Source organism: Enhydra lutris, unplaced genomic scaffold, assembly GCF_002288905.1.
Source record: "Enhydra lutris kenyoni isolate GAN:26980312 unplaced genomic scaffold, ASM228890v2 scaffoldscaffold31, whole genome shotgun sequence".
In the NCBI taxonomy this organism is placed as follows: domain Eukaryota; kingdom Metazoa; phylum Chordata; class Mammalia; order Carnivora; family Mustelidae; genus Enhydra; species Enhydra lutris.
Genome location: NW_019154115.1, coordinates 2,903,423 through 3,045,382, shown reverse-complemented (window position 1 = coordinate 3,045,382; position 141,960 = coordinate 2,903,423). Strand labels below are relative to the sequence as shown.

The window sequence follows — 141,960 nt, the reverse complement described above, 5'->3', positions numbered from 1 at the left end:
GACTCTCAGCTCTGCTCCTGAGGCCCTTGGACAGGTTGAAGCAGACCCACCAGATTGTCTAGGATAACATTCTTTACTTCAAATCAACTAATTATGGATTCAAATCACATCTACAAACTGCCTTCCCAGCAACACCCAGCTCAGTGTTTGAACAACGGAGGCCTGGAGCCTGGCGATGCCAATGTCTCCAAATGAACATCACATTACTACTAAGCTTATAAGGAAAAATCGCAATCCTCTACTCCAGCCCTCCCAACTCTTGATACCACTTCCCAGAGGGGAATGAAACTCTCTTGACATAATCAAACTCATCAGGTTCCCATCCCTCTCCACTTCTTCTTGGAAGCCTTCCTCCTGGAGCCTGACATGCACTTGCTTTCCCCCATCCATGCTGCTCATCTCTGATCCCCATGAGAGCTACCTTCCAGGGACCTCTCCCTCTGCCCTCTGAGCCTCCCCCCTTCCCCACCACAAATGCTCTCTCTCTAAAAAAGAAGAAGAAAGGAGTGCATGAAAAGTACTATGTTAAGACCTTGCTTACCTAACAGTGTCTTTATTCTGCCCTCACAGATGGAGAGTTCAGCTGGAGATAGAATTCTAGGTTGGGAATAATTTTTGTTAAAGATTTATTTATTCATTTGAGGGACGGAGGGGCAGAGGGGGAGATCATCTCAAGCAGACTCCCCGCTGAGTGTAGAGCCTGACTTGGGGCTCAGTCTCACAACCCTGGGATCAAAGACCTGAGCTGAAACCAAGAGTCAGATGCTCAACTGACTGAGCCCCCCAGGAGGCCCTAGGTTGGGAATAATTTTCGATTTAAAAAATAATAATAATATTTGAAAGCAGAGCTCCATGATCTTCCACTTTGTGGAACCTCCGTTGAGAAATCCAAAGGCTTTCTGATCACTGAACACTTCCTTGCATTCATCCTCCCCGCCGCTGCCTCCCTCCTCCTGCCCTCCGGTCCCTCTTGGGACCTGCTCTGCCTTTTGGCTGGCTCAAATTTCACGATGCCAGCTTGCCATATCAGTTCTTGGGCTGGGTGTTTGGTAAGCCCTCTCATCCGGAAACTCAAGTCTTCACATTTCTGGACACTCTTTTTGTACAATGTATTTCGTAGTTTCTCCCTCTGCTTCCTTTTCTCTCCATTTCTGGAACTCCTATTCATCTAGGAACCTCATGAATCTATTTGGTGCTAATTTTTTTTTCTTTTTCTTTTTTTTAATTAACATATAATGTATTATTTGCCCCAGGGGTACAGGTCTGTGAATTGCCAGGGTTACACACCTCACAGCACTCACCATAGCACATACCATCCCCAATGTCCATAAGCCAACCCCCTTTCCATGTCCCCTCCCCTGCTCCCCCGCAACCCTCAGTTTGTTTTGTGAGATTAAGAGTCTCTTATGGTTTGTCTCCCTCCCTATCCCGTCTTGTTTCATTTCTGATTTTTTTTTCTTAATCTCCCACATTACATTGTCTTCTCATCCCACCTAGTGAGAGATTCCCTACTTCCACTTCTAAACTCTCTATAGAAATTTTTGTTTCCACGGTTTTTCTTTTTTAATGTCCTCAGGCCCCTTCCTATATCTGGATATGGACATAATATAGACGTAATGGCACTTCAAGCCTCTCCAAGATATTAATCATACTGTTGTTTAGTTGTTTGGGTTCTTTGGGTGTTTTTGTCTGTTTTCTTTTGCTCTCTCTGTTGTCCCTGTTTCTCTGAGTTCCTTTTTCTGTTTGTTTTGATTCATGCCTTTCATGTTGGAAGTTTCCTCAGGTCGGGACACCTGGGTGGCTAAGTCACTGGGCGTCTGCCTTCTGCTCAGATCATGATCCCAGGGTCCTGGGATCGAGCCCTGCATCAGGCTCCCTGCTCATTGGGAAGCCTGCTTCTCCCACTCCCCCTGCTTGTGTTCCCTCTCTCACTGTGTCTCTGTATGTCAAATAAATAAATAAAATCTTAAAAAAAAAAAGAGAGAGAGAGAGAGAGAGAGAGAAAAGAAAATACCCTTTAAAAAAGAAGAAGAAGGGGCGCCTGGGTGGCTCAGTGGGTTAAAGCCTCTGCCTTCAGCTCAGGTCATGATCCCAGGGTCCTGGTATCGAGCCCCCATCGGGCTTTCTGCTCAGCAGGGAGCCTCCTTCTTCCTCTCTCTCTCTGCCTGCCTCTCTGCCTACTTGTGATCTGTCTGTCAAATAAATAAATAAAATCTTTAAAAGAAATAAAAAAAATAAAAAAGAAGAAGAAGAAGTTTCCTTAAGTGTCTACAGATTTGGGGCAGTTCACTAGACATCATGCCAAATTATAGAGTCAAAACCCAAGAGGCTGGCTAGCTTGGAGCATATTGGGGACTTGTCCAGCTATTGGAGCAGTGCAGGGTTTCCCCAGGGAGGACTCTGACAGATCTCCAAGGTCAGCAGCTACCTGACTTTCCACATCAGCTGCTCATCTTCCCTGAGGAACAGTCTTGTACATTTTCAGTATGGGACCCCTCACTTGCCTTGCTGTGGCTGACATCCCCAGGGCCAGAGCCTTCCTGGTTCAGTGAATCCAGAGAGCAGACCTCACCACATTGACCCAGAATCCCTCCAGGTGGTCTGTGCACACAGCCAAGGTCATGGTGTTCACACAATTTTGTGCCCTACTGCGTTTTCACCCAGATTGTCATAAGCATTTTCCTTATTATGAAATGTTCCAAACTGTCTTTTGGAAAAAACCTCATCATATTCTGTGATTGTGCTTATCTGTGCCTTATTCTTTCACATTCAAAACTCTAAGGTTCAGAGGTCACCTTGGTTGCTTAGGAAGGGCCAGACCATGCCAGGTAACAACCAAGGGGGGGTGGATGTTATTGATATATTCCCACACCTGCAGCATTCCACATCTCTACTCCAGGCACTAGGCTAGGGGATGGCACAGAGGGGAGGGACACGCGGGCCCTGGCCTCGGGGAGGGCACAGTCCAGGGAAGCAGCATGAAATCAAAGGCACTAGAAGGCTTCCGGCCTCTGCAGAGAAGGATGAAGTGGGATTTGTGGGTTGGGGCTCAGTGGTCTCTACGGGTGGGGAGCAGGAGAAGATGGGAATCCTTCGAGGACAAAGGAGGAGCACTTCCAGAAGGCAGGCAAGGACCAGGGAAGGGCCAAATTTCAAGATGAGAGCAGATAAGCTTATGAAAGCCTACAGAGGGAGAGGCCATGGGGCTGGGTCAGCCAGTGTGGCCCTTCTCACTCCCGCAAGCTTCCATGCCGTCTGGCCCTGTGCACTGAACTGTTCTACCCCCGCAGCCGGCTGGTCTCTAGCCTGTGCCCTCCTCCCCGAAGCAGTTGTGGAAGGAGCAATTCCAGAGAGGAAATGAGACACTGAACAGGAGGAGTTAGATGGCAGCCTGGAAGGAACCCAGCCTCTTACTAGTTGGAGGTCCTGAGACACTGATGTGTCTTCTCTGAGAGTTCCCCTCTGCACCGTGAGTTACCCAAGACGTCCCTGGAAGTCAGAGGACACTGTCCTTGGAACCCTGTGCAGGGACCTTATACTCCATGGATCATGGTTCTGGACATCCCCCCGGAGGAGCACAGGGAAGGGGGGAAGGAACCTGGACAGTACCCAGATGGGACAGACAGGTCGAGTCAGGATGCCTTGTATTTCCCTCTTCCTGGGCAAAATCAGGGGGACCTGTGCAGGGAGAAGGAGAAGCCAGGTAGGAGGCAGGGCTAGGAGAGCACGTGAACAAGCCCAGAACCTGGATGGAGGGGACTGAGGGAGTGGGGGCAAGGCCAGTGGGTACAGGAGGACAATCAGCTCCACAGAAAGTTCTTTCTGGGTCACGCTATGCCTGGCGATGATGGGCAAAGCTGGGGATGAGGGGGGCGAGAAACAGGGAAAATGGGCACTGTGTCTCCAGCTGGGGCCCCGCCCTCAGCACGCTACACCCCAACAAGAGTGAAGAACTTGGCCCCCAGTGAGTAGGACATGCCCTGTCCAATGTTTGAAGCTCCATCAACAGGGAACCCGCTTCCCTTGCTCAGCCCAGCCTCCTGGCCCATGGCTCCAGAATGTCCCCCAGCCCCCTTGAACACACAGCCACAAGCAGCCAAAATGGGGAAAACCAGACTAGCCCCCAACAGAAGTAGGGAAGTGTGTTCCCAGGCCACCTGCCTGCCAAGCATCTGGATTTGGGAACATTGAGAAGATACTGGTTTTCCATTTCTGCCACTGGGCAAGCCCCATGACTTTCCATGTCCACATCCTCGAACAGAATGGACATTTCCTATGTCCCGGTGACCTTACATGCATTATTCCACTTAATCATCGCCCTTCCTTGAGGCAGGTTCTAGTACTTTCCCTGTTTCAGAGATGAGGAAACCAAGGTGTAGACAGGATGGGTATTTGCCTGAAGTCACAGCAACAGAACTGGGATTAAAAGCCCAGGCAACCCGCTGGGGCGCCTGGCTGGCTCACTCAGTGGAACATGAGACTCTTGACCTCAGGGCAATAAGTTCAAGCCTCATGTTGGGTGTGGAGAGTACTTAAGGAGGAGGAGAAGGAGAAGAAGAAGAAGAAGGAGATGAAGGAGAAGAAGAAGTAGTCGCCCCCAGTGGTCCCTCTCCCAGGCCTGGGCTCTCAGTCCCTTTGCTGTGCTGCTGAGAAGGCCTGAAGGCACCAAAGGAGGGCAAATAATGAACACTTTGCATTCTAGAAGCCAGTGACCAGTTCCCCTAAACTGACCTAGCTTTCACAGGCTAAGAGACGTGGAAAGACCCTTGGGTGTCATTTCTTTGGGCTCCAATTATACAGATGAGAATACTGAGATCCAGAGAGGGGCAGAGACTTGCCCTGAGTCACTAGAGCAAAGCAGGAACAGAGGCAGGCCTGAAGCCAGGCCTTGAGGCCCCAAGGAGCCACAGAGGCCCAAATCAAGAGTGGCTATTGGAAGAGGCACAGCCATTTCCTCCCCAACAGCCTGTCCTGTATGCGGCCAACCCAGCAATCTCTGCGGACTTGCAGAGTGTGGGCACTTGGCTGATGATAGATGGGAAGTCCAGATGAGGAAGAGGCCTTCCTTCATCCCCCAGGCCTTGAAGAAACTTGAAACAAAGGAATTTCACCTTGAACCCCAATCCTTGTCATCCTTCCTCAGCTGGCCCTGATCTGGAGCCAAGATTCAACATGGCTGACTCAGAAGGAGCCCTGGGTCCCTTGAGTGAGGTCTGTGGTCAGGCCACTCTGGACTCACTCCAAGATCTTGGCCAATCAGATCACCACCCAACCTGGGATGTCAGCTTCTCCCTCTCCACCCCAAGATCTCTGGTCTCTCTCCACAACCCCTCCATTCTACCCCTACCACTCTACCACACCCCCAGACCCATCCCAGCCAAAGCTCAGCCCCCCATATATCCTTCCTACACCCAACACCTTCCCAGACAACAAAGATCTACTATAATAGACTTTTGACAAACTACAGTCCACTTGATAAAAGGGTCACATCAGAAAGCACACACACATGCCATGGAGAATATTTCATGGCAATAAAACACCCTATGTTTTTCACATTGGACAATATGATTTCTCTCCTTTTTTTTCAGACTCTTGTCTGCTGGCAAACAAAGGGTATATTTAAAACACACCTAGAAGAGACAGAAAGTAGTGTAGTGTTTTTTTAGGGCTGACGGGAGGATATCTAAAAGGCACGGAGTTTTAGGGCACCTTGGTGGCTCAGTTGGCTGGGATTCGAACTCTTGATTTTGGCTCAGGTCATGATCTTGGGGTCATGGGATCAAGCCCTATACTGAGTGGGGAGTCTACTTCAGATTCTTTCTCCCTCTCCTGACCCTACCCCCTCTTGTGCGCTCTCTCTCTCTCTCTCTCTCTCAAATAAATAAATCTTTTTAAAAAATAAAAATAAATAAAAGGTATGGAGTTTCTTTTTGGGGTGATGAGCATGAAAATATTCTAGAATTGGGATGGGTGGCTCAGTCGGTTAAGCATCTTCCTTTGGCTCAGGTCATGATCCCAGGGTCGTGGGATCAAGTCCTACATCGGGTTCCTTGCTTGGCAGGGAGGCTGCTTCTCTCTCTCCCTCTGCCTGACACTCTGTCTGCTTTTGCTCTCACTTTCTCTGTCAAATAAATTAATAAAATCTTCAAAAAAGAGAAAAGAAAATGTTCTAGAATTGATTGTGGTGATTGTTGTCTGTGAATGTACTAGAAAATATTGAATTGTACAGTTTAAATGCATGAATTGTGTGGTATGTGAATTAGATCTCAATAAAGCTGTTAACACACACACACACACACACACACACACACACACACACACACAGGTTGACGTCCTCCTGACCCCTTCTTTTGTGTTTATCAGCCCACAGATTCACCCACAGTGAATGCTGTCCCTATACAGACACCTGACCCAGGATTCAAATAGTGTTGGGCCATTTCCAACAACTTTAGAGCAGCAGGTTTTTAAGGGGGAAAATATAAATATATATCTGCACTTCTCCAAAGTGATTATTGCTCTCCCCGGAGGTGTGACCATGGGCCCCTCCACACATGGACCTTCTGATAAAGAGAGTTTGAAGGGAGCTGTTTTGCCTCATGGCTGACCTCGAGCCTGGAATGACATCAGCCGGGGAAGGCCACACATCTCACAGGCAGGACTGGGGCAATGAGTCTCCACAGAAAAAAGCAGTTAACTTGTTTTCCCTCACAGAATCACAGTTCCAAGGTAAAGTTCATAAATTCTTCACTGAAAGCCAAGCACGTTTTTGTTGTTGTTGTTGTTGTTTAAGATTTTACTTATTTATTTGACAGACAGAGATCACAAGTAGGCAGAGAAGCAGGCAGAAAGAGGAGGAAGCAGGATCCCTGCTGAGCAGAGAGCCCGACTCGGGGCTCAATCCCAGGACCCTGGGATCATGACCTGAGCTGAAGGCAGAGGCTTTAACCCACTGAGCCACCCAGGCGCCCCCAAGCACGTTGTTTTAAGTGCCCCCCTCTAACTTCTTCCTCCCTGGGAGGAGCTCTGTTAGGCCCCGCATGGAAGACCTGTAGTCCTCTTCTGGGCGGCGCCCCAGATTTAGTCAGGCCTCCCTCCACAACTGCCCCTCAGCACATGTGTCTCAGGGAGTGACTTCTGGGAGTGCCCAGGCCAATGTTTTTAGCCTCATCCTGCACCCCCCACCCGGCCAGTTGTTGGTTGAAGGACAGGCCTGTGATTAGTCGGGCCACTGAGATGTGAGGAAGGGTTTGCGGAGGCTTCTGGGACAGAGGCTTCTTCCCTTTTCTGGAAGAACTTCTAGAATCACATCATTATCCCTGGACACACTGAATTATGGTAGTTATCTATTGCTGCTTAATGAATTATTCCGAAATGGAGGCTTGGAACAACAAATGTGCCTTACCTCAGTTTCTATGGGCCAGGAATCCAGGGACAGCTCTGCTGGGTGGCCCTAGCTCACAGTGTCCCGTGAGGGGCTGCCGTCACCTCACGTCTGGCTGGCCCCAAGGACCAATTCCCAAGCTCATTGGATGAAAGTGGCCTGACTTCCAGATCTTTCAGTGGCTACCAGCAGGGGACTTAGTTCTCCCCGGCTGTTGGTTGGAGGCCTCGAGTTTTACCTCATGGGCTCGTCCCAGGCTGCCTGACCATCCTCATAACATGGCAGCTGGTTTTCCCTAGAGCGAGAGATCCAATCAAGAGCAAGCAGAAAGCTGCATTCTCTTTCATGCCCTGATCTCCGAAGCTCTGCCATCCCTTGGAAGAACAGTCGAGAAGCAGGGAATTTGGCTCCACCTTTTAAAGGAGGTGTTAAGGGGCGTCTGGGTGGCTCAGTGGGTTAAAGCCTCTGCCTTCGGCTCAGGTCATGATCCCAGGGTCCTGGGATTGAGCCCCACATCACTCCCCCCCCACCCCGCCTACTTATGATCTCTGTCAAATAAATAAATAAAATCTTTAAAAGAAAAAAAAAAGGGGGGGTCAGGAATCTGTGGACACGTCTTCATCTGCACTGAGGAAGCTTACACGGCCCCCAGGACTGCGGGCGCCATCTTGCAGTTACCAAGGGGAGCCAGTTTTTAGAAAGATGTAAATAAATCAGGCCCTTGATGCTACTCTAGAGATTTTGGATTAAAGCAGCCCTAAACCAGGCCTACTTTGAGACTTTCCAACACATAAGCTGATAAATCCTCTTCCTAGTTTCAGCCAATTTGAGCTGGGCTTTCTGTGGCTTGGAATCAAGCATGATCCCCTTAGAAATGAAGAGGACGGTGCAGAGTCACATGGTCTAATCACCCATGGTGGATTTTAAGGGCAGGAGCACCCACTGCCTTGGGGGAGGGGCGGTCCAGGACACTGCCCACCTGCTCACGAGGCTGTCCTGAGCAGAGGGGCCTGCGGGCTCTGTCCTAAGTGACAAGCAGCATAAGTGTGCCCCTTCATCTGAGGAGGAGACCCAGTTCAGAAGGCACTCTAGGACAGTCACACATCTGTCATTTTCTCATTTTGTTCCCCAGAGAGAAGGCTCAAATGTCAGATTTTTTAGATCAAACCAAAGTCCAGGAGATGCATGAGTCGCATCCCAGAAACGAGACCAAGTCCGTGCACTCTGTCTTTAAGAGGTCCTAACACCCTCCACACTACCAAAGCTCGTTCTGGACATGCCTTCCTACGACTTCCACCTCCAACTCAGACAAACACCCACATGTAGTGGGAAAAACATCAATGCTTTTAAGAATCTGACAAACTCGTGGTCAAGTTTCATACCTACCCCCTACCGGGCGTGGGGCCCTTGTCAAATTCTTAGGCTCTTCCTCTGCTCATGGAATAATCAGCACCCACCACACCAGACTATCGCAGGAAATAATGGACTCATACACTGTTTCTTCATCTATTTATCTATCTATCTACCTACCTGTCTATACACATAATGTATACACACAGAGAGACACTGGGCGGTACAGTGAGTTGAGCATCCAACTCTTGGATTCGGCTGGGGTTGTGATCTCAGGGTCGTGCGAGGCCTGTGTTGGGCTCCACATTCAGCATGGAGTCTGCTTGGATCCTCTCTCCTCCTGGCCCTCCTCATGTGCTCCCTTTCTCTCACAAATAAATAAATACACACACACACATGCATATATAATTTTTCCTCCCCCTCTCTCTGTTCTTGCCAGTGCCCAAACTGAAGCTTTCACCCCCTCAAAAGTGATGGGGGCCTAGTGTCCACCCTCACCGAGCCCTTCACGATGGAAAAGGGATTTCTCTGACGGATGAGGCTGGACCAGCGAGCGGGCGTGCCTGAGTCCTTCTGGCCCTCCCGGGAGGGCTGGCCAGTGCTTACAGAGCCCACATCCCCTCCTCCTCCCCTGCCTCCTGCATTCCCTAATTCACCCTGTCGCTCTCAGAGTGGGACTGGTACATGCTTCAATCCATCGAGAATGTTGCCTGTGACCGAGATGGAGATTAGACTGACTGGGATCTGATTTGGGTGGATACACAGCAAATCCAAAGTATGGGCTTACCTAAAATAGGAGCCTGCTCTCTGACACAAAGGGACCCCTGAGCTGAGCCGTCTGGAGCTAACGCATCAGCCCTATCAACAGCCAAGCTCTGTCCTGCTCCCTGCATGTCAGCTCCTGGCTTGGATCTCCTTGGCCACATCCCAGCCCCAGATGATGCTGGACCTCTAACCGTGTTGCTGGAGAGAAGAAAAAAGAGCTAAAGAACACAGAAAGGGCCCTCCCTGCTGAGGAGCTCCACTGAAGGGACCTTCCTCCAGGTGCCACCCAGGCCCAGTTACATCTCATCGACAGAACCTGACTACATGAGGGCACCTAGCTACAGAGAGGCTGGGAAAGGCAGTTTTCACTTTGCTGGCGACATGGCCAGCTAGCAGGCTTGGCCACAGTAAGTTAGGCTAAGTCAAGAAGGAATGGCAAGGGAGCCTGGTCCTTCCATCCGGTTTCACCAAGAATGAAGCTGAGAATCTGACCCTGTCTGACATCTGGCTCTATTGTTCAATCTCTGCAGAATTTCCAGGGGGCAGGAATGTATCTGGGACCCCAGAAAGCCCCTAGGACTGTGCCTGACACAGTATTTTCCTTCCTGTGGTAGACACTCTGTAAGAGAGTTCCCTGTCTCATGATGAGCCCCTCTTCTCAGGGAAAGACCCTCAAAACACAGAGATGGGTCTCAAGCAATGCTCCCCTCTGGCCACAGATGACAGTTCTACCTGAGTATCAGTTGACCCAGACCAGGCCATTCATGGTCCCTTCCAGAACCTTCTGAAGTTCATGTAAGAGACAGCATCAGTCCTTCTGTAGTGGCCAAATGCTGAGATGTAAGTCCATGTTCTGTCCACCCGGAGAGAAAAACCCAATAGAGAGAGGGAAGCCAGAGCCAGAGCAACTCAGAGATGAGCACTACAAAGCACACGAGTCACAGTTGGGACTTTGCTCCTGTTCCCAGAGCCCCCGGAGGCCCAGCTGCCCCTCCGTCCTTCAGTCCAGTACAGAGTCCACAGGCATCCAGCCCTGCCACCAGGGGCCAGCGGCCTCTGGGGTCGGAGGGGGCCTCGGGAACACAGGATGGGGGAAAGACAGTGTCAAAAGACAAAAGAATGCTGGGCAGACCAGAGACACAATAATACAGTTTTACTTCATGAAATAAACAGAGGCTTTGGAGCTAGATGGAGGCAGGCCACGTCTTACATCCACTGCTGAGTGGTCGGGTGGCCTTGAGCAAGCTATTGGAGCCTTAACTTTTTCATCTTTAAAATGGGGCATCACGCCTGCTTCTCAGGATTGTTGCAAGGATTAAGATAATGAGGCACTCTGAAAATGGGTGGGTTCTCAGAGTAGCCTAGCTAATGGATCCTGGTCTATTCCTTCTAGCCAGAGAGAGTGAAATAAAGGAGAATACGGGACTAAGTTGACAGAACTTTTGGGGTGGAAGTAAAGTTGGGTGGGGATGGGGAGAAGATGCCTCCCATCACAACCCTCCTGTAAGAATTTGCTCCACTAGGGCCAAGCACCCACGTGGACTTCCCATGGGGGAAGAGAAAGCCTGAGCCTTAATCTTCATTCAGAGACCCTGTGTAGCCCCTCCCCACTCCGATAAGACCCCAGGCCCCTGTAGATCCAGAGGAGCCCCTGCACCCCAACTGAAGAAGTAAAAGGACACTACTCCTTCCTCTCCCCTTCACCATCCCTGTCCCCACCTGTCCCCTGAGACTTCCCTGTGCCCCATCGCCAACCCCAACCCCTCATGATCACTGATTTCCTGCCTCCTGCCTCACCCTAAGACAAAGAGCTGTTTTTAGGACCTCTGCTCTGTAAGCCCTGGCACCTTTATTTTTGACAGCTTCACCCCATTACCAGTGCAAACATATTAAAATATTAAAAATCTGCTGTAAAATTCTTGAGAGGATATTTATAATTTTGCTCTTGAAACCATTTGGCTAGGAGTAACTGATTTAAATCACAATTGGGAAATCTTATAAAACCTAGCCCACACATTCCTTCCAATGTAATGAAAATTTTATGAATCCTAAATTTAACAATTAATGAGGTTGATATAATGTTACAGTCGGACATTTGATTAAGAATTTATTGATTTCAATTTCACAGTGTTCTTATTTTAGAGCCAATCATTTGATTTCACAGGGTCCCCTTCGGGGGCTCGGGCCATGGGTTCCTTTAATGGGTAACACAGAAGTAACCTGGACCCATAGGTCTTCCCTATCTTCCACCCAGGGCATACACACCTTCACACACACACACACACACTTAAGGACAAACATCGCCTTGGCTGGACTGGGGAGGCACAGCCCAGCTGCGCATGGGGAGGACAATGGAGCCAGTTAAGAGAAGGGGGGGAAAAAATGTCATGTCATGTCCCATCATGTAAGAAAGGACTTCCTACTGCAACCAGTGGTGGGAGCTGCTGAGGGCACAGAGTCTGAGACAAGCCGGCCTCAGAAGCTGGCACAGACACTTCTTCCCTCCTGAGGAGGGCAGGTACTGGCGGCAGGAGAAGGGACCACCCACCCTAATTTTTACAACCAGCCACACAGCAGTTGTGCAAACCTACAGGCGGACTACAGAAGCACGTGGACACAGGGGCTTCTCCGGGGCACCAGGGCAGTGGCCCACCAGGAGGGCAGGAAAAGCTGACAGGCACAGTCAGACATACAATCAGACACACAGGATGGTGAGATGGGGCAGAGAAGGATGGAGGGAGAGAAAGGGGGTGGGGAGAGCAAATGGCTGAGAAGAAACTCCAATGAGGGCAGGAAGAAAAGCGGAAAGAGGGCTGGGGGCCAGCACTCAGGGGAAGGGAAGCATCTCTTGGGATTGTGGGAGCCCTGGGACAGCAGCAGCAGCAGCTGGTGTCAACGCCAGCCCAGGGATGGGAGTGCAGGGACACCAATTCCTCTGAGAGTCCTTGCTTGTTAGGTCACCAAAGCCTTCTGGAGGCAGAAGGATCTGAGAAGGCATCTGTGCTTGGCAAGAACCTCCCCAGCACCCCTACCACGCCTCGGAACCAGAGGGAGGGGCTGGGCCGAGGCAGAGAAAGGCCACTTTGTGCTCACTCCAAGGTCACGGGGGAGTATCGAGGTATCTGCCGCACACCTGCCACACCTTTCGCCCCAGCTTGTCCTCACTTCAGAAGTTAAACATCACGCCACTAGGTGGAGCCAAAGTCCACGGCAATCGGCCGCCGGGGTTTCAGAGGATGGTGGGCCCGAGAGGCAGAGGACTAAAAGAGAAAAGAGCTAAGTCTCGGCCCTACGGCGGGGCCAGGAAGGGGACGGGACAGCCGGCGGACCTACAAAGTCTGCCTTAGACATAAAGGTTAAACGGCCTCATAGCGGGGCGAGAAGTCGGGAGGAAGCGCAGGTGAAGAAGGTGCCGCCTACGAATAGGGCGATCCCGAGAGCGGGCACTGACGGGGTACACGCTTGGCCCTGGGACAGGTACCTGGGCCGCTGTCCCTTCCAGCACCTGCAAGAGCCGAGCGGAGTCCCAGGATTCCGCGGACAAGCGCAGGTGACCCAGTAGCGGAACGCGCCCACCCGCCGCCGGGGCAGGTGGAGGCGGCGGGGCGGGGTGGGGCGGGGCTTGGCCCGGGAGGCTCCCCATTGGACGTGGGGGTTGCTGGGGCTCTCGGATTGGCTGGGGGTGAGAGGCGGGGCCAAGGGCGGAGCTGAGAGCTGTAAAACCCTGAATAGAGAATACGCGGAGAAGGTGCGCGAACCTGGCGCAGGTGTGGCGCGTTGGTTTCAGGCTGGAGCGTGAGCTCCAGAGCTGAAGCGGGGTCTGGGGTAGGCGTCGGCCATGTTGTCCCCAGGCATAGGTGTGCGGCCGGGGAAGGGACAAGTTGCAGGCTCCTCATTGGGGAGCCTCCGGGACAGCCTGAATCTAGGACTCTTGCCTCCCTCCGGCCAAACCAGGTAGGTGTCTCGACCTTCTCCAACCCCGTCGCCCCTTCTCACCAACAGCGATGTCCTCCCTTCACCTTCATCTTTCCCTTTAAGTCAGTCTCCTCCCAGAGTCCATTAGCGCTCAGCACAGAGTCCGCCCGCTCCCCGTAATGCCTCAGTAGATCCCCCCACCCTTCTTGGTGGCCCTTTCACTAGGAGGAAGGAGAGGCAGGGAGCCACAAGGCCACCTGGTTGCCATGAGCGCATTCCTCATTCCACAGACAGGTACACGTGGCAGACCCTGTAAAGGGCACCGGAGCAAAACAGACACGGTCTCTGCTGTTCCCCAGTTTCCACGCCAGGCTGCAGGATGAAGAAGAAGAGACAGGATTTGAGGAAAGGGACAGGTTATCTCCACATTGGGGGTGTGGGTGATCATGTCTGGCTTCAACCGTGAAATAAGGAAGTTTGCCGAAATGTGTTGGGGTTAAAGTCATCACACCTGTAAAAACTGAAAATGACCAATTAATATTGACATCAAGAAGAAAAATTGCCCCCTTGTAGCTTTTCCGCTACAACAGGGCGCTGCTTTCAGCAAACCAATATGCAAATACCAACCCAAATGTGACTTCTATTTGGCGGGAAGGGGAAGAAATTCCTTGTTTGACTCTATCCAGGAATCAACCATAAGGTTTCCTTACATGGCAAATTTCCTTTGAAATCTGAAGGAAGAAATGACCTCTGTGGACATACCGAGTGTACCCTCAGGACGGTGCAGCCAGCGCCCGCTAGAGGGCAGCAGAGAGCTGGAGGCGCTAGAGAGAAGCGGGCAATCCACTTCCACTCCAGAGGGCAAGAGTACCCTAATCGAAATACCAATAATAGTTCACATTTATTGAGTGGTTGCTCTAGGCCGGGCAACTTTCTAAGGGCTTATAAAAAATAACCTCATGTGATCCTTCGACCAACTCTATAAGGGGGTGTCCATTCAACAAATGAGGGAACAGAGAGGCTAAGTAACTTGCCTAAGGACACACAGCCAGTAAGTACATGCCAGATATTAACCCTGAGGTGGAGCTGTAGAGCCTGCATGCCTCACACTATGCAATTCTGCTTCCTGGGAAGACAGCGGGCAGGATGGAGAACGGGAGGAGGCAGCTGAGGTCCCTGCAGACATAACCCTTGTGAGCTCTCCAAGGCCAATTGCAGAATCAGGCACCAGACAAGGGCTTTTGGCTAATCGAGGACCTCGAGTCCTCTGTCAAGGAAGGTCAGAACATCTGAGCTTCCCACCACAGATCGTCCACATGCCTCACCAGGGAAATAGCCATGGGGAAGTGGCCCCAGTCCACCCTGTCACCAGCGACTGGACCCAGCGCGCCAGTGCCCACTGCTGTGATGTACCCTTCCAATTGCCATGGCCTCTCGGGCTTACACGTGGGAAGTTGGCTTCAACCCACTGTCTTCCTCGCCACTTGGGCAGCCCCCGAGCCCACCTAGCCCCACCATGGGCCTGATCAGGCCTCCTTACTGCAGTCAAGAAGGGGCTGGCCAGAGAGGTTGGGGCCCAACAAACATCAAGAAGACATTGAGGAGGAGCCTGTCCAGGACAACCTGGAGAGGCATTTAAGACCAGAACCCAGTCCTTTCTCGTCCTCCTGTATGCAAAGCACTGTGCTCACCGCACCGGCTGCAACGGGATCTCGTGGGGTAACCTGAAACAAGCCGTCTATCCAGCTGCGTTCTGTTCATTCCTCTTCCGTTTTCTACGAGGTGGGAGGCCAGGGCCTCCTGGCTGGGGACAGGGACTGCGTGCGAATGCCCCAGTACATCTTTCTAGATGAGGGTTTCTCAGCTGTGGCACTGCTGGTGTTTTAGCCAGGATCATTCTTTCTTGTGGGGGCCTGTTATGGGTACTGCCTGTCATGGGCCCGGTTGAATGTCTAACAACACCCATGGCCTCTCCCCACTAGATGTCAGCAGCACCCCTGCTCCCAGTTGCAACAGTAAAATCATGTCTCCAGACATTGCCAAATGTGCCCTGGGGTTTCAGAAACACTGCAGAAGAGGGGCGCCTGGGGGTGCTCAGCAGGTTAGGCGCCTGACTCTTGATTCCAGCTCAGGTCATGATCTCAGGGTGGTGAGATCGTGCTCCACACTGGGTGTGCAGCCTGCTTAAGATTCTCTCCCTCTCCCTCTGCTCCTCCCCCTGCCTTGTTCATGTGCTCGCACGAAGTACACATGCACACATTCTCTCTCTCTAAAAAAAGAAAAGAAAAGAAACATTGTAGAGGAGATAACAGGAAGCTCCTGGGCTAGGTGACCTGCAGGTTCGTGGTTGTCCCTCCTGTTCTGTGAGGGGAGAGTGGGACTGCCTGGTGTACAGTTAAATGAGGCAATGGGTGGGAAGCGCTCAGCCTCTGTCTCCTTCCTCATCCCTGACCTTCTGGGATTCTCAGGGGTCTGCTACCCACAGAGAGGCAGGGATGCCACTTTTAAGAACAAATCTGAAAGAGCCAATTCTTTTTTTTTTTTTTTTTTTTTTTTATGATTTTATTTATTTGACAGAGAGACACAGCGATGGAGGGAACACCAGCAGGGGGAGTAGAAGAGGGAGAAGCAGGCTTCCTGTGGAGCGGGGAGCCTGAAGCGGGGCTCGATCCCAGGACCCTGGGATCACGACCTAAGCCAAAGGCAGACACTTAATGAGCCAGCGCCCGCTGGCCCTGGAAGGGCCACTTCTTACCCAAGTTCTAAGGGAAGGGAGCTCTTCTGGCACCCTCTCTGAAGCCAGCCCAGCTGCATGGCCTTTCTGCCTGCTCCCCCACCCTACCCCTGCTGTGGCCAGGTTGGGAGGTGTGTGGGAGGGTGGCACACTGCCAGGAACCGTTCAGGAGAGGAAGCAGCAGGACCTGCCCCGGGCACCATTCTCTGTACGTCCTGCCAAGGCCACCCACACCTCCCACCTCTCTGGGGCCCCACAGCCCTGGTCTGGGAGAGCTGGCTCCCCTCCACCCCAGCACCCACAGACACGGGCCCCAGCTATAGGCCTTCCCTATGTCCCCATGAAAGCCCCGGGGTGAAAATGGGGTAGGTAGAGCCAGCGCTTGGTGGCAGATGCTGGAAGCTGACAATCCTGCTTCCCGAGGCAGACCCGGCCTTCTTTCTCTCCTCTTGTTTGGTAGCCCTCATGAAGCGCCACAGTGCCCCACACCCTGCTAGAAGGGCCGGAAGGTCAGAGGTGAACTCTGGGCACACCACAAAGTATTTTACACCCAGCTCCCCAGGCTGGGGTGAGGGCCCTGCCACGTGGCATGTGGTCACGTCTGCGGCGGCAGCATTCCCACTGCAGCAGGGACCAAGGCGCCGGTGCGATGTCACCAAAGGCTGAGCTGGTCGTGTGCGTCCGCCCCCGGACACAGTAGCCATAAATAACCTTAGTTTCAGTAACAGTAAAATCATTGGGAAGTGATGCATTTTTAGTGTGTATTTCCCTTTTGAAGACAATGTAGTTTAATTGTAAGTTTGTAAAACTTATTAACAATGGCTGAGTTTAACAACCAGTTCAGAAAATTCCTAAAAATTCAACTACCAGCTCTTGAAAGCCACAGCTAGCCGGCCCCAAGGCCCCACTAAGAATCAGATGTGGTTGGGGCACCTGGGTGGCTCAGTGGGTTAAGCCTCTGCCTTTGGCTCAGGTCATGATCTCAGGGTCTTGGGATCAAGCCCTGCATCAGGCTCTCTGCTCAGCAGGGAGCCTGCTTCCTCCTCTCTCTCTCTGCCTGTCTCTCTGCCTACTTATGATCTCTGTCAAGTAAATAAATAAAATCTTTAAAAAAAAAAAATCAGATGTGGTCCATGACCCCAAGATCATACTAGCTAAGTAAGGCCCACACAGGGCGGGTCATCAGCGGGGGCCAGAGTGGGGCCGTGCAGAAACTGAGGAGGGCTTCAAGGAAGGCTTCCTGAAGGAGGTGGTGTCACACAGAAATCTGAGGGAAGAGTAAGAGGATCCCAGAGAGGGGTGCACAGTGTGCCTTGCTGAAGGGAGTACTGCCCAAAGACCAGGAGAGGAGAAAGTGCTTGGCATGCCCCAGAAACCAGAGTGGGAGGCTAGTCCTGCTGCGGGGAAGGCTGGGCTCCTATGCAGGTTCTGCTGTTGACATTTCTGTTACTTGGGGCAAGTCCCCTCCCTTCTCCAGGCATCTTCCTTCTGTCAGACCGGGCCCTTGAGCCAGATGGTCTCCAGGCCTGTTGGCTGTCTAGAGTCCCCAGGAGTCTGTGCAGGGGCCTGGCGAGGGTGGAGGGGAAGGGCCGTCCTGACACGCTCTGCAGCCAAGTCTTTACCTCTCTTCTGCCCACCCCCCCCCCCCCCCCCCCCCCGGTTCCCCCAGGTGATGCCCGAAACTCCCGGTTTGGCTGCAGGAAATAGCTCTAATTACAGTCATTTAGAGAACAGTGTGCTGCGTCTCCTAATTACCAAGCCGTGCAACCCCAATTACATGTCTAAGGAAGTGTCTCAGGAGCCCCCTTCCCGGGGCCAGCCTGCCAGCTGCAGCCCCAGACCAACCAGAAATGGGGGGGCAGGCTGGCAGCTGCTGCCGGACCCCCCCCCCAAAGCTCCCTTCATGCCAGACTGCACAGGAAACGCTGGTTCAGAGGCCTGCCCTGGAATGGTCGTGGGGTGAAGGGGGGCAGGAGAAGCACCCCTCAAAAGCAGGGCTCGAGATCCCAGGAGGGCCAGAGGCAGGAGGCCTCCATGTACACAGCGGGTGCCCCAGCCCGACCACCGCACAAGTCACAGCCTGAGCCAGGGAAGGCGGCTGTTTAACGTTTAGGAAGCGAAGCCCCCGACTAGATGCAGATTCTCTGGCCTCAAGCCATCACCACCCACCGCAGAGCCCCAGCGGAAACAGCCCTCCCCCTGCGGAGGGGCCCTGCAACCCTGCCTCATGTGCCTGCTATGACAGGGACTCAGGACCCCAGGAGGACCCCAGGAAAAAGACTGCCTTCTCTTTGAGAGCTCCATGTATGAGAAAGAGAAGTCTCCCTCTGTACAATTCCTTCCCACAGGGCCCAACTCAACCCCCTGGGGCTGCTGTTCACTCCGTCCCAGGGGTCTTGACAGAGGCCGCCCAGTGGTCCTCTCAGGCAGGTATCTGGCTCCTCAGCCAAAGCAGTTTCTGAGAGGACCCTGATTTGTGGCTCCCTGGGGTTTCTTCCTGAACACGTACCCCTGGGTGCCCACATCTGGTCCCCTAGCACCAGGCTGACAACTCCTAAGTGGCTCCCAGCTTGAATCCCTGCCCATTGCCTCCTACCCCTCCCACAGGCCGGCTGTCCCGGCTGCGGCTCCATCCTCACAGCCTCAAACGCCAGCGCTTCCTTTCCCCAAGTATATCCAGATTTCATCCCTCTCCTCTAGGACCCCTGGTCCTACCCCACTCAGGCCACCATCCGCAGTCACCTAGAACCCCGCGAGGCCCCTAGCTGGTCTCCTGCTGAGTCCCAGGAGGCAGCAGAGCCTGGACATCGGGTGCACGGCCCCATGGGTTCCATCGCTGGCTCCTCCGCTCCTAGCTGGGCTCCAGGCCTTGGGCGAGCTACTTAGCATCTTAGTACTGCTCTCTGTCTCCTCAGTGCCTGTGGGCGGATGGTTCCCAAGGAATTCAGAGTGGCCAGTAGGGGACGGGGACGAGGGGGGATAAAATGAGGCAGAGAGGGCACAGGAGAAAACGTCTGTGTTCAACTAAGGCCCATGAACTTGCTCCTGAGATGAGTGCAGAGCCTTCAGGATAAAATCTACCGATTTTGTATCTGAGATGGTGCCCAAGGGATGTCCTACCTGGTCTCCTGTGGAAGTAGAGAGCCTGCCCCACCCAGGTGTGTGTGGTCGGGGGGAGGTCTGGCTGCAGCCCCCGCATTGGCTCTCCCTGCACAAGGGACCAGGACGGGACAAGCTGAATCCCAACCTGGGACAGTGGGCCTGTGGCCAGCAGCTGGGGGGTGGGGGAGGCGGCGGGGTGCGCTTGTGCGGGCTTGGCCCTGGGGGCGGGGCCTGGGGAAGTGACTTCACATCCACCACCTGCGAAGCTCTTGCACAAACATATTATTAGCTTGTTAATTAATTCTCATAACAGCCCTGGGAGTTGGGTGTCATTATCCCATTTTACTGCAGTTTACTGAGCAGTGGTCCTGTTCAGATAGTTAGTGACTGGGTGGGAGGGAAGCTGAGGGTTGCTCCTGAAGACAGTGAGGCCGGCAGGTGGGAGAGGGGTCACAGGCTGGTGGAGGGGGCCTGCCAGATGCCAAGAAGAGGGGTGGGGAAGGGCTGGGAGGTAGGCTGAGAGAAGGGCTCTGAAGGTGAAGTCTGGGGGAGACCTCCTTGAGCCCCCCTGATTATTGCACAGATGAGGAAACTGAGGCCCAGGCAGGAACAGAAACTTGCATAATAAGGTCACTCAGCCTGTCAGAGCCTGAGCTGGGACCTGTCCTTTAGGCTGGGGCTCCACCTCTACCCAGGGTATCCAGAACTGGCCGAAGCAGGGTGGGTGCTGGTGGAGATGGAGGCCTGACAGAGGCCCTGTCCCAGGGCACACCCAGTTCGGCCTTGGGGCCCCAGTGGCTCACATTGGGCTGACCAGCAGGCACTGATGGGCTTCCTGGCCTCTCTGGGTGGCCGGCAGAGGCTGGTGCCATCCCAGAGTGAGAGCACCCAGACTCCTATTCACCTCTCCAGGCCCATCCCATGGTTCCTGGATAGGTGCAGGGAGGAGCAAAACAGAGTTCCTGGGAGCAGGAAGAGCATACAGGGCTGAAAATTAGGATCTCTGGGCTAGTCCTGACGCCAGTTCCCTCTTGCCTAAGGGTCCAGTTTCCCCAGCAGAGCACTGGGGTGACATCAGCTCTTTTCCTCCTCCTTACATGCCCACCAGCTTAGAAAAGTTTTCGGAAATGTACCCAGCTCCATCCAGCCTCTGTTCTCTGGAAAAGAGAATGCATCCCAGGCTGCAGCTCTGCTCAGAACTCTTGCAAAAGAGGTGGAAAAGAGGCTAGACCTAAGAAGGTCTCCACATTGTCCCCAGTGGATTCCCGAATCGTCCTTTTGCCGAAATCCTACTCTGGGGACAGGAAAGCGGGTCAGACTACCATGGGGAGGGAGGAGCCGGATGTCTCTGCCTCTGTCTCAGGCCCCCAGTAGGTGAGGGGAGAGAATTTTCTCCAGGACAGCTGAGGGAGGGGAGTGGGGGTGATGAACCAGTCCAGGCCCCAGAAGAGATCCCAGTACAGAGCGATTGGCCCATTGTGAGAGGGTTCCCCATGTCATCCCCAACAGCCTACAACCCTTCTGGTGAGGTGTCCTATGACCAGCCTTCCAGAATCTGGTCGCAGCAGCTATCTGCTCTGACCGAGAGCTCACCATATCTCCTGAGGCATCCGCTCAAAGTCCCAGCAGTCCAGCTTCTAAGGGCAAAAATCCCAGGACAGAAGTCAATGCAAGATCAGGGACCCTGAGGATATTGAGATCCCTAGGTCAGAGACAACCCCCGGCCCTGCCTCCCACCACTGAGATTTCAAATGCCCAGGAGGCTGGAGCTCGTCATCCAGGTGTGCTGTGCTTTGCTGTGGTAAGTCAGACCTTCTCTGGTCCTCAGCACCCAGCCTGGCTGTGTCTGGTGGGTGACAGACCAGGTGGTCTCTTGGGGGCCCCTTCCAGCATTACAGTCCTTGAGTTCCCACTGCTGTTCCCACATACCCCCATCCAGGCACTGTCTGTGGGAAACCCTCCTGTAAAGGACAGGCTCGTGAGGACCCTACAGTCCTCATGAGCTGACTGGCTCCTCTGCCCAGAAAGCGGGCAGGAGGGGTGAGGGGGCAGTCCCAGCGGGCAAGCAACATGGACATAGGGACCTAGGGGGGCAGTGTCCTGGCAGGTGGCAGGCTTGCACCACAGAGAGGGGCTGGTGACTCACAGGGACCCAGAGGGGCATTTCCTCCCCAGGCAAAACCAGACAGGGAGCGCCCAGATGGGGGAAGCGTGAGAGGGAGGGACACACATCCTGCAGCTTTGTTCTCCCAGGTGTGTGTACAGGCCAGCATTTCTGGGAATCACGGTGACCCTCCTGCTGCCTTATGCTATCGTCAGACACTGTCTCCCGCCCTAGTGCTCTCGATTTTATGGCCAGAACACCCACTCCCATCCCACTGCCACCAACACCCTGATTCAACTTCTGTGTCACCTCCGGCCTGGAGCATGGTAAGAGCTGCTTCCCATCGCCAGTCTCCTCCCAGTTCTGGGGCTTTCATCCTGGGGTCCTCCTGCGGCCCTACTCCACCACCCAGCTCTTCCTCATACGTTGCCTGTTTTGGACCTACTCTTCAGGTTCCTCTCTTAGAAGCCTTCCCTGACCATCCCGCCTCCCCTCCCAGCACAAATACCCCTCTTTGGAGCCCTGGGCAGGAGCTGAGTATATGCTACAAGGCTTAATCCTATGGTCCATGACGAGTGCCTGCATCCCCCATGAGGTCAGAACGTGGTTTAGCATGGCCTCTGTTGCCCCACAGCACGTGGCACAGTCCACGCACTCAGTGAACACTCGTGGAATGGAGGGATGTCCCATGGTGCACCTGCAGCCCCTCACCTCCCTCCCCACCAGGCCCAGCTCCTCCCGGTAACCCTTGTCATCTGTGATCCCCGGAGCCTCCTACGTGTTGGGCTTTGTGGTGGGAAATGGGCAGTCTGCCCCCCAGACCCCAAGATCAAGGCCAGACTCAAGACCCCTGTAAATTCCCCAGCAGATGCAAGGGATACCTCAGGGACACCCATTGCCATGACCTACTGACTCAGAGGAAGCCAGTCCTCCAGAACCCAGCCCCCCAACAGGAGGACTCCCAACTAGAATCAGATGCCCAGAGAGGGTCAGGGTCCAGACCAAGGTCACACAGCAAGGCTACCACAGAGCTACACCAGGAATCCAGGGCGCCAGTTCCAGCTTAGGGTTCTCCCCGCACTATAATACATGTGACTATTTTTAGGAAGCTAATTAGCAAGTCAAATATGACTCCTGCTAATAATAATACCACCTTTATGCTTTTCAGTCTCTGCATCACCTCATTTGCTCCTGCAACAGGGGGATATGCCAGGCAGGGAAGTAGGAGGTGATCTCATTACAGAGGTGTGGTCAGGAAAGAGGAAGTGACTGCTGCTTCGGACTGTCCCACCAGCCTGGTTTAGTGCTTCTCCTAGAGGCCACAATGCCCCAGAGGCTCCTGTCTCTGGGGCTTGGCTCAGAGCCTCTCAGGTGGCCTGCTGTCACGCCCTGGTAGGTGCCCAACCCCAGCCACCCAGCTGAAGTCAGCCGTCGGTCGGTCGGCAGTCCCCTGCTCGCAGCTGCGGGGCTTCTCGTGGCTTTGAGGGCTAGTCTCCACTGCACAGATCCTTTTTTTTTTCCTTGCAAACCTCAGGCCCATGTAAAGGATAGTTCCAGCTGAGGAGGCACGGGCTGCCTAGTTGTATAGCCTGGGCTGCCCCCCTCCAACTTGGGACCCCTGCTAGAATGGAGGACATCTTCATCCCAAGAGGGGCTGGGGTCAGGTCCAGCCTCTCATCCCACAGGCCCATCTCTTGCTCATTCCCCACCCCCACCCCGCAGAAGCTCCTGGGACAGATGGTGGCACCAGACAGGGCTGGGTAGATGCAAACATGAGGTCAGATCCTCGATTGCTTCCTGTGACCTTCCCAGAGGAGGGAGGGTGTGTCCCACCAGGACGCAGCTGGGCTGTTCTGTCAGAGAAACAGGACAGAGCAGGGTGTGACAGAACCCCTGTTTCTCAGGTGAGCAGTTGAAGCCTAGGCCAGAGTGCTGTGCCCTCACCTCTAATAAGAGCCTGCGCTGAGCCCCAGGGGCCCAGCTTCTGCCTGAGAGGGTGGTGGGGTGAGACCCAGTTCCCAGGGGTCTCAGCTCACAGCACAAGGACCCCTTGTGGTAGGTCCCTCCCCCAGACACGGGTTGGGGAACCCTGCGGTCAGGAGAGCTTCTTGGAAAGAGGGCACTGTAGGGGCTCACGGGCAGCGAGACTGGGCGCAGCAGGTGCAAAGGAGAGGAGAGGATGAGCTCCATGATCGCCTCTCAGATGAAGGCCCCTGACCTGTGTCCCACCTCATCTGGGTAGACTGGCCTGCTGGGGAACGTTCTGGACTCCTGCCCCCCACACATTTGGCACGAATGACCCCCAAGTATGGCAACTGCCCCTTGGAGTCTCTTCACTGAGAAGTCAGGCTATGGCTACTGGTCCCTGCTGGGCCAGCACGGGGGCAGGGGGAGAGAAGGGGACTGCTTCCCAGAGGGAGACAAAGGGCATCCTGATGAGAAAGAAGTAGAGGCCTCCCAGGGTGGCCCACAGATGCCCTGGAGGCAACAGGTGCCTCTCCCTCCCTCCATCACCTAGTGGGATGAGGTGGGCATCCATTTACCCAGTCTCAGACCTGGTCCCCACCAGCAGGGAGCCCCCATCCCAGGGGAGCTATGTCGGCTGCAGGACAGCGGCCCATCTGGCTGGGGACAGCAGTGATGTTGACAGGGCAAGAACAGGACTATCGGTGAACAAAGGGAGATGGAAAGGGGGCTGCACGTGCAGGAATGGTTCCTGAGCTGGCGGTCAGCATCACCAGCTGCGTGTCTGAGGCACGCAAGGGAGGCACAAGTTCACCTCTCCCTGAGCGTTCAGTCCCCCGTGTTCTTGATCACAGCCTTGGAAGTAGAGCTGGCATAGGCCCCTCATGGCCACAGCTTGGGGCGTACTTCAGCCTTCCTGGGAAATCCCTGTCACCCCCTACCAAGGGCCCTCCTATCCCAATGAAAGACATCTCTGAATTGCCTCTGAACCCTGATAGCGGGTGTGTTCGCCACCCCCACTGCCCCTTACCCTCTCTGGGCACCCCACCACCCAATCTGGGGTGGGACAGGGAATGTGCATTAACAAGGGAGCCCAGAAGGGGCCGTCCTTGCTGAACCAAAGGTAAGCATCACCAGCTGGGCAGGGAGGTCGCTTAGACACCTAGGGCCTTGCAGCCCTCACCCCACCGCGAGGGAGCGGGGCAGCAGGACAGGTGCGGGAGCACTTCGGCCTGTCACACAGCATCAGAGAAGGAGCTGCCAGTAGCGGGGAGGGTTAGGAGCCTCGGGGAAGCGGTGGCTTTTCAGCTGAGTGAGCGAGAAGCACTGGTGAAGTTGAGTTGGTGTCCCACTTTCCGGCACAAGAAGGGAGGGTTGCCTACTGCCTGCAGGGTCCAGGACCGAGTGCTCCGCAGAGCCAGATGAGGCAGCCAAGGTCAGAGAGGTGGGGGACTGGTGGCAGCAGACACCCCTCCCCGATCCTGCATGAGCAAAGTGAGGCCTGCTAGGTAGGAAGATAGGGGCTGGTGCTGGAGAGGAGCCCTGATGTCCAGGGGAGGGTAGGACCAGCTCCCCAGACCCAGAGTTCAGCAAAGCACAGCGGCCCCAGCACCCTGGCCCAGTGGTGCACAAGTGCTGGGAGGAAAGATGGGTGGGCCCGTGCGCTCCGGAGCCAGGTCCCAGGGGTGCCTCAGCATAGCCTCAAACTTGGACCCAGGCAAGAAGAGCCCCTGCCCAGGACCCCATGATCTAAAGAAAACCCACTCTGTCCCTCCTCTGGGTTCAGGTCCAGCCAAGGCCCATGTCCCTCCTCCCGATGCAGGACCCCCAAATTCCCCACCCCACAGTCTGCACAGGCCTTTCCCCTGGCCCTGCAGCTGGTGTGCACACCCCAGGCCTAAGGGGTGGTGGAGGGCAGCTCTTTCCTCTATGGCTGGGAGGGGTGGGGATGGGCTCTCCCCGTGCCGCCGCATTCCAGCAATGGGACCCCAGGCGTCCAAGAATTCTAAATGCAATCTGGCCTTCCAGGTGGTTCTCAAGGAATGCTTATCCACGTGGGAGGCCAGAGTGTATCCTGTGTATCAGTTCGTTAGCTTGATTTATAACCTATCTAGACGCATTATGGGGGTCTCCACCTGCACTTGTGCCCTGAGCCCCACAGCTGTTAGGGATGGGCCTAGCAGGGTACCACATGCAGGGTCCCGCACCTCGTTCTTGCTCTGAGGCTCATGGCCTCCTTCCTCTGGGATACCCTGGAAGGGACATGAACCCCAAACTCCCAGGCTGGACCATCAGCTCCCTGAATCAGGAACCAAGTCCTAAAGCGCCCCTCCCTGCTTCATTCCCTAGCTGACTCGGGGCCGCACCTAGCAGCTGGCTGTGGGGTTTGTCCCGGGAGGCTGGGGGCCTGGGGAAGAGGAAGTCGTACTTACTGGGCACTTCCTGTGAGCTATGTTGTGGAACCATCTACCCTAACCCTCATGAACCCTCTGGAGACATTGTCATTGTTAGCACCCCTTTGTTGTGTATGAGGAAATGAAGGTTCCAAGAGCATACAGACCTTGCCCAAGGTCACACAGGTGCTACAGAGCCTCGCCTCTGAGCCCCGAGCCCGTGCTCTTTGCACTTGAGCTGGCAAAGGAAAGTAGGGGACATCTGTGGCTGGGGCGTTCACAGGAGCCTAAGGATAAGCAAAGAGCAGGCCTCTGTGGGTCCCAATGGGGGAGCCGGATCTAGCCAGCCTGTGTGGACCCCAAGCCCTGACCACCAGCCGCCTTAGGAGCCAATCCCCTATCCCCAGCAGGGTGCCCTAGGAACTGAGGGGGTCCATGAAGCAGTCCGTGTACCAACCACCCTCTCAAGCCCTGAGTGCCTCTCCCCAGAGGCGGTGGGACTCTTTCACATGTCTGTGAGAGCGCCAGGAACCCCAGGCATCCCGGAAGCCAGCACCGGAGATAAGACGGGAGATTAGAGTTTTACCCAGCCACATGCAGTGTTCAGCCGGCCATGTGCAGGGTACTGATAACACCAGGGCCGGGCCTCTCAGCACCTCCGTGTCAGTGGCCTCCATGTCACCGCACAGCGTGGCCTTGTGCAAGTCGCTAAGCCTCCAACAGCCTCAGCTTCTCCACTTGCCAAGAAGGAAAAACAACAATATCCTCTCTGAGGGCTTTTCCTCTTAGGTGAATAATAACGCTGAGGCCTGGCACCTGCTCCCGCTCTGTGTGCACGTACGTGTGTGTAGGGGGAGGGTCACACGACAAAGGTTAGTTCCTTTTCCCCGAAATTAAGAGGTAGTTCCAATTTTCAGAAAAGAGGAAGTAGACGGATTCCTGAGAACCTTCGACCGGAGGGGAAGACTGCCCCCGGCAAGGCCCATTCAGTAGGTGAGGTCCCGGTGCGCCCAAGAAGGGCGAGAGTGGGCAGAACGGGCTGGAAAGCCAGCACCTCTCCCCAGAACTCTCACCTGCCTGGCCCTGCCTCCACACATCCGTTCCCTCCTGGCACGTCTGGCCCCAGCCCTGCAGAGGGTGGTGAGCTCTGGGGGTCTCCTGGGCAGGGGCAGGAGGCAGACACAGGCCCAGGGAGCATCTGTGGCCCAGTCACGCTCAGCAGAGCCCCTGCCTGGCAGGCTGGGCTCCACAGTCGGGCTTCAGTCCATCTGCTCCTGCTCCCCAGGAGCTCCCTGGCTCTGAGCCTTGGCTAAGGCAGCCCTCCCATCTGGCCCACCCTTCTTCCACCTCTGTATCCGCTGGGTTGCCTCACCTGAGAGCCCTTCTTTAGGGGCCACCAAGGGGGCCTACACCTGCATTTTCCAGAAATTTGTTCAAAAGACACCTCTGCTTTCCCCCGTTTCTCTTCTGATCTTCTCACTGCAGCGGGAACAGCGAACATGTTACCTGGAAAGGTGTTCCTCTGGCCTCTGTCCCTCCCTTCACTCTGACCAGTTCCCCTTCCATAACCGCCTTAGGATCCATTCCTCCCTTCTCAGGATGCAGCCTCAGGAGTGAAGCGGCAGGTGGTCTCTGCCTTATCTCAGAGAGGCTCTGGGAACCTGTGGCCCAACCTCCCCCGCCATCGCCCACCGCTGCCTCTTGGCTTCAAACCCTCTGCTTTCATCCTTCCCATCCTCCGGGAACCCTCTCTCAGCCTCACCTCCAGCTCTGCTGGGAAGCCAAAGTGTTGTCCCTGCTCCACCTTCATGGCCACCCACCTCCCACCTCCCCTTGACCTGTGCTCTGACTCCCGCCCCAGCCTTCACCCAGGGCCCTGACAGGCTCTCTGCTGTTCCCCTGCCTGCATTGACTGGCCACGTCAGTGTTGTCCCACACTGCTGACCACTCCCACCCGAGCTCCAGACCAGTAATCCGTGTGCCTACTGGACACCACCTCTGGCTGCCTCTTGGGATCTCCCTGAAACCTGTCCTTCCCTCCTTCTGTCTGTCTCATTGACCCAGGTGCTGAAACCAAGCACAACTTTCACTTTCTCCCACCAGATCTCATCCGGTCTCAAGGCATCAAATACCTTCTGTGCTGTGGACACCATAGGCCCCAGATGCCCCTGCCATCCCCCGTCCAGAGCCCTCCCCAGTTGCCCACGCCGTGATCTGTCATTTACATATCATCGTATTTATTGTCTGACACCGCCAGCTAGAATGAAAGCTCCTCACGGGAGGAGATGTGTCTGTTTCGGGGATGGAGGCAAGCCCAGTTTCTGGAACGGTGCCTGGCACATGATAGGCATGCAGTGGTTTTGCTTCATGGGTCAATGAATGATGGGACTCGGGCTGCTCCTCTTCCACAGTGGCCACACCCCACTTGCCACCAAATCTGTTTCTAGGAGTCCTCATCCCCAAAGCCACTCCCTTCCCCCAGGCCCTGTAGCTCCAGTGTCTGGGTTGTCTGACTCTCCCTGGCCTCCAGGCCACCATGCTGAGAGGCAGGACTGGGCACAGACTCAGGAGCCAGATTGGTGGTGTGACTTGGAGCTGGTTCCCTAACCTCTCTGTGCTCTAATCCCCCATTCATGAAAGAGAGATGGTGATAGCAGCACCTCCTTTGTGGGGTTTGGAGTGTGGAGAGGTTTACATGAGACAATGTGGGTAAAGCATATCGTAAATGGGAGCTATTACTTTTTGCGATTACCAGATTCCATTACCAGACAAAACAGAGCAGAACCTACCGAAGACTGTCCCTGAGCTCGTGGTGGTTTTTGGTTTCTTTTCTGAAAGACAGGGACCCTCCCAAGCCGGCCCCCATCTGACTTGCCTGGCATTGTCCCTCCATTCCAATCACCCTAAATTCCCCAGGTCTCCTGAGGGGTCATGCTGCGTCCCGCCCCTACTTGGCTATGCACCGCTTTCTCTGACTCGTACTTGCTTTTTCACTGGACAGAAATCCCGGAGTTTTTTTGCACCTTCTCTTCCACATTCTCTTTACAGCTGCACAGTGGTCTGTCCTGGGCCCCTTGATCCTGTCCCACACCGACGCTCACACAGGGTGTCCCCAGTCTCTGGCCACAACAGTCCAGCTGTGGACGCTTTCGCGCACATGTCACAGGCGCGTAGGTGTCTCTGTGGGACAGAACCCCAGGGGGTGGGCTTGCAGGGCTGAAGGTAACGAGTGAGGTAAGTGCTGCTGTCCTTCCCCCTTGCTGCCCCGGCGCGTGCTCCAGCAGAGCCCAGAGCTGGATGCAGAGCGCGGGGACTCCGATCTCCCGCCCTGCCCGCCATACCAACCTGCCTCCCTCAGAAAGTGGGGCCTGGGGTGCCTGGGTGGCTCAGTGGGTTAAAGCCTCTGCCTTCGGCTCAGGTCATGATCTCGGAGTTCTGGGATCGAGCCCTGCATCGGGCTCTCTGCTCAGCAGGGAGCCTGCTTCCTCCTCTCTGCCTGCCTCTCTGCCCAGCTGTGATCTCTCTCTGTCAAATAAATAAATAAAATCTTAAAAAAAAAAAAAAAGAAAGAAAGAAAGAAAGTGGGGCCTGAGCCTGCAGTGGGACCAAAGGCCAGCTCTGCTTCCTGCCTCTGGTTGTCAGCCTCTCTGAGCCTGTACATAGGGATCCTGGGGACCTAGCCAGGAGCATGATAGAGGCTGGCCCTCAGACTCTTAACACTTTGAGCCTTCACACGTGCCTGGGGCCTGGGGTACAGACTCCTGCCCAGGGTCTCCCCACTTGGGTGTCCTCTCTGGCTGCTGCCTCTGACCTACCCATCAGCACACACAGGTCCCTCAGAGATGGAGCAGAGGTGGGAGCGGGGGAGCAGGGGCAGGCTCCCTGCCCAGCTGGGCCCAGCTGGTGGGACAGATCCATGAAAGAGGGACTGGCAGAGCTCTGAGACCCTGAGGCCCCAAAGAGCCATCAAGGGCCATGCATGGCTCCTGTGGGCAGCCTCCTGCTGGCCCTCACAGAGGCAGGGCCCCATCAGCCGCCATCTGCCATGGTGCGGGGGCTTCCTGGGCCAGCTCCGTTCAGGAGGCCTCTTGGCACAGATGTGAGGGGCTGGGAGGGTCCCAGCTCTTCACACCTTGGCCGAGGCCTCAGGGTCCTGTTGGAGCCTCCCTGCTCACCCTCTGCCCTGTCCCCACACAGCCACTCTACCCCATCGATCGTATAGAAACACTTGAGCTCCCCACACAGGTCATTCTGCTTCCCACTTCTGTGCCTCTGACTGTAAAGTTGTCCTTGGCCCCATCTCAGCCTAGCTAACACCTACTTTTCCACAAAGACAGAATCCAAGAATCACTTTGGCTTTAATGCCCCCCTCCCCGGGTTCACTGCTGTCAGAACTCTGGCCCCACTGGATGGCTCATCCCAAGGGCACCGATGATGTCCCAATGTCTGTCTGTCCTCACGGCACCACCAGCCTGGGCAGCTAGGCTCTCCAGGGGGGTTTTCGCCATGCCAAGCCCTTGGCCTTGCCAAAATCCCCCACCTGATGATGCCGTCACACCAGGGCAGCCCCAAGGAAAAGCCGGGCCTTGAGGCCCTTTGCTAAAGATCCAGAAATTGCCCCGGAAGCCGCACAGGAGCTCCGTGATGGGGAAGTGGGGCCTTCCGGAGGCCAGGGTAGCAGGAGGCCTTTCAAGGACATCATCTTCTGGACTTTCCCATGCCCCCATGACTTGAGTTTCTCCACAGTGTGGGGGCTGCCAGGGAGCAAGATCAAAAGATAACATCAGCCTAAGTGAGCCGAGCCTGGGCAGGAAGAAATGAGGGGATGTAGGGGGAGGGGGACAAGCGGGCAGGGTGGGCTTGAGAGCCACAGGGCTCCTAGCACCCAGGTCAGGCTGGTGCCACCTGTCTAGACCCCGTTGACAACACCACCACTGCCTTTACCAGAGCCGAGGATGCTGGCGGGAGGACTAGAACTCTGGCTTCCGGGAGGCCAGGGCTGCCTCCATCCTGTTCCCACACCCCTCTACACCTGATCCGACCAGGAACTTACCCAGGGGCCCCATGAGTCACTGAGAGCATGAGGGAGAGGGTGAGCTCATTTCAACTTAGTCCTAGAAAGTATGAGTTCACTGAGCAGGTATTCCCCAGACCTCACTTTTGAGACCAGCCCTGCGGCTCTAGGCTGTGAGATACGAATGCAGACGAGGCCACCCACTCTGTCTTAGAATGGACCCAGCCAGGATCCAGCCTCCTCCCTCAGACTGCAGGACCTGGGAGGGTGGAAGGGGCTGGACAGGAAGGCAGGCTGTGGGCCCATTCCCCTACCCCCAAACCTGGGGTCCCAGGGGGCAAGTTAGGCAGAACTGAAACTGGGCAGGGGAGAAACTGGTCTGAACAGGCCCCAGGGACCTCTAGTGCTCACGGTTCACTTACACACACCATGCCCAGCCTGGGAAAGCCTTCAAAGCTTGGCTTCCTCCTGCCACCTCCCCTTCCTACCCCCCAGCCCTGCCCAGGCCTCACCCCATCCAAACTGGAAGGACCACAGTCTGGGAGAGGGGTTCATGGCTCTGGTTTCCCTCCTCCCCTGCCTTCAAGGGTGACCTTTGGCAGCTCATTCCCCACTCTGAGCCTCAGTCTCCTCATCTGGCCTGGGCTGCTGGCCCAGGATCTGGAGGTGAGGACTCAGCACAGAAGGAACAGGCCATATGGATGGATGTGAGGCAAGGAAGGGACTTCTTGGCCAGCAACACTGAGGTGCTTGGCACCTTGACTGTCACCCTACCTAGGGACTCAAGTGCTGGGATGGTGCAAAGGCGGAGTGCGGACCATGGCAGAAACGGTGCCACATCTGGAGGCTTCCCGCTCGTCCCTCACACGCATGGAGGGCCCCGTGACTCTTCCTTCGTTCCCCTCGCTACGAGCGCCACCACTTTTGGTCTGTGTCCCCTTGGCTCTGCCAGAGCGGTCGGAGACTCTGTTCCCCCTTTCCCTCCACCCCTACTGCTGGTGCAGGCCTCACACCAAGTAGGTGCTCAATAAAACAGGTGTTGAAAGAAGAAAGGCCCGGAAAGGAACAAGTGTTGGTGAGGGGGTGGAGAAAACAGCCCCTGTTGCAGGAGGCCAGGTGAGAATATAGAATGGTATAACTCTGTGGAGAGCCGTTTGGCAGCTCCCCCGAAACGAACCACCACGTGATTCTGCAACTCGACCCCCAGGTTGACAGATACCCCAGAGAATGGAAAACCTCTGCCCGCAGGAAAGTTTGCACACCAGCGTCCGCACAACTCTACCTGCAAGAGAGTGGGAACACCCCGGGTGTCGGTGAACCGAGGACGGGTAAAGAAATATGGCAGGGGCACCGTGGGCTATTACTCGGCAACAAGAGTGGGAGGAGGGTGTGAGTGACAGATACATGCTGCGACGTGGGGGAAGTTTGAAAACAATTACGGTAAGAGAAAGAAACCCGGGCTCAGAGGCCACATCGTATATGACTCCATTGATGTGAAATGTCCAGAATGGGCAATTCGCTGGAGAGAAAAGTAACTTAGTGGGGGGAGGGGGAGGGGAAGTGACTGCAAAGGCACAGAGTTTCTTTGGGGATGATGGAATGTTCTGGAATTAGATGGTGGTGATGGTCATGAAACATTGTGAATATACTGGAAAGCACTGGATTGTATACTTAAAATGTGATTTTTTAAAAATCTCAGTTAAATATAAAATAAAATAAAGGCAAACTATCTCCCTAGGGATGAGTTGGAAGGCCAACTTGTCTGGCTGGCTGGTTTGTATCTGAAAACATCACCCCATGGGAGCCTCTCTTTGCCCTGGGAGGGCCCTACCTGCTCACCGCTCCCCTGCCCCCACGCCTAGCCTGGGAGGGGTAGGTGGGCAGGGCCCCGGGAGACCCAGTGGGCCTTGTGGTGGGATGGAGCCCTTTCCTTGTGTCTCCGGCTTTAGGACAGGCACCCCCATGGTGAGGGGAATTGAGGCGTGGCTACAGTCTCCTCTCTGACACCAGCCCTGTTGCCTCCTTCAGGCACAGCAGCAGTCCGCCTCACACAGTGGGTGAGGGTGACTGAGCCTGAGGACCGGGCCAACCCCCACACAAACGCCTCTCCTCTGGCCCAAGTTCTAGCCATATATGGACCCACAGCTGGAAAGTTCTTCCTTCAGTCTGGCTGTAGTATCTGGCTCGGAGTCAGCAGTGGGCAGAGGTTTCCAGTGAGTCAGTCTGACTCAAGGTTACTCAGCTCAGGTCCCCATGGCGTCCTCACCCCACAATGTTCACTTCACGATGATGGAGCAGGATGTGGGCTCCCTCCAGCCCCCTTAGCAGCTGCTTCCTGGGGGGGTGCTGGTGGGAACCAGCGAAAGGGGAAGGTCGACCCACCCACCTGCAGCAGCCCCCCAGCCCCGCCCTTGGAGGATGCGCTGGCGGGTGGCCCTCCCCTCTCTGAGCCTCTTAGAACAGGTGGACCCATCATCTTCCTCTGATGGCCAAGCCTTGGGTCCAAGCGGATGGCATGCTAGAGGTCCTGGCCCACTGGGGCTGCTTCTGCCCCAGGAGTGACCTTTATCATGTCACCGGAGGGACCCCCTGTGTCTGCTGGTCTCTGCTGTGTACATCCTGTGTCAACCACAAGCCCAGCAAAGCAGAGGAGTTTAATAAGCAGCTACAGAATGCGTAAGCGAGGTCAGATCAACTGGAAAGCATTTCTTTGGATCCCCAGAGGTGGATCCCCACCTCTGACATGGAAAGCAACTGAAACCCATTTCTTTCTTTTTTTTAAGAACCCTCTTTTTTTTTTTAATTTTTTAAAAAAATTTATTTATTTATACGACAGAGAAAGTGTGACAGCGAGAGAGAGAGAGAGGGAACACAAACAGGGGGAGTGGGAGGAGAGAAGCAGGCTTTCCGATGAGCAGGGAGCCCGACGCAGGGCTCGATCCCAGGACCCTGGGATCATGACCTGAGCCGAAGGCAGACAATTAACGGCTGAGCCACCCAGGTGCCTCTGAAACCCATTTCTTGAGCACAAAACCCAGGGGCATGCTTTTCTGTGCAGTGTTAATAAGTTACTTACCCTCTCTGTCCTTCAGTACCTTTAACAATAAAATAGAAATGATAACAGTATCAACCTCATAAGGCTGCTGAGAAAATGAGGATAATTTCGTAAAACTTCTAGAATCGTCTCAGGCCTATGCATCAGAGATGGTATAGGGCTCCCACTATAACTGTCTGTAACACTGTCCTCGTGGCCTTCCCTGTCGAAGCCGAGCCAGGGCGCTTGCTGACCCGTGCCCCTCTCTGGCAAAGAGGGAGGCTGGAGGTAAGTCACACCTCTCAGAAGGACCTCTGGGCTCCACCTGGTCAGTCCCAGGCCCTGGAGGGGCTTTTGCTCCTTTCCCAGCAGGTGCAGGTGCCCCCCTTCCCAAGGGTCCAGCCTGGGCTCCACCTGCCCCTTGCAGGTCTCCTCCACACACAGCCTGTGCTTAATGGGTGCTCAGGAAGTTGGGCTGCTCGCCAGAGAGACAAGCCCTGGGGACCGCCAGGGCCCAGACGCCAGCATAGAGCAGGACCTCCATGACTCCAGGGACTTCCTGCCTGCCCAACGTCCTCTCCCCTCCCCCCATGGGATCACTTTGACCCTGGGAGACCAGGGAGGCTAGGCATTCCAGGAAGGGCCCGACCCGCCCAGGAAACCCACATACCTGGTAGGGCCTCTTCTGACCCATTGTTCTGAAAGGACGGAAACCGAGGCCTGTGTTACCATGAACCTCCCTCAGGGACATCCAGCCCCTAGCTCTCCATGCGTGGGGTACATGTTCAGGCTTCCTCCCTGCACTCTCCTGACCCTGGGCCTTCTTATGCTCCAGTGTTCCTCTGTTCCCAGCTCCCAGGTGGGCCAGAGGGCATCTCAGCAGAACCCCAGGGGAAGGGACATAAATGGGGCTGGGGCTGGGGTCCCTCTGGGCCAGTGTATCATTAACTCCTATCGCATCTTTGCACCCTCTCTGCCCTGCTCACCTCCAGGGCAGTCTCTCTGTCTCTCCGCAAGTGACATTGGCCCAGTGATCCCCACCTCTGACATTCCCCAGAGCTGGAGATGGATGTCCTAAAACTGACACCTCATGGTGGCTGATGTGCACTGAGGAGGGCCCCCACCTGCGGGGAAGTGAACACAGCCGTGGGAGTAAGAAAACCTCAAGAGTCTCAAAACATCCCCGACACCTTTACCTTGGCCAAGAAGTGTCTAGATCACACCCACCGCTGCTTCCTTGCGGGCAGGTGCCATGCAAAGGTGAGAAGAGGCAAAAGTCTTTGGTTCTGGGCTAGGCTCTCATGGGCTATGCAGCTCTGGGCAAGAAGCTCTCCTCCCAGGCTTCATCCTCCCATCTCCTACTGGGGGACAGAAATGCCCTCCCTGGCAGTCTGCCTCCGAGGGCCTTGACCAGTCTGTCAGGAGAGGCTGGGGCAAGAAGGGGCTTTGGTAACAGGATTCCCGGAACCAGCTATGGGAAGATCCACCCTGTGAACTCAGCATTTCCCCAATAGTCACCTTCCAGAAGAGCAAAAAGTAACTTCCACTGCCTCTACTTCCTGTAGCTGGGAGTGGGGAAACCGTCGTGGGCCAACAGCGTCACCTGCTCACTCACTCTTGCCACCAGGAAGACAATCCTCAGGGTGGGCCCCCGACCACCCCTCTTCAGACTCAGAGCAGGTGTGTCCCCAGCAGCAATCATCCCACCACACAACGGACTGAGGGGCTGAGGCCTGGCAGGGCATCAAGGCACAGGGGTTTGGGTTTTTTGGTTTTGGTTCCGGCTCCCGCAAGCACTCCCGATTGCCTTGGGGACCGCCTCTCTCTGGGCCTCAGTGGGGAGTCCAGCCTCCCCGCCCACCGCTTTATCAGCCGGCAGGATCCCCAGAAGCTCAGAGCTGGAAGGCACGCGGCTTCCCACAATCATAGATACGCATGGCCCAAATGCGGAGATGGCCCTGGCACTGGGAGCTCCTCCTGGATTCTACACACCGTGGGGCCAGAATCTACCCATGGGCTGCCAGATCTGAGAGGGGCAACCCTCCCAGGAGGGCTGGGGCAGGACAGAGACAGCTGGAGGACCCATGCAGGGGGATGCGAGCCAGCAGACTTCCAGCCTGTGCCCAGGCCCCACCACTCCAACCTGTTCAACCAGTCCTTCCATACAGCTCACCCTTTCCCACACACTGTAGCCTCTCACACTTCTTGGTTTTGCACCTGCTGGTTCCACTGTCTGGAACGCGCTCACCTTGACTCTGTGTCCGGCCAAAATGCGTCCCCTCAAGAACGGGCAAGTGGGCAGGACATAGGGTTTGGAGGTCCAGGGGGGTCAGGGCCCAGTCCTCATGGGAGGGCAGAGCCACAGGCAGAGCCTCAGCAGGCCCAATGGTGGCAGCACTGAGCTCAAGGTCCCCAGGGGCCAGGATGGGACCGAGGCCGAGGAGCCGGGTTGGGGGGGTCAGTAGCTGGGGCAGCCTGCAGACAATCTGGGCTGTGGAGGAGCTGGCGGGTGCAGGGCCTGGCTCAGCGTGGGCGGCTGTGGGGGAGGCTGGAACGGCAGCCTATTTTTAGGCTCCTGCTGGATAGAGACACAAGGATGCTCCAGGCTATAGGCCTTGCTCACTGGGGAAAGAAGAAAGTGGCCCCAGTTGCCCCTGGAGTTCCAGAGCTTCCTATTTTGTCTCTAGAGACCAAGGGCTGGGGCCAGGAAGTAGACTGGAAGCATCCCCCGCACCCCAGGGAGGCAAATTACCCCTAAGAGGTGATTTCCATATCATTTGCTTGCTGCCCTGCTTCTTTATCAGAAGGAACCAAAAGTTCCCTTTAGAGGACAGTCAGTGGTGGGGAAGAGCTATCACCCAAGTCCACCTCTGGCTGCCGCTTCTGGTTTTGAGAGAGTCCAGAGAAGGTGATCCTTGCTGTAAAATTGGAAAGCACCAATGGGGATTTTAGCACCTGGAGCTGTTGCGGTGGCCAAGGCGTGCCATCGGATTAATTGGCAGTGGTTCCGTGAAGAGCAGGGTTGACAAGGATTTATTCGTTCGTTCATTCTACAATTATTGAGCACCTACTATATGCCAGACAGTAATCTAGGTGGGGATTTAGCTGTGAAAAAAAAAAAAAAAAAAAAAAATAGAGAGGGGTGCCTGGGTGGCTCAGTCGGTTAAACGTCTGACTCTTGATTTCGGCTCAGGTCATGATCTCAGGGTCGCTGGGTCAAGACCCGAGTAGGGCTCTGCGCTCAGCATGGAGTCGGCTTGACATTCTCCCTCTCCCTCTGCCCCTCCCCCACTGGTGCTCGCTCAAATAAATAAAATAAATCTTAAAAAAAAAAAGATAACTTTCCTTGTCCTCACAGAGCAGATACTCTACAGCAGTGCTATCTGAGAGAAATATCTGAGCCACGCAGATCCGTTTCAGTTTTCTTGTAGTCACATTAAGTAGAAATTAAGAGAAACAGCTGAGATTAACTTTTACAGTATATTTTATTTGAACCAATATAGCCAAAATGTTTTCACTTCCAAGTGTGATCAGTGTCACAATGCATTAATAACTTTTTTTTCCCCTCTTACATCTTCAAAACCCATTATGTCTTTTAGACTTACACCACCTCTCAGTTCAGGTGAGCATCCCAAGGGCTCGGGAGCTCTTAAAGAATGTCATTCTGAGGTCACTGAGCTCAGGAGAAAAAATGCCGCCATTGATTAATAATGTCTGCTGTGAGCGTGAGTCAGTGAGCATGAGCTGGATAAAGTTGCAGGCCGTGCTAGCCCACATGTTCAAGGTTATAGGTCGAACCCGGAGCCTGTGTTCCGCTCCGCCTAAGCCCTCTGAGCCCATTCTCGGGGCCCCACCTGACTAAACTGCCCGTGTGGGAGGCCAGGCGTTCAGGGACCTTATTCAGGTGCTGGTCCAGCAGTCCTGGCCTGGGCGCTGTCCCACAGAAGGGCACCAACCCGCCAGCAGGACAAGTGCTTCCCGGGTGTGGTTCTGTGCTCTTTCCTCTTGCGTGGGCTGGCCTATGGCCACTGTCAACCCTGGGAATGTGGTTTTGTTTTTGTTTTCTTCCCAAGGACTCTTCCTCCCAGAGTTAACCAATATCAACATTAAAGCGTTTCCGGAGCCTGAGTTAGCCACAGCAGCCCCACTCCACCGGCCCACGCCCACAGACCTCCTGGCTGGAACCCCAGCAGGGAGGGCCCCGTCCAGACAATGAAGGACTAAAATTGGGCTGCGGAGGCTGCTGGAAATGGCTGGGGATGGGAGAAGGGGTGAGCGGTGGGAACTGGAACCCCAACAAGGCCCACTCATCCTCACCATCATTAGAGACATCATCACCCTTTCCCTGCTCAGAATCCTTCATTGGCTCCCTAGTACCTTCAGCGTGGAGATCTAGGGCCTTAGCTCCCAGGAACTGACACTGAGAGAGTCATTCAACTGCACTTCCTGATACTCTCTCCTCTTTTATCCACAGATTCATCAAGAATGTGCTGCAGGAACTGTTCCAGGCGCTGGAGACGCAGCTGTCACCCAAACTCACAAAGGTCTCTCTGCCTTCCTGGAGCTCACACTACTCCAGCCGAGCCCAGGACATTCTGGGCCCTTATACAGCCCCAGGCCTTCGCAAATGCTGTTCCCCCTTCCATTCTTCAGTGACTCTCCACCCTAGGGACTTCTACTTGTCCCCTAAGGCCCACTCAAACCACCCCCCAACCACCACCATGGGTTGGCTACCTCCTTCCTCGGATCATCGCCATCCAGCTCCACCTCTGCCTCCCCTACCAGGCTTTGAGGGTCTCAGGGGCAGGGGCTGTGCCTTCCTTAGCCAGGACCCCAGGGCCCAACTCACCCTAAGGCTTCATCTGCCCCCTCCCCATCTCGCAGCTCAGGACCAAGCAGGCTGAGGCATTGGGGGCACTGGTAGAAGGGATGGTTCAGGACCCCTCTGGAGAATTCAAAGTCGTTCTGAAATCTCTGCCTGGGATCACCTTACCCCTGGCATTCCAGGGGAGAGGCTCACAAGAGCAAAGGTGGGTAGGGGACTGAAGGAGGTGAGGATAGAGAAAACAGGGGTGTGTGGGGCTGTAAATGGTGGGTCAGGGACATCAAGCAGCAGAGAGACTGGAAGGCAGCGGCCTTCCTGCAAGGGACATAGGCCAGCAGCGTAAACTTCAGTGGCCCTTTCAAGTTTTAAAGGAGTCTCTCGTTCCCTCTAGCTTCCCCAGCGGAGCTGAGCTTAGGTCTTTAACAGTCTTTAGTCTTAGGTCTTTAACAGAAGGACAAGCCTGGCTCCTGTCCCCCAGCCTGGCCCCAAGAGGCTGATGTTGGTGCCCCGATATCATGGGGATCTCCATGCCTCTGGGCCCAGCCAAACAGCCCTACTGGTCCACCACCATCCACGGCCCACTGTGCTTCTTGCTCGTGGAGGGAAAACAGGTCAGGAGCCTTGAGCCTGGCCTGCCCTCTCTCCACCAGCTCATTTACATGGATTTACAGGGGCTCGTTTCATGCCTCCATGCACACGGCTTCCTCCTGTCCAGCCCTGGCGGGTGCCTCTATAAAAACAAAAGAGTATGTTCTATCCCTCCAGTCTTCTCCCAGAGGCCCATCCAGGCACTGAGAGCATCTTGTCTGGAAAGAGGCAGCCCGCTGAAGTCCAGAGAGAGCAGGAACCAGGTTGGGAGTCACCCAGCAATCCAGGCGGTGGTGGGACTTGAGCCCACACTTTCTGCACTGCCTGCTTCAAACCCACTCCTTCCTGCCTTCCCCCCATTGTGGGGCAGGTGGGCTTCCTGAGGGGTGAGCTCTGTGGCTAGTGCTGCTTGGCTGTGAGCTGGGAAAATGGACAAGGCCAAGACATAGACTCTGAGGTCTTCCAAGACAAAGGAAGTTGGACTTAGAAACCAGAACTGCGTGCAAGAGGGGTCCCACGGAAGCCCTGGCCCAGCCCCTTCTTACATATGAAGAGAATGAGTCTTGGGGAAGGCGAGGTCTCCCCAGATCACGAGGGTAACAGCGGACCCACGTCTCTGCCCCCAGCACGGAGCTCTTCCGGGTCCCCCGCACACTCCCAGACTCCTGGCCCCAAACACTTGCTGTTGCCTAAGTCATCCTGGGGAGGCTGGGTGTGGGGAGGAAAGAGACAGGCAGAATCTTCAGTCAGGGGGGCTGGCCCAGGAAAGCACAGGGCAGACTGACAGGGAGGGGGTGCCACGGGTGGTGGGTGATTCTAGTCCTGTGTCTGCCAGAGCCACCCCAAAGCAGGGCTCAGACTCAGAGAGGGGACCCGTCCCAAACCTGCCACGTCCCCCTTTCTAGCAGCTATTGCTCGGGACAATCTTCCACAGACCCCAAAAGGCCTGTGTCCCTACCTCCAGGGACAGGCAAGAAAGGAACGAAGGGGCGACAAGGCCCTGGGAGGCCTCCAGGTTTCCTTCTCTGCATCCCTCCCTCTGGGTGCCCCCATTTCTGGTCCTGCCCTTGTCTGGCCCACTGTCCCTCTGAAGAGCCGCCTAACTCCCTTCAGCAGCTTGGCAGGCAGGACGCTTCTCGGGAGATGTGGGTTCGGATCCCGTTTGTGCCTCTCATTAGCTCATTAGCTAGGAGCACTGCTGAGCGCTTCCTGGGCTCCAAGGGCAGAGACAGTAAGTGTGTGTGATGCTCACACAGGCAGGAGGTAAGAACCCCCGCCCCCCCACCCCTGTCTCCCCGACCAGGATGGCTTTGCAGGCAAGAGGCAGGCACAGGTAAATAAATAGTCTGTTTATTAGTAATATGTTACATTATTAAAGTGCATTGAGAAGAGATGCAGGGGCCAAAGCTGGAAGGCCACCAGCCCCAGGCCCTGCCCTGAGCTGGCTAGACACAGCCAGAGAAGGGCCCGGCTCTCTGCTGAAATCCATGGACAGGGCTGGGGGCAGAGCCACGCACCTAGAGAGCTTGGCCCAGGCTGTCCCCACCGGAATTCACAGTTTAGCCTAAGTTATAACATGTCCTGAGCTGAAGGTGGGAGACTAGGAGCATGGAAGCACAGCCCCTGGGGAAGAGGGCTGAGGGGCGGGGAAGGGACCCCCCGCCCCCCCACCCCCCATGCCAAGGGCAGAGTCCTGGAACCTCCCCCTGAGGACCCGGCTCCTCCTTCTATATGAATGTGGTGAACCTAGGGCTCAGTTTCTCCTTTGTTCTCCCCTGTCTCCCTCACCCTACCCGCCCCCCAGAACTGCCCCTCATACCGGGGGACTGGGACCATATTCCCCTCAGACTGGGATCCCAGGGCAGAGCCAGCTCATGCCACTCTCTGCGAACCCATGCCTGTCCCTAAACTCTTATCCCGTCCCCGGAGCCTCAGACTGGGACCCCCCACCCCAGCCCATGTCTTCCCCAGTCCCCTCCCTGTCCCACCCCACCCCCAGCATGTAGTTTTGGTATTTTCATACAGATGCAGTCAGAATTAGCTATACATGAAATAAGCCTAACATAAAAATAGAGCTTTTTCCGTCCTTCCGTCCGGAAAGCAAACATCCTTCAATAAACATGCAAGGCCGCTGCCTGGTGGGACCCAGGGCTGGTGAGGGAGCCGCAGAAGGCAGCCCTGGGCCTGCGGGAACAGCGGCCACCCCCGGCCACAGCAGGAGGAGGGAGGAGGGGGCAGTCGGGATATGGAGAGTCCGGAAGGACTCAGGCCTCAGCCCCAAGGCCCAAAGCCGGGGTCCCAGCTTCCCTCTCCAAACCCCGTTCTCTGGCCCACGGGCTCTTGGGCTGGGGACATCACTGCATTTAGTCGAGTTTGAGGAGGGGGTGTTCGAAAAGTATTCTCCAGAAGATAAAGTCTGAAGTCCTCAATGCCCCAGCTTCACAACAGCGCCTTCCTTCCATGGCCCCCAGCCCCCGTGCCCCACGTGGGCCCAGCAGCCGCCTGCGGCTGGCCATCTCCAGGCCTGGTGTCCTTCATCGGGTTACGCAGTCTCCCTGGAAAGAAGTAGCGGGCCAGGAGCTCGCCGGACCCGGCCGGCTCTGGATGGGAGACTCTTCTGGGGCCCCCTAGGCTGCAGGAACCTGCACCATGCCCAGCCCCAGGAGGCCCTAGTGGACCAGCAGGCCAAGAGCGAGCGTGGGCAGGACACCCAGCCAGAGGGAGGTGGCCAGGGCCCTGGCACGGCCCAGCAAGTGCTCGGCTGTGGCGCCATCCTCGGGCAGCAGCTCCCAGTGCTGAGCCTCCCGGAAGTAGGAACCCTCCTGGGCCTCGCAGCGATAGTGGCCGTACTGGCGGGCTGTGAGGTTCTCGATGAACAGGATGCAGTTGGGGCTCTGGTGGCCCGGCTCGCAGCTCTGCTCCACGTTCTGCTCGTGGCGCCACGAATAGGTGGCATGACGGGACTCCACGGGGCAGCTCAGGTAGTAACGAGAGTTCGGAGCAAGGGAAACCTTCTGCAGTGGGGCACTATCTGGAGAGGGATGGGGGAGGCAGCTATGAGGAGGGGGCCAGGGCTCCCAAGGCAGGCTGTGTTCTCCTCTGCTGAGGAGGGCTCCAGGGCCAACGCTTTGAAATGAACACCTCCTCCCGACTCTCCCCTGCCTCCCTCACCATTCCCCTCTCCACAACCAGCCCAGACCAAAGGGTGTCCCCTCTGCAGGACTGTCCTGCCTCATCTCGGACACGGGCCCTAGCAGGGCCAGATCGGGTACCTGGTTTGGGGTTGGGGCACTCTGTGTGTGGCTCGTCTGGATTAATGGACTGCAACACTGGCCTGGAGTTGGAAGGGGGAGAGAGGCTAAGCAGGCAGGAGGCCACAAGTCCAGGCCTTTCCCCATCCTTGTCCCTACCCAGGATCAGCAGCAGCGTTCCCCCCCACCCCACTCACCCCTCCCCCCGCACCTCTTGCAGCCCACCAAGACCACCCCTATTCCCGTGTTCACCTGCTCCCAGGGACAAGGAATTTGGGCCCACGTACCCTGGAGAGCTGTAGATGGAGACACAGCGGCCCTGGTCCCAGCCGCAGTAGGGGTCTCGGGCCATGAGGCAGCCGTGGCAGCCCCCACTGTAGACCTCACACAGATCCAGGGGCACCTGGCTTACCTCCCATTGGGAGCTCACGTACAGCTTCCGCTAGAAGGAGAGCAGGACTCAGGTCAGGCCGGGGCGCCCAGCCCCAGCACCGACTTCAAAGTCACCAGGCCAGCCCTACCTTGGCAGGCCCTGAGGCCCAGAGGCTCTTAAAAGGACGTGCAAATCACATGCAAAGGAGCTCTGTCCCCCATCCCCTGGGTAGCCCAGCTGGTTGTAGCGGGCAGGGGAGGCTCACCCGCTCGGTGTCCAGCGACATGGCCTGGATGGCAGCCGGGTGGTGAAAGGGCTGGATCTCCATGATGTTGAAGACAAGGCTGCGTTCCCCGTCCCTGGACTCCACCACTTTGTGGATGATGCCCCTGTCTGGGGGTGAGGGGCAGAGGGTCAGTGGGCTGGTGGGTGGGCGTTCCACTCCAGAGCCGGGCAGCCTCCCTCTGGGCCGGGCCAACCAGCAAAGACATGAGGAGGATGGCTGGGCAGTCGGGGCTCAGGTGAGGGTCACAGGAGTGGGGCAGGACGGGGCGAGGACAGTATGACTAAGGAGGGATGTGGGAGCCTGGGGGTGACCCAGGGAGCTTCGGAGGCTGGGCCGCAGAGGCCACCCCAGGAGGCCCAAAGCTCCCCAAGGCTGCAAGGGCAGCTGGGGCATGAAGAACAAAACCTCGGTACTGTCCACGGTACATGTGGATCCTCTGTGCCTTAGCCTCGTGCACCGCTCAGTCCTTAAGATTAAACACCCTTAAGAGGCGGGTATTATCTTCCCAATTCCGGGAGAAGGAAATGAGGCTCAGAAAGGCTGAGCAACTTAGCTCAAGGTCACACAGCCGGTGACTGGAACCCAGAGACGTCAGAACCCCACCCCTCCGCTCCTTCTACGACTCCCCTGCTTCCTGGACTCGTTGGGGTTGTTTGCTTTAAATACAATTTTCATTTTGGAATATTTTTAGCTTTACAGAAAAGTTGCAAAGATAGTACAGAGTTCCCGAATACCCTTCACCCAGTTTCCCCCAATGCTACTATCTTACGTAATTGTGGTACATGGTCACAATGAAGCAATTGAGACTGGGACATTAGGATCACCTCAACAACAGACTTTATTTGGATTTTTGGGTTTTTTCCACTAATGTCCTTTGTCCGTTCCAGGATCCAATCTAGGACTCTACATTGCATTTAATCTTTGGGGATTTTATTAATTTTTATAAAATCTTTCATCGGAAAAGGACGTTAGGTGCCACATGGAGATTCCCAAGGTCAGAACCAGGCTGCCTGCCTCTGAGGCTGTGCTGTCTCCATTCATACCTGTCGGGGACTAATGGGCATTCTGACCCCCAGGTCCTCCCATTCCCAACTCACCTTCTGTCCCAGTTTCGAGAATAGCCTCCCTCCCTCTCCCTCCTTCCCAATTTCCCAGGGCATCACTTGCCCCAAAAAAGCAGTCAGATGATCAGATGATCACCCGCCTAGAATGTTCCTCTATGTGTCTATGATCCCCCTTGGCAGGCTCCGAGATGTGCCCAGACGCTGCTTTGTCCTAATAAGCCCCCAGCCTTGCCGCTGCCTTCACGCCCACACTGCCCTCCGCCGCCTCCATGGCAGCCCCATGAGTGTCTCCCATAACTTCTCCCAGGTGTGAGAGCCTCCCACTCTCTGCAGAGGGCTCAGAAAATTCTATTTCTTATCTGGCCCCCAGCCTTCTTGCTGCAGGCTCCAAAATGGTACCTCTCCAATGGCCCTCACAGATAAACTGGGACAACGGCCTCATCCTTCAAGTGTGCTCGCCTCCTGGGTCTGCAGGAGAGGAGCCCACAGCCCCATGCAGCTTTCCTTGTCCTATCTCCTGCTCTCAGTCATGCACTGTGTGACCCTTCCTCTCCTGCACCCCAGTGCCCTGCCAGCCACGGCTGAGCAGAGCAGGGACGGGGCGCATGGGTACAGCCAGGATGAAAGGAGGAGTAAAGAAGCGAGATCGCAGGACCCAGAAGCCAGGCCACTTGGGGAATTCCTCTCCCCGAGGCTTCCAGAAGTCAAACAGCCACGAAGGTCAACATGGCCCTGAGAAAACCACAAGGTGAAGCAATAAATAGAGGAAGCCACGTGGCAGGGAGGTACTGAGGGAGGCCCTAACTGTGTGGTCCCAGAGGTGCGAGGCCCCTGGGGAGACCCTGCCCTTTCTCATGGCATCAGCACTCGGTCTCAAGGAAGGCCGTGGCCCCTGCCCACACTGATCTCCGTGCCTGCTCCCAGGAGCCCCTCTGCCCACAGACTGGGACCAAGAAGTTGCCAGAAACTCAGCCCGGGGCTGGCTCGTTCACAGCTGGTGACTTCCCAGAAAACAGGGGTATCTCCCAGGGCTTCTGGGGTCAGCAAAACCCTGACCCCCACGGAAGTTCCCTCTGTGGTTCTCTGCAAGACTCTACAAAGCGGGGGTGGCGCCTAGGTGGCTCAGACAGTTAAGCCTCTGCCTTTAGGTCATGATCTCAGGGTCCTGGGATCGAGCCCCACATCCAGCAACCTGCTCAGCCGGGAGCCTGCTTCCCCCTCTCTATCTGCCATGTCTCTTGCTTGTGCTCTCTTGTGCTCTCTCTCAAATAAATAAAATATTAAGAAAAAGGAAAAAAAGCGAGAGACTCTGTAAGTCTCTGCTGTCTGTAAGTCCTTCCTCATATCTCACCAAATTCTTGGCATCCCCCATCAAATGTTTCCCCGCACCTGCACAGTCCCACAGACACGGAGAGAGTCCAATTTCCTCATTCTGCCTGGCAGAGGCCCACGGGATACCGGTGACCCAGTCCTTCCTCCTGATTTTCCACATTTCTTCCTACCATCTTCCCTGGGTCAGACATCTGGACCAAAGCTATACCCATCTTGGCTCAGACTTGCTATATTTCTGCCTCTGAACCCTCACGCTTGCTCTTCTCCCATCCTGGGAGACCCTCTCCTCTTCCATCTTCCCCAGCCTCCTCCAAGAAGCCCTCCCTGCCTGACTCTTCCACAGCCACACATACTAACCCCTGACAGCTGTCGGTCAATCAATTCTTCCTTCCAGGTGTAAAGATCTAACCAGATGTTAGTTATGTTATTCTTTACGCCCTTCATACCCATTCTTACAAAGCAGGCCCGAAGGTCCCAGGGTGGCCCCTCACCTGTGGTTAGGTAAAGCACGTGGAAGGTCTCCCCATGGCTGGCCTGCATGCGGTGAACGACCACTTTCTGGTAGTGGTACTTGGAGTGGAACAGTGGTGCTTTCGAAGGCCCCATGGGCTCCACCCTCTGTGCCACCTCAGGGTGACTGTCAGCCACCTGGAAGGTCTCCGTGGGGATGGGCTGCCGGTCTGGGAGACACTGGGCAAGGAGGACAGGTCCAGGTTAGTGGCACAGCTGGGAGGTGGGTCTGAGGCCCGGGCCATCGTCGGGGGATCAGCTTACCTTGCCAGGCCGAGGGTTAGGAAGGCTCGCATGGTAGCCCTTGAGTGAGGAAGTACGAAAGACCTTGTCAATGTCCCCAAGAGAGTACACACAGACGGCCGAGTAGTTCCTGGAGGACAGAACACCTCAGTGGGGGACCTGGGCCCTCCCCACCCCCACACACCCAGGCCAGCCCAGCCCCAGACAAGGGCATAACCAAGTCCCCCAGGCTGTGAGCTCTGGGAGGACAGGGACTATCCCAGGGGTCAAGCCTAGTGCCTAAGATTCTCAAACACCAGTGAAGGAAGGAGGGGAGGGATAGCAGGGGAGAAGGAAGGAGAGAAAGGAGGGAGGGAAGAGAGAAGGGAGAGAGGCAAGTTCAACCACATTTCTTTCTGCTGTAATCGAAGACCCCCAACCTGTGTTCTGTCACAGAATCACCAAGTTCAGAGGCTAACCCCCCACCCCTCACTCCGGGCCATAAAAATCCCAGTGCGTGCCTTCCAGCTGGGTGGTCCTCCAGCCTCTCCAGGGCCCAGCTGCAGCCTGCTGCCCCCCGAGAAGGCCAGACTCCCCTTCCCTGCCCAGCCAGACCAGGTCTACGAGCACCAGAGCAACAGAGCTGCGCCCTGGGCTCCCCAGCTCAGCCTGCACACACCCAACCCGCACTTGCCTTGTTTTTAATCAACCAGAGTGATTAAGAGCTGTGAATGAACGGGTGCAGACCATGCCTGAGAAGGCGTGATAGCGCCCAGCTGCCTCTTCCCAGTGCCTCAGCCACCACTCTAATCACACGGCCGGAGGACACACAGGCACAGGTGCGACCATGTGCATGCACATCTGCGTGCACAGGCTCACAAACATGCAGGCACTCATCTCTCCCTGAGCACGGGCTCTCCTCCACCCGCCGCCCAGTAACAACCCTGTGCACTCGTGCCCTGTGAGCCTTCTCCTCAGCAGGGCCCAAGCCTTCCGAGCCCCACTGGCCGCTTCACCGGCCCGGCTCCGGAGAGGGTCACTCACCAAGGGTTGGAGAAAACGCCGTAAACTCGAGTGTCCTTCCACTGGCCATTGGGGTCAGGGAGCAGAAAGACGTCCTGCAGCCTGTTGAAGTTCTTGTTCGTGGACGCATCGCTGCACACCAGCATGGCCTTCAGGAAGGTGTTCCACTTGGACACCGACAGGGAGCTCTCACCACCCTGGTCCCCCTGAAAGGGTAAAGAGGAGGAAGAGCACCTCAGCCCCAGCCCCAGCTGCCAGGGATGTCGGCATCCAGGTTTCAGAGCAGGCACGGAAGCCCTGAGAGGGGCCGCGACTCCATCCCCTGCCAGGTGCCCAGGCCTAGATGGCCTGTCCTCGCCAGCCGAGTGCTGACGCCGGGCGCCAGCCACAGGCCTTGCTGATCCAGGGCACAGGGCTGGCGGTGCAGACCCGCAGGCTCCAAGTGCCAGGTCCTCATGGAGAAGAGCAGCTCGGACATGTGTTTGCACACACACACACACAGACACGCTCACAGATGTGCCCCAGACACACATCCCAGTGCCTTCAGTCACGGGAAACACACACGTAAATGCACTTCCACACTCACAAACATGCTCACTCTCCACGTGAAGTCACACATGTGTGCACCATCAGGCGTGCACACAAGCCCCACTACCTCTGCCCCCTCACAGACCCTCCCGTGCACACCCATCAGCTTCCACAATCCCCACCAGACTCACTTGCACATCCCGCACGCTCCTTCGTGCAAACACATATGACCCCTGACCTGGGTGTGTTTTCACACAGTCGCTCGCTCCTCCATAGGCACAGACACACACTCTTGCCCACTCTGCCACCCACTCACCCTGCACAGCTGGGCCACGCGGGACACATTGAGAGGGGCCTCGGGGTTCTTGTCAGGATTGTCCTCCCGGAAGAAGTAGTAGATCTTGTCGTCATAGGCTTGGTCTTGGTGCACGATGGTAGCCTTGATGAACTGCGGGTCTGCCAGGGACACAAACAAATGGGTGTGAGGCTGGGGGTCTACTTGGAGGACCCACCCTGTGTGCACCCGCCCTGTGTGCAGGTGAGCGCACAGCTCCCCTGCGTCTCTACAGACAAGCCCAGGGCAAATCAGACCTAGGAGAAAACTCAGAACAGCAGGTCCAATAGCCCAAGGGGCCTAAGACTACACCCCCAGCCCAAACCTGTTTTGCCCTCTCCTACAAAGATGTCATCGGCCCAAGAGCAATGACTTCATGCCTGGGGACTGGGGCGAGGTCCCTGGGGGCCCCTATGTCACTTCTGCCTAATTGGCAGAGTCCTAATGAGGAGGGAGGAGGTGTCGTGCCCCACCATGAGCTCAGCAGAGGGATACGCTCTGGCTCCTGGGGACCCCACGCTGGGTCTGTGGCTTCCTCCGTTTTGCTCCCAGAGCGTACTGGGCCCACCCCACCTTCACACCACTGTCTCTGTTGTTCCCCTGCTCCCTTCCAGGTCAAACTCCTCAGCTCTGGCTACTCAGGCCCCTGGTTTCTTGAGTGGGCTGTGGCCTCAGTGGCCCTCAGGGAGCCCTCCCGGGGCACAGGAGAACCCCATTTGCCGCCCTGGGTGTTCACACCCCTCCAGCCCCTCCAGCCCAGCCGGAGCCTGATTTACTCTGCATGACGGTGTCACTGGTGTACAGCTCGATCTCTCCCTGGATGCGGCGAAACCGGGGGATCTTCCCGTTATACTCCTGCTTCCGGATTGTGGAGTACACCTCGTCCCCTGGCATGGTGGGAGGGCCATGGGTAAGGGCAGACAGTTCCCGGAAGTCCCTCCTCCGAGCCTGGGATGCTGGGCATAGAGCTGTCCACCCTCCCCAGCCCAAGGCAGCAGCCCTACCGTCAAACAGAACCAGTGAGTTCTCATCTGGGCTGAAGGGGGCGTAGCCTCTCCTCTCGCCAAGCGACTCCACGGTGCCATTCACCTGGGGGAGGCCAAGGAGGGTCAGACAGCCACGTGACCCCATGGCCACTGCCACCTACGGGCGCCAGCTTCCTAGCCAGGGTCCCCCTCCTCCCAGGGATTCTATACAAAGTGGGGCCAGCCTCAGAGTCCCCCCAGCTCCTTCCCAACACAGAGGGCAGAAGCCCACGCAGACAGGAGTGAGCTGACCAGGTTCTGCGGGGAGGGGCTCTCTTACCAGTCTCCAGCAGCTGGGGCGCCGGGCATTGGTGCCACAGATGAGAAGCCCCTCGCCCTGCCTCTCCAAGAGCGTGATGTAGTTCTCACAGTCCTGCCCGGGAGAAGGGGAGGGAGACAGGTTGGCTGGAGGTCCTGGTAGGCCTAGCACTAGGACCCTCGGTCTTGGGGAAGGAGTCATCAGAAGTCTGACTACAGGAGGCAACCTCCAAAAGGAGAGCCCAGAAGGAGGGTGCTGCTGACTCCAAGAACAGAGTAAGGGCAGAGAGGCCTCAGAGAAGGACCACGTCTGACCCTCAGAACTGGGAATCCTGAACCAAGGTTACCTCTCTCCTCCCAGACTATGGCTCCCAGGGCAGGGCCAGGCCTTCTTCCTCAGACTCTCAGGGACTCCCATCCCTTTTCCAAGGGAGTCAGCCTCCCCTCTGTATTGCCTCTCCCCCACTCACCCGCTTGTCCAGGCAGGATCCCTTCGTGGAGCCAATGTTCACCTGGGGGAGAGGGGAAAGTGTTAGTCCACTGTCAAGGCCAGGGGCCTGTAAGTACTTTCCATGCATGTCTCAGGAAGACTTCATTCTCTAGATGAGGGCCCTGAGAAGCTGAGTGATTCACCCAAGATCACACAGGCTGTCTGGCCTGATACTCGAAGCCAAAGCCCAGAATCAGCCCAGAAATCTCAGAAAACAGGGGCCCTGGGGTTGTGGAACCCAGCTTCCTATCCAGATCTCCCACAGCAGCCCTATCCACTTGTCCTGGGGGGCTAGCTCTAGGCCTTTCTCCTCGCTGCCCCAACACCCGTGCCAATCTGGAGCCTCTCCCAGGAATTGTATATGGGATATTACAGGGGCTGGATCAGTTTAGGAAGAGAGCTAACTCCCACGGATTCCCTGGGATCCCAGAGGGGAGATAAGGAGAGAAATAGGGGGAGGGAAGAGAGAGGAAGGGGTTCAGCTCTGTTTCTGGGGCCAGCAGAGGGATCCGACAGAGGGGTCCAGGCTCACCGTGCGCACAGAGGCATTCTTGCCCTCAGGGAAGTCGAAGAGGTAGACCTTGCCACGTCCACCCACCCACACGGCAGAGCTGCCCGGCTCGTGGAAAAGCACTATGTGAGGCTCCGACAGGCCGAAGTCAACCCAGTCCTGTCCTGCGCGGCCTGGGGAGGAGGCAAAATTGGTAGAAACATTGAGGCTGTGCCCTGGGCAGCAAAAACCTTCCCCCTTCCCCCCCCCCCCCCCCCACCCACCCACAGCCAGTGTTTGGGTCTAGACTAGGGCACCACCAGGACTCAGAGCCATGAGGAGAAGAAGTGAAGGGTCCCCTGCTGGGATCCAGCAACCAGCTGTCCTTGCCCCAGAGCCATTACCCCTATCCTACAATATGTATAACCTCAGGATGAGGGCAGGATTTAGGGGCCTCTGGGGAAAACAGACCAACGCCCCCCCAACATACACACACATACACACACACACACATGCACACACAGTCTGCTACTCCTAAGAAGCTGGGCTCAGGCTTTGGGACTCAACCAGGGCTCCCTGACTTTGCTCTGTGTGGCTCACCACTGCCAGGACAGAGCCAGCAGCCACCTCTGTCCCCTGCGGGTAGCAAGGCCTCAAAGCAGTCCACCTAGAGTCAAGGTTCCCAGAGATCACATTGGTCACAACCCCAGCCCCTCCTTTGGAAAGCCTTCTCCAATCCCCCTCCCCACCGCCCGGGCCCACTCCGCCCTTTAGGGAGCAGGCCAGCTTAGATCAGAGCTAGAAAGGAATCTGAGTAGCCACTCCTCCCCATTTCTATAGATGGGCAAATGGAAGTCCAGAAGGAGGCAGGCCAAGGTCACAGGGTCCGTGGCAGGCACTGAATAACAGCCCACGCCTCAGCCCCTCAGCTGCCCTCGGTGGCCTGGCCTGCTCAGGGCTGGCTTCACAGGGATGCCAGCTGGCCGGGGGGGGGGGGGGTGCGGGCAAGATCGGCCCTCCCTCCCCAGCAGTTCTGGGACAGGGAGCACTTCACAGAGCACAGCCTGGGCCTTTAAGCAGAAGGGCTGACCAGGGCAATTTTGCCCAAAAAAGAAACTGTAGCCATTACCTCCAGGGAGAAGATGTTTCATCTCCGGTGACATTGCTGAGGTCGGCCCAGTTGCAGGACTAAATTACAGAGATGGGACGGCCTATGGCTGGTCTTCTGCCCCCGACCACTCTGGGGCTCACCCCAGAGCTCAGCCGACCTGCTATTTATTCAGCTGCAGCGAATTCTGGGGCAGCCAGCTTCCCAGGGACACAGACGCAGGACACAGCCCAGCCCACATGGAAGAGGGCTGCCGTTTCCTCCCTCGTTTCCTTACATCTGCCCAGGGTCCTCTCGAGGCCCTGTGAGCCATCCCTACTGAGGTTGCATTCAACCGGAGTGGGGGGCACACCTTGTGACCCAAAACCCATGATCCCTTCCCTTAGGCTAGCACCCTGCACAGTCAGGTCAGTCCTGGAAGTGGATATTCTCTGTCTTCACCTCCACTGCAGCCTGGGCCACAGCACAGAGGAGAAACTCAGGGCCCCCGGGGGACACGCTAGCCCAAGGTCACGCTAGGAGGGAGGGCAGACTGGCTCACGATATTGGTGCTCGGAGATGCCAGCACTGTGGGCCAGCTGAGAAACCGCTGAGCTCGCAGCCCTCGGGTTCCCCTGGCTCCCCTGGAGCGCTCCACGCACAGCCTGAGCACCTCGGCAAGTCAGTCCTCATCGACCCCCCCACAGGGTCCCCCTCTGCAGCCCCGGCCACGCAGGCCAGTGCCGAGAGCCCAGCTCTGCACTGGGTTGGAGCTGGGGGTGCTGGTGGAGGCTCGGGCATTGCACAGCTGGCAGGTCCCGTCTCCCGGCCCCCCCCCTTTCCAGTGGGGGTAAAATTAGAGTGCTAGGGTCAGCTGCCTGGCTCCCCTTTCACTGGCAGCCAGCCAGGGATCCAGACAGTCTGCTGCTGCTCCCCCTTCTACTCCCCTGGCCAGCCGTGGCCAGGAAAGGCTGCAAGTCTGTGTCTGGAGATGGGCTGGGGCCTGAGAGGTCAGAACCCTACCGCTCAGCAGAGGGGCCCGCAAGGCCCACCACAGCTTTGGTAGATGGGAAAGAGGCACCAGAGTGGGCCCCGGGGACAGTTCTTGTCTGGGGGCCAGGGAGCAGTCCTGCCCTGGGGAGTCAAGCCTGATAGGAGAGGAGATCCGGCCCTACACTGAAAACCAGACAGAGTGAGACTGTCACCGGAAAGCAAGCCTCCCCAAATCTCACACACAGAACTGTCCCAGCGCAGAACTCAGGGCTGCTCACGAAGTATCTTTGAGAACACAAAGGGAAGGAGGGGGAGGGCTGTGCGGCTGGGGTACAGCATGGGGGGCTTCCGTGCCAGCCCCAGGACAGTCCTGCACAGATTGGGAGCCTGAGTCCCACGCCCTGCACATCCCAGCTGCAGCAGCCCAGGGTGGGGGAAGTGGGGACTGTTCACCCCATTCTGCAGAAGAACAAGCAAGGTCCAGGCCGCATGGCCTCCCTTGACCCCCAGGCTCCTGCCCCTCCCCAGAGTCTGCAACCGGTATGGGTAGGACGGCACCAGCTCAGCCCGAGGATGAGGACGAGGCCTTGGCCCATTCTCCACCCCAGCCCCAGCCTGGCTCCCAAGCTGCCCAAGGCCCTCAAAGGGCCTGATTGTGCCGGGGAAGTGTCTGAGCAGCAGCAGCTCTATGAATACTTAAAAGGAAGCTTTGTTCACGTTGCCGGAGCGGGGGCTGGGGGGCTCAGGGGCAGGAGGGCTGCCTGGAAGTGAAGGCAGCACCAAGCCTTCACAGCCAGGCCCCGTGGCCCCATGGCACCATGACAGAGAGCTGGGTCGGGGAGGGGGCGGCCTTCAAGGCTCTGAGCAAGGCCAGAGTTCACCCCTATAAAGGCCCAACCAGGTGACGAAGTGTCACCTCCTTAAATGCGTCTTTTTGCTTCCCAGTGAACCCAAAGGGCTGGGGGAGGCGATCAAAGCTGGATGGGTCAGGAAGAGGCAGGAAAAGAATTCCAGACAAGGGCAAGAGCTGAACCAAGGTGAGGAGGCTGACTGAATGGGGGATGCCTAGACCCAAGGGCCCTGAGCGTGATGCCCAAGGATACTGCCCATCAGTCAGCAGTGTTGCCCTCCCCCCTCCAGGCAGGGCTAGGATCCGGAGAGCCTCCCCTCCTCCAGCATCCCCCCTGCTCTCCCTGCCTGACCAGCCCCCTCTGTCTCCCATCCTAGATGTCTAAAAGGAGCACCGTCTGGCACCGTGTCTCCCCCTTCACTCCCCGGCCTGACGCATTAGTGGCTGACTAAGTGGTAGCTAAAAGTTCCCAGAATAACCAGGGGTTTGGGCAGGGGAGGGGGCTAGGGGCCCAGGGCATGGCCCCAAAGGCGGGTCAAGGCATAAGACCCCCACCCCCACCCCCATGTGATACTGAGCCAATCCTTGATCCTTCCGTACTAAGAGAAAACACACTCAGGCTGTCCTGTTCCCAGCTGGCCTCCATGGTCCCGAGTCCCCACCCTCCTCAGGGAGGCAGGAGCTGCAGGGTGAGCCCCAGCCAGAGAGGAGGGTCAAGAAGATGGCTGGGTGTGGGAGGCCAGATGTCATGGATAAGAATCAGACCTGACTGCTCTCACAGACACCACCCTCGCACCATTGTCCCAGTGGCCTAATGGCTAGAGCAAGTGTGGGCCGCCAGAGGGTGGGTTTTCCTAAAGCAGGCTGGCCTGGAGGGGTATCATCCCTCCTCTCCTTCACTCTGGATGCTGTCACCATCTGGTCCCCACTGTCCCCGCATCCTCATTGCTTATGAAAGAACAGCGCAGCCCAAGGGGGGGATGAGGCCTGGAAAGGAGGGGATGGTGTTGACCATGAAGGCAGAAACAAGGACAAGCCCCGCGGTCAGGCCTGGGCAGGGACAGCCTTCCAACCTGACCCACTGAACCGATGGGCCTTGAATGATGACCTCAAGAAGCCCTTTGAAAGTAGGCATTGAGGCAGGCTCTAGGAATGGCAGGAATGTGGTCACCCAGCAGGAAATGCCTGAGTCAGGCCACCCCAGGGAGGCCCAGGCACGGGGCAGGAGCCAGGCCGACTTCAGACTGGGGACCCAGCCACATCCTCCCCCATCCCCATACCCCACCCTGCATTGCCGGGTTCCCCTCATACCACACCATACCCCGTCTCCTACCACACACACCTGTCTGAAAAAGAGGAGGGAGGGCCCATGTATGACCCAGGAATTAGGGTGCAGCCTCTCCACCCTTTGCAACCCATACCCCACAGGTCAAGGTGGAAGGGAGATGATCTGAACAATCACTGAGCTGAGGGGACACAGAGGCCAGACGGACTGTGCCACTGACCCAAGGAAGCAGGGAGGGACCAGGCCCCAGCATAGGACTTCTGCTACCCATCACCAGCTCCAGCCCTCTAGGACCATAACTCGAGAGCTTCTTGCTTTACAAAACACTGTGTGTGATTTCTCTGTACTTCCCTGGGTCCTCTCCTGCTCCCCATCCTTCCCTCCCTTGCCCGCTAGGTGAAAACTTGCTGGGCTGAACGGACATATCCTCCCACCCACCAAGGTCAGCTCTGGATGGGAGGGGAGCGTGCCTCACATGGAGGCTCAGCCCAGGGGCTCCAAGAAAGCCTGTGCTCCTTGTGGCAGCCGGGTGGCTGGTTGGTTGTAACCAGGGCCTTCCAAGTTCAGTTTCCTTCTCTGTGGATTGAAGGTGCTGGTACCTGCTAAGGCCTAAGTTTTATGACCCAACCATGGTTCTTAGGACAAATCACACACATGATGAGTCCTGGAAGAGTCACAGACAATTTTCTGAATGGAAGTGGGGGCAGCAGAAGAAGCCAACATCCCCCTCAGCCTCCACCAACTGGCCTGCAAATTCCCCAACCACCCTGCCAAAAGGCAGGACAAGTGTCTGTACCCCACTTTATAAACAGGAAAACTCTGGCCCCTCCAAGTCAGCAAGGCTGTGTGCTCCCTTCACTCTGCCACTGTGCCCAAAGGACCAGCAGCCTGGCTGGTGGGGAGACCAGCAGGCGGGGTGGGGGGAGGTGGGGGGAATGACAGTGAAGGCTTTGGGGGAAGGGGCAGTGTGGATGGCAGGGGGCACTGGGGTAAGCCAGACTCAGGGGACTCTGTGGGGGAAGGATCCCCTCCCGAGGCCCACGTGGAACTGGGAGGAGGTTCCAAGGCCAAGGGAAGGCAGGAAACTCAGGATGGACAACATGTCCTGCCCACCTTCTGCCTGTTCTTCAACTGGGCAGGTTCTAAAAGCCCCAGAATGAGGTCAAGGTCAATGGGTAGCTCCTTCAAAGGAGAGGATGGGCAGAGGGGCAGGGCCTGCCTTTGGGCCCAGAGCCAAGGCAGAGGTGGGGGAGAGGGCAGAGGATGCCTACACCACCCCAGGGGAAGAAGAGAAGGCCCCCCAGCTTGGCCTTCGCCTGTGCTGGCAGGGCAGGTCGGGGTAGGCAAGGGCACTCCGCCAGCACAGCCGGTGAGGGAGAGCGGGCAGGGCCCAAGCTGCCAGGTCTGCATCTCCCCAGAAATCAGAGATGACGAAGGAGGAGATCGACAGCGATGGTGACAGCGACATCCCGACCGCCTTACCCTTCCGCTGCACTTACTATCCACCAGGCTCTAGTCTGAGTGCTTTTTAGATTCACTAACCCACTTCATCGTTCTCTTAGGACCTGTATTCTACAGTGAGGGCAGCGAGACACAGAGGACTCGAGGAACTTGTCCAGGATCACTTAGCTATAAAGTGGTGGAGTGGCGGTTGACGCTCAGGAAGATTGATTCTGGAATCTGTGCCTTATAGCACTGCGCTCTGTAGAAGGGCCCTTGGAAGCGTCCAAGCCAATGCGTCCCACACAAAAGAAGAATGGGGACGAGAGAGGGTGGAGCCTGGGCAGAGGCCTCCTGGCACAGGAAGGCCTGACCTCTATCCACGATGCCCTAAAGAGGGTTTGTGTAAGTGAGCGTGGGTGTGCAGGCCTGAGGCATGAGGAGTGGGGGGAGGGGGTGGAAGGGATCTGGGGGTGCAGCACAGCACTGAGTGCTGACCAGCATGACTAACGAGGAAGACAAATCTCTTGAGATCTCTGTCCAAAATAGAAAAAACACTGTGGCCTGGAGTAGACCACAGAGAAGGGCAGGATATGCTCATGAACCCTTCTTCACTATCTGCCCAGCCAGGTTCTTATCCAACCGGCATCTGCCAAGACCACTCACCTCCACCCCTGACTCCGCAGCTCAAGAATCCACCATGGCTCCCAAATGCCCATCCCGGCAGGGCCCTCCCCCTTGACCTGGCAGTCAAGGCCCATCTCTGCTTCTCTCTGCCATAGCTCTTTCCCTCCTCCGCAACTTGGCTTGTGCTCTCCTTTCCCTTGATTGCCCTTTCCCCTCCTGTTTGTGCACACGGTCTTACCTGTCCTTGAACACCTGGCCTCCACCAACCGCCCCCCTCCCCGGCCCCGGGCTTTAGGAAGTGCTCCCAGCCGCTCCAGCTCTCACTGCTCCGTCCTCCCTCTGACCTTGGGCTACACACCATCTGGCACATACCATCTTCTCTCAGATCACACTGTCTGGTGGGATTTTGCCCAGACTGTGGTAAAGGTAAAGGTAAAGGCCAAGCCTCCTCTCACCCCATGGGCCCTGCCAACCCAAGGCTAACAATGGGCAAGTGAGGGCAGCTCAGATAGTAGGGAGGGGTGGACGGGGGCAGGAGGACCAACCGCCATATGCCACGGGCGCAGACCTCTTGGAACAGGTTCCTGGGCCACTGACAGGACACCGAGTTTATCGCCATGACCTTCTTCCTTACTAGGCTGGGCTGAAGCCCTGGGTCCAGAAGATAACAGCATGAGTGGTTTTCTATGCCCCACTCTGCCTCCACCCCACGCACCTGCCCTTCGCTCTTGCCTGGCTCTTCCCCTCCCAAGGACATGTCTCCCACTTGTGAAACCCCACACTGACCTGTCACAGTCCTTGGCTATAGCTACAGGTTCCTGATCTCCCAGGTGACCTCTCTAACCAGGCAGCAGGCCCGCCTCTCCAGGCACCCGTGTGCAACTCAAGGGCAAACCCAGGCCTCCTCCTGCTCTCTGCCCTACAGTTGCTGAACACGGACGGTCCCAGGCATGGCGGCCGGTGCTGGCTGCGCTCCACGATGAGAGCTGCCCCTGAGGGCGTTAGCACAGAGCCCAATCCCCTGACTGCAAGCCAGGGGTGCAGGACGCAGGGCAGGATCAGCCTAATCCCAGGCTGCTGTGACGGTTAAAACCAGATTAGCCCCAAGTCCTGACACAGGTCAACCTGCCCTCCAGACTTGAGGTCCATCCAGCTGCCCTGAGAAAAAGACCAGAAGAGGTACAAAGAGCCAGCCCAGCCTAAGGTCCTGAAGGGAGGATGATCATGGCTGGTGGGACTCCCAGGAGCAGAGAGCACTGGGGCAGGAAGAATCTGGGCTCAGCTGAACTGGCCAAGAAGGAAAGGGCTCAGGGAGCCCCAAGCCTGGGGAAGGAGCATGTAGGCCAAGAGCAGGCTTGGGCAGATGATACAGCCCTGGTCCCAGCTCTGCCTGTGTCATTGGATGACCTTGGGCCAGTCCCTGTCATCCCTGGCCTCAGTTTCCCCATCTGTGGAATATGTGGTTTAGCCCAGCTGATCTCTACCATTTGTCTTCTGACGTCCTAAGCTGTGCCCCACTGGGCTGTGGGCTGGAGTTATCCAAGGTTTGCTGGAGGAAGTGAGACAGAAATGGCAGAAAGGAGAAGGGTGAAGGGAGTGACAACCAGCAGGGCAGGAAAACATGGGTGCTGCGGAGAGCTGAAGACAGATGGACAGAAAATAAGGTGGGTGCCGGGCATGGTCACCATGCCGCACTAGGGAAAACGGTAACTGTCACTGTGTGTTCAGCACAGTGACATGGAGGGGTGCAAGGGGACAGATCTCCCAGTCTCCCGTGGCCTGGGCTAGCCAGGGGAGAAAGCGCCTGCTCTCTTACATGGGGGCCAATAAGGGACAACAATCCTCCAGGCTCTAGGAGGACCCCTTCTTCCCCCACCCTGGGAGGGAGGAGGCTTCTGGGGGCAGACAGGCCTGGCCATAAAAGGAAACTAAAAGAAGGGGAAGCTTTCTGGCCCCAAAGCTACCCACCAGAGTAGAGGAAGTATGGTCAGTCTCTTGTGACATAGCCAGATGCCGTGCGGTGGCTGAAATGAGGGACACGGGGCTGGGGGTGGAGGACAGGACGTCAGATGGGACCTCAGCTGTCAAACTCCAGGACTACCCACTCTCACCACTGTCTCCATCCCCACAGGCTGCTGGATCCCTTCCCCTGGTCTGAGCCTTGGCTTACTATCCATATGTTAGGGGCCCTGGCCTGGCCCTTTGCAAAGAAGTTTGCCCAATTCTCCCTGTTTCTCCTGAAGGATGCAATGAGAGAGGAGTGTAGAGCTTACACAAGCATGCCAAACTCCTGCCCTCACCTGCAACCCACTCCCCCCTTGCCCCCTGGCCCAAGGAATGATCTACATACAACCCCGCCCCCCCAAGGAGGTGAAGGCTCCTGGAAGGGGAAGCTGGTCACAGAAAGGACATCTGCCCCTCCCCCACCAACACAGCCTAGATGGTGCCGGCAGAAACTCTTCCCCACCATGGAGAGTCTCTGCTGAGATACAGGCTGCCTTATCTGGGGCACCCCGCAGTCAGGAGTTAGGCTGAAAGCTCCTGTCTCCCCAAAACCAGCCCTGGCTTCCCATCAAGGAGCTATGACACACAAGAGGCCTCCCCTGCCAGCCATGGTCCTTCCTCCCACTGGCTGCGTAAGGTCAAGTGGCCCAACTCAGATGTCCCCTCCTGCAAGAAACCTTCCTAGAGCCTCCAAGCCCTAGCTAACTCAGTGTCTCCTTCCTGGCTGGGAGCACCCACTCAGCTCCTCTCCTCTCCCTGGTCCTAGTTGCACGTTTTTGGGTCTGAAATCCTGTCACACCAGGTACTTCCTCCTGTCCTTCCCCTCCCCAGTTGGCTTCTACACCTCCTGCCATCCCAACTTACCACCTCTTCCAGGAAGCCCTCCTTGATTAGGTAGACTGGGTTCAGTACCTCCTCAACCCCCATAGCTGCCCTCTGTTACAGGTCCTGCTGCATTTTATTGTAACTGAAGGTTGATCTGCCTGTCTCTCCATCTACACTGAGAAGTCTACAAACTTGTCTACTTTCTCATCCCTGGGACCCCAAGCCCTGCCCTGGGACCAGTACAAGGTGGGCCCCAGCAAATGTCAAATGTCAAACATGCTAAATCACCTCTGAGACTACAAACTAATGAACCACTTCCTCCAGCTGATCTCAGCCTTCAGCTCATGAGACAAAAAGATAGAGAATACAACACTTGAGGATTTCCGCTGACTTCCCAGGTTTCAATTTCTCCTCAATGCTAAGGTTTGAACTGGCCACCGCAGCCTCTGCCCATCCCAGAGAAGCAGGAATCCCAGATAATGCATGCTCTGATAAGTGTGAGCTCCCCCCTTCACCGGCTTTGGACGAATGAGGAAACTGAGCCTTGGAAAAAGCAAGTACCTGTCCAGAGTCACACAGAAAAAGAGCTAGGACCTGAGCCAGGCGCCTGACCTCTGCTCTCTTTTCCCCACACCATGGATGTCTTAGGCCTATGCCAGCATCCATCCCACTCCAGCCTGCTCTCAGAATCTTCACAATCCAGGACAGAGGGGTCACACAGCTTGGCCGGACGCTCCCAGTGACGTCACCAGCTCAGGAAACCCCCTCTCTCCTCCTGGGAATTGCCCCCCTTCCCTGGTTTCTGCAGGGGGAGTTCACCTTGAAGGTTATGAATACATCTAAGTCCCCCAAGAGGGCAAGGATTTCCACTGGAAATGCTGATGCTTGGGGAGCCTCAGCTGTGACCTCATCCCCTGGAGGAGGTGACAACAACCCCCCCCCCGGGGGAGTCACCCCATAATGGCTCCCCCAGCAGCCGCCAAGTCAACAATAACATCCTGTTGTTTAATTGGACAAGAGAGAGGGCAGAACCTGCTGGGCAGGTGGAGATCAGAGACTGGGCTGTTTCTCTTTGTGGACATGCTGGCTCACCTCTGATCCTGGAGGTCAGGACCTTCCTGGGCTTCTCCATCTCCTCCAAGCAGGGATGGAATGAGAGACGGGTACCCAGCTTCATGAGCATGTCAACCCTCTGCCCTCACCTGAAACCCACTCCCCTCTAGTCCCTGCTGGCAGGGAGGTCAGGCCCACACTTTGCATCCATGACTGGTCCATGTGTCTCTGATGCCCTCGGAGAACAATCTTCAGAGCCCTTCCTGATCTGGCGGGCTCTGAGGGTCAAAGACAGGTGCAGAGTTCAAGGGCACCCGGCAGGTCAGTGCTGACACATCCGTCTCTCTCCGGGCCTGGCCTTCATCAGGCTGGAAAGGCATCGACTTCCCCAACAAGCGCAGGCTGGGACTCTCCCAGAACTCTCTGATCAAATCTTTCCCTGAGGCTTAGGAGTCTAAGCAACATAAAACTATGACAGAGAAGAGCTCCTGTACCTACTCCCATCCCCACACCTGTCCTGGCTGAAAACTAAAACCCCAGTCTATGCCTCACGGAAAAGCGGCTCCAGAAACCCCACTATCTTTGGTCTAGTCGTTGGCGGAGGCCCACCCTCACAGCACCCCACAGCCTGGAAGACGGGGACCTAGGTCTACAGCAGGGCTGGAGGGTCCTCTTCTCAGCCTACTCCCCAATTTGCCCTGCCCAAGCCCATTCGTGTCCGACTGCCATGTGTCACCCCACAGGAGACAGGAGGCAGCTGTCAGCCAGGCATACCATCACCAGCTGGTGGTCCTGGGGGAGAGGCTGGTGGCAGGGTCTGTCTGGCCAGTGGGGCGCCTGGCACTGGCAAGGATGAGCAAAGACTGCCTTTGGACAAGATAGGTGAGGGGGTGGCAACTCCCAGCAGGGATCAATAGCGCATTACCAAGCGGAAGGCATGGCCAGTGCGGGCCAGCGTGGCACAGTCGTGAACTGTGTGCAAGTGGAAAGAAGAGGTGGAGCTGGGTTGGGAGCTTTGAAAGTGGGTAAGAGGACTGAAAGCATCTTTAAATAGCCCCAGGGTGGGGACTAAGTGCCCTGGCTGTGGAGGTTCACATTAAGTGCTCAGAAGTGGCTGTGCATTAAGTACGGGGGAAGGCGTCTTGGGAAGACTTGGGGGTAGGGGCAAGCAGAGCCAGATGCAAGCAGTTTGATGCAGAGGGAGATTCCAGAACACTCAGATATGGCCATGTGTCCTCTTCAGAGTGCCCAAACGCTGTGCTGTCCAGGACAGCCAAGGGGACTGAGGCAAGGCAAAGATAGAGGGAATGCAGAGAAAGCCTGGGCTGGAGCTGGTATGAGTGAGGGTGCAGGTGTCCACCATGAATAGATGACCAGAGGGCTGCCTGCTCTACTCCCACCAGAAAGAACTCTGGCTGGGTAGCACAGCTGGCCCCCAAAGTCCCTCCTTTATGGCCAAAAAATTTGCTTAAATCCTTCTCCCCTCCCTAACTCAGAACTAGCTCTGGTCCTGTGCCAGTTCAGAGCCCCCAGTCCGCACTGTGAGCTCACACACTGCAGAGTGACCTTGGGCAAGTCACATTCATTCCCTCCACTGCAGCTGCAGATCGGGCCATTCGGTTTGTGTGTGGGATTTTTTTCCGCTCTCTGCTAAGAATACCTGCCCCAGATAATGCTCAGGCTCTGGCAATTCCTGCAAACCGCCTCAGGCATCAAAGGCTGCTGGCAGGGCCAGACCAGACCAGTCCCCCAACCCCCACCGGGAATCCACCACCACCAAAGGGGGCCGCAGTGCCCGCCAAATTTGGGAGACAGAGACCTGACGGTCTAGTGGCAGGGAAGCATTTGTGTGCAATGCAGGGGAGGGGAGCTCGGTCCCTCATGGCAGAAAGCCTCAAACCCCACCTAGCCCGCTTTCTGACCCATTGTACAGGGGTCTAAAGTGAGGCGCCCCTGGGGGAGGCTCTTCACATATCCATCGCGGCCTAAAATCTGCACTCCCGCCCCAGATCCGCTGCCTGGGGGTCCCAACGACCGTGCCCCACCCAACGGGCACTGCCCCCCACGCTGGCGCCGATTCCTGGTGACAACTGCCACGTGCGGACAAGGGGGGAGCGGCCGGTCCCGGCATTGCAGAGGCAGCGCCCGGGTGCCCCAAGCCTCCGCACCGCACCATGGCCCGGCTCACCACAGGGTGCCCACCCTTTACCCGGCCCGCGCTCCGGGCCGGGGCGGGGGCGGGGGCAGGCAGCGGGGTCTTTGTTCCCGCAGCCCGAGCGCAGCGGCGGCGGCAAGGGGTCCGCGCCCCCCTTGCCGGCCCAGCCTGCGCCCTGCGCGACAGCTGAGCCCGCCGCTCAAGAAGAGGAGACCTGGGTGAGGGTCCCGGCCAAAGAAAGGGTCCTGTACAGAGGTCCTGGCGCTGAAGGACCGAGAACGCCCCTCGGCCAAGAGAGGGGCCCTCTCCCTCTCCTGCGCCCCGGCGCTGCGGTTCCCGGCTGGGGGCGGACTTGGAGCGACTTAGCCGGGGCTCCGGCCCCCGCCGCTCGCTCACCGCAGCGTTCCAGCTCGCTCCGGCGTGCCAGCGCGCACACTCACACACACTCACCCAGACCCACACGCTCCCCGCGGGGACAGCCCGGGACCCGCAGACGCGCGCACGCACTCCCTCCGGGGCCCGCACACTCCGCACCCGCCCGGCGCGGCGTCCGATCCCGCGCCCCACCGGCCGCGCGGCGCCACCTACCTTTCCAGACAGCGGAGATGCGGGGTCCGCTCTTTGGGTGGCCTTGGGTGGCAGCGGCCGTCCAGAGCAGCAGCAGCAGCAGCAGCAGCCGCAGCGGGAGCCAGGACCGAGCCAGCGGGCCGGAGACGCGGGTGCTCTGGGCGCCGAGGGAGGCGCATCCGGGCGGAGGCGGTGTCATCCCGCAGCCCGGGAGCGACAGCGGCGAGCAGCCTAGTCTGAGCCAGCGCCCCACCAAAAGCAGAGCTAAGGCGAGGAGGCGGAGTCAAATGCCTGACCCCCCCCCCCCCCCCCCCCCCCCCCCCCCCGCAGCCGTTCTCGCCTCCCTGCTGGCCAAAAGGGGCGCAGTGCCCACCGCCAGGGCACCTTTGTCACCCCCGCTCCTCGGCAACTCCAAGGGGAGAACCCAGGCTGCCAGGGACTAGACAGACTTGTGGTTTCCTGTGATCGGTAGCAGGCCCCGTCCCCTCTGAGCCTCCTCAGATCCACTTCCCCCTACCCCATGAAAAGGTTGGCCTGGAAGTCTGGAAGGACCTCTCCCAGGGCACAGACAAGGTAACCTCACTAATGGCCAGCTAAGTGGTGTGGACCCTGAAAGCTGTGGTTCTCAAGAGGACAGGCTGGCTTGAGCGGACACAGTTCTCTCTGAGCCTGTAGGGAGGAGCAAGATGCTTTCCCCTAGGAGCAAGGTGGCAGAGGGTAGATGATCTATGGAGAGCACTCAGCACCCCATCATTGCTCTGCTATGAGAACATGGAATTTTCATCTTGGCCTGACTCCCTCCCCTCTCCTTTCTCCTCCTTTCCCCAACCAGCAGCCTTCTGGGCTGCCTCCCCCCAGCCAGCTGGTGTATGCTCAGAAAATCCAAACTCATTTCCATGTGAGTGGAGGGGGATATAATTAAGAAGGTCCCTTTCCCAAGTAGAAAGAAAAGGGAGCATCCTGTGTTCCCAAGACTCACTGTCCTGGAGTTAGGGTCAGGTCAGCTGGAGGGAGTCTCTGGCCACAAAGTGTACGGGGCTCCGCCATACAGGCAACCCACGGCCATTGCTGTGGCGCGCCGGGCAGGATCCAGACCCAGTCCCTCTGCAGTTCTGTGAACAGTCCACGCAGCTGTGCCATTAGCTCATCGCCTTAGAGCCACATGCCTGCCCTTTGTAAAGAGTCTCCTCTCCCTCAGGCCAGAGAGGTCTCAGTCTCTTCCACCTCTGCTTGTGCCTGAGGGAACCACAGATGGGAATTCCACTTCTCGAGTGCTTACTGGATACCCTTCTCCAGGTGGGCTGCAGTCCCCGCTGCCCGTCCCTGTGCCTCAGTGTCCTGCCACGTGGGCTTCTACCCTTTCCCTTAGTGAGGTCACTCTATGCTGTGCAGCCTCCTCACTGTAGCTCTGCCCACCTCCCCGTTTTCTAAGGTTTGTGCTATTACTCAGCTCCTTTTGCAAATAAGAAAACCAAGGTACAGAGAGGGAATGCGATATACACAAGGTCACACAGCTAGTTGGAGAGGTTTGGAGTAGCAGCTCAGGCCATCTCCCTGGTGCCTCCACTCATGTTGTAGACCATAACGCTCTGATCTCCGTGCTCTGCCCCCTGTTGCTGCTGCCTGCTGTGTATGGCTGGAGTCTGCAGCCAAGTAATCCTCAGAAAGACCCAGACAGGGCCCAGGTTACCAGGTGCCGGGCAGAAGGGCAGGCCAGCGCGGCCGGGCTCAGCCTCCCAAGCAACAGGGCAGCAGATGGAAACCGGGGTAGATGCCAGGGAAGTTTTTTTTCCAGGCTGGGGTGGGGAGGACAGGGGTAATGCCGAAGACCTCGTGTCCCAGGGTGAGCCTCTGGCTGGGCTTCTCCATGCCCAGCTTAGCAGCTGCTGCACTCATGGGCACCCCCAAGCCGGCCAATCTAGGGGCAAAGGGCCAGATGGCAGCCCACTCCTGGTAGGCTACAGGCAGCCAGGGGAGGTGAGAACTAGGCCTATGATTGGGGCAACAGCTCTGTAGAAGGAGAGAGCAACTAGACTGTGGGCATAGAGGGGAGCAGCACAGGGAAAGCACAGGGCCAGGACTGGTGCTTAGGGATGGACTTCCCTGCCTCAGGCAGCATAGGGAAATCCACTGAGAATGGTAAAGGTGGTGACAGGAGCCTGCCTGCCTCAATGGGGGCCTGGAGCAAGCGTGGGGACATAATCCCCACTCACAGCAAATGGTGGGAAACTGACCAGCAGAAGCAGCCACAGATGGGAATGCTCATGGGCCTGAGGGAGGTGCATTCCTGTCCTCCCGTTTCCCACGGCTCCCCATATGGGGGACGGGAGCTGAGGGGAGAAGGCTGGGAGAAAGGAATGGTGCAGGGGCTCCTATCCTGGAGGAAAATACCTTGAAGAGGTCTTCCCTGTGGGTAGCTGAGGAACAGCCAAATCCAGAAGGCCCCTTGGGGAGTCAGAGTAATGGGCACATACAGACCTGAAGTTCAGAGCCCCGAAGCAGCACTGGGACCCCACCCCAGCCTTCTAAGCCAAACCTTTCACAGCCCTACTCAGAGCATTCCTGCTCTCTCGAAGCTTTCTCTGTCCCCCTCCTCAGCCCTGATTCCACAGCTACATTTGGTCAAAGGAGTGACCCATCCCTCACAAGAGGGTAGTTGTAGGCACAAGGACCCCAAGCGCCTAACATCCCACCATGCTGTGAGGCCTCAGAACTTGGTGTCCACCCAGGCCTGCTGTCGGCTCACTGCAGCAGCTCTTACTGTCCCTCCACCCAACACCACTAGCACCCATGGCGGGGGGTGGGGAGGCAGCAGAGACTGGGGAAGTCTGGAGAACAGTGAAGCAGACGGGGTAGGGAACACTGAGAGGGCACAGGCTCTGTCTACTCAGGGAAGCTGCTACTCAGCCCCGGTCAGAGGGACCACGGGAAAGCACACCCAGTCGGACAGGTAATGTGATGTTTCAAGAGAAGCTGAAAATTAAATTTTTACTGAAATGTCCAGTTTTAAAACATTGGCAGAAACCTCAAAAGTAAAATGTTTATGGACATGTACAGCATGTCTGGAAATTCCAACTTACTGTGTGCTCACTGTCTGGCAGGCCTGTGACTATCTCACAGGCACAGGCTAGACACCACAGCCTTAGCTTCCCCTGGACCTGCCCAGCCCAACCCTCTGAAGACCATGTCAGGGCTTAGGGCTGGACCTTGTGAGGTGCACACAGGAAACCCTTCTTGGCTTGCGTGGGCCCTGGTCCCACAGCTCAACTTTCCCTTCGTGCTCTGCCTGCCCCCTAAGACTCTGCCCAGATGTGCAGAGTCTCCCTATCTATCCAAGCCTGACTCCTCCTTTCAGGCCCATTCAGAGTCACGACCTCCACCTCCTACCCCAGAGGGTCAGCATTTCCCAGCAGGATCCCATTCCTGCATCTCTGTTCTCTATCCTAGCTATTCTAGATGCATTTTTTAAAAAAAAGATTTTATTTATTTATTTGACAGACAGAGATCACAAGTAGGCAGAGAAGCAGGCAAAGAGAAAGGAGGAAGCCAGCTCCCTGCTGAGCAGAGAGCCCGATGAGGGGCTTGATCCCAGAACCCCGGGATCATGACCTGAGCCGAAGGCAGAGGCTTTAACCCACTGAGCCACCCAGGTGCCCCTAGATGCATTTTTATTCGTTTGGCTCTATCCTAAATTGCTAAGATTGCGGTCTGGCCTGCTAAGTGGGGACAAAAGTAAAAACCCACAGGGGGATAGTCAGTGATGGCCAGGCGATTGGCAGGTAAGAGCTAGACCTTTTCTTCTTCCGTCAGGGCACTCAGCTCACCTAAAACATATCAGGTCCTGCCATGGCTTCCAGGGGGCAACCCAGAGTCCTAGCCCCAAAACTCTGCCCGCAGGGCACTGGGCCTGAGATGGGAGTGCCACCTGGTGGCCACTTTGGAACAGAGCGAGTCAGCCCAAACTGCAGCTATAGATAGTCCCAAGCCTTTCTGGAGACAAACTCCTCCTCCCTCTGCCCCACCATAACCCCACGGCCAACCCCATCTCTGAGCCTCTATTCTCAGTGCCTAAGGCCTGTGTAGAGCAGGATCTCATGGGAGTCATGTGGCGCCCATCCAGACCAAAGAAGTCTCCTGACTCAAGTGGCTAGGAGGTCAGAGAACAAATGCTGGCATGGCCACTGACCCAAGTCTGGCAAGGCCTTGCCTCAGCCTGAGCCTCTGCTCCTGTTTACAGAAGGAGATACAGCAGCTATGCTTCTTCTGGTTGATCTCCACTCTAGGCCACAGACCAGCAATGCTCTCTCATCCTACTTTCTGCATGTCCTTCTTGTTTGTAGGTTGAAATGCATGTGCTTTTTATTTTTTTATTTTTTAGATTTTTATTTATTTATTTGACAGAGAGAGATCACAAGCAGGCAGAGGCAGGCAGAGAGAGAGGAGGAAGCAGGCTCCCTGCTGAGCAGAGAGCCCGATGCGGGGCTCGATCCCAGGACCCTGAGACCACGACCCAAGCCGAAGGCAGCAGCTTAACCCACTGAGCCACCCAGGCGCCCCTGCATGTGCTTTTTAAAACTAGCTCCGTAGGACAGGTATCCCAGGACCCTCCCAGCTCTGATGTGATGTCCGAGCCTGCCGTGGCCACCTGAACAAAGAAACACTTGCAGACATGTGGTCTCCCACAAACCGTGCCCAGTCTTCATAGATACAGTGGTCTAAGAATCCCAATTCTTGACATTTGGTTTAGCCTGGGAGCCCCTCACAGCAGCCCTGACAGCGGTCACACAGCCTCTCACGTACCCCCAGCGACCATGAGCTCACCTCCAAGGCAGGCTCGTCCACCTTACTTAGCTCTGATGCATCCGTCTCCCTCAGGGGAAGACTCCTGCCCAGTGGTCCTAAATCTGTCCTCCAAGGCCACACAGACCATGTCTAATCCCTCTCCCTGGGATAGAGCCAGGGGATTTCAATAGGGGATTTCAACACGGAGGTCATGTCCTTCTAAATCTATTCTTTTTTTCAGGGTAAATAACCTCAGTTCCAATTCAGTCCTCTCATGGGGTTTTGAGGGTTTTCTGTCATCCTGGCTGACTCCTAGGACATCGGCAGTCATTTAACAAATGTCTACAGAGAAGCTCTTAGGTGCAGGGGAGCTGGGTTTGTTAAAGCCCACCTCCTTCAAAAATAGGGTGGCAGATCAGAACACAACATTCAGGGAAGAGGCTGAGTAGCAAAGTGTTGGAAGACTGACTTCCCTCTTAACCAACCCCCTAAAGACACTGCCTTATTGGGCTGAGTGCTAAATGCCACTGATCTTAGCCCAGAGTCATCCTTGGGCCAATTCCCACCTACCACGAGTGGCTTTCTGGAACACTGGTTGAGAAAGATGGTGAGTCTGAATCTGGGCCCAGGAGGGGGAAAAATGAGACCCCATCGTCTTACATAAGAGCGATTGGTTTTCTAGTCCCCACCATAGGACCTTAGACCGTGCCTACTCCTGTCCCTCTTTTTTTTTTTTTTTTTGATTTTTATTTATTTGACAGAGAGAGAGACTCAGTGAGAGAGGGAACACAAGCAGGGGGAATAGGAGAGGGAGAAGCAGGCTCCCCACTGAGCAGGAAGCCCGATGTAGGGTTGGATCCCAGATGACCCAAGCCGAAGGCACACGCTTAATGACTGAGTCACCCAGGTGCCCCTATTCCTGTCCCTCTTATCAGGGTTGCCTCGTCAGGACGCTGACTCCATCAGTCATCTAGAACATTCGCCAGCCCAGCTCTGAGAGCCCTGCCAGCTCTGATTCACACATTGTCAATCTCCACTCCAATCTTAGCAATTTAGGTAGGAAGGGAAGATGTCAAGCAGGACACAAGGGAGCTCCAAGAGGTTAGGCTGTCTGTGAAAAAGACCCAACCCTCAGCCAGTCTCATTTAGAAGACTGAATCCCTTCTAAGAAGCAAGTTGCCACTTCCTGAAGGGATAAGTGCTGAGCAGGCCTCAAGGTGCCTCCCACGGGCTTCCAGGCCTGGCACTCAGGCACGAGGCCCCAGGATATGGACCGCAGGAATCATGCCCATCCAGTCCCACCCCAGTCCTAGAAAGGTTAGTCTCCCAGCACGTCCACATCCCGTGACCACAGGAAGCACTCATGTGTAAAAAGGGGGAGTATCTACCTCTCAGGGTCGTCATGAGGGTTCAGCTGAGATGGCATCTGTGCGTGCCTAGCTCTGGGACTGGCACAGAGAGGGGGCTTGATAGATGAGTACTAGTGTTCCGCATCACTGTCAGCCGCTTTGCCAGGGTACAGGAGGGCAGTGCCTAGATCTCTGCACGAGGCATTTCAAGCATACAGGAAGCTGAATTCTGTCAGCAGCAACTGTAGGGCGTGAAGGAGCCAGACAGGGCTGGGCCCAGGGAAACCAGGGGCACAGCCAAGCCGACCTAACCCCCACCCAGGCCCAGAGGGGGCTTGGAGAGGCTGGGTAAGCACACGGGGGCCTGGAGGTTGGAGAAGATTTAACCCCCGCCCTTTCTCAGCAACATGTGATGCCATGGCCTGTGGCAGAGGTGACAAGAGGCCAGCACAGGGTAGGGCTCCAAGAGCTTGGTCTGGGGCCCAGGCCAGATGGGGCCCATGTGCCCAGCAAGCTGTGCCAGCCCAGCCCATGCCAGCCCAGCCAAATTTGAGTTATATCAGGAGAAGGGATCTGTTCAGAAAACTCACCCATCTTTGCATATTTACATATTCTATTTTGGGGTCTCTTCCTTTTTTTTCTCCCCTTAGCTTCCTAGAAAAGTTCTCGTGAGCAATTCCAACTTCACCTCTGCTGAACTGCAAAAGCTCACTCTCAGTCTCATCTCCCCTCCAATTGCCAACCATCTTCCCTCCAGCTACTCTGTCACAGGCGAGGTTCCCCCAGAGCTCTCCAACTTCCCTGCCTCTGCTGCCCCCACCTATTAGGGCCTCGACCCCTACCACTGGGCTCTGGGTCCATGACAACATCTCTGCAAGGTTGCCGTGGCTCAAGTTGGCAAGTCCAAGGTTACAAGCTCCAGTTACCAGATCTCTCCATGACCACTCACAGCACCTGACCAAGCCCTCTTTGTCCAGTTCCTTCCACTCTGGCAGCTATGACAACTCCTGGTCTCGCATTCCCAGAAGTGGCAGACACCCCCCTTCCATGTTCCCCGGCCACTGGTCACCATCCCTATACAGTCTAACTCCTTAGTGGGGATCCCTTTCCTGCTAGCTATCCCTGAAGAGGTGAATTCCCTTGTCACATGACATAGTCCCAGTCTTCAACTTAAGACTTCCTGATCATTATTATCTCCAACCTCAGAACCATCCAACTGTTTGTTCTACAAGACATCCCCACCTGGCTGTCCCATGGCACTGTGAGCCCAACATGTCCCCTAACTGGGCCTGCGTTCCCAATCCCACGCCCCACCCCTTATTTGCTGCCCCATCTACCCACGCCAACCCTGCGGTCCCTTCCCTCTCCCCCTCATCCCCACAGCAACCCTGTCTTTCACATCTCCCTTCCCTCCCCGCCACCCAGCCCCCCTGCTGCGGCTCTCCTCGAGGCCCCCACTTGAGTCCCATCTGCAGGCAGCAAGCCTCCTAGCTGGTCTCCTACTGCCAATCTCACTTCCCACAAACCCAGCCTCCACGCAGCTGTCAGGTTACCTCACAAGAATCCGGCTCCCCCACTGCCCTGCCTAAAGCCATCCAAGGAGCTCTCTGGTGTCAGGAGAAAGCCCAAGCTCCTCAGCCTGGTCAGACCCTGCAGCACCTCTCCCACACAAACAAACACACACACACACACACACACACACACACACACACTCACTCACCAGCCAGGGGCAGCAGTGGGAGGTACACCAGCTTTGGAATAAGACAGACCTGAGTTCCCAAGGCCGACTTGCCCAACGCCTAACTGAGACTGTGGACAGATGACCTCACTTCTCGACCCCAGTGTCCCCACCTGATAACTGCGGGTAATTAAGTATGTTCCCCTTTCCCAAGATGCCGTATGAATGATGATTCCTCACTGTTAATTGGCTCTCCACCTGCCCTCCCCTCACACCGCCACACTGCCCGGTGAGCCCACGGTCAGTGCTAAGTGGATCACAGCTTCCTCACTGGCCTCCCTCCTGCAAGTCTGCCCTACTCCCCACCTGTTCACACACAGCTGCCAGTGACCTCTCTAAAATGCAAAGCTCACTCTACCCTGATTCGAAATCTCCCTCGATGCTCCAGTGTCCTTCAGAGAGAAGTCCGAACTCTCTATGACGTGGCTTACAAAATGACCCAGCCTCTGCTTGGCTCAAAATCCACCGCCACATAGGGCCATAGGACCCCTGTTCCTCCCACTCCAGCCCACTCAAAACGTACTCCTTCCCGCCCAGTTCCTCCTCCCCCTCAGCTCTAGGTCGGGCACCACTCTCTCCAAGCAGCTCTCCCTCACACACATATCCCCACCCTAACACATACCCCCACCCTAACCAAAGTGAGCTCCCCGTCCTAGGAGCCCCAAGCCCAGGGGACCTGCCTCACCGGCTCTCCCCAGGCCTTAGTGTAAACATCTGTTTTTCTGTCTTCCCAGTGACGTGGCTCTGTGACAGCAAGGACCCCATCAGTTTTACCTGGCACAGAGCAGAGGCTGGATAAATGTTTGTTGGAAGCGTGGAGGGAACAATGATGAGGAAGGAGGCCTTGGCCCATGGAAAGCCCCAGACTCCGTCGCAGCACTTATCAGACTCAACATATATTATTTAAAATGTGGCCAAAGGAAGCAAAGCCAACTTGCCAAGACCCTGGAGGAAAGAGCTGACAAAGAAGGGAAAGGGAAATCGTGGAAACAGTTCAATTCTGGGAAGCCCTACAACTGGTATTTCGGGGTCAGTTCCAGGGACAGAACAGGGTTACCCAAATGTCTCACAGCATAAAGGGGTGGGGGAGCTCCAGCACCTCTGAAGGCAGTCCCTAGGGGCAGAGGATGACTTGCCACAGAATGAAACTAGCTCTAGGCAGGCAGTAGCGTGGGGAGAGGTAGGGCTGTGTCAGGCCCATTTGACCAAGTGGTCCCACGAGGATGGAAATGGTCTTTGTTTCCACCACAAATGAGCCAGGGACACCGCGTGCAAAGACAGAGCTTTGTTCCCGAGCACAAGGAGGCAGATGGGCTCCAATCAGACCACTGAGGCACAAAGAGGCCCGGCACCAAGAAACCGGGTGAGTTCCGAGACTTTCCAGCCAATGCGAACACTTCTCAACTAGAACAGAGAGGGGAAGGCCGCAAGACTTCACATTTTCTGGAGGAGGGAAAGAACAATGTGCTATTGAGGCCATATCTGGAACCATGGGTCCCCCCTGAGTACCTCCTTTAAGAGCGTCACTGATAAACCGGAAAGCATGCAGAGAGAATAGGACGCGTCAACACCAGCATAAGCCAAAGGGCCAAGTGACTTGCCATTTGTCTCCCTCACGAGAGCCCCACTAGCAGACCAGAGGGAGTGGGGACTAAAGGCCAAACGCTCTGGGAACCAAAGGACAGAAGAGGCAATCCTTAGGAGTGGGGACACCTCTCGTCCCAGGAAGCGACAAGCACGAGCTGAATGTCCATGACTGCGGATGCCGTGGACAGAACGTCTGCCAAAGGCCCAGGGCAGGAGCAGACCCCTGCGCTCCTTTCCACTGAAAAACCATCTGAGGGGAAGGATGTGACAAAGTATTCAAAGCACACGAAACCCACTCGCTCAACTTGGACGTGTCTGCGACGCGGTAGGGAACACTGTGCCAAGGGGAACGAGAGCTCAGGCAGATGGAGCGGCAGCTTGGGGGTTGGTGCCCTCTCTTCAAGATGAAAGCTGAGCCCTGTTGTGTTGGTGTTGTTGTTTAGTATTGTTATTTAACTGCTCTTGTATTTATGCCTTCAGGACAGAGAAGAGGGCCCTGCCTTCTGGCACGGCTCTGAGGCCTGCAGTCTGGCTCTGGAGTCATTACAGCATCAGTGGCAAAGACTGCCTGAGGAGCTGAGGCCAGGGGAGGGAGGCAGAATCTTCTGGAAGCATGTGGGAAGGCAAGCTGCCCTACCTGCTCCCAGTAAAAGTAGCCCTGGCTACTCCCCAGGGGTCATGTCAGAAGCACACGCCTCTTCTGGCCATAGCGGCCACACAGCAGCCACCCTGGACACTGGGTGGCAGCCTTGCTCCAGCCTGGGGCATGTCGTGAGGATGCCACACCCCAAGTACCAAAGGGTCTGGGGCTAGCATGGGAAACTTGTCCGAAAACAGAGTCTGGGCATCACACAACATCCTAGGACTACAAATTTTCCACATTTTTCCACATTTCCACATTTCCACATTTTCCACATTTCCTCCAAGGCTCAGGAGCAGGGCCGAGCCACACACCAAGACCTACACGCCTGCTTGCCCCCTCCTCCACCAGCTCAAGTCAGCCAGACAGGCCACACGACGGACCAGGCAGGTCAACCATCAGATGTATTGGGGAGAGGAGAGGTGAGGCACCTGCAGGGTGTCTCCCGGGGGCAGCCACCTTGGCAGTTTGCTGGGGGGTGAGAAGGAACAGGAGTTCATGGGGCTCCGCCGGCGAAGATGAGCTCCAGGGCCGCCTGGATGTCGCCACCTGTGGCCTGCAGGGCCCGCAGGCTCAGCTCGTCGTCCTGGATGCCCATGTCACGTAGCTGCTGCAGCTGAGGCTGCCACTGGCTCTGCAGAAAGAAAGGAGCAGGCAGAAGCTGTTAGCTGCGCTCCTCTGCAGACTCGCTCTGGTCTGCCCTCACGGCGGGAGTCGGGAGAAGAAGGTGGGTTCCCACGGCTTTCAGCAGAAGGGCGGGAGGGTTCAGAGAACGAACGAGCAATTTTTCCCAATTAAAAAAAAGGAAAATGCCACCGTAAAGACCAAGAGAAGGCGCAGATTACCCATAATCTAAATTTCGAAAAATTAAACAACTTTCTTTCTCCTGCTCTATGTATAGACCAATAGACATGTACACATGGAATGGGGGGGAGGGCATACATTTTTAAATTAGTTTTATTTCTGAGCACGACATAGGGTGAAAAGTCTCACTCTATCCACTCCCATTCCCACCCCAGAGAACCTATTTTACTTTGAGAAAATACAAATATGTACTCTTAAATCCTTTTCTGAGACCCTTGTTCTACATTCAGCAACCCCTCCCACTTTTTTCCAACAAAATTAATGCATCCCAGTGATCTCTCTATGCCACTAAGTAAAGACCTTTTCATTTATTTTTAATTTTTTTTTTTAAGATTTTTATTTGAGAGAGCACGCAAACACGCATACAGGAGGGGGGGAAGGGGCAGGCAGAGGGAGAAGCAGACTCCTGGCTGAGCCAGAAGCCCAACTCGGGGCTCGATCCCAGGATCCTGGGACCATGACCTGAGCTGAAGACAGACGCTTAACCGACGGAGCCACCCAGGCACCCCTAAGTAAAGATTTTTTTAATAATTGTACAATATTCCAAATCATGGACATCCTGAAATGTATCATAACCAAGCTACTTCCAACCTTCTGCCATCACAAACAATGCCACAGTGACCGCCTCTGTACAAATGTCACTTTCTACACACACATTACCTTCATCTCCAGGATAAATTCCAAGAAATGGGGCTATAAGGAATCACACGCCTTTAAGGCCAACAGTATTTCCTTTCCACAAAGAGTCTGCTATTGCCCTTTGCCCCTTTTTCTATGGAGTTCTTAATCCCAAATTACTAGAATTCTCCATACCAGGGAAGTCTTGCCCTTTGCCTGATACATGTTAAAGGTTTTTTTCCCAGTTCGTTCGGCTTCAGTCTTTGCTTGTTTTTTGTTCGTTGGTTTGGTTGGTTGGTTGGGTTTGCAAAGCAGAAATCTTCACTTTTACAAACTCAAAATCTTTTACTCTTCATGTAACAGCTCCTGAATTTTGACTCTCAGCTACAAAAGATCTTTCTACTATAAAGGTTTAAAGAAATTAACCCACATTTTCTTTTAGTACTTTCAAAGCTTAATACTATCTCTACCTCATGAAGGAGGAAGTGCACGACTTAGGGAAGACAATGTGCTCACCTGTGGGAAAGAGAAGGCCGTGGGGATGACACGCAAATTCAGAGAGGCGTGGAGAGCTTTTCAAAAACCACACAAACCAACTTGGCCTCATTTATGGGCCAGGTGGAGCCAGTGAAAGCTCCTGAGCTGGACAGCAGAGTGAAGAGGCATCTAGCTGGGGAAGACGAAGGAACGGAAAGGACAAGCTGTCCACGGGCCTGCTCCTGTTCCCCTTCAATGTCCACCAGGGCCACATGGTTTAGAGAAAACCACAGGACCTGGAAACCTGTCTTTACCACTGGATGGCTTCACGAACCTGGACAAGTTCCAGAAATGACACTCACCCCCCAGACTCAAGTGAGGAGCAAAGGAAAGAGAATGCAACAGACAGCTCACACATGCAGATGTGCAAGCAAACAATGGTACCTAGGGCCTTCCACTTAGCTGCTAGGGTGACCTGCCCAGGAAGCAGAGCAGCAATGGTATCCTTCCTTGCTGAAAACCTTCCACGGCTCCCTGGTAATCGCAGAATCCAGTCCGGTATCCTTACCCAGGAACTCCAGGCCTTCATGTTCAGGCTTCTGCTCCCTTTTCACTGGCTCCATCTCAGGATCTTCTCCACGAGGACATTGCCCTCTAGCCCGCAGGCTTGGGTATGCCACGTGTACCTCCACAAGTGGCTGCCTCTGCCTGGATACCGTCCTCCCACCTAAATACCTCCTTCTCCACCTGGCTAACCTCTAACCAACTCGCTGACGATCATCTCTCCTCGTTCCCTTCCATGGCAGGGATAATGATGGCTTGTCTCTGCCCCAGGAGCTGGACCCAGATCTGGAATATATGTACTCAACACTCAGTCAGTGCTCATGGAATGAATTAACGACTCCTTGACTCAAACTGCCCTAAGTATCCAAGCCACACTGTCATGGAGGCAGGCCACAGTCACAGGGTCTGGGAGCGGAAGCCACAGGGACAGCTACCCTTGCTGGGAACACCCTCTCCTGTCACACCGCCATGCCCCAGCTCTTTCTGGAGTGAAGAAAGCCCTCTGGAGAGCAGAAAGAAGCTGACTACCCAAAGCAGCTAAGAAGCTGCCAGTCACCAGGACACCAGGAGGAGGGAAAACTGACCTGAAGGCTGGGTTGCCCCGAGGCCTGAAGGGCATGCTGTAGGGCTTGGCTGAAGAGATCATTGGTGATGGGCGTCCCTGACTGGACCCCAGAAGACATCGGCGAGGTCCCCGAGGAATGGCCCTAGAGTCAAAGCAGCGGTCAGTGCCACCCTCAGAGGCACCTGAGTCTTCCAGCACATACCAGCTGCTGTCCCAGCACCCCACTGTGGGGCCCTCGGGGACCCAACTACTGCCTCCCAACAGAGACCTGCATGAGACAACCACACAGGGGTACCTAAAAGCTCCAGGAAAGATTCCATCCTCTTTTGCTCCAGGGAAATGGAATCAAGCCCCTGACCTAGCCTAGGGCCCCAGCACTAGGAGAGTCGCCCTTGGCAGCTACAGTGACCATTACCAGGAACGCTTAGGCCACACGGCTGAGCCCTGTCAGGGATGAAGAAAGGCACATTATGTGAACTATGAAGGGAGGAATTCTGGACTGTACTGAACCCTGGAGGCTAAGCCTTAAGGCCTAGGGGTGAGGAGGAGGTCGACAGAGCTGCCCTGAGAACCACACCCCGGCTCCAGGCACACTTCAGCTCAAACCAGGTGGAGTACCGAGGCCAGTACCGCTAGGGCGATTCTCCCCTGGGGGCCGGCCTCCCTCTTCAGGCCCTCCCTCTGTACCTGCGTGCCAGGAGTCGGTGTGTGAGAGCTGCTCTCTGGAGTGCTGGCCAGGGCTAGGGCGGTGGCCAGCTCACTCTGGGTGATGGGCCGGGGGCCGGCAGCTCCACTGTACCCCAAGGAGGCTGGGCGCGAGCTGGGTGTGCTGCTAGAGGGCGTGGACCTGGAGCTCTGGAGAAGGGAGGCAACCGGGGAAGTGGCACTGTGGCACTGTGACAGTCCCACACGGGCCCCGCCCCCGCTACAGGACCTGCCTGAACAGCTGCCAGGCTCAGAAGGGAAGAGTGTGACACAGATTGGCCACCGAAGGGGTTAAGACCACCTCCCAGCTTGGGTGTGCCAAGTCCCAGGGAGAGGCACATCTCAGGCACCCTCTCAAGTGGCAAGCAGCCAGGCCACTTACTGGGTGAAAGTCGTCCTCATCATCAGAGAGCCCTTCGAACAGGAAGCCACCTGGAGGAGGGAGAACAGATTTGGGGAGGAAGAACAGAAAGGCACAGGCATAGCTCCAGAATCAGATACTCTCCAAATTCACATTTTCGTCTCTCCCCTTGGAAAATTACAGGACAGATGCACTCCCTGACTCAAACCGAGAGTTCCCAAGGAACGCCCTCTGCCAGGGCTATACATAGCTGCTGAGTAAAGCAAATCCCTGGGCCACCGCGGGCTCCCCAGGGGGCCGAAGTTACGCCGCCCTGGGGCCTACCGGGCATGTCCCGATATGAGCTGGAGGGTGCGCTCCGCGAAGAGGAGTCGGCTCCCGGCAGCGGGGTGCTGCCAGCCACCGAGTGCAGGACCAGGACGATGGCATTGACCAGGGCTGGGTGAGCAGGCACCAACCTGGGACAGAGGCAGAAAGAAACAGAGGGTGACTGGGAAAGACCGAGTACCCTCAGCATGACAGAAGTTCTGGGTGCCCTCCACACAATCGCACTGCCCGTACCCGCCTTTCAATTCCTCAGCACCTCCCAACAGCTGCCTCTGTCCTCCTGCTGCTCTGTCCCCAGCAACAGCAGTAGGCTCTGTGCTCCGAGGGTCCCCAGCCGATGCTCCACCTGCCCTCCAGCAAGGCATGATGGGACGTGCGCAGCCTAGAAGGCTCAGGGCCCTTCTCCAGTCTCAACTCCACAGAGACTTTCTCCCAGGAAATCTCTGGGAAGTCCCTTCTCTTCCTGGGGTGGGGCTACTTCCTTCACGTGCAGAGTAAGGGATAGGACCTTTATGTATCCCTTCCAAATTGCTCTAGAATTTTAGGGATTCTAAATGCACCTGCTTCTTTCCCCATCCTGAAGGATTTCCAAGGCTCTCCAATGTCTACAGAGAGAGAGAGCTGAACTGAACCAGGCCCGCAAAGCCACTGCCCTCAGAACCCTGCTTCGTCTCCACATCTCCATGTGTCCCTGCCCTTGGACTTTGTCGGTCTACTGGTAGCCCCTGCTCTTTCTCACCTCCTGACATACTTCACAGGTGGACTCAGGGATAGACAGGATCGGGCTCTAAGAGCAGAACCCAGGGCGACAATGAGGTTTCTGGGCCAACCATCTGGGGAGGGGTAGGGGTCCCTTTAACAAGATGGGTATACTTACGTATCAAGCATGCTGGGATCAGCGAAGACAGAGAAGAGGTCCTTGTCCTGGAGAACGCCTGAAGGAGAACAGGCCTCACCTCAGAGACTGGGAATCCAGCCAGATCCAGGAGGGCAAAGAGGCTGTAGGCCTCAGAACAACCGGCTCAGCGGGGATACAGGATCACAAAGCAGCTCCCACGAAAAGGTGGGGGAACAAAGCTCCAAGAAGCACAAGTCAAGTGTTCTCCATCTTGTGTCCCTCTCATTGCCTCCCCCTGCACTTAGGTCACACACCTCAGACTAACATGCCAGCCTCTCCTCCCCATATGTCTGGGTTCTTCCCTAAGCCACCAATGTGTGCAGGAAGTCTTTCCTGCCGGGGGCTAACTGCTGCCCCCCATTTGGCATCCTCATGTCTCATTTCTATTTTTTTAGATTTATTTATTTATTTGACAGACAGAGATCACAAGTAAGCAGAGAGGCAGGCAGGGGCGGGGGCAGGAAGCAGGCTCCCTGCTTAGCAGAGAGCCCGATGTGGGGCTTGATCCCAGAATCCTGGGATCATGACCTGAGCTGAAGGCAGCAGCCCAACCCACTGAGCCACCCAGGTGCCCTCATGTCTCATTTCTGATGTTAGGTAGGCCATGACTTCTCAGTGGCACTGACCACTCTTGGAGGGCTAGGTATAGGGAGCGCGTCTTGGTCTCCCCCCCTCCCCAACAAGACCAGCGATTCTGGATAAGATGGGAATTGCCTTCCCCTGGTTTCTCCTTCTCCAACAGCTCCTATTTCTTCTGGCACTTACCGAGAGCAATAGGGTCACTGCTGAGGCCCGGCGTGGCCACAATGATCTGATCCAGAGACTCCTTATTGCCCAGCATCTTGAAGACCTGCAGGAGAAATGGGGAGGCGGGGCACTCTACTGGCCCGATCCACTCAGCAAACACCCACACACTGCTGAAGGGCTTCCTCCCTCTACAAGCTTGTGCCCACACACCACCTCAGTGGAACAGTAGCCCCAGGAAACTGACGAACCTCTTTTTGCTCTAACATTGTGGCTTACTGGAGGGTAAACAATTAAAAAAAAAAAAAAAAAGGCAAGATCAAAGTAAACCTTCAATTTCTATTCCTTTCCCTCATCTGCAGTTCTAATGTTTCCAAAATAAAAGCTCTCTTTGTAAAGCCTGTAGCAAACGTTGCTCTAGGTCCCCAAAGCCCTTTTCAATCTCTATAAAATTATCATTTTGTATGCATACATATGGGGAAGTTTGCAGCTCTATTAATTTGGCTTATCCATTCCCCTACGTAGACACATCAGCGTATCTGCCCAGTGAGGAAATCCAGGTAAGGCACGGTGGGCAGGCGACTCAGCAGCAAGTCCCAGAATGAGGCCCCGCAGAAACAGCATGTGGATCCACTGGCTAAAACTACATTCATTCCATGAAGCCGCTATCAGGAGAGGCGGGATCATTATCATTAGAGGGAATCAACAATACCTAGCTGAGAGAGCCCCTTTGGGGGACAAGAGGGCTCTACTGAGACCCACAGGCATGACAAAGACTCCCCAGGAACTCTCGGTAGCCATGGCGATGGGCTGCCAACTCCCACTCTACACCCCTCACCCACTGTCCCGGGAAGAGGCTCCCGGCACTGAGCCTGGGCTTGCACTCACCGCCTCCCTGTAGGACGAGCTGCTGTGCAGGGCGGTATGCAGCACCCGGAACTCCCTCAGGGCAGCCACTTTGTCCACAGGTTCTGGGGATGAGACACTCAGTTACCCACAACCCAGCCTGGCCCCGAGACAGAGGCACAGCAGCATTTCGGCGCTTTCCCCAGCACCCCGCCAAGTGGAGGAGGGCCCCCGTGCAGAAACAACACTGGAGCCCCAGAGGTGAAAACCACACTCTCTTTTAACCATCTCTGGCACATAAAACGAAGAGCTTCCAATTTCCGGCAAAGGTGACTCTTGCCACACAGAAGAGACAGCTCTGATCAGTCTCCCGCTGTGGGAATTCTAGACTTCTGACATTTGCAAGGGGGAAGGTATGATCAACTCAGCAGACTTTTTATACAGTGGTTTAAAATAAGTACCGAAAGCCATCTGAACAATATGGAGCGATGCTGACACAGTATAGTAAGGGAGAGAAATAGAACACAAAGTTGTACATATGTTTTCTAGTAAAACTGCGTAAAATGTGTCCGTGTACACGTGGTCCCGGGCTAGAAGGGGACAGAGGGAAGAACAGGACTTAGGTCGGGTGGCACAATCAAAGCTGATTGTTTCCTCTTTGGTATCTTCTTCCAGGCTTCTGTAATATTATTCTGGACTTGAAAAAGTATATATAAGAAGGACCGAGGAAACAACTGTGCTCCTAGGGTTCTTGACAACCTTGCATTACACACTCCACAGCAAGTGCTTCGCTGAGACTCAAAGCTCCCTTCTAATCTTTGGACACTATGATTCAGTCCCATACATGGGAAAGTTTAGCAATTGTCTTAGTTTTCCTTGGTTACTTTACTATTGAGGACATCAGCCCATTTCATAGGGGAGGAAATCTGGATAAAAGGAGAGGGACAAGGTAGGAAGTCCACACTGGGTCACACTTTGAAGTGTGGTTCTCCTCACCCAGGACAGCTACTTGTGATCATATACACTGTGTACTGCCCAACTCCAGGGCCATCAGTCCCAAAGCAAGGGGAATAGCACCTGGGGTCTGGGGCAGCAATCATGTCCTTTCCTCTACTTCTAATCAGAGGTACCTTTCAACAAAGATTCATCTTTTTTTTTTTAATATTTTATTTATTTATTTGACAGATAGTGAGAGAAGGAACACAAGCAGGGGGAGTGGAGAGGGGGAAGCAGGCTCCCCGCCGAGCAGGGAGCCCAATGCGGGGCTCAATCCCAGGACCCTGGGATCATGACCTGAGCCGAAGGCAGATGCTTAACCACTGAGCCACCCAGGCGCCCCTCAACAAAGATTCATCTTAAGTGAATTACCCAATTTATTCATTCAACAAACATGGAGTAAGCCATTTACTCCAGGCCTGGTTTGGGGAAAGGTAGAGGAAGGCATGAAAATAAGACTCCCTACCACAGCAAGGAGCTCTTGGGACAGGAGAAGCAGCGAGACTAGATCAAAGCCACAAACACACAAGGACAAAGTAACAGGCCGAGTGCTCCACAGAGATGCAGGTCCCAGTTAGGGCATGCGGAGCAGGAAGCAGACAGCCATCATGGAGAGGGCGGGCTAGGACACAGAGCCGTCTCCCAGGGGAGACCATCTGAGAGGGTGCTTAAGGCCAAGCAGATGTTTACTAGGGGGAGAAAGTCCTAAGCTTAAGTGAGAATATGTGCAAAGTCACAGAAGCCTACAACAATGAAGGGCTTTGACAGAGCAGCAAGTTGGTTTTTATCGCTGGAGCTCAGGGTACACGTTGTCACTGCTGGAACAGTAGGCTGAGTGAGATCCTGAAGAGACTGGTAACCTGCCACAGAGAACCATCAAAGGGATCCAGGTGGGAAGGAAGGGACTGAAAGGTTCTCCTCCTACAGGCGCTAATTGAGTGGGAGATCAAGAAATGTGCTTCCTTTTGTAAGAGCACTCAAGGATAAAATATCCAAAATGCCATCATGATACGATTCTTTTCGGATATGAGTTTATTTTCACTCACAATAAAACGTGATTTTTTTTTTCAAAAATAAATCTCTAGGCCAAAGGGAGGAGGAAAAGGACTCTTAATAGCTTAAGCCCGCCATCAGCGAAGAGTTATGGTTGTCTCCACAACATCCCTGAGCTAATCTCAGTCTCACTCTTTGGAAGTGGGAGACAGCCAGCCCGATGGAAAGAACGTGGGTTCTGGAGCCAGGAAAACCTGATTCACATCCCAGCTCTTGCACTCACTTTCTAAGTAGATGACCTTGAACAAATACCTTTTCTTTTTTCCTTTAAAGATTTTATTTATTTGAGAGAGAGAGAGAGAGAGAGAGAGAGAGCGTGCACACACACCGCCCACGTGCATGCCTGCAAACAAGGGGAGGGGCAGAGGGAGAAGCAGGCTCCCCGCTAAGCAGGGAGTCGGCCACGGGACTTGATCCCAGGACCCTGAGATTATGACCTGAGCTGAAGGCAGATGGTTAACAGACAGAGCCACCCAGGCGCCCCAATAAATACCTTTTCTAATGCTCCTTTTCTTCATCTATAAAATGCTAATGCTGTCATCTGGTTGGCAGGTCTAATGATGAAATGGGGTATCAAAGAGAAACAATCTGGCTCGAAGGAGCAACATATGTTACTTTCCTTCTGGCAGTGCCCTCCAGCCGAAGACCAGCGGGGCACATCTGGGGTGGACCACGTTGGGGTTACAGCTCTGTACAGAGAGGAGGGTGCACACCATAGTAAGTGTGGACACCTCAATCAAATGACATCAGAGAAGACTGATAGGATTTGGGCTTTGGCTGTGATGTGGGGGGACGTTTAAAGAAGCATGGTTTTGCTCTGGGTTAAAGGCTGTCAGGAAGTGGGGAGGACTTTATGACTGGGTATCTTAACAATTCATACTTACGGGCACCTGGGTGGCTCAGTGGGTTAAGCCTCTACCTTCAGCTCAGGTCATGATCTCAGGGTCCTGGGATCGAGCCCCACATCGGGCTCTCTGCTCAGAGGGCAACCTGCTCCCCCCCTCCCCTCTCTCTGCCTACTTGTGATCTCTCTCTCTCTCTCTTTCTCTGTCAAAAAATAAATAAAAGTCTTAAAAACAAAACAAAACAAAACAATTCTTACCTAGAAGGAAGGAAAACTAGAACAAGGCCAAAGCTGTAACTGGTAAAAATGAAACAGTCAATCATGACATCTGGACACAGGGGTATGTGGTTATTTTTGTGATGTGGACCATGTTCAGGGCTTTCTCTCTATTCAGAAATGAGAGGGATCTTATTGTTGCCTTGATCCATTACTTTCTCAGAGTGAGTGGCCTTATATATGTTGGTGATCTGTTTCAAGGCCTAGCTGAGGGCCAGGCCAATCTCTGAATGTCAGAGACTGCCTTTCTCTTTCTCATTTCCCACAAGTGGACAAAAGAAGATCTTTTGGGGGCGCCTGGGTGGCTCAGTGGTTTGAGCCTCTGCCTTCAGCTCAGGTCATGATCCCAGGGTCCTGGGATCAAGCCCCACATGGGGCTCCCTGCTCAGCAAGGAAGCTGCTTCCTCCTCTCTCTCTGCCTGCCTCTCCGCCTACTTGTGATCTGTTTGTCAAATAAATAAATAAAATCTTTAAAAAAAAGAAAGAAGAAGATCTCTTTGTCCTTTATGTTTAGAATTGAAAAGGGGAAATTTCAAGCTTATAACCAATCACAGCCATCATGAAAGTACAAAAATATGTCAAACTGCCAGTTTCACAAAGCTAATCTTTTCACACAGCTTAGTTTTATCCTTGGGAAAGCTTTTAAAACACAGGTAGAAAAATTTAAATTATGAATTCTAAGCAGCACCTTTTATTAATAAATCAAAAAGGTATTAAAGGTCTTGTAAGTTTACTCCAAGAGCTGTTTTAATACTGTTATTTTCAAGCTTCAGGAAATTAGATTACCAAGATAGCAGGAGGGATCAGACTGAATAAATCACCACCTAGGGCCACTTGTGGGGAGATTTGCTAACAAAAGGACAAACTACATCATTACAGGAATACAAGGTGTTTCCAGCTTTTTTCTAATGAGAACAACAACAAAAACAAAAGATACAAAGTTCACTGAGAAATCCACTGTTAATCTAAAGGAGTTTAAAGAGACACACACTCCCCATCCCACCAGGAAATAGTGGGTAATGGACTTAAAAAGCAGAGCAACAAACCCCTTTCTGTTAGTGGTGTTGACAGCAAGTAGATCAAAACTGCACTCTATTACCAAAGGGAGACTAATCCAGTAAGTAATAAAGATATCCTCCATCACCATCTCAGTAAATCGCCTCTTTATTCCACCCAGGCCATTCCTCAAGAACACACAGACCCTTTCTTTGGAGAGATTACAGAGGCTCTCCCCATCTAAGGGCCCTTACTCACCTGGTTTCTGATCAGGCTCAGGCCAGGACTTCCGCAGAACATGGACTGTGGAGCCAGGTTGAATGCCGTAGAAGTCAAGGGTCTGGTCATCTTTAAGCTTCCGGCCACAGTATATCAGATCTAAAAAGAGAACGATCCACTTATATTTTGCTCTCAAAACAATGTATATGGTTTCTGCTTCTAAGAAACTTATCTTGATTGGACAGATAGCTGGAGAATGATACTTGCTTTAAAAAGTACTCTTATTTAATACCTACATTTTAATAAAAATCATTAGCAAGTACCAAGTTCTGGAGACTGCTCAACTTAAACGAATAGGAAAATAAAACAATAAGAAAAGGATGAACCAATTGGATCCCTCAGCTATTACAAATTATGTTTATAATCTAATTCCTTCTTCCTCCACCTTGAATACCCTTGCCATCCTCCTTTCCTTTTATATTACCTTCCCTCTAACCAACCAGGCAAACAAAAATCCTTCTAATCATCCTTCAAAACCCATCTTGAATACCATATACTGGGGGCCTCCCCCAACTATGTGCTCCTCCGTCTCTAGTCTACCCCAAATTCTTGCTCTTCCATGTCATAGTTAAGGAACTCTGTGATAACGTTGCTCAGTTTAATGCACAACTGAAATGGCAACTGACAGTTTTATTACACGGTTTGTGTTTCTATTCACCCAACAACACTCACTTCCCTGGACTGTTAACACGATGAGGCAACAAATCCCAAACTCTTCATTTACCCTCATAATTCCAGAAGTATCTCCCCAGAAAGAGATCAGAGCAGCAGCCCATTCCCAGTCCACAGAGACTCACCAATCAGCTCAGGGTCTGGAACCGACTCCTGGAGTTTGCCAGCAATGAGCTGCTTCAGAAATGAAATACTGTAGCCCCCCAGAGAGTATTCACCCAGCTCTGACTCTGGCAACTGGAGAATAGACTTTGGGGCAAGTGGCTGGTCAGCCAGCTTCACCGCCAGGTGCCAATCTGAGAGAGACATCCTCTCTCTTTCGCGCTCTCTCTTTCTCCCTGTAAAGAAACAAAGTCTCACTGGTTAAAGGGCAGACCACCAGCCTACACCACCCCCACCCCACCAAGGGGTTGAATGAAAACTAATTCAGTCTAACACTGTTGGAAAAACACAGGATGCAACATCGGGAGGCCAGAACTAGAATCTGGAGTCCTCTCCTTACTCACCCTATGATCAACAGCACAAAACTCCAGCTCTCTGGGCCTCAGTTCCTTCATCTTTAAAGTGGACATAAAAACACCATCTCATTTAATAGGAATGTTGTGAGGTTCAAATGAGATCATCCAACCCTCTCCTTTATGTATGCTCCTTATTTCCAGTTTTCTTCATCAAGTCTTCTTGAACTGCAATAGCTTTGTAACAAGCTCCCTGCCTCTTGCCTATCTCCCTATCAAATATCCATGCTGAAAGCCAACGCATCCCTTTCTTTTTTTCAACTGGGTAGAGTTAACATACAGTTGAGTATTCCTTTCAGGTGTACAAATTAGCGATTCCACAATTCTGTACATTACTCACTGCTCATCCTGATTAAGTGTACTCTTAAGTCCCATCACCTATTTCACCCATCCCCCCACCCAACTCCCTTCTGGGAACCATCTATTTGTTCTCCACAGTTAATCATCACTTTAGAACACAGACCTTAGCAAGTCATTCCTTTGCTTAGAAATCCACCAATGACTCCAAACCACTGCTATGAATAAGTCGAAACTCCACAGCCTGGCACGATAACATTTTTTCTGTTCCCTCTGCCGGTCTTCCTCTCCCCCACCCCCAATAGGGCCCTGCCCTACCCTAACCTCCCCAGCACTCACACTGCATGTGATTCCTCCTCCCTTAGGTCTCTTAGCAAACTCCTAACAAGATCAACTCAAATACAACCTCCTTGGTGCCCTCTCCCTTTCCTCTGATGTTCTCAGGTTTCCTCAAGGCAAAAGGTAACAAATATCTATTTAATTCTCAACCCTCCACCCCCAACCCATTCTAGGAGGCCCTGGAAAGCAAAGATTAGAATTTTTGTCTTTATTGTCCCATTGCTTGGCAAATGTGCCCAGAAAATGCATCAGGAACTCCGAGGGTGGAAGAATCTCATAGGACCAGGCAAGCCCTCGTTATAATCATTCCAAAGAGCATAACCTAATTCCAAAGCAGCCTCTAGTAGGCAAGTTAAAAAAAAAAAAAAAAAAAAAATGCCGTGTGGCTTTGAGGCTGCACAGCAGACCCCAAGGCATCCTCAAGGTACCGATCTACTTTAATACTGCTCAGGTTTATAAGAATAAATACGTCTTTTTATATACCATATCTCATTTAATCCTCTCAATTGTTCCTTGAGGCAGGCATTATCATCCAGATAATACAGATGAGGGAACTGAAACTCGGAAAGGTGAAGTTACTGGCCCAAGGTTACAGACAGCTAGTAGTGGGGCTGGGACACTATCTTTAGGTGACGACCCCACCGCTCCCACGGGACCAGCTAACTAGTAGACACACGCCTAGCCCGCGCGGCCCGACCCCCGGCGCCCTCACCCGTCCCGCGGAAGGAACCCGGCCGCAGAGCTGCCGGTGTAAACACACTCCGGTCCACTCGCCGGAAGCCGGAAGCCCTGCGCTGCACTCTGGGAGTTGCAGTTTCTGCTGCAGCCCCGCCCCTTCTGAGGGGCCTGTAGGCTGGTGGCACTAGTGGCAAAGCTTCCGGTTGACGGGGAGGGCGTGGCTTCTAGGCCACTTGAAATTTGCCGCGCAAGGGTATCTACCCGGCTTTCGTGGGCGAGGGGCCTGGTACTTGTCTGCCTTCCAGGGCGCGAGTCGTGGGAGGTGGGCCTGGCGCCGTCCCGGGAGACGTGCAGAGTCCGTGGGCTACGGCCGGCTCTGACGGCGCCGCCAGAGGGAAAGCTCGCCCGCATCCCCTCTCGCTGCTACCCTGGCCCCTCTCAGCCCCGAGGGCGCTTTCCCGAGCGGACACAGCCCCGCGGTACGTCACCGTCCTCCCCCTAGAAAACGGCGTTCCCCCGGGTGAAGTCAGCCTCTTCCGTGTGCCTCTCGTCGCCAGCCTGCCTACCTGTGGAGGCAGATGGGGAAGGGAAGGACGCCTCCCTCTAAACCATGGAGGGTTGTTACCAAGTGGAGTTCCTGACACCTCAGCACGCAGTGGCGAGGTTTATCTAACAGTCATCGATAGAATTCGGGGAGAGGAATTTCCACTGAACTGTCACAGAGAAACTGCATATTTTAGATGCACGGTTAGAATGGGATTGTTTGCACGGAAGTTAGAATTAGCGCTAAAATGTTGAAGAGGGGCAGCATCTAATTGGACTCCATTCGAGAATTAAGGACTAAGGAAAGCAAAAACAAACCAAAAACCAGGTGAAGTTAATGAGGTTGATCGTAGCCGTTGAAGGCTGATCTGGTGTGCACGAACGTGGACGTGTAATTCCAGAACATTCCAACGTAGGCCCAGGGATTGGGGCAGCCACTGAGCAGGATAGCTTGACTGAGGAGAGCAAACAAACTGCATGATCTGAGAGGGCGAAAGCATTGAGCCCCTCAAAGATCGCACCTGACACCACTGCATGAAATTGAAAACTTAAAAAAAAAAAAAAAATTGCACCCTATGTCAAAGGGCAAACTGGAAAAACAAAACAAAAACGATGCATCAGCGCTCAGAAGACAGGAAAAATTCTCTCTGCTAGGTTGGGCAGGACCAAAAAAAGGGAGTTGATGGTGTGAAAGAATAGTCTTACCTGAGAATCTGAAGACCCAGGTCTATACTTTGTGCAAGTTTGTGTTCAGACTTTCCCAGAAACATCCAAAATTGGTCCTAGGATCTGCATTTTAACATAAAGTAACAGTAGGATATAATGTCCAATGAATAGATGCAGAAACTGAAGCACTATTAAGAGATTAAAGATTCAGTGGCAGGAGAAAATGTGTAGCTGGGTGGCTTTTGTGTGACTTAAGTTGTTTTGGCTGAGGTCTGCTATTTAATAAGGGGGGTAGAGGCAAATAACATATCATTTGAGTGTCTACAATTAAAAATTTTTGATCTAATTTATTCTTTTACAGAGAGCAACAAAACCCAGATCTATATGAATAAAAAATATAGAACTAAAGACTTAAGAATAAAATCAGGTAGAATGCTCAAAGTATTATCGTAAGTTATTAGCTCAAGTTTTGTTAAGTCCACTTTATTTAGAAAGAATTTATATATAATAAAATGTACATTTTTAAATGGTCCTAGGGCTCTTGGAAGCAAATTTAAATTATTAAAGACATTAAACAAGATATCAAGCCTTTAAGACATGATGAAAAAAGAATTTGAGAAGAGCCAAAAAGAACTTTTAGAAATAAGTATTGTCACTGAGACTAGGAATTGCACAAATGTGGGTCCTTGTCAAGAATGTATATTGTGAATATTCTCCCAATTAGTGGCTTGCGTTTTTACACTCTTAATGGTGTTTTTATTTATTTATTTTAAGATTTTATTTATTTATTTATTTGACAGATATCGATCACAAGTAGGCAGAGAGGCAGGCAGAGAGAGAGGGGGAAGGAAGCTTCTTGCTGAGCAGAGAGCCTAATGCAGGGTTAGGACCCAGGACCCTGAGACCACGACCTGAGCAGAAGGCAGAGGCTTTAACCCACTGAGCCACCCAGGCGCCACCTAATGTTGTTTTAAAAAATTTCTTAGAAGTCTAATTTATGAAATTTAATATTGTTGGCTGGTGCTTTTTATGTCTCATTTAAGAAATCTTTGCCCTGGGGTGCCTGGGTGGCTCTGTGAGTTAAGCCTTAAAATCTTTAAAAAAAAAAAAAAAAGAAAAAGAAAGAAAGAAAGGAAAGAAATCTTTGCCCTAATTTTGAAGATATTTTCTTGTGTCATCTTCTGTAAGTTTTATCTTTCACATTTAGGTCATGATTAATTTTAAATTAGTTTTTATGTACAAAGTGAGATAAGGAATCAAGGTTTTTATTTTCCATATGAGTATCAGTTGATTCAGCACTCCTTTTTTTTATCCTGTCCCCACTGAATTTGTCATAAATAAGGTGACTGTTTTATATGCATCAATTTCTGATTATTCTATCTCAGTGATATATTTTTCTATTCCTGTGCTGATACCATATGACTTGATTTCTGTAGCTTCAGAATAGTCTTGATATCTGGTAGTATACATCCTCCAGATTTGTTTTGTTTTAAGATGGATCTATCACTAATAGGTGATGATTGTTAACTTTCTTTATACTTCTAAAAATATAACTATATTGAATTAGATAAATGCGTGTATTCAACAAGATTTAGATTATACTGCACATGTTTAGTAAGCTAAATATTTCCCCATATGCTCATGTTTGAGAACATGACTTTTCCAGTTTTTTTTTTTTTAAGATTTATTTATTTTGTAGAGGGAGAGAGTGCAAGCAGAAGGAGTAGCAGAGGGAGACAGAGGGAAGCAGACTCCCCCCTAAGTGTGGAGGGTGATGCAGGCCTGGATCCCAGGACCCTGAGATCATGACCTGAGCCAAAATCTAGTCTGACACTCAACCAACTAAGCCACACAGGCACCCCTATTTTTATTTTAAAATAATTTGAAGTTTACAGTAAAGTTGCAAAAATAATAGAAAATAGCTCCCTTTTACCCTTCACCTAAAGCCCCAATTGTTAACATTTTACAACATTTACCTTTTCATTCTTTCTCACCCTCTCTAGATGTGGAAGCAGTCTCCCTGCTAAGCAGAGAGCCCAATGCGGGGCTCAATCCCATGACTCTGGGATCATGACCTGAGCCTAAGGCAGAGGCTTTAACCCACTGAGCCACCCAGGCACCCCTCACCCTCTCTAGATGTATTATTCTCCCAACCCCATCCCCAAGCCATTTGAAAGCAAGTTGCAAATACAATACCCCATTACTCTGAAATATTTCAGTGCCTCTTTCCTGAAAACAAAGACATACTCCCCTACATAGCCACAGTATAACCTATCAGAATCAAGAAATTAATATTTATACAATACTACCGTATATAGTTAATCCACAGATGAATTTCAAATTTCAACTGCCCCAGGTAGATGGAAACTGATCATCTCACTGCTGTTTTGCTTTCTTTTTCTTTTCTTCTTCTTTTTTTTTTTTAAGATTTTATTTATTTATTTGACACAGAGAGACACAGCAAGAGAGGGAACACAAGCAGGGGGAGTGGGAGAGGGAGAAGCAGGCTTACTCCTGGGCAGGGAGCCCAATACGGGGTCTGATCCCAGGACCCTGGGATCTTGACCTGAGCTGAAGACAGATGCTTCACTACTGAGCCACCCAGGTGCCCCAAGATTTGTTTATTTATTTGAGATAGAGAGAGAGTGATGCGGGCACAAGGGGGTATGGAGAGAAAGGGCAGAGGGAGAGGCAGAGGGAAAGAATCAGGCAGCTGAGTGACAAGCCAAAGTGGGGCTCCAACACAAGACCCTGAGATTATGACTTGAGCCAAAATCAGGAGTTGGACACAATCAACTAAGCTACCCAGATGCCCCCTCACTGTTGTTTTCATAAGTGATATGGGAAATTTTGACAAAGTCTGTCCTATTAGTCATTAATCCAAACAGCCTTTTTTTATTTTAGTAGAGAATCATATTTAGGATCCAAGTCTGGATGCTAGGTGTGTTTATTACCACTGGGGTGGCATTATTTCCAGTCCATCTCAGTGGATAGACCTAGGAAATATATGAATGTTTATACACACAAACCCATTTATCTGTATTCCTATTTTATACATATATAATATATGTAAATATAAATTATATATGTTTTAACACCAATACTTCGAATTCTAATCCAACACCACAATTTTTTCTAGTCTCCTCCTCCTCTATAATTTTATTGCTCTTCAAAATGGCTCCCATTTTCCACAGTATATTTACCTGTATTTGCTCATGTTGAAATTCATGGTACTATACAGTGGACCCTCTTCAACTTGAGGCTGGGTCCTTTTAACATATAATCCTGGAAGTTTTTGCTCTTTTCCATACTATCTGGCATGAAAAGAGTTCCAGGCTCATTTTGTACATTTCCTGCCCCAGACACAAGAATGAACTATTCCTTCAAGAAGCTCAAGTGGTTTTTAGTGGGAAATTGTATTTCAAGACCACATTCGGCACTAGAGATGCTCACTGCTACCAGACTGATCATTATTTCTAAGCCGCTTTGGTGGTCAGAGCTAGAGAGAGATCTAGATCTATACCTAACTTATATCTAGATCTATATTCATAGAGATAAAAAGTTTATATTGCTACTTCAAATTTAAGACTAACTGCAGGTTTTTTTTGTTTTTGTTTTTAAAGATTTTATTATTTGAGTGAAAGACAGAGTGTGAGTACAAGTACGGGGGAAGGGGTAGAGGCAGAAGGAGAGAGAGAAGAAGCATATTCTCTACTGAGCAGGGAGCCTGGTGTGGGGCTGGATCCCAGGACCCTGGGATCATGACCTGAGCTGAAGGCAGATGTTTAACCAACTGAGCCACCCAGAAGCCCCTGCAGGGGTTTTCTGTAACCTTTTCTACATTGCATGTTTATTTCCTGTCTTCCACATTGAGCATCCTAGTTCTCAAGAACATAGTTGGGATAATCCATACTTACTCATTTACTTTAACCCACATTACATAAATAGTACTCTCCAAACACAATACAGTTATCACCAATGTAATTATTAAGAAATGTTTTTTAAAAAAGAAAGAAATGTTTAAGGGGTGCCTGGCTGACTCAGTCAGAACAGTTTGTGACTCTTGATCTCCGGGTCATGAGTTCAATCCCCACATTGGGCGTAGAGATTGCTTAAATAAATACATAACTTTTACGGGCGCCTGGGTAGCTCAGTCAGTTAAGCATCTGCCTTAGATTCAGGTCATGATCCCAAGGTCCTAAGATTGAACCCTACATCGGGCTCCCAGGGAGCCTGCGTTCCCTCTCCCTCTGCCTGTCATTCCCCCTGTTTGTGCTCTCCCTCTCTCTTTCTCTCTGTCAAATAAATTTTAAAAATCTTAAAAAAAATAATAATAACTTGGGGCACCTGGGTGGCGTAGTCCCTCTCTCTTTCTCTCACCCTCTTACTCTCTCTCTCAAATAAATAAATAAAATTTAAAAATAAAATAAAAGTTAATAAGTAAATAAATAAATAACTTAAAATTAAAGAGAAAAGTTTAAAATGCTTTTGTAAATACCTTTTTTCTACCCCTTCTACTCCTCTCCACTTCAACAGACATATTATATATTATTTGAATCTATATCATTAAATACTTTACCTTCTTCCTTTCAACACTTTTATTTTCCAAAGAATTCTGTGTTTTTACAGTTGCAACTCATTCTCTCCTAGATTTCCTAGGAAGGGCTACAATGGTCCCTGAGCTTTTTCATATCGGTAGTCTTTACATGTGAAAATCAGTTTTCTAAACATAAAATTCTTGGCTCTTGCTCATATCTTATTGGTATGCTTTCACTGTCTATAGGGCTATAAGTCTCCTTATTCTCTTTTTCTTATAATAATCTTCTTTGAGATTTGACTTTCTTTACTGTTTTTATTATATATAGCTATCAATGCTTATGTTAAAAAACAAGAAAGGTCTCAAATCAGTAACCTACTTTACAACTTAAAGAACTAGAAAAAGCAGAATAAACTAAACCCAAAGCTAAGGAAGGAAATAATAAAGATTAGACCAGAGAGAAATGAAATACAGAAGAGAAATATCAATGGAACCAGAAGTTGGGTCTTCGAAAAAATCAACAAAATTAACAAACCTTTGGCTAGATGGACTGAAAAAAATAGAAGACAAGTTACTCAAATCAGAAATGAAAGTGGGGACATTACCACTGATACTACAGAAATAAAAAGACTGTAAGAGAGTACTGTGAACAGTAATACTAACAAATTGAATAACATTGATGAAAAGGACAAATTCCTAGAAACAAATCCAAGACTAAATCATGAAGAAATAGATCTGAATAGAACTACAACTAGTAAGGAGACTGAATCAGTAATGACAAATCTCCCAACATCTGACAACTAAATGGTGCTGAGAAGTTTTGAGTAACACACTTTGCTTGAAAAACAAATAAACCAACAAAGAAAAGCGCTGAACTTAATGGCTTCACTGGTAAATTATACCAAACATTTAAAGAACTAATACCAATCCTTCTCAAACTTTCCCAAAAAACTGAAAAGGGATCACTTCTTAACTCAGTTTACAAGGGCAACATTATACTGTTATCAAAACCAGACAAAGTCACTACAAGAAAACTATAGACCAATATGCCTTATGAGCATTGATGCAGAATCCTGGAAAAAATACTAGCAAATAATTCAGTAGCATATTAAAAGGATTATACCATGACCAAGTGGGATTTATTCCTACAATGCAAAGGTAGTCAACATGCAAAAAAATATTAATTTAATTTATACCACATCAATAAAAGGAATTGAAAAAACTACATGAACATTTCAATATAGAAAAAGCACTGACAAAATTTGACACTCTTCTAAAATAAAGACACTTAACAAACTAGCAATAGAAACTACCTCCAGAAAATAAAAGGGGGCCTTCTTAATTATATCCCCCTCCCATCACATGTAAATGAGTTTGGATTTTCTGAGCAAACACCAGCTGGCTGAGGGGTGGCAGCCCAGAAGGCTGCCAGTTGGAGAAGGGAGGAGAAGGGAGAGGGGAGGAAGTCAGGCCAAGATGAAAATTCAGTGTTGGGGCGCCTGGGTGGCTCAGTCAGTTAAGTGGCTGCCTTAGGCTCAGGTCATGATCCCGGGTGCTGGAATTGTGCCCCACTTCCGGCTCCCTGCTCAGTGGGCGAGCCTGCTATTCCCTCTCCCCCTGCCTCTCCCCGTTTGTGTGCTCTCTCTTTCTCTCAAATAAATAAAATCTTAAAAAAAAAAAAATCTGTGTTCTCACAGCAGAGCAATGATGGGGTGCTGACCCCTAACCTCTGCCCGCCTCCTGAAGGGAAAGCATCTTGCTCTTGCTTACAGGCTCAGAGGAAGTGATGTGCACTTAAACCAGCTTGTCCTCTGAGAAGTAAAACTTCCAAGATCCAAACCACTTAGCTGGCCATTAGTGAGATTCCCTGGTACTTGACTTGACTGTTAGTCTGTTAAGACTCCTCAACTTCTAGGCCAGCCCTCTCGTGGGTTGGGGGTGAGTGGATCTGAGGCTCAGAGAAAGGACAAGGCCTGCCACCGATCACAGAAGTCCACAAGTCTGTCTTGTCCCCGGCGGCCTGGGTTCTCCCTTTGGAGTTGCGGGAAAGCGGGCGGCGAAGGTTCTCCGGGTGTGTTTGGGGCCGGGGGGGGGGGGGGGGGGGGGGGGTTGGCACCGCGTACTCAGGGCGTGAAAGGCTGCGAGGGGCGGGGTGAGGTCAGGCGTTTGACTCCGCCTCCCCGCGCCGAGATATCGGCTGCTGGGCTGCTGGCTACTGTTGCTCCCGGTCCTCCGGATGTCACCCTCTCTGCCCAGACGCGCCTCCCGGCCCGCTGGTCCAGTCCCGGCTCCAGCTGCGGCTGCTGCTGCTGCTCTGGACGGCGGCCGCCACCCAAGGCCACACGAAGAGCGGACCCCGCATCTCCGCTGTCTGGAAAGGTAGGTGGCGCCGCGCGGCCGGTGGGGCGCGGGATCCGACGCCGCGTCCGGCGGGTGCGGAGTGTGCGGGCCCCGGAGGGAGTGCGTGCGCGCGTCTGCGGGTCCCGGCTGTCCTCGCGGGGAGCGTGTGGGTCTGGGTGAGTGTGTGTGAGTGTGCGCGCTGGCACGCCGGAGCGTGCTGGAACGCTGCGGTGAGCGAGCGGCGGGGGCCGGAGTCCCGGCTAAGTCGCTCCAAGTCCGCCCCCAGCCGGGAACCGCAGCGCCGGGGAGCAGGGGAGGGAGAGGGGCCGTTTGATTGCCTGTCTCCGTGCAGGAGCTGTCTGTTGCATTCTGTTTCCTTTGCTCGTCACTTGAGCCTGGGGGTGAGTGTCATTTCTGGAACTTGTCCAGGTTCGTGAAGCCATCCAGTGGGAAAGACAGGGTTCCAGCTCCTGGGGTTTTCTCTAAACCGCGTGGCCCTGGCGGACAGTGAAGGGGAACAGGAGCAGGACCGTGGACAGCTTGTCCTTCCGTTCCTTCGTCTTCCCCAGCTAGGTGCCTCTTCACTCTGCTGTCCAGCCCAGGAGCTTTCACTGGCTGCGCGTGGGCCGTAAATGAGACCGAGTTGGCTTGTGTGGTTTTGAGAAGCTCTCCACGCCTCACTCTTGCGCGCTCGCCTCTCTGAATTTGGGTGTCATCCCCACTGCCTTCTCTTTCCCACGTGTGAGGCCCTACTTGGAAGGAAGTCCTGACAGGTCAGTTTTAGGGTCCATACTGACTAGACTGCTCCAGTCCCTTCAGACCTAAAGTGGACCCCTTGCCTTTAGCCACTGTTGGAATGGGGAAAAACAAAAACAAAAACAAAAACAAAACAAAACCTGTTTCAACTGCTGTTCTCAAAATGGTTAGGTTGCTGACTATTTATATGAATTCCTATTCTCAGATCTGTGAGATGTCTCCTTACTTCCTTCTGCTTCTTTCTGCACAGATGCTAATATCCCACAAGTCTGTGGTTACCAGTAGTTTGTCCTCACCAACTTATACTTTGGAGTTCATGAAATACCAGCACCTCATATATAATTCTTATAATGCTGCCATGAAAAAAATACTACAGACTGAGTAGCCTAAACAATAGAAATCTATTTCTCGTGTTCTGGAACCTGGAAAGTCCAAGATCAAAGTTGAGCAGGATATGGTTTGTAGGGAGGATTCACTTTCTGGTTTGTAGATGGCCACGGTGTCCTCACCTGGCCTTTCATTGGTGTGTGTTCATGGAGAGAGAGAAAGAGAGAGATTTCGCTCTCTAATAAGACCACCCATCCTATTGTATTAGGGACTCATGACTTCATTTAAACTTAATTGCCTCCTAAAATCTCTATCTCCAGATGATGTCATATTGAAGTTTAGGGTTCACTGTATAAATTTAGGGGGCAAACTGTTCATAACACCTAGTTTTGTTATTAATATTGTCCTTGGGTTTTTGGCTTTGACCCCAGTTGCTCTGTTTTTAATTGGGAATCCAGAGAGATTAAAAAGTGTGTCCCCCATTATGCTAACTGAAATAAGCCACTCACAAAAAGACAAATATATGATTTCACCTATATATAGTACCTGCAGTAATTAAAATCATAGAGACAGAAAGTATAAGGGTGGTTGCTAATGTTTGGGGAAGAGAGAATGGAGGGATATTGTCTGGCATAGAGTTTCAGTTTTGCAAGAAGAAAATAATTCTGGATATGGATGATGGTACATCACAATGTGACTGTACTTAATACTGCAAACTTAAAATGCTTAGAATTTTATGTGTTTCCTGTAACAATTAAAAAAATGGTTGGGGGAGGGGGACCTGGCTGGCTCAGTCACTGAAGCATGTGACTCTCGATCTCAGGGTTGTGATTCCAGCTCCATGTTGGGTGTAGAGATTTCTTAAAAAAATAAAATCTTGGGGCGCCTGGGTGGCTCATTGGGTTAAAGCCTCTGCCTTCAGCTCAGGTCATCATCCCAGGGTCTTGGGATCGAGCCCCGTATCGGGCTCTCTGCTCAGCGGGGGAGCCTGCTTCCTCCTCTCTCTCTGCCTCCCTCTCTGTCTACTTGTGATCTCTCTGTCAAATAAATAAATAAAATCTTTAAAAAAAAAAAGTTTTTTTAAAGGAAAAAAACAGGGAAAAATACCATCACCACCATCATCTTCCAGAATCCTTCTCTCCAAGTGTCCAATCTTTTTTTTTTTTGAAGATTTTATTTATTTATTTGAGAGAGAGAGACAGAGATAGCAATAGAGAGCACGAGAGCTCGACCAGGGGAGGAGAGGGAGAACCAGGGTGCCCCCCCGGAGCAGCAGGGTGTGTATGTGTCCCAAGACTCTGGGATCATCTCCTGAGCTGAAGGCAGAATCTCAAACGACTGAGCCACCCAACTTCCAATCTTTAAACAGTGTTCCAGGTTAAAACCCAGGAGCACCTACTCTTTACATCCTTTTCAACAATGAGTATTATCTTTCTTTAGTCCATGCCTATTAGATAGATTTAAAAAATGAATTACACTAAAGTTTTAATTTGTCTTAAAATAATAACAAAGGTATGTCCCTGTACTCTACCGGTCAGTGGTCTTGGTTCCAAACAACAGACATTAACTCTGCTTAACCTTACCAGAAAAGGAATATATTAGAATGGTGCTGTGAAGCTCCCAGAATCAATGAAAGTGGACATAAACATGAAAGGGGCAAGAACCAACCTTAGAAATATCTTATGTCAGTCTACTTATGGCCTTCCACCCACAAGCCTAGTTTTGAAATCATGGTGCTTGCCACAGTCTGGATATTGTTCCTGAGGTTAATAATGAGGTTTAGCTTAATGTTTTATCCTGTTCCTAATTTCCTGGGCAGATTTATCCCCTCAGAAAAATAGTTCTTTTTTAAAAGTTAATTAATTATAACTAATTCATTAATTAAAGTTTAAAATTTAATTCCAGTAAAATTGACATAGAGTATTAGTTTCAGGTGTACAATAGAGTGGTTCAGCAATTCTATACATTACTCCGTGCTCATCATGATAAGGGAACTCTAATCCCCATCAGCTGTCACCCAACCCCCCACCATCTCCTCTCAGGTAACCATCACTTTGTTCTCTATAGTTAAGGATCTATTTTGGGGTTTGTCTCCTTTTTTTTTTTTTAAGATTTATTTATTTAGGGGCGCCTGGGTGGCTCAGTGGGTTAAAGCCTCTGCCTTCGGCTCGGGTCGTGATCCCAGGGTCCTGGGATCGAGCCCCGCATCTGGCTCTCTGCTCAGCGGGGAGCCTGCTTCCCCCCCCCCCCGCCCCCTCTGCCTGCCTCTCTGCCTACTTGTGATTTCTGTCTGTCAAATAAATAAATAAAATCTTAAAAAAAAAAAGATTTCCAGGTGCCCCGGGGTTTGTCTCTTTTTTTGTTGTTCATTTGTTTTGTTTCTTCAGTTCCACATATGAGTGAAATCATATGGTATTTGTCTTTCTCTGACTGACTTATTTCACTTAGCGTAATACTCTCTAGCTCCATCTATGTTGTTGCAAATGGCAAGATTTCATTCGTATTTTATAGCTGAGTATGATTCCATTGTATGTATACATCACATCTTTATCCATTCACATGTTGTTAGACATTTGGGCTGCTTCCATACTTTGGCTATTGTAAATAATGTTACTATAAACATAGGGGTACATATATCTTTTTGACTTAATGTTGAAATGTATTCTTTGGATACGTACCCAAGAGATGGAATTACTGAATCATAGGGTAGTTCTATTTTTAATCTTTTGAGGAACCTCCATACTGTCTTCCACAGTTCCCATCAACAGTGCACGAGGGTTCCTTTTTCTCCACATTCTTGCCAACACCTGTTGATCCTTGTGTTGTTGATTTTAGCCATTCGGACAGGTGTGAGGTGATATCTTATTGTGCTTTTGATTTACATTTCCCTGTAATTAGTGATGTTGAGCATCTTTTCCTGCGTCTGTTGGCCATCCGGATGTCTTTTACCCATTTTTAATTGGATTGTTTGTGAGTTTTGGTGTTGAACTGTTCATTATATATTTTGGATACTGGCCCCTTACTGAAAATGTCATTTGCAAATATCTTCTTCCATTAAGTAGATTGTCTTTTAGATTTGTTGATTGTTTTCTTTGCTGTACAGAAGTTTTTTATTTTGGTGTAGTTCCAATAGTTTATTTTGCTTTTGTTTCCCTTGCCTCAGGAGACATATCTAGAAAAAAATGTGACAGCCAATGTCAGGGACATTGCTGCCTGTGCTCTCTTCGAGAATTTTCATGGTTTGAGGTCTCACATTTAGGTCTTTAATCCTTTTTTAATTTATTTTTGTGTATGGTTTAAGAAAGTGGTCCAGTTTCATTCTTTTGCATGTAGCTGTCCAGTTTCTCCAGCACCATTGGTTAAAGAGACTGTCATTCTCCCATTGCATATTTTTGCCTCCTTTATAGAATATTAATTGAGCATATAAGTAAATCATGGGTTTGTTTCTGGGCTCTCTATCCTGTTTCATTAATGTATGTGTCTGTTTTTGTGCCAGTGCTATACTGTTTTGATTACTGAAGCGTTGTAGTGTATCTTGAAATCTGGGATGTGATACCTCCAGCTTTGTTCTTCTTCAAGATGATTTTGGCTATTCAAGGTCTTTTCTGGTTCCATACAAATTTTAGGACTGTTTGTTCTAGTTTGGTGGAAAATGCTGTTGGTATTTTGATAGGGGTTGCATTCAATCTGTAGATTTATCTACAGATAAATATTTATCCGTATTTGTTCTTCTAACCCATGAACATGGAATATCTTTCCATTTGTTTGTGTCATCTTTAATTTCTTCCATCAGTGTTTTATAGTTTTCAGAGTATAGGTCCTTCACCTCCTTCATTAAGTTCGTTCCTAGATATTTTATTATTTGGCGTGCAATTGTGAATAGGGTTGTTTTCTTAATTCCTCTTTCTGCTAATCATTATTAGTGTATAGAAATGTAATGGACTTCTGTATATTGATTTTGTGGCCTGCAACTTTATTGAACTTCATTTATCAGTTCTAGTAGTTTTTGGTGGAGTCTTTCAGGATTTCTGCCTTTATGTAGTATCATGTCATCTGCAGATAGTAAAATTTTTTACTTCTTCCTTTTCAATTTGGATGCCTTTTATTTCTTTTCATTATCTGACTGCTGAGGCTAGAACTTCTAGTACTACGTTGAATAAAAATCATGGAAGTGGGCATCCCTGTCTTGTTCCTGACCATAGAGGAAAAGCTGTCAGGTTTTCCCCATTGATGATATTAGCTGTGGGTCTTTTATATATGCCTTTATTACGTTGAGGTATGTTCCCTCTAAACCTGCTTTGTTGAGGATTTTTATCATGAATGGATGTTGTACATTGTCAAATGCTTTTTCTGCATCTATTGAATGATCATCTGGTTTTTATCCTTTCTCTTGTTGATGTGATGTATCATGTTTTATGATATTGAGGTATGTTCTCTCTAGGATCTTGGTGAGAATTTTTGCATACATGTTCATCAGGGATGTTGGTCCATAATCCTTCTTGGTGGGGTCTTTTGTTTGGGGATCAAAGTAATGCTGGCCTCATAAGAGTTTGGAAGTTTTCCTTCCATTTCTGTTTTTTGAAACAGCTTCATAGGAATAGGTATTAATTCTTCTTTAAATGTTTGGTAGACTTCCCTTGGGAGACCATCTGGTCCTGGACTCTTGTGTGTTGGGAGATTCTTAATTACTGCTTCAATTTCTTTGATGGTTATCAGTCTGTCCAGGTTTTCTATTTCTTCCCATTTCAGTTCTGGTAGTGTATATGTTCCTAGGAATGCATCCATTTCTTCCAGATTGCCTAATTTGTTGGCATATAGTTGCTCATAACATGTTCTTATAATTGTTTCTATTTCTTTGGTATTGGTTGTGATCTCTCCTCTTTCATTTATGATTTTGTTTATTTGGGTCCTTTCTCTTTTCTTTTTGGTAAGCCTGGTTAGGGGGTTATTGATCTTATTAATTCTTTCAGAGAACCAGCTCCTAGTTTCATTGATCTGTTCTACTGTTCTTTTGGTTTCTAGTTCATTGATTTCTGCTCTAATCTTTATTATTCTCTTCTCCTGCTGGTTTTAGGCTTTATTTGGTGTTTCTCCAGCTCCTTTGGGTGTAAGGTTAGGTTGTGTATTTGAGACTTTTCTTGTTTCTTGAGAAAGGTTTGTATTACTATGTACTTTCCTCTTAGAGCTGTCTTTGCTGCATCCCAAAGGTTCTGAGGAGCTGTGTTTTCATTTTAATTTGTTTCCATGAATTTTTTAAATTCTTCTTTAATTTCCTGGTTGACACATTCATTCTTCAGTAGGATGCTCTTTAGCCTCCATGTATTTCTGTTCCTTCCAATTTTCTCTTGTGATTGAGTTCCAGTTTTAAAGCATGTGGTCTGAAAATATGCAAAGAATAATCCCAATCTTTTGGTACTGGTTGAGACCTGATTTGTGGCCCAGTATGTGATCTATTCTGGAGAATGTTCCATGTACACTTGAGAAGAATGTGTATTCTGTTGCTTCCGGGGGAAATGCTCTGAATAAATCTGTGAAGTCCTTCTGGTCCAGTGCGTTCTTCAAAGCCCTTGTTTCCTTGTTGATCTTCTGCTTGGATGATCTGTCCATTGCTGAGTGGGGTGTTAAAGCCCCCACTACTGTTGTATTATTATCAATATATTTCCTTAATTTTGTTATTAATTGGATTATATAATTGGCTGCTCCCAAGTTAGCATAAATATTTACAATTTTTAGATCTTCTTATTGGATAGACCCTTTTATTATGATATAGTGTCCTTCTTCAGCTCTTATTACAGTCTTTGGTTTAAAATCTAATTTGTCTAATGTAAGGATTGGCATTCCAGCTTTCTTTTGATGTCCATTAGCATGATAAATGTTCTCCAGCCCCTCTCTTTCAATCTGGAGATGGCTTTTGGTCTAAAATGAGTCTCTTGTGGACAGCATTTCCATGGGTCTTATTTGTTTGTTTTTTATCTAATCTAATACCCTGTGTCTTCTGGTTAGAGTGTTTAGACCAATTACATTCAAAGTAATTATTGAAAGATATAAATTTAGTGCCATTTTATTACCTGTAAAGTTACTGTGTCTGTATATTATCTCTGTTCCTTTCTGGTGTTTGTTACTTTTGGGCTCTTTCTTCTCTGAAAGGAGCCCCTTTAATATATATATATATTTTAAGATTTTATTTATTTATTTGAGAGAGAGCACATGAGAGAAAGCATGAGAGGAGGAGAGGGAGAAGCAAGTTCCCTACTGAGCAGGGAGCCCCATGTGGGGCCTGATCCCAGGATCTTGGGATCATGACCTGAGCTGAAGGCAGACACTTGACCATACTGAGCCACTCAGTCACACACACCCCCTTTAATATTACTTGCATGGCTGGTTTAGTGACCAGAGATTCTTTTGTTTTCTGTTTGTCCTGGAAGTTCTTTATTTCTCCTTCTATTCTGAGTGGCAGCTTGCTGAATAAAGTATTCTTGGCTGCGTATTTTTCTTATTTAGCACCTTGAATATATCATGTCAGTCCTTTCTGGTCTGCCCAGTCTCTGTCGACAGGTCTGCTGCCAGCATTATGTTTCTACCCTTATAGGTTAAGAACCTCTTGTCCTGAGCTGCCTTCAGGATTTTCTCTTTATCTTTGAAATTTGCAAGCTTCACTCTTATATGTTGAGGTGTTGACCTATTTTTATGGATTTTGAGGAGGGTTCCCTGTGCATCCCGGACTTGAGTGCCTGTTTCCTTCCCTGGATTAAGGAAGTTCTCAACTATAATTTGTTCAAATTAACCTTCTCTCTCTTTCCTCTTCCTCTGGGACCCAAATTCTGATATTGTTTTGCATTATGGTATCACTGATCTCTCAAATCCTCCCTTTGTGATCCAGTGATTGTTTATCTTTCTTTTTCTCCACTTCTTTATTCTACATCATTTTTGTCTTCTATATCACTGACCCTATCCTCTGCCTCGTTTATCCTAGCAATTAGAACCACCATTTTTTATTGAATCTCAGGAATAGCCCTTTTTATTTCAACCTGATTAGATTTTAGTTCTTTTATTTCTCCAGTAAGGGATTCTCTGGTGTCTTCTATGCTTTTGTCAAGCCCAGCTATATCTTTATAATAGTTGTTTTGAATTCTAATTACCACATCTTACTTGTATCCATATTGATTAAATCCCTGGCAGTGAATACTGCCTCCTGTTCTCTCTTTTGGGGTGAGTTTTTCCATCTCATCCTTATGTCCAGAAAAGAATAGATGGAAGAGAGAAAAATATAAAAACAGCAACAAGACACCAGAAAAATATGCACTAAACAAATCAGAAGAGAACAGAAACAAAAAAAAAAAAAAAAAAAAAGAGAGAGAGAGAAATTAAACAAGAAGTAGAACAGAACATAACAATAAACTAGATTCTGGGTGTATTTTGGTCTGTTTGTTAGAAGAAACTAGATCTCAAAATAGGAGAGCGAGAAAAACTTACACAAAAATAAAATTGAATACAGTGAAAGAAAGCCAAAAATGAAAAATATATATATAAAATGTAAATGTAAAAATGAAAATTAAAAAAGACTTAAAAAAAGAATTGATAAAATTAAAAAATAGCTGAAAAGAAAAAAAATGTAAAACTGAAAGAGTAAAGAATAATGAGGAAAAAAAACCATGAATGCTATATACTGTTTTCCCCAAGAGCTGAGTTTTCTAGCTTTCTATGATCAGTAAACTTGGTATTAGCTGATGTTTCTCCTGGTGTTCTGGAGGAGGGGCCTGTTGCACTGATTCTCAAGTGTCTTTGCTCTGGTGGAATTGCACCCCCTTTGCCAGGGAGCGAGGCTCAGAATAAGCGTCTCCTTCCAGATTGCACTATATGGCTGTTTTGCTCTCTGAAGCACCAATGGCAGGGGTCGGGGCGGAGGTGGTGGTGGTGAAAATGGTGGCGTCCTGATCTCTACCCCCAGAGCTAAAAGTTTGTGCCCCCTACTCTTCAGTGAGCCTTCACTGAAAAGCAATCGCTGTTGTCTCCCTGGTTTCCGTCAGTACTCTGCTCACCTAGCCTGGGACTGAGGACTTCTAGCACAGTCACACGACCCTGCTTCAAGTCTCCAAACCCTGTAGACTCCTGCACAGCCCACCCGTGCCATTCCTCCCAGAGGATGGGGTGGGGGTGTTTCTCTGTGGTTCTGCCTCTTGCTGGGCCCCTGCTTGGAGACCAGTCACCCCACCCTGCAGTGGTTTGCAGTTTATGGCAACACCAAGCAGAAAGTTGGCACCTGGACTTGTTTGCAGCTGGCTTCCCCATTCCAGTGCTTGGGAACTCTGCTGCATTCAGGCACCCGCATTCTTTTTGTGACCCCAGGGACCCTGAGACCATGCTGTCCCACCCGGGATTCCATCCACTTCACCCCCTGAGCACTTTTCAGAGAGACTTCTATAAGTTAGGATTTTGTGCTTCACTGCTTGTAACACTTTCTGGTACCCTGTTTATGGAGGCTTCCTCCCCCCCATCTTTTATCTTCTGATATATTGTTTCAGTTTCATGTCTATACACCTCCTACCTTGCAAAAAGTGGTCCCTTTTCTATTTGTAGAATTGCAACAATTCTTTTCTCAGATCTCTGGTTAATTTCACAGGTGTTAAGAATGCTTTGATAACTTTCCAGCTGGATTCCAGGGACCAGATGAAATTAGGGTCCAGTACACTCCTCCACCATCTTAACTCCTCCCCCTATAATGGTTGTCCCCTTCTTAGATTGTTCCCTTTATGAATACATAGTTTCCTCTCTCTCATTACAGTTGTCTTAGAGTCTTTTTTTTTTAATGTTTTATTTATTTGAGAGATAGAGCATGAGAGGGGGAGAGGCCGAGGGAGAAACAGACTCCCCACTGATCAGGGAGCCCAACGCGGGACTCGATTCTGGGACTCTGGGATCACGACCTGAGCCAAAGACAGTTGCTTAACTAACTGAGTCACCTAGGCGCCCTCTTTTTCTTTTCCTTTTTTTTTTTTTTTTAAAGATTTTATTTATTTATTTGACACAGAGAGAGAGAGATCACAAGTAGACAGAGAGGCAGGCAGAGAGAGAGGGTGTAGGCTCCCCGTTGAGCAGAGAGCTCGATACAGGGCTCAATACAGGGCTCGATCCCAGGACCCCGAGATCAGGACCTGAGCCAAAGGCTGAGGCCCAACCCACTGAGCCACCAAGGCACCCCTAGAGTCTATTTTTTCTGATGTAAGTATGGCTACCTTGGCTTTCTTTTCACTTCTGTTTGCATGTAAAATGCTTTTCCATCCCTTCACTTTCAGCTTGCAGGTGGCTGTAGGTCTGAAATGAGTCTCCTGTAGGCAGTGCGTAGATGGGTCTTGCTTTTTCATCTATTCCATCACCCTGTGTCTTTCAATGAGCACTGAGTCCGTTTACATTTGAAGTAATTATTAGTAGGTATGTACTTATTGCTATTTTGGTACTTGTTTTGTGGTTGTTTTTGTAGTTCTTCTCTGTTCCTTTCTTTTCTTACTCTCTTCTCTCACAGTTTGCTGGATTTCTTTAGTGATATACTTGGATTCCTTTCTCTTTATCTTTTGCATATCTATTGCCAATTTTTAATTTGTGGTTACCATTAGATTTAAGTATAGCGTCTTATGCATATAGCAGGCCATATTAAGTTGATGGTTGCTTAAGTTTGAACCCATTCTAAAAGCACTAAACTTTTACGCCTGTCCCCACCACGTTTTGGGTATCTGGTGCCATAATGATTCAGGAGGCTTTCAACTACTATTTCTTCAAATACATTTTCTGCCTGTTTTTCTCTCTCTTCTCCTTCTGGGATCCCTATAATGCAAATGTTATTATGCATGATGGTGTCGCTGAGTTCCCTTAATCTGTTTTCATTTTTTGTTACTGTTTTTTCTTTCTCCCATTCAGCTTGACTACTTTCCATTACTCTGTCCTCCAGGTTGCTGATATGTTCTGCTTCCTCTAGCCCACTAGCTATTCCATCTCATGTATTTTAAATTTCAGTTACTGGTTTCTTCATCTCTGATTGGTTCTTTTTCATTTTTTCTGTCTCTTTATTGAGGGCCTCACTGAGGTCCTCCGATCTTTTCTCAGGTCCAGTGAGTATCTTTATGACCATTATTTTAAATTCCCTATCAGTCATATGACTTACCTCTGTTTTGCTCTCTTACTGCAATTTTGTCCTGGTCTTTCATTTGGGACATATTCCTCCGTCTTCTCCTTCTCTCTAACTCTCTGTGTCTGTTTCTAAGTGTTAGGAAAGTCAGCTATATCTCCCCTTGCAAGTTGTGGCCTTATCAGGCCACTGTTTACCAGAACCTGGCTCTTCTGGGCTGTCTCCTACATGTGTTGTGTGTGCCCTCCATTTGTGGTTAAGACCCCTTTGCCTCTGGTCCAATTGTCTGCAACAGTTCTCTTTGCCTGTTGGGGGGCAGGGTTTGGTCCCTATGTTGTTAGTGGGCCAGTCTGGGGACACCTTGGGCTTGAGTTGAATCAGACCAAGTATTTCTCAGAGATGCAGTAGCACCAAACTTTAGAGCAATTTCCCTGTGTTGTCCCCCTGAAAATCTTTCACTGGTGGGTGGGGCCTGCAGTCAGACCAGATGTCTGCCCCCCAGCCCACTTCTAGGGCTATAGTTGAAATAATATATGGTTATCTTCCCCCTTCCCATGGTCAGGAGTCACTCTGCTGTGGTGCTGGCCCACTGAGGCTGCTTGCACACTCCCCAGCTTGTGGCTCTGCTTTGGATGGACTCCTGCTGAGGACATGTTGGGTCAGGTAGGTCTGCAAGAGAATGTGGCTGTGGGGCACCTGGTGTTAACGAGGTCTGCACAGTTTGCTGTGGGAAGGGACAGATTTTGGAAAATTCCTTCCCAGGACATGTTGGATGGGGCAGGTCTACAGGAGAACATGGAGGCAGGGCCTCCTATTAGCAAGCTAGGTGGAGAGCGTTCATATGGCACTGGTTCCCATACCTAGTGGAATTTGTTTTGCAGGTAAAAGGAGCACATCACTTCACAATAGCCAAAGGTAAAGCAACCCAAGTGCCCATCGACAGGGGAATGGCTAAACAAAATGTGGTATATACATACAATGGAATATTATTCAGCCTTAAAAAGGAAGGAAATTCTGACATATACTACAACATGGATGAACCTTGAAGACATTATGCTGATGAAATAATCCAGTCACAAAAAGACTATATGATTCCACTTACATGAGGTACCTAAAACAGTCACATTCATATAGACAAAAAGTAAAATGGTGGTTGCCAGGGGCTGGGGGGCAGGGGAGCAAGGAGAATAGAGAGTTATTGTTTAATGGGTACAGAGTTTTAGTTTGGGAAGGTAAAGTTCTCGAGATGGATGGTGGTGGTGGTTGCACAGTAATATGAATGTACTTAATGCCATTGAACTTCACCTTACAAAAAAGTTAAGATGGGGCTCCTGGGTGGTACAGTCGGTTAGGTGTCCAACTCTTGATTTTGGCCCAGGGTGTCATCTCTGGTTCCAGGCTCCACACTCAGCATGGAGTCTGCTTGAGACTCTCTCCCTCTGCTCCTTACCCCCTCCCCTGAATGCACACATACTCTTTCTCTAAAATGGATAAAGAAAATCTTTTTAAAAAGTTAAGATGGGGGGCGCCTGGGTGGCTCAGTGGTTAAAGCCTCTGCCTTCAGCTCAGGTCATGATCCCAGGGTCATGGGATCGAGCCCCGCATCAGGCTCTCTGCTCCGCGGGGAGCCTGCTTTCTCCTCTCTCTCTCTCTCTCTGCCTGCCTCTCTGCCTACTTGTGATCTCCGTCTGTCAAATAAAAAAAAAATTAAAAAAAAAAAAGTTAAGATGGTAGCTTCATGTTACATATATTGTACCACAATTTTTAAAATTATTTATTTATTTATTTATTTGAGAGGGAGAGAGGGGAACAGTATGCATGCTTGATGGGAAGGGGCAGAGGGAGAGGGAGAGAGAATCCCAAGCAGTCTCCTTCCTGAGTGCGGAGTCCAAGGTGGGGCTTGATCCCACAACTCTGAGATCACGACCTGAGCCAAAACCAAGAGTCAGACGCTTTTTTTTAAAAAAAGATTTTATTTATTTTTTTGACAGGGAGAGACATAGTGAAAGAGGGAACGCAAACAGGGGGAGTGGGTGAGGGAATACAGGCTTCCTACAGACCAGGGAGCCCGATGCAGGGTTCGATCCCAGGACCCTGGGATCATGACTCAAGCCAAAGGCAGACACTTAATGACTGAACCACCCAAGCGCCCCCAAGAGTCAGACACAACCGACTGTGCCACCCAGGAGCCCCTATTTTATCATAGTTTCTAAAATGGAGAAGACCCCCCCCATCACCACACACCCATCCAAAAAAAGGAACACATCAAAATTTGAATGATCCCGTCTATCAGTCACTGGGCTGGAACTCCTCCAACCCTTCACTTGACAGGAAACTATTCTATGAATAGAGATTATGAGCTCACTGAAATGACTATAAAATATAAAGATAGGTATTGCTGTGCATGTGGGTCTCTTCCTTCCTCTGGAGCCTGAAATAAATAGGACTACCTTTATGGCTGAACATTAATTTCCCAAATGTTCAAGCGCCTATTTTATGCAAGGCATTATGCCAGCAGCTGGGGGAAAATGCGAAAATGAAGCACATACAAGAAGTTCATAGTCTGGAAGGGATAGGTCCATGCATAAATTTTTTCATGAATAATTTGAGTATGAGATAAAACATGAAACGTTCCCTTTTCTGTGCCCTTAAAGCACCCTGTACTTCTCAGTTATGGTATGTGTTCCGCGGTATTGTCATCAGCTTCGGGTTTCCTATTCCCGCACTGTTGGGAGATTGTGTTCATCATCATCCCTGTCCCCACACCCTTCACCGCGGAACTGTGCAGCCAGTGTCTATCCACCATGAGAAGCGTAACCTGCCAGCCCCTTGATTCTGGTTTCCACCATCTGACTTGCTTTGGCCAGGGGAATGTTAGCAACTGTGATGGCTTGATACGGACTTGAACACCGGGAGCTACCCTTTGTGCCTCTCTGCCGTCACTGTGAGACCATGCCTGCGCTGGCCCGTGGTGGACGACAGGTACACATTGCGGAGCTGAATCTCCTGAGTTGCCCCGCAGAGGCCAGCCCAGGCAGCTGAGTGCCAGATGAACCTCTAGACGTGTCAGTGAGGCTAGCCAAGGGAAGTGTACAAGTGATAATTGTACAGCTTGATGAATTTTCACTAAGCGCACACGTCCATATCATTACCCCCCAAATCTAAAACCGGAACATTCACCACCGCTCGGGAGCACCTCCTTTCCAGTCATTACCCACATCTTCCTCCAAAGATAACCATTATCTTGACTTCTAACCCCCAAATTAGGTTTTGCCTGCTCTTGAACTTCTTCTAAACGGAATCGTACCATGTATAGTCTTTTGGTCTGGCTTCGTTCATTCAACATTACGTTAATGAGATTTTCACTGGTTGCTGGGAACAGCAGTAGTTCCTTCATCGGCATCGCTCTGCAGTATAGATGGTCTGACTGTAACACAATGTGTTTATTAATTCTACTATTTGGGGCATTTCCCAATCAAAGCTATTAGGAATGGTGCTACAGTGAATATTAGTACATGTCTTTTTGGTGAGCGAACGCGTGCGTTTCTCTTGTATACATAGAATTGCCGGGATATAGGATAAGTGTGTGTTCAGCTTCATACATGTTGCTAAACAGACTTCCCCAGTAGTTGTACCAGTTTATTCTCCCAGCAGAAATGTATGAGTCCCACTTTCTCTACTTTCTTGCAAACACTTGGTATTGTCAGTTCTTTTCATTTTAGTCATTCCAGTGGGTGTGCAGTAGTATCTCATTTTTGGCTTTAATTCACATATGTCCTGTGACTAGTGAACATGAATACATTTAACTATGAGCATTCGAATGAACAGACACTTCTCTGAAGTGTCTGTTCATGTAAGATTCAAGTTTGTGCCCGGGAGAGACTTCTGCTACAGGATCAGAAGGACAGCTAGGCAGGTCACAAGGCTTTTGGCAAGAGATCCTGAAGATGAAAAAGAACTTTGCATCAGCTCACACCCAGCCTTATATACATTAGGAATAATACAGAGAGATTCCAGCATAAGACACTGAATGCTATGAAACTTAAATCAATACCTGAGAAGGAGGTGATGGGTTGGACACATAATAATGTGGGAGTCTTCAAAGGAACTTATTGGCTGGTTGCTGATAGACTCACATGTTTTTAGATATCTTGGAAACACCAGGACTTCAGGGTCTGATTCATAGCCACACAGGCTCAGAAAGGAGCTTTTGTCAACACAGTGGGTCAGAAATTAATATAAAAACCAGAAGGCTGATGTATTAGTTTATGCTGTGAATGAGAATTGCCAAGCATTCCGGTCTCGGATTAGAGTACTCTCTCCCTATAAGAAAATAACTTGGGGGACTGGGTGGCTGAGTTGGTTAAGCCGGTGCCTTTGGCTCAGGTCATGATCCCAGGGTCCTGGGATCGAGTCCTGCATCAGGCTTCTTGCTCAGGGGGGAGCCTGCTTCTCTCTCTGCCTCTGCCTGACACTTTGCCTGCTTGTGCTCTCTCTCTCTCTGATAAATAAATAAATAAAATCTTCTAAAAAAATAAATTAAAAAAAGAAAGAAAGAAAATAATTTGGGAGATCGAATACAATCAGAAGCCTGCATGATGAGCTGGAATCAGAGCACCAGAATGAGAGATGGGGGCTGGGAGTAACAGGAGAGTGCTCCCAATGAGAGATGGGGGCTGGGAGTAACAGGAGTGTGCTCCCAAGTCCTTCACAGTAAAAATGGATCTGCCATTAGACCTGGACAAGATATGACCTTGGGCCAGGCTTCCCTCTTCCCCTCCAATGCGTGGATCAATGAATGCTGTCGATGTTACTTTAGAGACTCTCTCTTTTCTTGCTATTTCCAGCACTAACTAATCCACTTTTTGATTGATTCCTTCTCTCTTTAGCAGTCCTGGCGGACATTTGTTGACTGTGTTCCTATCATCCATTTCCCTACCTTACTCCCCGGAGGCCCCCGACTCCTTTTTAAGAGACCATAGTTTCCATTTGGGAATCTGATCCGTGTAATTCCTGGAATGAGTCCACCCCAAATATCGGTTTAGAGCTTGCTACCTAGGCTGAGCAATGAGCACATTCCATCCTCCAAACCGCGTCTTGGGTTGGGATTGTCAGCTGCAAATGCTGGGACCTGATAACCCTCTATTTGCTATTGGGCACGAATGACAAATCTTGTAGCCCTGTGAGCATCTGAGGGTCAGAAGGGGAGTCAGCCTCAGATTATTCTGACACACAAGAAGGCAGAGTGGAAAGCTGGAGAGAAACCAGATTCTTGGTGATTTCATTAAGCTGTTGGATCATGCTGTTGGACTTTTCAATTACTTGAGCCAGGGTATTCCTTTTCTTGTGTAAACAGTTTGCATTGGTCTGGCAGACCCAGTTGACTATCCAATATCTATTCTCTTCTTCTTCCTCATTTACAGAGCCTCCCAAACCTCCTGTGACTAAAAACATTCAGCTCGTGGGACCCCTGGGTGGCTTAGTTGGTTAAGCTACTGCCTTCGACTCAGGTCTTGATCCCAGAGTCCTGGGATCGAGTCCTGCATCACGCTCCCTACTCAGGGTGGCAACCCAGCCAATAAGACACAAGTGAAACTCACTGGGAAAATTGATTCTGTAAAAGTGACGGACTTCCTGACTTAAAAAAAAAAAAAAAAAAGAGCGCAGATTCACTGGCGCAAGCATTCTGCCTCCCTCTATCCCCTTCTTCCGGCCTGCAGAGCAAATACAACATCCAGAAGTGGGATAGCAAACTTGTGATCATAAAGCCGAAAGACACTAAGGATGGCCAAAGAAGGTAGAAGGAGCCTAATTCTGTGAACAGCTACACCAGCCTGGACTGCATATGCCAGACTTGTCCTAACATGAGAAAAATAAAGTAAAAAAAGTTAGCCACTCTGTTGGGTTTTTGTGAAATGCAGCCAAATACAATCACTTGGAGAATTCAGCCCATGAAACATGGACTCTACTGCCTGGTAGAGATGGGGGCTTGGGCTGTGAGGGTGCAGACCTTGCAGACTGGAACGCCCACAGCCTCCTTATGCAGTGGTGAAACATTGGGTCCCTTTGTTCTCCAATGAGAGATACCCTACACGCAACCAAGTCTGTTGTGTCGGGGAGATAACCGGAATAATTCAGAATAACAGCACGTGCAGGCCGCTTTGCTCCACTTTCCACCGAGTCCTGAGAGACATCAGTGCACTAGAGTGATCTGAAGGAAAAAGGGAAGGAAGTACTTGTTTACTGAGTTCCTTCACTAAGGAAAAACACTCCGCCTAGGGACTGTAAATCTTTGAAGGAACCTCTCATAATTTGGAGATTTGCAGGGTTGGAAAAAGATTGTTCTTTCTCTTCTCTAAATAGGAGTGGCGGCTGCCGAGCAGTACCTTAGAAGAAGATAAGACTAGGGCACCTCGGTGGCTCAGTGGGTTAAGCCTCTGCCTTCCGCTCAGGTCATGATCAGGGTCCTTTGTTCAAGCTCCTCATCAGGTTCCCTGCTCAGCAGGGAGCCTGCTTCTCCCTCTCCCTCTGCAGCTCCCCCTGCTTGTGCTCTCTCTCTCACATACATTCTTCCTCTCAAATAAATAAAATAAAAATTAAAAAAAAAAAAAGAAGATAAGACAGGTGTCCTAGAATTTTCCTAACCACCTTCCTTTAAGAGCCAATACTTGACAGAGGAAGTGAGGTCTGCAAAGCATTCTCTTCCCACTCCAGTCTTTTTTTTTCCATTTGTCTCAAGTCAGTAAACATTAAGTTGAGGGCTTGAGGCATAGGCAGAACACAGGGGCCAGAAGGTTATAGAGGAGGACTTTCAGGTTTAAAGACCAGGACTATGAGATGCCTGGGTGGCTCCTTTGGCTCAGGTCATGGTCTTGATTTTGGCTCAGGTCATTGTCTCAGAGTCATGAGATTGAGCCCCATGTCTGGCTCCATGCTGGGGTGTGGAGCCTGCTTGAGATTCTCTCTCTCCCTCTCTGCCCCTCCCCACTTGTGCTCTCTTTCTTTAAAAAAAAAAAAAAAATTGTGGTGATATAGGAACTTTGGCTGTGGCTCTTCACACCTAGGACTGAATGAGAGGCAAATAGACTAAAAGCCTACAACATTTTTGAGGGAATCATATCACCAAAAATGAGAATTTAAGAATCTGGCCAGCAATACCTTATCATTTTTCGGCCCATTCTGCTGTGGGTGTTCAGGTCCCCAGAGTTCACTTCTGATATGCTTGAAGAGGACAAAGAACAAGAAGTCCTCTCCAAAGGACTTCCTGGACCGCAGAGCTCAGTCAAAGAGGCATATCCTCCCAGAGAGTAGGTTGGGGAGTAAGGAAGTTACTGTCAGGGAGAAAGTCCTGGTCGCTCTTGTCTAGCAGAATCTGGTATTTGCGGTGGATGTACCTCCCGTTCTTCCCCTTCCTTTGTGGGAGCTGTATTTCATTCCTTTTCCTCTTCTATATGGAAAATGCTGGTGGAAAATAACTTGCCTTTTAGTTTGCAGGTTATTGGACTCCAAGGCTTCCCATCAGGGTTACATGGAGGAAATTACTTCCTGGCTAGGGATCTGGGCTTTTGAGATGAATGTGATGTCTGGGTGAGACCTCAGCACTGTCTCCATTGGGGGGGGGGGGGCGTGTATCCTACCTGTGGAGGACGGATAGCCCAAAGGGTGGTCTATGGCAGTCACTGCTTTTTCCTACCCAAAACGATTCTCCTTGTCTTCTTTATTAGAGGAACCTTAAGTTTGTTTGGAAAAGCAGTATGCCTAGCTAAAAACTACACCAAGGTTTTTAGCCAACGAGACATCAGCAAAGTTCTGCCAAGGATATCTGGAAATGCTTTGCTTTCTGGCTGGAAGTATCATGCCTTCTCTCCTTTTCACTTCTTCTCTTCTTGCCTGGAACCAGATGGAAATTTGAATCCACAGGAAGGAATGAGGAGCATTGGAAGTGGCAAATATGTGGATAAATGTCGAAGACTACTTACTCTTCTTGGTTTTTGTACGTGCATGTGACTAGTTAAAAATAACGTAGGAGTTTCCCTTTTCTCTGCTCTGGAATATTTTAAGTAGCTTGGAAGGTTTAGGAGATTCTCCTATGAATCCATCTGGGTCTCGTGTCTTTTTGAGGAGTAACCCTTTCGTGTTTTATGCTTACTGGGGTCAATTTCAGTGAATGATATCCTCCTAGGAAATCACCATTGGTTTTTTAATGTTTTGTATCTAGACGTGGGAAAAGTAGTATCTTAAGATTTTTAATTTTTCTTCTGTTTCAATGGCCAGTTCCCTGTCACTTCTTATCTTTCCATATTTATGCCTTTTCTTTTTTGTTCCTGATTAGGTTAGCTAATGGTTTGTTTGATTGACTGGATTGGATTGATTAGATTTTTTAAGAACCAGCTGTTGAATGGATTTATTCTTTTTAGATTTTTTCCTGCTCTCTAACTCTTTAATTTCTGCTTTTATCTTTATTTTATTTTATTTTATTTTTAAAGATTTTATTTATTTATTTGACAGAGAGAGAGAGATCACAAGTAGGCAGAGAGGCAGGCAGAGAGAGAGAGGGGAAAGCAGGTTCCCTGCTGAGCAGAGAGCCCGATGTGGGGCTGGATCCAAGGTCCCTGAGATCATGACCTGAGCCGAAGGCAGAGGCTTTAACCCACTGAGCCACCCAGGTGCACCTCTTCATTTATTTATTTATTTATTTATTTTAAAGAAAGTAGTTTCTTTTTTCTTTTTTTTTTTTTTTAAGATTTTATTGATTTATTTGACAGAGAGAGTGAGAGAGGGAACACCAGCAGAGGGAGTGGAAGAGGGAGAAGAAGGCTTCCAGCTGAGCAGGGAGCTTGCTGGGAGGCTCCATTCCAGGACCCTGGGATCATGACTTGAGCTGAAGGCAGAGACTCAACCCTCTGCGCCACCCAGACATCCTGCTTTTATCTTTAATAGTCCCTTCATTCTGCTTTCTTTTGGTTTATTTATTTTTTTAAGCTTTTGAATTGATGTTTAATTTTACTGATATAGGTACCTTCATGTAATATATTTTCTTCCAACAACCACTTTTGCAGTATCTCATAGCTTCAGATAAACTTTTTTCATAATTGCTATTTCATAAAATTCTGCAGTTTTGGTTTGTATTGCCTTATTGGCCCACATGCTTAATATAGTTGTTTTTTGTTAATTGGTGGAGGTATCTTTTTGCTCTTAATTTTGTTATTATAATTTTTTTGACTTGTGATAAGAGAATGTTGCTTACATTATTGTTTTTTTTTTTTAAGATTTTGTTTATTTATTTGACAGACTGAGATCATAAGTAGGCAGAGAGGCAGGCACAGAGAGAGAGGAGGAAGCAGGCTCGCCACTGAGCAGAGAACCTGATGTGGGGCTCGATCCCAGGACCCTGCGATCATGACCTGAGCTGAAGGCAGAGGCTTTAACCCACTGAGCCACCCAGGCACCCCCATGATTGTTATTCTTAAAGTTACTGATGGGGCGCCTGGATGGTTCAGTTTGTTAAGTGGCTGCCTTTGGCTCAGGTTATGATCCCAGGGTCCTGGGATGGAGCCCTGCTTCAGATTCCCTGCTTGGTGGGAATTCTGCTTGTTCCTCTCCCTCTGCCTCTTCCCCCACTCTGCTTTCTCTCTCTTTCTCTCTCTCTTACTCACTCTCTCTTTTTCAAATAAATAAATAAAATCTTAAAAAAAAAAATAAAGTTACTGAAATTTTCTTTTGCGATCCATTTTCACAAATGTTCCTTTCGATTATCCAGTAGCCAGTGTTCTGATCCACCAGGCCTCAGACCTGACCTTGGTGCCTCCCCTCGTGGGATCGAACCCTCTCCTTCTGAGGTTAGTTGGAGCTGATGTTGTTGGTATTGGCCTCCTCTAGGACCAGCTGTACTCCTCTCCTCTCTTCCACACACCATCCCTACCCTCCCCCAAGTCCCCATTCTGCTGTGAGCTCTGGAGCTGGCTCTGTGAGTTCCAGATATGCATCTCCCCATTTACATGTAAATTGAAGTGTGAGGTATTCTCTGTCTCCTAAGATGCTGTAGGTGAGAGCTGGGGTGATTTCATTTGCTGTCATTGTTGATCTGTGTGGTTTCAGGAGGATTGTGAAGGGATTTAGGTATCTGCCGTTATTCTATGGGAATCAGGGAGCTCTGTGCTTTCCTTTTATCATATCTACCTTGCTGTTTCTTCCTCCAGTCCCGCCTTCCACTGGTTTACTCAAATATTCTCTTTTGCCCATTCCTTTTCCTGAACATTGAAGTCACAGTTCTATTTCTGTCCTCTGAGTGGTAACCGCGAAAAGTGTAGCACGCGCATTCAGCTTAGCAAAGTCTAAAGTTAACATTCCTGTCTTCCTTCCAAACGACCTAAGGACCTTGGGAGGCTTTGACTCCTGTCATCTCCCTCTCATGTTGCTTCTATTCTTGCCAAACAATTTGGAGTGCTTACCATGTGCCAGCTTGATACAATAATGAACAAATTGGGGGAGGGTAGAACTTCTGTTCTAAAGGATTTGCATTTTAGTGGGAGAGACAAACAAGATACAAATTTATTTTATTTTTTAAAAAGATTTTATTTATTTATTTGACACACAGAGACACAGCTAGAGAGGGAACACAACAGGGGGAGTGGGAGAGGGAGAAACAGATTTCCTGTAGAGCATGACCTGGGGCTTGATCCCAGGACCCTGGAATCATGACGGGGGCTGAAGGCAGATGCTTAACAACTGAGCCACCCAGGCATCCCATAAGATACAAATTTAAAATATGTAATATGTTACATGATGAAAAGTACTACAGAGCAAAAATTAAGCAAGGTAGGGGAATATGAAATCTACCCTGTGTGTGTGTGCACATGTGTGTGTGCTTGTGTATATGTGTGTGTAGCTAGCAATGCAGGTATCTTGGGGGAGAACATTCTAGCCACAGAGAATATCTGATGCAAAAGCCTTAGAGGACTTTTTTTTTTTTTTTAAGATTTTATTTATTTGAGAGAGAGCACAAGAGGGGGGAGGGTCAGTGGGAGAAGCAGACTCCCCGCTGAGCAGGGAGCCCAACATGGACTCGATCCCGGGACTCCAGGATCATGACTTGAGCTGAAGGCAGACGCTTAACCAACTGAGCCACCCAAGTGTTCCCCTTAGAGGACTTTCTGACAAGGAGGCCTGTGAGGCGGTGAGACAGAGGGAAGCATGGTAGGATTTGGGATCACAGGAGCTCATGAGGGGACCGAAGTAGAGCCTCACAAGGACTACAGTGTGGACTGTAGTCATATTAGGGACTTGGGCTTTTATTCCAAGATGGGCCTCCAGTGAAGGGTTCTGAACAGAGGAACTACGTGGTCTGGCTTATGTCGTACCAGGAGCACATGGGTTACTGAGAACAGATGGCTAAGGCTGGGTCTATTAGGAGGTTACTGCAGGAAGCCGCGTGAGAGGTGGTGATGGCTGGCCCAAGCTAGGGCACCAGGTCGAGGGGTGTGTGTGTGTGTGTGACAGGACGTGGTTGTATTCTAAATGTATTTTGGAAGTTGAGCTGACAGAATCTGATGACTGATCGGTGTTAAAAACAGAGCAACAGACTCAAAATGGAGTCACTTATGCTAAGCCCCACGTCACCAAATGGAGACTTAACTGAACTATAGTTCTGGCATCTCCCAGAAGTAAAATCTTAAATCTGTTGATCAGTAATCACTCGGTCTGCCCTAGTGAGGTAATCTGTCTGATAGACCCTTGCCATCCCCTAAGGAAAGTGACCTCACCATCACAATCCACTATTTTGCTGCTATAGTTTCTTTGTTCCCTCTCCCTTCTACCTATAAGTCTTTCTCTTCGTATACCAACTTGGGGCTCCTTTCTCCCTGCTAGATGGGATGCTGCCTGATTTAAGAATTGCTGAATAAGGGGCACCTAGGTGGCTCAGTGGGTTAAGCCTCTGCCTTCGGCTCCAGTCATGATCCCAGGGTCCTGGGATCGAGCCCCACATTGGGCTCTCTGCTCAGGAGGGAGCCTGCTTCCCCCCCCCCCACCTGCCTCTCTGCCTACCTGTGATCTCTGTCTGTCAAGTAAATAAATAAAATCTTAAAAAAAAAAAAAAAGAATTACTGAATAAAGCCAGTAAGAGCTTTAAGATTTATTTGGTTGAATTTTGTTTTTTAATACAAAAGAAGTGTAAGGAAAAGCAAGAGGACAAGGATGACACCCAAAGCATTGCCTTGAGCAGCTGGAAGGATAGAGTGGCCACTAACTCCCTATTGACTGGCATTTAGTCACATGCTGTAGGAGGCCAGAGTCTAAGAATGCCCTCAGTGCCCTGTGAAATCTCTTCCTTAGGAGTGTGGGTATGATTTCATGCTGTGGTCCTGTTATGTTACATAATAAAAAGAAGGCTACCCAGGGGGGCCGGCTCTAATCACAGGCCCTTTAAATGCACAGCTTTTCCTGCTGGTGAGCAGAAAGGGAAGTCAAAGATTCAAAGCCTGAGAAGGACTTGCTGTACTGATGTCATTTTAAAGATGGAGAGGGCACAAGAGGAGGGGTCCAGGCAACCTCGAGGAACAGAGAACAGGGAACAGGACCTCAGACCCGTGGCCCCAAGGATCTGGCTTCCACCAACAGCCTGAGTGAGTTTAGAAGCAGGTTCTTATCCATAACCTCCAGACCTGACACCTTCACCTTGTAGAACCCTGAACAGAAAACAACCAAACTCAGACTTCTGACCTACAGAACTCTGGGATAATAAGTGGTGTTGTTATAAGCTACTAAGTTTGTGGTAGCTCTTTACAGTGCAATAAAAAACGAAGCCTCATGGCCACACACAACTCTTAGGGAGGCCGGGAGATGGTGTCTCCAGCGGTCTATTCACATGCATTGTCAAACTTGAGAGTGGGATGTGTCTATGATAAAACAAAGAGAAGAACGAGTGCTGGGGAGATGATAAGATGTTCTTGCATAAGCTGTACACCTGCATTGTCCAATAACAGCGGATATTAGCCATGTGTGGATACTGAGCACTTGAAATGTGGCCAGTCCAAACTGAGATGTGCTATAATCACAAAATATCCACTAGCTTTCAGACTTTGTATGAAAAATAAGGAATGTAAAATATCTCATTAAGTATATTTTATATCTACTATATTTTGAAATGATAATATTTTTGATATATTTGATTAAATAAAATACATTATTAAACTTGATTTCAACCTGTTTCCTTTTACTTTAAAACATTTGGTTACGTGTATAACTGAAAATTTCAAATTACATATATGGCTCTATATGTGGCTCTAAAACTATACGTTATAGTTTTATTGGACAGTGCTGCTGTAAACTCTTTTGTACATCTCAAATTTTCTTCACATGTCCAGGAATTAAATTTTTTTAATGTTTTTTTTTTCTTTTCAGCATTGTAGGTCTTAAAATGCATTGTTCTCATAAGAAATAATGACAAAGAACGAAGTTCCTAGTCATACTCAGCAAACCTGCTTTCCCAGACTACATGAGTACGCTAGCTGATGCTTGTACACGTGTAGGAGGTGGGGTTGATGGTTATGACATTAGGTGACCGCCATCATGGAGATGGAAATGGTGCTTATACCGTCACGATTCATCCCTTAAGGCTGGGCATACCACAGTCCCAAATGATGTGAAGTTATAGCGGCACAGGGGAAGGGGTGGTAACCTTATCATTACCGGAGGGAGAAGAAAGGACCGGCTGTCTGGGCTTGGTCCCTTCAGGACACGTGTGTACTGCCCCCTGGTGGACGAAGGTGGCACTTCAGTCAGGCAGCTCAGAATCCCCCACTTCTCCCCACCTCCACTGTGTCCAAGCCATCACCTCAGGCAAGCATTATCCTAAGAGATTTCTAATGGGGCTCCCTCCTCCCCTCTCCCCCGCCCCCCTCCCCGGTCCAGCAGAATGATCTTTCTTCTTAAAGATTTATTTATGTGATGTAAATATACAGAAATGCCAAAAAAAAAAAAAAAAGGAATATTACTAAAACACATTTATTTATGTGAGAGAGACAGCTTGCACGAGCATGGGGAGGGGCAGAGGGAGAGGGAAAGGGAGAGAAGCAGATTCCCCTGAGTGTGGACCCCACAGAGGGCTCCATCCTGGGACCCTGACAACATGACCTGAGCAGAAATCGAGTCGGAGGCTTAACCTGCTGAGCCACCCAGACGCCCCCAGAATGATCTTTTAAAGCCTTCATCAGATCGTGTGACTCTTCTGCTCAAAACTGAGGAGGAACTTTCTTTCCCAGTCAGAGTTAAAGCCAACGTTCATTTCCCCTCCTACCATCTACCTCTTACTCCTCGCTAGCCTTACTGCGCTGCTTGCCCCTCCTCGGCAAGTGTAACACACCAGGCATGCGCGTGCCCTGGCCGCGCTCTCTCTTCTGCCTGCGACCCGTGGGTTACCCTTTCACGGCTGCGCGCAAACCTCACCCTATCACCTTGTTGCCCTAAATTTAAAAAAAAGAAAGTGACGTTCACCATTCTATATTGCCCCCCCAGCCAGATTCCTTTTTCTTTTTGGCCGTAGCATGTAACACTGTGTGACATATTGCATATTTTCTTGTTATGTGTATTATGTATTTATTACCGGTCTGCTCAGCTGGAATATATACTTCAAAAAGGAACAGAACTTACCTGTTTTGTTCACTGTTGTATCCCCAACATTTAGAATAGGGCTTAGCAAGTAGTAGGTGCTCAAAAATATTTGTTGGATAAATAAACGAAACAGGATCTGAACAATGAATAAGCATTGTATGGGCTCATTGTTTTACTCTAGAATATGAAGACTTAATGTCACAAAAAAGGTCAATTTCATAAATTTATATAAAATTAATTTCAATTACAGTATCCACCAGGCTTCTTTTTAATTGGATTAGATTATCTTAAAATTCATTTGGAAAGAATAAAGTACCTATGAATAGCTAATAATGTAGAAAGAAGTACACTAAAGGTACACTTGGCTTACCAGACATTGGAAGACGCTGTAAAGCTACCATGATAAAACCCATATGAAATTGGCATAGGAATAGACAAATGAGCCAGTGTAACTGACTAGAAAATCCAGGAATAGAAATGTGTTTAAAGGATAGAACATATGAAAGGTGAAATTCAGTGATAAAAGGAAGAATTTAAAATAAATGAACTAGACCCCAATTTTATACCATGTACAAAAAGTGCCAAGTAGATTAAATACTAAAATGTAGTTGGTACTTTAAGAACTTGAACATAAATACAGAATATTGTTAATTTTGTCCTCATGCCAAATGAAGACATATGGCTGATTTCATCACAGCCAGAACTTATAGTGCACATTCTTAATCCCTTTGCTTTAAAAATCCCATTTCATGACTGGGCTCAGAGTATTGAAGCCCAAGCAGAATGAAGAGGGAGTCTGCTGGGTAGTGGTGGATTGGTGGTGATCAAGAGTGAGGGGCTGGAGGCCAAGCACAAGAAGGTTTCTAGAGTGGGATGGGGACGTGGCAGTCGCCAGCCAGCTGGGATGTCAGAATCCAAGCCAGGTAGGGAGAGATTTCAGGGAGGGGCAGAACAGTGGTGATTCATAAGATACAAAGCGATTGATCAAAGAAGTAAATATGTCAGGAGTGATAGAATACTAGGAGCCAAATTTCTCACTATCAAAAATGAAAGGGGACACCTAGGTGGCTCAGTCGGTTAAGCAGCTGCCTTTAGCTCAGGTCATGATCCCAGTGTCCTGGGATCAAGTCCCACATCGGGCTCTCTGCTCAGCGGGGAGCCTGCTTCTCCCTCTGCCTCTGCTTGCCATTCTGCCTGCCTGTGCTCGCGCACTCTCTCTCTCTGACAAGTAAATAAATTAAAAAAAAAAAAAAATGAAAGGACGGGGGCGCCTGGGTGGCTCAGTGGGTTAAAGCCTCGGCCTTTAGCTCGGGTCATGGTCTTAGGGTCCTGGGATGGAGCCCTGCATCGGGCTCTCTGCTCAGCAGGGAGCCTGCTTCCCCCTTCTCTCTGCCTGCCTCTCTGCCTACTTGTGCTCTCTCTCTGCCAAATAAATAAATAAAATCTTTTTTAAAAAATGAAAGGACAAATAAAGTAATGGAGAAGCCAGAAAAACCCTGTGGTGTTGGATTGGAATTGGAATGGTTTTCATTTAATATAAACAGGTAATAATGTATGTATAAGTAAGTATATGTAGATCTTTTAAAACATATATTCCCTTGATCTGTCCACTGAGAAAGACTGGGAACAACAATATGTCGAAGCAAGTCTACTTAGCACTGAGATCTTAGATTCTGAGTGCTGAGAAGCCTGCAAGAGACCATCTTAACCAAGTAAATCAAGTAATCAAAGTTAACATCACAAGTAATGCACCAAATTGAAATTGTGCATCACCTGATAAGATGCAAGGGGAAAATACTCCTGCCAGAGTGCATAACTTGAGCCTAGACATGACAACACATCAGACAAACTCAGATCAAAACACTTGGCCTGTCACTATCAAAAGTGATTGTACCAGTCAAGGAAAGACTGAGGAAGTGTTCTAGACTAAAGGAAACCAAAGAGAGATGAAAACCAAAAACAGGGTGTGATCCTGGGTTGGCTTCATTTGCAAGAACATCTTTGGGACTGTTGGTGAAATTTGGATGAGATTTGGTGAAACCTGCTCTCTGGGTTCGATTGTAGTAAGACATCATTGCCAAAGTCCTGGTTTTGATGGTTGTGTTGTATGTATGTAAAAGGATGCTGTTGATTGTAGGAAATACACACAGTAAGTGTCACTGTGGGTGCCAAGGCGTATTACTAGCAACATACTCTTAAATAGCTCAGGGCAAAAAAGTTCTTTGCACTAGTCTTGGAATTCTTCTTTAAGTTAGAAATTATTTCGGGGCACCTGGGTGGCTCAGTTTTTAAGTGTCTGCCTTCAGCTTAGGTTGGGATCCCAGGGTCCTGGGATTGAGCCCCTCATCAGGCTCCCTGCTTGGCAGGAAGCCTGCTTCTCCCTCTCCCACTCCCTCTGCTTGTGTTCCCTCTCTCGTTGTGTCTCTGTCAAATAAATAAATAAAATCTTTTTTTTTTAAAAAGTTTGAAATTATTTCAAGATGAAAAGAAAGGGAAAATCGTATTTTAACCACTGATCCCATAGAGGAAATAAAAGAACCATAAAGCGAAACTGTACAGGTACAATTTGAATTTACATCTTTGTGTACCCCTATACATACTTCAATACAACATAATTGGCAACTTCTAGAAAGAACGATTTGGTGTGTTTCTAGAAACAAAGGAGTAATTGGCATAGAAAGCCAACCTATGGTCACCCATACTAGTCATCCATATTATCCATCCTAGCATAATTTCCAAATACCCATGGTGCACCACTGCCTTTATATTGATTCGATGTTCAATCATTCTATGTCCTGAAGAATGACACCCTGTCTTTGCAGAGCATTGCCTCCGCTTCAGCTGTGCTATCCGCAGACTGCCCAACCCTCTATGGGGCAAGCATTTCTCATATCAGATTAGATACAACACAGGACATGATCCTTAATGCCTGTTGTCCATTCAATGCAAATGCTAATTTTTTTCTGTCCCTATCTATCTGATTGGGATGGAAAACGTGTTTGCCAAATCAGTGGTTGCATAGCATGCACCTGAGGCCAGAGTAACCGGCTCTAGCAAATGGGTCACATCTGGCACGGCAGCTGTAGTCAGGGCTAGCTACCGGGTTGAGCTCATAGTAGTCTACAGTCACCCTCCAGGATTCTGGGTTCTGCAGGGGTGAGAACTGTGAATTAAACAGATACGTGATGGAAACCGGCATCCCTGCATCCTTTATATTCTTAAGGATAGAACTAATCTCTGTTATCTTTACTCTCAGCACTTTTCTTTGTGGACCCCCAAGAACAAACCAACCCCTATTGTATACTCAGGGACTGAGAAATGACCATTGAGTGGGTCCGGGAACCCAGGAGACTCATTGTAAGCCAAACCTAAGACAGGATAGACAGGATTTTTGCTTATTACCTGGCCCCATGTGCCTCCCCAGCTCTAACTGGGAGCGGGCAGATCATACTTCAGATGTTCAGTATGAACGTCAGCACACACTGTGTACATGTCTGGGTATTCTCCCTTTCCCAGTGAAGTTACCCAAGTAAATGGTCATAGATCTCTTTGGGAAAGGATTGGGGGAATCATTAGCATATATTCTTGCTGTAGTGTTGAGGATCCTTCCTCTTACGAGCCTGGCCAGTTCTTCAGTCGTGGTCTGAAAATTGTCTCAGGTCTGGACTCTGGGAAGAGATTGGGACTTTTTCCAGGAGCTGGTGCCTCCAGCCTTCCAGTCACCTATCCTTAATATTTTCTGCTGGTACAAGCTAAGTTGTCCATCTGTTTTGCCTCTAGGAACGCTTTGCTGGATTAACCATCTCCATAACTCCCTGTGGGCCAGGCCCTCCTGGCTGCCACTCCAGCCTTACCAGCCATTATGAGAATTGTCATTCTCTTGCTTCCAGAAGTTAAGTAGTGCCATTTGGCCTTTGTTGTTTTACGGTCCAGTTGTGCCCATTGCTATCAGTGAGCCAAGTTCTGTAACAGTATCTTCCATCATCAGCCCTGGTCTATGGAGGAGAGCCACCACCTAACTTGTTTAGAGATTCTGGTCAGCTTCTCACCAGCAGATTCTCATGGCCTTGGTAAATAGTGTATCTTTTTGTTCTTTCCAAGGAACATAATTATCTGATAGGTCTTCTGGTTATCCATAGTCCATTCTGGCATACCCACTTCCCTGAGTCTTGTAATCTCACCTGCATCATCTTCCTTAGGAAGTCTAACACTAAATTCTCTTTAGCATGGGTCATCATCACTTTTTCCACGCTTCCAGGATCCATCCTAGTGATGACATTGCATTATATCCTGGTCCTTGCCGGGATACTGAATGCTGTAACTCAAGAGAGGGGTCCCAAATTTATTCCTAGGTTGCAGGGGTGGTTCAATATTTGCAAATCAATCAACGTGGTACATCACATTAATAAAAGAAAGGAGGAAAAACCAGATGATCATTTCAATAGATGAAGATAAATATTCAACAAAGTACATCTATTTATGATTAAAAAAAAAAAACCTCCACAAAGTAGGTTTAGAGGAAACCTACCTCAACATAATAAAGGCAAATATGAAAAACCCACAGCTAACATCATCTTCAATGGGGAAAATCTGACAGCTTTTCCTCTATGATCAGGAACAAGACAACAAAGACCAATTCTATTCAACACAGTACTGGAAGACCTAGGGTCAGTAATCAGAAAATGAAAAGAAATAAAAGGGATCCACACTGGCAAGGAAGCAGTAAAACTTTTACTATTTGCAAATGACATATTATATATAGAAAATCTGAAAAATTCCACCAAAAAACTGCTAGAACTGATAAATGAATTCAGCAAAGTTGCGGGATACAAAATCAACATGCAGAAATCTGTTCCATTTCTCTACACCAATAATAAAGCTGTAGAAAGGGAAATTAAGGACTCAATCCTATTTACAGTTGCACCAAAAACTATAAGATATCTAGGAATAAACCCAACCAAAAAGTGAAAAACCTGTACTCTGAAAATATAAAACACTGATGAGAGAAATTAAAGATGACGCAAACAAATGGAAAGACATTCCATGTTCATGGATTGGAAGGACAAATACTGTTAAAATGTCTATATTACTCAAAGAAATCTACAGATTTAATGGAAACCCTGTCCAAATACCAACAGCAATTTTCACAGAGCTAGAACAAACAATCCTAAAATTTGTATGGAACCACAAAAGACCCTGAATAGCCAAAGCAATCCTGAAAAAGAAAGGAAAAGCTGGGGGAAAAAAAGAAAGAAAGTAAAGAAAAGAAAAGCTAGAGGCATTACAGTTCTGGACTTTAGGGTATATTACAAATCTGTAGTGATCAAGACAGTGTGGGACCACCTTTTGATTAAGTGTCCAACTCTTGATTTTGGCTCAGGTTATGATCTCAGGGTTGTGATCTCAAGCCATGGAGCCTGCTTAAGATTCTCTCTCTCCCTCCACCCCTCCCCCCCTCTAAAAAAGAGGCAATATGGTACTGGCTACAAAAATAGACACATAGAGCAATGGAAGAGAATAGAAAACCCAGAAATGAACACACCTTTGAAAAAAGAGGGAAAAATATCCTATAGGAAAGAGACAGTCTCTTCAAGAAATGGTGTTGGGAAAACTAGATAGCAACATCCAAAAGAATGAAACTAGACCACTTTCTCACACCATACACAAAAATAAGCTTAAAGTGGATTAAAGACCTAAATGTGAGACCTGAAACCATAAAAATCCTAGAAGAGAACACAGGCAGTAATTTCTTTGACATTGGCCATAGCAACTTCTCTCTAGATTTTATCTCCAGAGACAAGGGAAACAAAAGCAAAAATAAACTATTGATACACATCAAAATAAAAACTGTCTGCACAGTGAAGGGAACAATCAACAAAATTAAAAGGCAACCTACAGAATGGGAGAAGATATTTGCAAATGACATATCTGGTAAAGGGTTAGTATCTGAAACATATAAAGAGCTCACAAAACTCAACACTCCCAAAAATGAATAATCCAATTTAAAATGGGTGGAAGACATGAATAGACATTTTTCCAAAGAAGACATACAGATGACCAACAGACACACGAAAAGATGCTCAACATCACTCATCCTCAGGGAAATGCGAATCAAAGCTACAATGACATATCACCTCACACCCCTCAGAATGGCTAAAATCAACAACACAAGAAACAACAGATGTTGGCAAGAATGTGGAGAAAAAGGAACCCTCCCTCTTGCACTGTTGGTGGGAATGCAAACTGGTAAGGCCACTCTGGAAAACAGTATGGTAGTTCCTCAGAAAGTTAAAAATAGAACTTCTCTACTATCCAGCAATCACACTACTAGGTATTAACCCAATGAATACAAAAATACTAATGTAAAGGGATACATGCATCCCGACGTTTATAGCAGCATTATCTACGATAGCCAAAATATGGAAACAGCCCAAATGTCCATCGACAGATGAATGGATAAAGAAGATGGTGTATATATACAACAGGATATTACTCAGCCATAAAAAGGAAGGAAATCGTGCCATTTGCAGTGACATGAATAGAACTAGAGTGTATTATGTTAAGTGAATTAAGTCAGACAGAGAAATACCATATGATTTCACTCCTATGTGGCATTTAAGAAACAGAAACAAATTTAAGAAACAAACAAATGAGCAAAGGCAAAAACAGAGAGAGAGAAACCAAGAAACAAGCTCTTAAACTGTAGGGAACAAACTGATGGTCACCAGCGAGGAGGTGGGTGGGGAATAAGTTAAACAGGTGATGGAGATTAAGTACTGCGTGGGCCGTGATGAGCACCAGCTGATGTACGGAAGTGCTGAATCACTATATTGTACACCTGAAACTAATATTACACTGTATGTTAACTATACTGGAATTTAAATAGAAATTTAAGGGGGCACCTGGGTGATAGTCGGTTAAGCCTCCAACTCTTGGTTTCAGTTGAAGTTGTGATCTCAGGGTCGTAAGATGTAGCCCCATGTGGGGTTCTCAGTGAGGAGTCTGCTTGGGATTCTTTCTCCCTCTTCCTCGCACCCCCTCCTCTCAAACACATAACTAATTAAAAAAAAAAAAAAAAACCTTAAGAAAAAGTAAGTAGTTGATCCAAAATTGGGTACATGTAAAAGAGAGAGAAAGGGGAGGGGATCCCAAGTCAATAAATTCTTCTTTTCCTGTTATTAGTTTCCTTCCCCCTCCAACAAGCACCCTCAGAATCCTATTCCACAGGTATCCCTTTGGCTCCTCCAGTTCATACTGGCTAGGTCTGGGCTCTCCTATGGGGGAAAGTCGCTTTCCTCCCCTATGAGGCCATGTTGGGCCTTACCACTTCCATGCTGGGTTAGACTGCTGCTAACCTGGTAGAGGCCTGGTGGCTAGGAGGAGAAGGGGCGGCAGATCCTGCCTGGGATCTGTTGCTTTGTGAGGGAGAGCCTTCTGTTCTGTCTTCCAGCCGAGAGGGAGCGCTGGCTCTCACTAGGGAGAAGTGGGCTACTTCTGGAAGCTCAGAAGACTCAGATGAATTTGTGGAGATAAAATCTTCAGGAGCATCCACTCAATATCACCACTCCATGTGTCAGAATCTCAGGTTTTTCCAACCAGGACCCTGACTTTGGTATAAGAGACCTGCCTTATTTGGGAACTTAACTGCCTTTGAAATCAGTCACTTGGACTACTAAATCCTGGGCTGAGTCCTCGGCTTCTCTGCCCTTCCCCTGCAGGAGACAGGAGGCTTCTCTCTATGAACCAAAGATGCCCTCTGGTTTTCCTACCCAGCATTAACCTGTAGCACATCCACGGAGCTTAACAATACCTCTCCAGTTCCATGATCCTTTTTTTTTTTTAAAGATTTTATTTATTTATTTGACAGACAGAGATCATAAGTAGGCAGAGAGGCAGGCAGAGAGAGAGAGAGAGAGAGAGAGAGAGGAGGAAGCAGGCTCCCTGACAAGCAGAGAGCCCGATGCGGGGCTCGATACCAGGACCCCGGGATCATGACCTGAGCCGAAGGCAGAGGCTTTAACTCACTGCGCCACCCAGGTGCCCCGCTCCGTGATCCTTATACTTAGTATTTCTATGTACATCTCAAGCATCTGGATCGTTGTGCCTTCTAGAGAATTCTATTCTATGGGTTTACTACTGGGTGTGCTCCACCTACCTCCAGTGATGGGGTCCTTGTTGTCAGATGGGTGGTGGTCCAGTTCCCAAACTCCATCTTGTCACCAGCTTTCTCATCCACTTCTGGTAGCAACTGTCAGAAGGTCAGGTTTTTAAGGTTTGATGCTGAGATGGAATTTGGGGTGTAAAATGCTTGTTAGAGATCCACACCTAGGAAAGGAAGGGACCAAACGCAGAATTAGGCTGAAGGAAATCTGTGCTGCAGGGTCACCAAAGTCTTGGACAATCAGCAGGTCACTCTGGAGAGAGAGGTCCCATCAGGGTTGTCAAGCATCAAGTTTAAATGGCTAGACCTTTATACCCCTACTTTTTTTTTTTTAAGATTTTATTTATTTATTTGACAGATAGAGATCACAAGTAGGCAGAGAGGCAGGCAGAGAGAGGAGGAAGCAGGCTCCCTGCCGAGCAGAGAGCCTGATGTGGGGCTCGATCCCAGAACCCCGAGATCACAACCAGATCCGAAGGCAGAGGCTTCAACCCACTGAGCTACCCAGGTGCCCCTATACCCCTACTTTTTAAAGTCACCAGATGGAGCCCCAGGAAGAGCACGGCGTCAGGTAAGACGGCCCTCTGCAGGCTCTGAAGGAACTGGCACTGGAGTCTGTCTGCTGGCCATTATCCCTGCAGCTGGGCAGCAGGTTCTTCCTTGAAGTGGGCTCTGGACAACACATTGCCATGTCTCCCACAGTGGCATGAAAGTGCATAAATCCCTGAGCGTCCAGCTTGGTGAACATCACCCAGCTCAGGAAATCACAAAAGCCCCATTTATCCCTCTTGGTGTTTCTCCTTCAAGGTAACTATGCTTCTTCTAACACCATAGACCCATTTACCTGCTTTTTTTTTTTTTAAGTTTTTAACTGTGATCAAATACATATCACATAAAACTTATCATCTTAACTATTTTTAAGGGTACAGTTCAGCAGTGTTAAATACATTCACACTATAGTGCAAACAATCTCCAGAACTCTCTTCTTCCTGCAAAGCTGACCCTCTCTCCATATGCATATATACCCATTAACGACTTCCCGATCTCTCCTTTCTTCACCCCTTTGCAACCACCATTGAGACCTTCTGTCTCTGTGATTTTGCTTACTCTAGGTGCCTCGGATAATGGGATTGTACAGTATTTGTCTTTTTGTGGCTGGCTTAGTTCACTTAGCAGAATGTCCTCAGGGTTCCATGTTGTAGCACATGTCAGAATTTCCATCCTTTTTCAGGCTGAATATTTCCTTGTATGGGTATACCTTACTTTGTTTATCCATTCATCTGTCAACAGACACTAAGGTCGCTTCTACATTTTGGTCATTGCGAATAATGTCGCTATAAAGGACTGGGCACCTTTACCTGCCTTTGGTCTTAATACAAATGGAATGCATTACATCATGTGTGTTCTTCTGTGGTTAGTGTCTTCCCTTCAACAATATGTTTGTGAAATTCATCCATCTTTTTTTTTTTAAGATTTTATTTATTTATTTGACAGACAGAAATCACAAGCTGGCAGAGAGTCAGGCAGAGAGAGAGAGGGGGAAGCAGGCAGGCTCCCTGCCAAGCAGGGAGCCCGATGCGGGGCTCGATCCTAGGACTCTGGGATCACAACCTGGGCCAAAGGCAGAGGCTTTAACCCACTGAGCCACCCAGGCTCCCCAAAATTCATCCATCTTATTGCATTTAACAATAGGATACTCTTTCTAGTTGGTATGTAGTAGTCCGTTATGTGATCGCACCCAAATTTGCTCATGCATTCTACCATTCATGGACATTTGGGTTGCTCCCAGGTTTTTGCATTGGTTTATGGATAGTGCTGCCATGAGTATTCTTGTTCAGGTCCTCCAGGATACACATGTACGCGTTTCTCCAGGTCCATACCGCGGAGTTAAATCACTGAGCCATAAGTTATGCATGTTCAGTGTTACTACCTTCTGCCTCACAGGTGTCCAGTGAGCTGGGGAGAGCCCCCCTCTCAGGAGCACTGAATGAGAGTTCCAGTTTTTTCACACCAAGCAGCACTTGATACCCTCAGTCATTGTAATTTTAGCCATCCTCATTAGTATAAAGTCTATCTCATTGTGGTGTTGATTTGTATTTCCCTGATGACTAATGAGGTTGCAAAACTTTTCTCATTTATCAGTCAATTACATATCCTCTTTTGTGAAGTGCTTGTTTGTGTCTTTTACCCTTTTCTTAATTAGGTTGTCTTTTTTTTTTAATTGATTTTTAGTTTTGTAGTATTTGTATGTATTTTCCAAGGACTGTTTAATTTTCCACTGTGGATGATATGGCCTTGCTCCAGAACTCCAGGGATCTCTCTGAGGCTTGTCACAAATTATGCACCCCGTCTTCTCCCATTTCCCCTGACTGTGTGTATGTGAATTCTTGATAAGAGTCTGTTGTTGGATACATGGATTGCAAATACAGTCTCCCTCCCTGCGCCTTGCCTTTTTGCCCTCTTTATGGTGTCTTTGATGAACAATAGTTCTTCATCTTAAGAAGTTTGAATTATCAATCCTTTTCTTTATGGTCCGTACTTTTTGTGTTCTGCTTACTAATTACTTTCAAAATATGCAAAAGGGGGCGCCTGGGTGGCTCAGTTGGTCAAGTGACTGCCTTGGACTCAGGTCATGATCTCAGGGATGGGGAGCCCCATTGCTTCTCCCTCTCCCTCTGCCACTTCCCCTGCTTGTGCTCTCCTGCTCTCTGTCAAATAAATAAATAAAGTCTTTTTAAAAATATATGCATAAGAATAAACATGTATCTACTGAGAAAAGAATATTCTTTTGTGGCCCGCCTAAAGTTATGTTGTGTGGACCTCTGTGGCCCACTGGATGAAACACAGACTGGCTAACGAGTCACATGATTGCATCCCCGCCAAGCCCCCAGGCTCCTCTCGATGCTCCCTGCTCTGCACTTCCCCCTTCAGCTATTTGCTTAACCAACCACCCTAACCTTGTATCAGCAATTCTGGAAACAGTGTGTCAGGAACTATAGCAAACGCTCCTTTTTCCCACCAGGGCCCTGATATTTTATTTATTTATTATTATTTTTTTTTTTAATTTTTTTTATTTTTTAAAGTAGTCTCTGTGCCCAATGTGGGACTCGACCTCACAGCCCCGAGATCAAGAGTTGCATACTCCACTGACTGAGCCAGCCAGGCGCCCCCAAGTTCCTGATTTTGTTCAGGCATCCATACTCCTCCACATGGCCCTGTGCATCCGGGGACAATGACCCCACTCTGAACTACAGAGGGGCATCCTGACTGATTCTCTAATCCAATCATGGCTCCACAGTCCTCCTGCCGTGGGTCCCAGTTCTGGCTAAGGAAATGTGTGCAGCTCCTGGGAAAGTCATCTTTGCTCCTGCCAAAGAGAACAGAAGGAGGGGCCCCATTTCTCACTTTGCAAGTCATAGGGTCTTGAAGCAAATTCCATACATTGAGCCTGAAAAAACCTGGACCTTTGTGATGTCGGGCACCAGCGATCATCTTGTGCCTGAAGAACAACTTCTGCCAGTCTGCATTTCCTTTGGATTTAAGCCCATTTGTGTCAGTTTCAGTCCCTTTCCACTGAAATCACCTAGTGATCTTGGGTGAATGACTGAATGTGGACATCCTTGGTGGATTGTGATGTGCAGGGCTGGCTTCACCAGTGTATGACCTTGCTGTCACGTGAGGCTTCATGCCTAGTACCCCCCCACCCCACTTGGTTTCCTGTTCTGCTGTTACTGTTTCAAAATTCTTTTTTTTTTTAAGATTTTTTTAAATTTAAATTTTAATTTTAATTGACAGAGATCACAAGCAGGCAGAGAGGCAGGCAGAGAGAGAGGGGGAAGCAGGCTCCCTGCTGAGCAGAGAGCCCGACGTGGCGCTTGATCCCAGGACCCTGAGATCATGACCAAAGCCCATGGCAGAGGCTTAACCCACTGAGCCACCCAGGTGCCCCTCCTTTTTTTCTTTTTTTTTTTTTAAGTTTTTATTTATTTGAGAGAGAGAGAGAGAGACAGAGATATTGACAGAGATAGCAAGAGAGAGCATGAGTGGAGAGGAGAGGGAGAAGCAGGCTTCCCACTGTGCATGGAGTCCAATGTGGGGCTCCAACCCAGGACCCTGGGATCATGACCGGAGCTGAAGGCAGACACTTAAACGACTGAACCACCCAAGCACCCCTCAAAATTCTTAATAACTTATGATCAAGGGGCCCTGCATTTTCATTTGCACTGCCCCCCCCAATTGCATAGTTGGTCATAGCAGCATGACATTATTTTTTTTAAGATTTTATTTATTTATTTGACAGAGAGAGAGAGAGATTACAAGCAGGGGGAGTGGCAGGCAGAGGGAGAAGCAGGCTCCCCACTGAGCAAGGAACCTGATGCAGGACTCCATCGGGAACCCTGGGATCATGACCTGAGCCGAAGGCAGATGCTTAGCTGACTGAGCCACCCACGCATCCTCCGCATGACATTTCTTATCTCCTTGTTTTTCTTCATCTGCCTTCTCAAGCTTTGAATCTTCACAGCTTCATCTTTAAGACCCTAGTCCAGATGCTTCATCTGTAAAACCCACCAGTTTAACTGGAAAATGAGGATGTTGAGCTCATCCTTCTGGATACTTTCCAGCACTGTTAAGAATTCAGCTTTCCCTTAACCCATTTTGGTAAGTAACAACTTTTCACTACCCAAAAGGGACCATAGAGGCAAATCCCAACTCCCTGGCCTAGCTCTCATCTTCTTATTCAATAAGCTGTTCATGTCACTCGTTCAGCCTCAACCTCCATTGCTTTCCAATGGGAATCACCTACTTTAGTCAAAATGAAAGCAACAGAGGTGCCTGGTGGGCTCTGTCAGAAGAGCATGTGATTCTGAATCTTGAGCCCCATGTTGTGAGTTCAAGCCCCACGTTGGGTGTAGAGATTACTAAAATAAATAAATAAATAAATAAATAAAACTTTGAAAATAATTATTATAACAGTGAAAACAGTGCATGTGAATAGTGGTTTACAAGCAAACACATATTACAGTCTATGATCTTTGCAATAATTCTGTGAGATACAATTTTTAAAATTACCTTATGCCTTTATTCTGTTACAAACAGAATTTGCTGACCAGCATTATGTTTAGTGCAAAAGTCCACAAACTCAATGAGTATAGTTACTTGTCACTTTTAACAACTTTTAATTTTCTTTTATTTTTCTTAAAGTTTTTATTTATTTATTTGTCAGAGAGAGAGAGCACAAGCAGGCAGAGGCAGAGATAGAGAAGCAGGCTCCCTGCTGAACAAGGAGCTGGATGCAGGACTCGATCCCAGGACCCTGGGATCATAACCTGAGCCAAAGGCAGAGGCTTAACCGACTGAGCCATCCAGGCATCCCAACAACTTTTTATTTTGAGAGAATTTCAGACTTATAGAATGGTTGAATGAAGAATACAAAGACCTAACATATACCTTTTATTCAGATTCTTAAAATGTTAACATTTAACACATTTGCTTTATCATTCTTCACCCCCATATGTATATATAAATACACACACATATATGTTCCTTTAGAGGTAAAAAGGCATAACTGTAATTTACTCTCAAATGGTCTACTTGCTCAGGAAATAATTATATATATTTATATATTAAAACATATAATATACAAAGCTATATGCCATATATTTATATATTAACATATAAAATATATTATTTCTATTACATATATGTATATATTCCCTCAACCATTTGAGAGTAAATTGCAGATATGATGCCTTTCTACCCCCTAAATACTTGAATATTTATTTATTTGAGAGAGAGAGCACAAGCAGGGGGAGCAGTAGAGGGAGAAGGAGAAGCAGAAGGAGAAGGAGAAGAGGGAGAAGGAGAAGGGAAAAGGACTTAACCATCTGAGTCACTCAGGCACCCAAAAGGGCATTCTTTTTGTAACAACAGCACAATTACAAAATGTGAAAAATAACACTGATACACTAATACTTGCTAACCTACAAGCCTTATTCAAATATCATCAATTGTCGCAGTAACGTCCTTTATAGCAAAAAGAAAAAAGTATTTTTCTGGTTCAGGATGCAATCCAGGATCACATGTTGTATTTCATCTACAAGTCTCCCTAGTTTCCTTCAATCTGGAATAATTGCTCAGTCTCTCTCTGCTTGCCATTACCTTGTCACTTGAAAAGTACAGGCCAGATGTTGTGTACAAAATCACTCCATTTAGTTTTATATGTGTTTCTTCCTCATGATTAAATTCGGGCTATGCATTTTTGTCAAGACTACTGCAAAAAATGATGCTGTGTTCTTCTCGGTTCATTAAATCAGGAGGCATATGATTTCTATTTGTCTCACTACTGGAGGTGTTAATTAACTTTGATTCCTAGGTTAAGGTGGCATTGGTTGGGTATCTATATACCATATCCTATTCCTCATAAAACTTTCACCCACTAATTTTAGTATCCATTGACACTAGAGTTCCTAATTCTTTTTTTTTTTTTAAGATTTTATCTTTAAGTATCTTTAAGTAATCTCCACACCCAACAGAGGGCTCAAACCCACAACCTTGAGATCAAGAGTCACATGCTCTACCAACTGAGCCAGCCAGGCGTCCCAAGTCCCTAATTCTTTTAACTGAAAAAGTACACAAGACTCAATGGTTCAAAAAATCCAAACAATATAATACAGTAAACAGTACAGTGAAAAGTAAGTCTTCTGATATCAGATCCTGACTCCCTCCTCCTGTTACTTGTCTTTTTCTTTTTTTTTTTTTTTTAAAGATTTTATTTATTTATTTGACAGAAAGAGATCACAAGTAGGCAGAGAGGCAGGCGGGGGCAGGGGGAAGCAGGCTCCCTGCTGATCAGGGAGTCTGATGCCGGGCTTGATCCCGGGACCCTGAAATCATGACCTGAGCCAAAGGCAGGGGCTTAACCCACTGAGCCACCTAGGTGTTCCTACTTGTTTTTTTCTGTGTCCTTGTGGCAGAAGCGATGTTACAGGATACTGAAACCCATTTCATTTTCTTCTTTCTGTATCTGCAAGAGGACAATACTTCCTACCCTGCCTTGCAGTGAGGCTGTGCCCAGGAGGCCAATTTTGGCTCAAAGACTGTGCAGAGAAGTGATATGTGCACTTCCGGGTCAGAACATTTAGTTCCAGTGTACGATTCCTCAGCTCTCCCTTCCCTTGCTGCAGCAGTTGTGGAAGCCATGGATTTAGATGGTGGAGTCACCGGACAGAAACAGCCTGGATCCCTGAGTCGCCACATGGAGCAGAGCAGCCCTTCAGAGCTGCCCGTCTTGCACTGGACACCTGTGGCTTAAGAAATATAAGCCTTTGCTGTGGTGAGTAACTGATTTCAAGTTTAATACGTCACTACTACACGATTGAGTTTATCCTAGAAAAAATGTCCTGAAAATCCCTCATGTATTAAAAATATGCATTTATGCCTAATTTTATTGTATGTAAATATATTATGAAATAGTCTCGATCTTCCTTTTCTAACCTAACAACATCTTTGAGACTGTTCTACTTCAGAATAGATGGCTCATTCTTCTTCAGAGTTAGAAAGTGCTCTGTTACGTGAATGGACATTAGGGTATTTGGAAGGTACCTGTCTTTCATTTAAATTTCTTAAATAGGTACTACACACAGAGAGTTTAAAAGAGTTCAAAGAGTATGTGTGAAAAATTCTCCCTCCCATGGCTTCCCTGAGCAAACGCATTTCCCACCGAAGGTAACCAATATTTCCTGTTCCCTATGTATACTTCCAGAGATAAGTTACACATAGGATGTTGAAATGAAGCTCACTAGTCTGATTTGTCTCAGATCCCCAAACAATGAAGTCACCTTCCAAGTTAGATGCCAGTCCACCACAGCAGGATTTACAGGGGAAGATGATAGAAACATAGCTTTTCATTCTTAGTTCACCACCCGCCTCCAGCCTGTAAAAGATGTTGGAGAGGTTGAAAAAGATAGGAGAGTCAAGGTTTTTAGAGAAAGCTATCCGTGTCCTGAATCATTGCCACACCCCTAACCTCATTGTAAGAGTATGTACCCATCACCTCACACTGATGGGAGGAGTTTTACTGGGATCACCCAATAGTACATAATGCGTGTTCCTTCCAATTTGAGAGACAGAGTGGCCACTGTCTGAATTACAGCTGGAATAGGTCAAAGGTGAAGGGCTGCCTCAGGCCTCCCATGGGGTAGAGATGAGGCTATGGTTTGGGTTGTAGCCACACTCCCAAATGAACGTGTCCTGTGCTATGAAACATACATGCAGGGGGTCTGGAGAAGTTCAGTCTCGGATTCTTTTCAAGAACGCTGCCAGAAGTGACTGCATTTCAGTGGGAGGAGAGTGGAGGCACGTCCCCAGATGCCCAGAGTCTTGAGAAAGACCTATGAACAAACACCAGTAAAAGCAATGCCTTCAGCTACAAGAAAGAAGCTACAGAGATGTGGTCCCCATTGATGGAATGATGGAGCTTTATAGAACTAAGGAATCCATTCCCTTCCCCAAAAAGAGTAGCTTTAAATCTCTGCGAACCCCAGAGAATGCAGTTGCCACTCAGGACAGCACTAGTTAAGGGCACACTTGAGCTTCTGGACCAGAACTTCGTCCATATGCTCCACATTTAACAGGCCTCACGGTTGTGCAAGTCATTCACTGAAACGTGTGCCTGGCTGTAGGTGCAAACGGGTGCTCCAATCCAGCCTGCTTTCCAAGCTCCAAACCATATGCCCTGGCAGGGGGTTGTGTCTTCTCGGAGGAATTGCCTTTTTCTACTTCACACGGAGGTGCAGCTCTCTCCCTGTAGGGTGGCAGGCATCCCCGAGGAGAACCGCTTTCTGACCTCCACCGAGGCAGCACATAGACTAGCAGACCCCCAGTGTGCAGGGCTCAGACACAGTAGCTAGCAAGAGGAAGAAAGGAATGGAAGTATTGAATGAAGGAGTGAAACCGGTCACACAGTCCTTTTCTGTGGGAGGTGACCCACCTCACAGAGGCCCAAGCTAGCTGCAAGGGAGGGAGAAGCCTCAGGGGTTTTCTTGTTATTTGGTTTTCAAGATTCCATTTACTTATTTGCCAGAGAGAGAGAGAGAGAGCACACGCAGGGGGAGTGACAGGCAGAGGGAGAGGGAGAAGCAGGCTCCCTGCTGAGCAAGAAGCCCGATGGGGCTCGATCTCAGGACCCTGAGATCATGAACTGAGCCAAAGGCAGATGCGTAACTGACTTGAGCCACCCAGGCGCCCCAAGAAGCCTGTTTTAAATCAATTTTAGAATGATGACTATTCCAGGGGGCTGGGCATTTTTGTTGCTTAACTCATGCTGTCTGGGAGACCAGTGTGACAGGAGGACTTACGAAACCTAAGAGTGATCAGCACAGTTGAGGAACCTGACCAAGATCTCCTCTAAGGGGGCAAGGGGAAACCAGAGCCCCTGAGAATAAATTAAAAGTCCACCGGAAGAGTTGTATCCTGTAATGGAGACCTCTAGCTCCCTACTAATGCGCATTCCCTCCTTCAGGCACAAAGCCAGGCAATGTTTCCTACTGTCCCTTGCAATTAGATAGAATCTTTAGACTCGATTCTCTACAATGGAATGTGAGCCAGATTAGGGTTAATCTGATGGGTGCCCCTTCCAGGACTGGCCTAGTAACAGCCACTCCCCACTTCCCCCACGCAATGAAACTCTTTTCTTTCCTCTTCTGCTAACTGGATACAGTTGGTGACAAGGACACCAAGGATGACAGGCAGAAGGAACCTGGGTCCATATAAAATCCTTACTAATTACAAAGGGAAAAAGAATAACTTTACAGTACAGAGAACTGGCAGACAACCACCTTAACCAAGTGATCAAAGTTAACGTCGTCAGACCATATGCCTCCTGATACGATGCACTGAAAATAAACGGTACCACTTCTGCAGTGTTCCTTCCAGAAATGCATATCCTCAAATCTAATCAGGCAAACCTGAACTGAGGACATGGTACAAAATAAAGGGCCTGTACTCTTCAAAAAGTCAAAGCCGGGGTGTCTGGCTGGCTCAGTCAGTTGAGCAACCTGACTCTTGATTTCGGCTTAGGTCATGATCTCAGGGTCATGAGATCGAACCCCTACATCAGGCTCCATGCTTAGGGCAGAGTCAGCTTGGGATTCTCTCTCTGTCTCCCTCTGTTCCCCCACACGCATGTGCACACATGCTCTCTCTCTCTCAAATAAATAAATAAAAACCCTTTTTTAAAATTGTCGAAGTCATGAAAGAAGAAGACTGTAGATTATTTAAAGGAAAATAAAGAGATTGGACTTCCTTTTTTTAAAAAGTGTTTATTTATTTATTTGGCAGAGAGAGAGAGAGAAAGCAAGTACAACCAGGGTGGATGGCAGGCAGGGGAGGAGCAGGCTCCCTGCTCAGCGAGGAGCTCGATGTGGGGCTCTATCCCAGGACCCGGGATCATGACCTGAGACAAAGGCAGCCGCCCAACCAACTGAGCCAACCAGGCGCCCCAGGGCTTCCTTTTTTTCTTTTTAAATTTAAGTAGGCTCCACACCCATTGTGGAGCCCAGTGCAAGGCCTGAACTCAGGACCTTGAGATCAAGACGTGAGCCGAGATCAAGAGTCAGACGTTCAAACAACTGAGCCGCCTAAGCACTCCCAAGAGATTTGACTATTTTTTAAATGCAGTGTGTAATCCTGGACCAGAAAAACAAGTTTTTGTTTTATTTTTTAAAAATTTTTAAAGATTTTTATTTATTTATTCGACAGACAGATCACAAGTAGGCAGAGAGGCAGGTAGAGAGAGAGAGGGGGAAGCAGGCTCTCCACTGAACAGAGAGCCCAATTCGGGGCTTGATCCCAGGACTCTGAGATCATGATCTGAGCCGAAGGCAGAGGCTTTAACCCACCGAGCCACCCAGGTGCCCCAAGTTTTTGTTTTATTTTGATATAAAGGATACTTTGGGGACATTTAGAAAAATAGGAGTATGATCTGTAAGTTAGATAATAGTATCATGTCAAAATTCATTTCCAGGGAGGCCTGGGAGGCTCAGTCAGTTAAGCTGCTGCCTTCAGCTCAGGTCATGATCCCAGCATCCTGGGATTGAGTTCCGCATAGGTCTCCTTGCTCAGCAGGGAGCCTGCTTCTCTCTCTGCCTCTGCCTGCCACTCTGCCTGCTATGCTCTCTCTCTCTCTCTCTGACAAATAAATAAAAATAAAGTCTTTAAAAAATTGATTTCCAGATTTTAAGAATTGTACAATGGTTATGTAGGAGAGTATACTTGTATTTATGAAACACACACTAAAATATTTAGTTATAAAGGGATGTTGTATCTGTAAATTACTCTCAGATGGGTTATAGAATAGAATAACATGTATACAGAGAGAGAATGATGAAACAAATGTGGTAAAATGTCAACATTTGCAGAATATGGGGGCAGTGTATATGGGAATTCTTGGTACTAATTTTGCAACTTTTTTTAAGTCTGACATTATTACCAAATAACCTTTTTTTTTTTTGGACAGAGAAACAGCCAGAGAGGGAATGTAAGCAGGAGGAGAGAAAGAGGGGGAAGCAGGCTCCCCGCTGAGCAGGGAGCCTGATGTGGGGCTTGATCCCAGGACCCTGAGATCGTGACCTGAGCCGAAGGCAGACGCCTAACCACTGGCACCCCACCAAATAATTTTTAATTATATACACTTGAACACCTAGAGTGGAAAATGATGGCCAGTAGGACAGAAAACAAAAGCATGGGAAGAAAGACATGTGGCTGAGTGGTTGTTGGCTTTGCACTTCATACAGTCATAGAGTCATCGGGTTGCTCCAAGGTTCTCGTGTTCAGTAGCAACTTCGAAGGATCATCTGCTTTCTGGCAGCTCTTGGGGAACCTCGATTTCAAATGTCTGGTAAGTGCCATTTTCCAATTTTTTGTTGTTGTGTAACAGATAATCTCGTGTTAGCTGAGGAACATGAAACTGAAGATCAGTCCTTTGGAATTTGACTGCTCTAAGGTCTTTTTCAAGCAAGGTTTAAGTTTCTTAGTTCCAGAATACCCAGTGCCTGATCTAAGGGCATTTAGAAGCTGGTTAGGTGGCTGGCAAGGGAATGTGACCTGTGCCTGCTACTGATTAGGCTCAGTAGGTCTGGTCAGTCCTTTGCAACATGCAGCCAGCTCTGCCTATAAGAGGTTAGAATCCAGTAAACTTCTGGCCAATAGAATCCAGTAGAATCTCTCCAGTGGAGAGATTCCTGGTTATATGGGTCTGCCTGCCAGTGACAAATTCACAGGGAGACAAGCTATGAGTTCCTGAATGGGAAGAACATGGGGTCTTATTTTTTTTAAGATTTTATTTATTTGACAGAGAGAGAGCACAAAATCAGGGGGAGCGGCAGAGGGGAAGGGAGAAGCAGACTCCCTGCTGAGCAAGGAGCCCAAGGCAGAGCTAATCCCAGGACCCTGGGATCATGATCTGAGCTGAAGGCAGAGGCCTGACTGAGCCACCCAGGTGCCCTAAGAACACGGAGTCTGAAGTACTGAGGACAGTACTCAAGACCATGGGAACTTAATTGGTGTCCACTAATTTAGCTCATTAAAGTATCAATATTTCTTTTGTTCTCTCCACTTTTCTTTTTTTTTTTTTTAAGATTTTATTTATTT

At 50.5% G+C, this 141,960-nt stretch overlaps 2 protein-coding genes across 4 annotated transcripts; both read right to left on the bottom strand.

The window, feature by feature from the left end:
- Positions 1 to 40,504: 40,504 nt before the first annotated feature.
- Positions 40,505 to 63,504, bottom strand: LOC111153292 (semaphorin 7A (John Milton Hagen blood group)). 3 transcript variants are annotated; one of them, XM_022512227.1, is made up of 14 exons: positions 63,264 to 63,504; positions 50,399 to 50,541; positions 49,847 to 49,888; positions 49,399 to 49,491; positions 49,098 to 49,182; positions 48,870 to 48,980; positions 48,076 to 48,215; positions 47,253 to 47,437; positions 46,251 to 46,359; positions 45,968 to 46,166; positions 43,060 to 43,187; positions 42,709 to 42,863; positions 42,443 to 42,504; positions 40,505 to 42,201 (listed from the first exon to the last, which is right to left on the bottom strand). In XM_022512227.1, exons 1-14 carry the CDS (start codon positions 63,439 to 63,441, stop codon positions 41,840 to 41,842), a joined length of 1,992 nt encoding a protein of 663 aa, XP_022367935.1. In that variant the 5' UTR covers positions 63,442 to 63,504; the 3' UTR covers positions 40,505 to 41,839. The 3 variants fall into 3 exon arrangements, with proteins under 3 accessions (XP_022367935.1, XP_022367934.1, XP_022367936.1); XM_022512226.1 differs by having other exon boundaries at positions 50,399 to 50,550; positions 63,264 to 63,503; XM_022512228.1 differs by lacking the exon at positions 49,847 to 49,888 and having other exon boundaries at positions 50,399 to 50,550.
- A 10,214-nt stretch (positions 63,505 to 73,718) lies between these two features.
- LOC111153298 (ubiquitin like 7) lies at positions 73,719 to 87,350 on the bottom strand. The gene is made up of 11 exons (XM_022512235.1): positions 87,287 to 87,350; positions 85,549 to 85,761; positions 84,731 to 84,850; positions 80,350 to 80,432; positions 79,483 to 79,567; positions 78,697 to 78,754; positions 77,817 to 77,950; positions 77,514 to 77,563; positions 77,114 to 77,281; positions 76,446 to 76,568; positions 73,719 to 73,972 (listed from the first exon to the last, which is right to left on the bottom strand). The coding sequence occupies exons 2-11, from the start codon at positions 85,730 to 85,732 to the stop codon at positions 73,835 to 73,837; spliced, it is 1,143 nt and encodes a 380-aa protein (XP_022367943.1). The 5' UTR covers positions 85,733 to 85,761; positions 87,287 to 87,350; the 3' UTR covers positions 73,719 to 73,834.
- Between the last annotated feature and the right edge of the window lie 54,610 nt (positions 87,351 to 141,960).

Excerpts from the sequence above, each read along its gene's own strand:
- LOC111153292 (XM_022512226.1), bottom strand. The coding sequence starts at position 63,441 with ATGACACCGCCTCCGCCCGGATGCGCCTCCCTCGGCGCCCAGAGCACC. Across the intron at positions 49,183-49,398 it reads GCCCCAGCTGCTGGAGACTG|GTGAATGGCACCGTGGAGTC; the intron begins GTAAGAGAGCCC and ends GGCCTCCCCCAG. Across the intron at positions 46,360-47,252 it reads GGCGTTTTCTCCAACCCTTG|GAACTACTCGGCCGTCTGTG; the intron begins GTGAGTGACCCT and ends TCTGTCCTCCAG.
- LOC111153298 (XM_022512235.1), bottom strand. The coding sequence starts at position 85,732 with ATGTCTCTCTCAGATTGGCACCTGGCGGTGAAGCTGGCTGACCAGCCA. Across the intron at positions 78,755-79,482 it reads CAGTGACCCTATTGCTCTCG|GCGTTCTCCAGGACAAGGAC; the intron begins GTAAGTGCCAGA and ends GTTCTCCTTCAG. Across the intron at positions 73,973-76,445 it reads CGGGGCAACCCAGCCTTCAG|AGCCAGTGGCAGCCTCAGCT; the intron begins GTCAGTTTTCCC and ends TTCTTTCTGCAG.